Source organism: Zingiber officinale, chromosome 5B (assembly GCF_018446385.1).
Source record: "Zingiber officinale cultivar Zhangliang chromosome 5B, Zo_v1.1, whole genome shotgun sequence".
NCBI lineage: Eukaryota > Viridiplantae > Streptophyta > Magnoliopsida > Zingiberales > Zingiberaceae > Zingiber > Zingiber officinale.
The window spans coordinates 76,821,224-76,955,776 of record NC_055995.1 but is presented as its reverse complement, the minus strand read 5'-3'; the positions used below and the strand labels follow the sequence as shown (position 1 = coordinate 76,955,776).

The 134,553-nt window shown below is 36.8% G+C and overlaps 7 protein-coding genes and 1 long non-coding RNA gene across 12 annotated transcripts; 2 read left to right on the top strand and 6 right to left on the bottom strand.

Moving 5' to 3' along the window:
• Positions 1-27,584: 27,584 nt before the first annotated feature.
• On the bottom strand, positions 27,585-35,436 carry LOC121986753 (myosin-6-like). Its single transcript, XM_042540695.1, has 9 exons — positions 35,410-35,436; positions 35,100-35,231; positions 34,999-35,022; positions 33,875-33,921; positions 33,694-33,793; positions 33,556-33,612; positions 27,952-28,043; positions 27,779-27,859; positions 27,585-27,651 (listed from the first exon to the last, which is right to left on the bottom strand). Exons 1-9 carry the CDS (start codon positions 35,434-35,436, stop codon positions 27,585-27,587), a joined length of 627 nt encoding a protein of 208 aa, XP_042396629.1.
• Positions 35,437-37,403: 1,967 nt separating this feature from the next.
• LOC121987509 lies at positions 37,404-37,922 on the bottom strand. The gene is made up of 3 exons (XR_006113633.1): positions 37,879-37,922; positions 37,507-37,612; positions 37,404-37,421 (listed from the first exon to the last, which is right to left on the bottom strand). It is a non-coding gene; the product is annotated as an uncharacterized LOC121987509 (long non-coding RNA).
• Positions 37,923-41,795: 3,873 nt separating this feature from the next.
• Positions 41,796-43,709, top strand: LOC121984589 (40S ribosomal protein S23). Its single transcript, XM_042537593.1, has 4 exons — positions 41,796-41,910; positions 42,992-43,147; positions 43,220-43,346; positions 43,443-43,709. Exons 1-4 carry the CDS (start codon positions 41,906-41,908, stop codon positions 43,581-43,583), a joined length of 429 nt encoding a protein of 142 aa, XP_042393527.1. The 5' UTR covers positions 41,796-41,905; the 3' UTR covers positions 43,584-43,709.
• Positions 43,710-44,736: 1,027 nt separating this feature from the next.
• Positions 44,737-49,800, bottom strand: LOC121984588 (ATP synthase subunit O, mitochondrial-like). Its single transcript, XM_042537592.1, has 6 exons — positions 49,600-49,800; positions 49,310-49,360; positions 47,772-48,015; positions 46,614-46,726; positions 45,609-45,695; positions 44,737-45,086 (listed from the first exon to the last, which is right to left on the bottom strand). The coding sequence occupies exons 1-6, from the start codon at positions 49,717-49,719 to the stop codon at positions 44,958-44,960; spliced, it is 744 nt and encodes a 247-aa protein (XP_042393526.1). The 5' UTR covers positions 49,720-49,800; the 3' UTR covers positions 44,737-44,957.
• A 19,819-nt stretch (positions 49,801-69,619) lies between these two features.
• LOC121987508 lies at positions 69,620-70,103 on the bottom strand. The gene has a single exon (XM_042541274.1). The coding sequence runs from the start codon at positions 70,066-70,068 to the stop codon at positions 69,709-69,711; it is 360 nt and encodes a 119-aa protein (XP_042397208.1). The 5' UTR covers positions 70,069-70,103; the 3' UTR covers positions 69,620-69,708.
• Positions 70,104-72,141: 2,038 nt separating this feature from the next.
• On the bottom strand, positions 72,142-103,814 carry LOC121984587 (protease Do-like 7). Of its 4 annotated transcripts, none has more exons than XM_042537589.1 (24): positions 103,348-103,814; positions 103,192-103,262; positions 97,050-97,184; positions 89,050-89,108; positions 87,787-87,823; positions 87,114-87,239; positions 85,552-85,641; positions 84,366-84,431; positions 84,161-84,217; positions 84,009-84,074; positions 83,245-83,352; positions 82,852-82,993; positions 82,765-82,771; positions 80,680-80,845; positions 79,752-80,258; positions 78,334-78,516; positions 78,157-78,259; positions 75,743-75,913; positions 75,583-75,662; positions 75,277-75,504; positions 73,966-74,181; positions 73,743-73,900; positions 72,954-73,062; positions 72,142-72,863 (listed from the first exon to the last, which is right to left on the bottom strand). In XM_042537589.1, the coding sequence occupies exons 1-24, from the start codon at positions 103,634-103,636 to the stop codon at positions 72,756-72,758; spliced, it is 3,282 nt and encodes a 1,093-aa protein (XP_042393523.1). In that variant the 5' UTR covers positions 103,637-103,814; the 3' UTR covers positions 72,142-72,755. The 4 variants fall into 4 exon arrangements, with proteins under 4 accessions (XP_042393523.1, XP_042393525.1, XP_042393522.1 ...); XM_042537591.1 differs by having other exon boundaries at positions 72,142-72,864; positions 72,953-73,065; positions 82,765-82,814; positions 82,913-82,993; XM_042537588.1 differs by having other exon boundaries at positions 72,954-73,065; positions 103,348-103,813.
• Positions 103,815-105,994: 2,180 nt separating this feature from the next.
• On the bottom strand, positions 105,995-108,574 carry LOC121984586 (U-box domain-containing protein 3-like). Its single transcript, XM_042537587.1, has 2 exons — positions 108,192-108,574; positions 105,995-107,062 (listed from the first exon to the last, which is right to left on the bottom strand). The coding sequence occupies exons 1-2, from the start codon at positions 108,473-108,475 to the stop codon at positions 106,210-106,212; spliced, it is 1,137 nt and encodes a 378-aa protein (XP_042393521.1). The 5' UTR covers positions 108,476-108,574; the 3' UTR covers positions 105,995-106,209.
• Positions 108,575-114,788: 6,214 nt separating this feature from the next.
• LOC121987507 (nuclear transcription factor Y subunit C-2-like) lies at positions 114,789-119,766 on the top strand. Of its 2 annotated transcripts, XM_042541271.1 has the most exons (7): positions 114,789-115,081; positions 115,160-115,256; positions 115,355-115,422; positions 115,513-115,707; positions 115,837-115,938; positions 118,955-119,041; positions 119,705-119,766. In XM_042541271.1, exons 1-6 carry the CDS (start codon positions 114,935-114,937, stop codon positions 119,018-119,020), a joined length of 675 nt encoding a protein of 224 aa, XP_042397205.1. In that variant the 5' UTR covers positions 114,789-114,934; the 3' UTR covers positions 119,021-119,041; positions 119,705-119,766. The 2 variants fall into 2 exon arrangements, with proteins under 2 accessions (XP_042397205.1, XP_042397206.1); XM_042541272.1 differs by lacking the exons at positions 118,955-119,041; positions 119,705-119,766 and adding an exon at positions 116,042-116,466 and having other exon boundaries at positions 114,791-115,081.
• Positions 119,767-134,553: the final 14,787 nt, after the last annotated feature.

Below are 134,553 nucleotides of genomic sequence, written 5' to 3'. Positions count from 1 at the left end.
ATTTACGTTTTTCACGCTGTTTTCTGTTTTCATTTTTTGAGAAAATAGAAAACGCGTTTGATTTGTGTTTTTCATGTTTATTTTTAAGAAAATGAGAGAGCGTTTTCTAAGAAAACGAAAAACATAAAAAAATCATTTTCTAACAAATAAAAAATATACATTTTTTAGAAAATAAAAATAAAAATGAGGCAAACTAAATGCACCTTAGATGTTTAAAAGTAACGTCAGATAAATTAGCATATAATTTATTTTCTCCTTTAAACAGTTTAGAGATAAATATTTTTATTTATGTTTTATAAATAAAACATATGTAGTATCCCATGTGGTAGCACGATTTAAAATACCCTGTCAGATTGAAACACAGACAGCAGCAATAACAAAATTAGCATCTAATTTTCTTTTTCTCCTTTGAAGAGTTTTTATGGAGAAGATAAATATTTTAATTTATGTTTTATAAATTGTCACATTTTGTTCCCTGTCTTTAATAGATAAATATTAAGCTTCGGGAGATGAATTTATTCCTTGTTCTCTCTCAAATTTTTAATTGATAGAATATGAGAGAAAAAAAATAGCCGCTAAAAATAATAATAATTCTAATTTTAAAAATGAGTAAAAGAAAAATAGCAACTTATATTGCATCATGTTCGCCCATCGCTGATCCTGACCGTTCATTTAATTCACTAAATTCTATAAATACCTGTCCTGTCCCGATTTCGATTTCGATTTCGATTTCAGTGTGTCCCTTTTGGTTCTCCTCCAAATGTAGGGTTAGGGTTTCCGGTTAGGTTTTCGATTCGTCGTGTCTGCCGCTGTTTGATCGGCAGGTTCTCCTCCGGCCGCCATCTACGCTCCGCGATTCGGCCCCGCTTTTCCTCTGATCTTAGCGGCGCGGAGGAGTCCGGCGGGAACGCCTCTCTGGTCGAGTCGTCGCGCCTGAGGTTTTCTGATTCCCATCTTTCTGCCTCCTGGAAGGTCCCTGTTAAGGAGGATTAAGGCGTCGACGGCGATTTCTTGATGAAGAGACGGCGTGATCGGCCTCCGATGATGCTCGCCAATTAGGCACGAGTAGCGGTCGTCGAGCGACAGCGCGCGGAGGAGCACCCCGATCAACCAGCAGCTGCACGACGGAGGTGGCGACGACAACAACCCGGCGACAACCAACAGAAAGATTAAGAAAAAAATTGTAAAAATAAAACAATAAAGATTATCGATTCAACTGTATCTTTCTTGTTTTTTTTTTGTTTTGTTTTGTTTTGTTAATGGATATCGTGTAATGTAATGAGCATAGATAAATAATAGTTCATTTTTTCAACAAAGAATCTATATCCGGCTTCTTGAAACTATTAGTAATATTTTTTTGTAGGGCTGTACATAATTTGTTTATTTTGAAATAATTCATCTTTTATATATATATATATATTCTCAAATAAAATTTCTATACTTATTAATAAATTTTTATCAAGATAGTAAAAATGAATAAATGAGTTTCTATTATAAGCTTAATAATGAACCAAATATATTTAAAAATGAACAAATAAGTTTCTATTATAAACTTAATAATGAACCAAATAAATTTTAAAATATAAAAGTTTTAAAGGATAGTAGTTGTTGGGATTGAAAAGTTGCTAGAGAGGGGGAGGGGGGGTTAATAGCTCGTCGCGTGCTAGGTGCTCGTCGTTGCTTGTTTCTTCAAAGATATGCAGCGGAAATACAAGAAACAAAAACACGTAACACTAACAAGGATGGTTTACTTGGTATCCACCTCACAAGAGGTGACTAGTCCAAAGATCCACACCTACTCACGCACCCTCCACTATGAAACACTCCTTTATGGTAACTACCAAAGGCGGAGAAGCCCTACAAGACTCTCAATACAAGAATAAAGGGAAAGGTAATGAAATACAAGCACAAGCTTACAATGAGTACAAAAGCCCTAACCCTAGCTTCTTCTTCTTGCTTTTGATCCGCCTCTTGACCTGGAAGAACCTTCAAGAACTGGCGATCTGGAGCTTAGTGAGAGCTGTGGAGTTGCTGGTGAAGATCGTGATTGAACAGTAGAAGTTCTACCGAAGGAGACGCACGCCAACGACCTTTATCTGCACCAACGGTCGGATCTCGATCGATTGGATTGCTCCCAATCGATCGGCGAGGCTTTGGATCGATCCACGGATCGATCCAGAGCGCCTCTGTGCTCTGGAAATTCGCCTAGATCGATCGGCTGATCGATCCAGGGCTTATCGCGACATACAACACCTTCCCAATCGATCAACTGATCGATTGGGACCTCTGGATCGATCGGCTGATCGATCCAGAGGCATTCTGTGCGCTCGCAACTTCCTCCCATTCGATCCAATGATCGATTGGGATGAAGGCTCCTCGCAGGGATACCCCAATCGATCGACCAATCGATTGGGCTCCAGCCAATCGATCGGCTGATCGATTCGGCTTCTGGTTTTTGCCTAAAACCAAGTCCCAAGCCTCCCAAAAAAACATCCGGTCAACCTTGACATGTTGGTTTATCATGCCTAGCATCCGGTCACCCTTGACCTGCTAGGACTCCCTCACCAAGTGTCCGGTCACTCCCTTTGACCCACTTGGACTTTTCTTCATCTTGCCAAGTATCCGGTCACTACCTTGACCTACTTGGACTTTCACCAGATGTCTGGTCAACCTTGACCCATCTGGATCTCCTTGTGCCTGGCTTCACCCACCAGGACTTCCAATCTGTCTAGCTTCACTCACTAGGACTTCTCTTCTGCCTGGCTTCACTCATCAGGTCTTTCACCTAGCTTCACTCACTAGGATTTTCACCTGGCTTCACTCACCGGGACTTTCACCTAGCTTCACTCACCAGGATTTTCACCTGGCTTCACTCACCAGGATTTTCTTCTGCCTGGCTTCACTCACCAAGACTTTCACCTAGCTTCACTTACTAGGATTTTCCTCACTGCCTAGCTTCACTCACTAGGTCTTTCCTTCTGCCTAACATTCCAGTTAGGACTTCCCAGTCAAGTATATGGTCATCCTTGACCTACTTGACTCTTCTTCAATCAACCTTGTATTGTCAAACATCGAAACTCAAACCAAGACTCAAGCTTGGTCAACCAGGTCAACCTTGACCTGAGGGATGTTGCACCAACAATCTCCCCCTTTTTGATGTTTGACAATACCAACACTATCACTTACAATACCACATGTAAGTTAGGCTAATCCCATAGCCTAAACCTTCTTCATGCCACTAGGTAATGAATACATAAGTTAAGCCCTTCATTCTCCCCCTAAGAGGGCAAACTCCCTCTAGGTAATGAAAGCCTAACTTACTCCCTTTCATTCTCCCCCTATTGGCACACATCAAACCATGCCCCATTTTTGGGCACACATCAACAAATTCACTTGTTGAAAACTCTCCCCCTGAAGAGTTGATCATCGTTGTTCACAACTTCACTCGTTATGATCAACACAATAATGAAGGTCTCATACCCTTCATTATCCTGAACCCTACATTCTCCCCCAATGTAGGCAAATGCCCATCCTTGAGCAGTATCCACTGGAAACCACTTGAACAATGAGGATATCCACTCCCCATTAAAGTTCAAACGCTCAACCTTGAGCATGTTCTTAACGGAAGGTTAACCACCTTCCAAGGTTCATGAAAAATAATTTTCATGTCTTTAAAGAGTCCCTCCCCCTAAAAACATGGTGGTAACTTCTGTCATTGCACCAACAATGACTTGGAATCCATAAAACTTTAGGAAACCCAATTTTAGAAGTTTTAAGGTTCAAATATTCAAAATTTGAAACAAACCTCAACCTAAACTTCAACTTGGCCTTCCTTAACCAATCCATCCTTGTTTTCCACATAAAAACACCCTTTTTATGTATACAAATGTATTTTCAGGGGTTTGGAATGGTTACCTAGACTAAAATAGGTTCAAAGATGCTGAAATCAGGTCTTCCCAGCCAAAATCAGCAACTTGGATCGATTGGAGTTGTGTTCCAATCGATTGAACCTTGCTAAATCAATCCACTGATCGATTCAGGAGGGCTGGATTGATCGGTGGATCGATCCAGGAAGCTTCCGTTCGCGAGAAGCTTGCTCTCAATCGATCGCCCGATCGATTGAGACCCTTCAATCGATCGGGTGATCGATTGAGGTCTGATAGTTGCTGAAATTCACTTTCTGTGAATTTTAGAAGCCCTTAGAAAAATCTACAAAATTTCAAAAGTCGTAAAAATTTGTGTAGACATTATTTAGGGTATACACTATCAATGAAAAATAGTTTTCTAAGAAAATACTTCATATTTTCAAAGATTGACACAAACTTGAAACCTTGCAAAAACTTTAGTGTTTTCTTCAAGTTTGTGTCTAACTATTCAATGGTGATTACTCTCAAAAGATAGCCTTCACCAAGGTTTTCCAAAATTATTTTAAAAATATTTTCAAAACCAATATCCCGCCATATTCCTTGGGCTTAATGCACATGACTTGTACATTAGCTTTCCCAATGATGGGAAAACACATAACTATGTGTTTTGATGAACTTAAAACTCAAAAAAATGCACTAAATCAACATCTTGAGTTTTGTTCATCATTCTAACATCTCACTTGTATCTAATGTGCACTAAAACACATACAAGTCATCTTATTGGTCTTTGTGAGATGTAAAGTTTGGTTTTGCCCTAATTTAGGGATCATGCATATCTATCTAGGTATTTTGTGGATATTGAACATCCACTTAGGATGTTACTTGTTAATACCGCTTGTTGACAACACTTGTTGAAAACACTTGTTGATAAATGTCATTTGTCCTTGCTTTTAAGGAATTAAACATAATGCATGATAATGTTATGGCATATATCAAAATGAAATAGCTTTCAAAAGAAAGATTCCTATAATTACATGATGTATGTATGACATGACATGATATTTTTGTATTTTTCATAATAAGTCATGAATGAAAAATACAAAACTAAATATGGTGTCATGGCATATGATGGGCAAACATAGCATGGCAAGGTTTAGCATAAATAAAATTACCTAGATTACCTATCTAAGTATCCTTAATCTTAGCTAACTTAAAAATTAAACCTAGATTGTCCAAAAGTGCTTCAAGAAAATGCCAAAACCTAAATTGGCATTTCTAATTCTCTTGATTAATTTTTGCCAATTGAAATTAAGCGTATTCCTCAAATATTGGCAAATTTCATTTTTCCACAAGAGTAGCACTGTAAATTAAGGCTTAGCTTGCCTTTAATTTCCTAAGAACATACCAAAATCCCAACTTGGTAGTTCTTATGTTTTCTCAAATTGTGTCAATTTAAAATAAAATCAATACTTCTCCAAATTGGCACATTTTACTCTTTCAAAGAGTAAATCATAAATCCATTTCATTTTCAAAGATTAATAATAACCTTGAAAATGCTCATTGAGTGTCAATTTCTTCAAAGTTGGGTTAACTACCCTTCTTCTTAGAGTTGACACTCTCTAGCCCATCTATGGGGTAGAGAAGATGCTCCTAGGAGCCCAAAACCTATTGGTGCTCTTTGGATGCTCTAGGTATTCATTAGGGATAACTTCCCTAGATACCTTCCTAGTGACCTTGTTTGGCTTCTTAGAAGCATTGGTCACTTTTTCTAGGTCAACTCTAGGGATTGCTTCCCTTGTGACCTTGTTTATGACTTTCTTAGACTTCTTAGAAGCCTTAGTCACATTTATTGCAAAAATACTCTTAGGGATGACCTCCCTAGTATTTTTGGCTTGCCCACTAGACCTAGGATTGATTCCATAACTATATGGAACCCTATGATAGGAAATTACATCCTTCTTGGCCTTTGATTTGTATCCCAAACCTCTATGGCAATTGAATGGCTTTGATACTCCTAGCCCTAGATTTTTGCACTTAGACCCTTGTGTCATATTTGTGATTTTTCTAAGGGTCTTCTCTAAATTACCAAGTCTTGACTTCAAGACTTGATTTTCCTACCATAATTCTTCAACCTTAGGTTTTTCACTAAAACTTTGATTTTTCTTCTTCTTAGGCAAATACCTAGAATCCTTAGGGTTCTTGCCTAAATTTCTATCTACCTTTTTAAACCTAGGTTGAGAGGTTTTAGCATGATAAACTATATGTTTTTCCTTAATGCTATCATGCTTCCTATTTTCATGGTAAATAGCATTAAAATGATATAGATTAGAATTAGCATGCTTTTTACCATAATTTAAAGGGGTAGGCTCAATGAAAGTTACCTTTCTTTTTACCTTGGAGGCTCTCCCTTGAATTGAGCTTCCTCCTTGAGCCTTGACCACCTTCTTCCCCTTTGGGCATTGACTTCGGTAATGCCCCTTTTGATTGCAAGAGAAGCACACAATGTGCTCCTTGCTCTTCTTTATTGTGGGGATGATCTCCTTGGGCTTTACCTTGCCCTTTAGTGCCACTTGGCTCTTTTTCTTGGCCAATTTAGGGCATTTGCTCTTGTAATACCTATGTTCCCTACATTCAAAGCATATGATATGATTTTTATTATTAAATGAACTATTTATACCTTCTTGTGTAGGGGTGGCTTCTTCTCCTTTGGATTCGGATGCGGAGGCTTCCTCTTGATCCGATGATGATTCTCCTCCAATAGATATGTCTTGATTTGTGGAGGTGGAGATTTCTTCGTCTTCATCTTGTACATGAAACAAGGAGTATGCTCCCTCCTTGCCCTCTTCATTGCATTCCTTTGAAGATAAAGCTTCTTCTTGGACTTCTTCTTCGGAAGTTGAGCATCTCTCAACTTCAGAGTCCTCCTCTTGGTCTTGATCCAATGAGTCACCCTCTTTGGATTCCTCTTGATTCGATACAGTGGAGGGAATCTCATGGATTGATGCCAATTTGCTCCAAAGCTCCTTGGCATCCTTGAACTCTCCAATTTTTCCAAGAATGTGGCTAGGCAATAGATTGACCAAAAGCTTGGTCACTTTATCATTGGCCTCACATCTTTGGATTTGCTCTTGGCTCCAGTTGCTTTTCTTGAGGACTTTGCCCTTTGAATTTCTTGGAGCCTCGAAGCCTTCCATTAGAGCAAACCATTGCTCTATCTCCACCATTAAGAAGTTTTCGATCCTTGATTTCCAAAGATCGAAGCTAGTAGATGTGTACGGTGGAGCCACCATTGTGTCAAATCCAAGTCCATCTTGGAATTGCATCTTGAAGTTGAGCTTCTTGAATTCTTTGACTTTGATGAATTTGCTCCAACTTCTTCACCCTCTAGCTTTGCTTGTTTTGTTTGCCCCTTCCGACTATGATTCCGGTGAAGAGCGGCATCGCTCTGATACCACTTGTTGGGACCGAAAAGTAGCTAGAGGGGGGTGAATAGCTCGTCGCGTGCTAGGTGCTCGTCGTTGCTTGTTTCTTCAGAGATATGCAGCGGAAATACAAGAAACAAAAACACGCAACGCTAACAAGGATGGTTTACTTGGTATCCACCTCACAAGAGGTGACTAGTCCAAGGATCCACACCTACTCACGCACCCTCCACTATGAAACACTCCTTTATGGTAACTATCAAAGGCGGAGAAGCCCTACAAGACTCTCAATACAAGAATAAAGGGAAAGGTAATGAAATACAAGCACAAGCTTACAATGAGTACAAAAGCCCTAACCCTAGCTTCTTCTTCTTGCTTTTGATCCGCCTCTTGACTTGGAAGAACCTCCAAGAACCTTCAAGAACTGGCAATCTGGAGCTTAGTGAGAGCTGTGGAGTTGCTGGTGAAGATCGTGATTGAACAGTAGAATTTCTACCGAAGGAGCCGCACGCCAACGACCTTTATCTGCGCCAACGGCTAGATCCCGATCGATTGGATTGCTCCCAATCGATCGGGGAGGCTTTGGATCGATCCACGGATCGATCCAAAGCGCCTTTGTGCTCTGGAAATTCGCCTGGATCGATCGGCTGATCGATCCAGGGCTTATCGCGACATACAACACCTTCCCAATCGATCAACTGATCGATTGGGACCTCTGGATCGATCGGCTGATCGATCCAGAGGCATTCTGTGCGCTCGCGACTTCCTCCCATTCGATCCAATGATCAATTGGGATGAAGGCTCCTCGTAGGGACACCCCAATCTATCGACCAATCGATTGGGCTCCAGCCAATCGATTCGACTTCTGGTTTTTGCCCAAAACCAAGTCCCAAGCCTCCCAAAAAAACATCCGGTCAACCTTGACATGTTGGTTTATCATGCCTAGCATCCGGTGACCCTTGACCTGCTAGGACTCCCTCACCAAGTGTCCGGTCACTCCCTTTGACCCACTTGGACTTTTCTTCATCTTGCCAAGTATCCGGTCACTACCTTGACCTACTTGGACTTTCACCAGATGTCTGGTCAACCTTGACCCATCTGGATCTCCTTGTGTCTGGCTTCACCCACCAGGACTTCCAATCTGTCTAGCTTCACTCACTAGGACTTCTCTTCTGCCTGGCTTCACTCACCAGGTCTTTCACCTAGCTTCACTCACTAGGATTTTCACCTGGCTTCACTCACCAGGACTTTCACCTAGCTTCACTCACTAGGATTTTCACCTGGCTTCACTCACCAGGACTTTCACCTAGCTTCACTTACTAGGATTTTCCTCACTGCCTAGCTTCACTCACTAGGTCTTTCCTTCTGCCTAACATCCCAGTTAGGACTTCCCAGTCAAGTATCTGGTCATCCTTGACCTACTTGACTCTTCTTCAATCAACCTTGTATTGTCAAACATCGAAACTCAAACCAAGACTCAAGCTTGGTCAACCAGGTCAACCTTGACCTGAGGGATGTTGCACCAACAGTAGTAACATCATATTTATATTTGAAAAGGAAATTCGTGAGACTCTCGTGTAATGTGAAAGAAACAAACCAAATGAAGGATGACATCATGAAATACATTTGACAACTCATATTTATATTTATATCGGATGAGTACGTTAGAGGGGGGTGAATATCGTACTCTTTTAAAAACTTTTCTTTTCATATTTCAAAACAATTCGAGTAAGCAGCGGAAAATATAAAGGGACAAGTTCGTTTACTTCGTTCGGAGCCTAGCTCGACTCCTACTCGAAGGTCCGCGATCCTTGATCGCACAGATGGGCAAATCACTATAGCTCTTCTTTCCGAGATCCTCGGAAAGAAGCAGATCGTACAAATGAGCAAGATAGTAACAACCCTACTATCTTGCTTAAGTGAATTACAATGCAAGCTTATATAAAAATATACCGACAAGTAAATGCAGTTGAAGCTTTGGTCGGCACTTCCGGATAGTGTGGCTTGCTGAGCTGATGAAGGCTTGTAGCACGGTTTGCTTGCAGAACAGAACTTGAGTCGATCAGAGAAGAGTTGCTGAGCCTCAGACCTCGAGCTCCTTTTATAAGTGTCATTGTTGTTCGGTCAACCGATCCCTCTCTTCGGTCGACCGAACTTGCTCCCTTCCTTCCTGGCCGGAGTCTGACGTTGGCTCGATCTTTTGCATTAACTGATCTTTAATGGTTCGGTCGACCGATAACCTTGTTCGGTCGACCGAACGGTGAATTTCCCTTCTCGCCGAGATTCGCACTTAATGCTCCATTAATGCTTTTATTGGTTCGGTTGACCGAACCTCATTTTTGGTCGACCGATCATGTTGTGATGCCATATTTGCGATCCTGATATGCTTTGCCATTTTTGCCTGTTCGGTCGATCGAACCTTTTTTTGGTCGACTGATAAAAAGCCTTTTTCGGTCAACTGAACCTTCTGTCCAGTCGACTGAACCCTTGGTAAATTGAAGGTTTCTGAGTGCTGGTCGCGTGACCACTAACAAAGCCTGATTCTGAGTTTTGAGTCAAAAGTTATGACCATTTGAAGTCCAAGGGGTCATATGATTCTACAACACAAAGTTAGTTCGATATAATAATAATATTCCTGCAAAACAAAGTTAGCACAGTTATAATACATGAATAGTAATATGCATGAGTATAACAGTTAGGACTGTCTTGATCTCAACTTGGAAACCTTCCCGGTTTCTTCAGTTGGATCAACGACCTTAGGTTGTTCCCTTCAGGAACCCGACCTCACTGTCGCTCCTCCAGTTATTTACCTCAACCTACCTGCCAAACGTTAGGTCCTCCAGACCTGTTTGGACTTTACTGTCTGGCCATGACTAGGGCTTTCATGATTGAGTAAATAACCTGCACACTTAGCCAAATCATCAGATCATAACAAGACTTAACTTGAACCTTTGACAACATCAAAACTCAGGTTTGATTCTGGTGCACCTTGCACCAACAGAAGGCACAGAACATAGGAGTCCATACCTTTCCCTTGGGCCTTGGGCATTTGGTCGCCACGTGTTGGATGACGTTTGGCCTCGCTTCCTGATGTGGTCGCGCCAGGTCGGTTGGTGGCTGGTTGGCGGCCTCCGTTCGGCGTGCATAGTCGGTTCCGATGGCGCTTCTTTCCTTCGGGCCGCTTGAGCTTTTTCCACATTGATGTACTCGTTGGCCTTCTTTAGCATATGATCATAATCGCGGGGCAACTTCCTGATGAGAGAGCGGAAGAAGTCCCCATCTACGAGCCCTTTGGTGAAGGCGTGCATCATTATTTTGGACGAGACAGTGGGGATGTCCATGGCCACTTGGTTAAAGCGTTGAATGTAGGTCCGAATTAAGAGTCTCTCTCGACCCTTGCTTCATAGAGAACAGACTGACGCTGGTCTTTTGATAGCGTCTGCTGCTTGCGAAGTGATGGAGGAAGGTCGTCTTGAAGTCCTTGAAGCTTTGAATCGACCCGTCCGACAACCTTCGAAACCAACGTTGTGCCGAGCCGGACAAAGTGGTGAGGAAGACTCGGCACTTACTCCAACCGTGTACTGATGAAGGGTTGTCACGTTGTCGAACTTGCCGAGGTGGTCGTCTGGGTCAGTCGACCCGTTGTACTCGCCGATCGCCAAGGGTGCGTAGTGCTTTGGCAAAGGATCCTGCAGAATTGCTTCGGAGAATTGGTGGTTGATCCGCTCGGGTGATGCGTCAGCTCGGGGCGCTTTGCCCTTTCTTGCATCCCGAGCGAGAGCTTCGTCTGAGGAAGATCGGTCTCGATTCGCTTGCGCGATCTCAAAGGGCGTCTGGAACAAGGTCCGATGGAATGGGATCGGGGCGGGCAGCGCCTCTGCTTGTGTGCCGGTCGGACCTTTGGTTTGACCTCATATGGAGAGCTGCTCCGGCCGGTCTTCGCGTGCCGCTCGGCCACCAGATGCTGAAATTGCTTGCTGCGCCAGCTGCTCGGCTAGTGCCTTCTGTTGCTGCTCTATCATCTTTGCTGCTTGTGGTTGTACAAGTGCATCAAGCTCCTCTTGAGAGAGCGTCACAGTGGGCGGGCGTCCAACTTCTTCCATCTTCTTGACTCGGATTCAGGTGCGTTCCCACAGACGACACCAATTTGATCCTGTCTGAGTGCTGAGTCGATGAACGCTGGGGATGTGACGCTCCTGTTGACTGGTCGAAGACTCCCAAGACGTAGCTCCTTTTACCGCCATGAACCTGCAAACACAACGCTGAGCCGGGGAGGGGTTCCTGGCGACGGCCCTCCGACGCTCAAGTCAAATCTCTGGCAGAAAGATGTAGAGTAAAGAAGTGAGAATTTTAGCTACAATAATGAAGTGAGTCTCCCTCCGGCGAAGTTCTGGGGGTCCTTATATAGGGCTCCCCAGAGGCGTGTGCACGCTTCCCGAGATGTGCATGCTCCTCAAAGCATACCTAGAATGGATGTGTCAGAAAAGCATGCCCGACACTCTACCTTAATAGCACGAGCATATCTCTGACGTGACAGTGGAAGCTTCCACCGTACAATTTTCTGTTTGACCAGGTCGCTGCCCATGCCTCTTGTCGGCGACACTAGTTCCCAGGAAGATCTCGCCACCTGATCCCTTTGTCCTTTACCGGGTCGAGCAGAGGAATCGCTCGGCTAGCGCCTTTCCTGGGCCGAGCGGGGGAACCGCTCGGCTAGTACCTTTCCCGGGCTGACGACCTTCATGCAGATGCTCGCTCGGCCGAATGTCGTGTCTACTGTTAGCCGAGCGGGATGGCCGCTCGGTTTCCGTTTCTTCCCGCTTTGTCTTGTGAGCGTCAAAAACTCGACGTCAGGCCGAGCTATCGAAATGTCTGGTCGGCCATTCCTCCTGTTGATCAGGAAGGTAATCCGCCCGGTCGAACGGTTTGCCGGGTGTTGACCACTTTGACCTCCTGCCGGATGGGTCCCCCCTTACCACCGGATCAACTGTTATTATTTGGTCGATGTTGGATATTGCAACTCAGATTCAACTCAGTTGAAGATTTTATACTCAGTTGCTTTGAATAGTATGTTTGCAATGTCGTTGGATTTGATGAATATTTTTTTACTTCTATCATTTTTGATATTGTGATAGATGTTTTAATTATGCAGGACCACTGAATAATATCCAATCCAATATCTATACCAAGCACCATCAATCCAGTAATCATTCTCATTACCATTAATTCCTTAATCAAAATTTGTTATCATTTTCATTGCCAAATATATATCAACCACTCCCTAATTTTTTGTTTCATTTAAAGAGTTTTATGGAGGAGACAAATATTTTTATTTATGTTTTATAAATTGTCGCATCTTTAATGGTGGAGATGAATTTGTTTCTTATTCTCTTAAATTTTTATTTGATAGGAAATGAGAGAGAGAAAAAGTGCCGTTAAAATAAATAATAATTCTAATTTTTAAAATGAGTAAAAGAAAAATAGCAACTTATATTGCATCATGTTCGTCCATCGTTGATCCTGATCGTTCATTTAATTCACTAAATTCTATAAATACCTACCCTACCCCGATTTTGACTTCATTGTTTCCCTTTCCGTTCTCAACCAAATGTAGGGTTAGGGTTTCCGGTTAGGTTTTTGATTCGTCGTGTCTGCCGCTGTTTGATCGGCAGGTTCTCCTCCGGCCGCCATCTACGCTCCGAGATTCGGCCCTGCTTTGCCTCCGATCTTAGCGGCGCGGAGGAGTCCGGCGGGAACGCCTCTCTGGTCGAGTCGTCGCGCCTGAGGTTTTCTGATTCCCATCTTTCTGCCTCCTGGAAGGTCCCTGTTAAGGAGGATTAAGGCGTCGACGGCGATTTCTTGATGAAGAGACGGCGTGATCGGCCTCCGATGATGCTCGCCAATTAGGCACGAGGAGCGGTCGTCGAGCGACAGCGCGCGGAGGAGCACCCCGATCAACCAGCAGCACGACGGCGGCGGCGGCGACAACAACCCAGCAAAAACGAACATATCCTGACAAACTACACTGACCGGAGGGCGAGTTAATTAGAAAGATCAAGAAAAATTTGTAAATAAAAAACAATAAAGATAATCGATTTAACTGTATCTTTTCTTGTTTTTTTTTCCTTTATTTTTTTGTTTTGTTAATTTATTTCATGTAATGTAATGAGTATTGATAAATAATAATTCATCTTTTCAACAAAAGAATCTTAATATCGAAACATAAATTTTATCATGAAATACACAATGAGAGGGATAAATTGAAATATTACAATTTTTCTATTGCTTAAGGTGAATATGTTATAAATTCAAATATTACAAGAATGCTAATGAGCATGTGACTGTTGCTTCTGATTTAATAATCCGAATCTTGTATAAATGATGTTGCTTCTGATTTAATAATCCGAATATTGTATAAATGATCAATAATCCGAATCTTGTATAAATGATCTGAGATATTTTTCCAGTTCACAAACTCCCTCCCTCCCTCTCAAATTTAGATGGGTAGATACTTGATTCGGCAATCGTCTTATTTACTTCAGTCGACGGTTAGATACTCGATTCGGCTATCTTTTATCAAATTAGATTTTGATTTTCAAAAATTGGGTTGGTAAAATTCATTTTGAAAATCTAATTTTCAAAGCTTAGTAAAATTTAATTTTTAAAATTAAGTTTGTATTTGCTTAACTTAATTTTCAACATTAAGTTAAAAATTCATAATTTCATAATTAAGTAAAGTCTCAATATCACAAGTGAGGTCAACTTTTAAGTTAGATTCAATTTTTAAAATCAAGGACAACGATTTTGAAAAACTTAGATTGTAAACTTAAGTTCTAATTTTTGTAAAATTTCACATTCAAATCAAATTTAAGTAAAATCAAATTTTCAGAACTAGATTTTCAATTTTAATTTTCAAACCTAAGTTAAAGTTAATTTTCAAAATCAACGTTCAATAAAAAGTTAAAAAACTTAATTTTATATGAGTTAGTTTTCAAAAATAGGTTTAAGAAAGTATTTTTCAAAAAAAAATATTTTTAATAATTGAAAAATAAGTAAATTAATTTCTCCCCCGAACCTGACGTTAAAATTTTCAAAGTAAGATTTTTAATGTATAATTTTTTTTTTAAATTGAGGTAGGATTTTCTAAAGAGATCTAAATAGAAATTTGATAAAAAGAAAAATTTGAACCTCCCCCTGAATTTATTACTCCCCTTAATTTAATATCTCCCCCTTAAGTTAATACTAAGGTTTGGTTATATTAAATTTTACAGCCTCAATATATTTTTGTACCTAAGTGTTTTGGTGGATACAGTGTTAGTAACACTTATGTTTATCGAGTATATTATTTATATAAGTATTTTTATATACTTGGTATAGTTTTTGATAAGAATAAGATTATTGAAGTTAATGAGTAATCAATTTAATAATAGGTAATAAGTAATTTATTACAAACTTAATAATAGTTAATCATTATCTATAGTTTATTGATTAACTTTTATTTTACTTGACTTATCTGATTAAATTTCGTATTAATTGATTGAGTTGGTCAATGAAAGTGTTAGTTATAATTTTTTTTTTATTTACTTCCTTTTAAGTAGGATTAATTTAGTTTGAAGTTAGCATGAAGTTAAAGTTATTAAACACAGTTAAGTAAGGTTTAATTCAAGTCGATTTTAGTTCTCAACTAAAGTGAGACTTAAACAATTAAGTTATACATAATTAGGTTTAAAGTTTAAGTTAATGGAATTTAAGTTTTAAAGATAGGTGTCTAAGTTTTAAAAGAATTTAAAAGATTTATTATTATTATTATTATTATTATTATTATTATTTATTTATTTGTTTTTTAAAGGGATTTCTAACAGGATTTCTAAAACAGTGTTTAAAAGGAATTTAATATGATTTTTATAAAATGTTTCATGGCAATTAACATACGTTTGATTTAGTTTTGATTTTAGATTTAAATTAATATTAGTGCTTAATTTAAGTTTAAATTTAATTTTAAGTTTAAGTTAATTTTTTTTTAATTTTAATTGTAATTTCAATATTAAGTTTTAATTTTCAGTTAAAGTTAAATTAAGTTTAAAAGTAATTTTAACGTTAAAATAATGTTTGAGATTAAAAATAAGTTTAAAGTCTGAATAATAATTTTTAAATAGAAAATAATCTATAAAAATAATTTATTATTATTATTTTTTAAGTTAACAAAATTTTAATAAAGTGAAAAGTGATATTTAAAAGAATTTTTTAAAATGATTTAATTTTTTTTTTCATAATTTTTAAAATAGTTTTTAAGACTATTTCTAAAATAGTTTTTTTTAAAAGGATTTTTAAAGGAATTTTTAAAAGGATTTTAAAAATAATTTTAAAAATAATTTTGAAAGAATTTTCAAAATGATTTTTAAAAGAGTTTTTAAGTAATTTTTAAAACAATTTTTAAAACAATTTTTAACAAATTTTTAAAATGATTTTTAAAAGAGTTTTTAAAAGAATTTTTAAAAGAATATTTAAAGAATTACTAAAAGAATTTTTAAAATAATTTGTAAAGAATTTTAAAACAAATTTTTAAAAGAATTTTTAAAATAAATTTTAAATAATTTTTGAAATAGTTTTTAAAAGAATTTTTAAATAAGTTTTAAAGTGATTTTTAAAACATTTTTTAAAATAATTTTTTAAAGAATTTTAAAACATTTTTTTAAATAATTTTTAAAAGAATTTTAAATAATTTTCTAAAAAAATTTTAAAGAGTTTTTAAAAGAATGTTTTAAAGAATTTTTAAATAATTTTTGAAAGTGTTTTTAGAGAATTTTTAAAAGAGTTTTTTCAGAATTTTTAAAATAGTTTTTTTGAAGAATTTTTAAAATAGTTTTTAAAGAGTTTTTAAAATAATTTTTAAGGTAATTTTTAAAATAGATTTTAAAGAATTTTTAAAATAGTTTTTTTAAAGAATTTTTAAAATAATATTTAAGGTAATTTTTAAAATAGTTTTTAAATAATTTTTAATTTAATTTTTAAAGTAATTTTTAAAATAATTTTTTAGTTAATTTTTAAAGAGTTTTTAAAGAATTTATAAAATAGTTTTTAAAGAATTTTTAAAATAATTTTTAAAGAATTTATTTTTAAAAATAATTTTTAAAGAATTTTTTAAAATAATTTTTAAAGTAATTTTTAAAATAATTTTTAAAGAATAATTTTTAAAATATTTTTTTAAATAGTTTTTTTAAAGAATTTTTAAAATAATTTTTAAGGTTATTTTTAAAATAGTTTTTAAAGAATTTTTAAAATAATTTTCAAGGTAATTTTTAAAATAGTTTTTAAAGAATTTTTAAAATAATTTTTAAAGAATTTTTTAAAATAATTTTTAAAGATTTTTTAAAAATAATTTTAAAAGTAATGTTTAAAATAATTTTTAGAGAATTTTTAAAATAGTTTTTAAATTGTTTTTAAAATAGTTTTTAAAGAATTTTAAAAATAATTTTTAAAATATTTTTTTACAGAATTTTTAAAATAGTTTTTAAAAGGATTTTTAAAACTATTTTTAAAACAATTTATTAAGTTAAAATAATTTTTAAAATAATTTATTAGGTTAAAAGAATTTTTAAAAGAATTTTTTTGTTAGTATAATAATTTATTAAGTTAAAATAATTTTTAGGTTAAAATAAAATTTTTTAAAAAATAATTTATTAAGTTAAAATAATATTTAAAAGAATTTTTAAATTGATTTTTAAAGAGATTCCTTCTTCTGCATGACAATGTTAGTCCGAGGTAAATATATAATATGTTTTCTGCAAAACAAAGTGTTAGCACAATTTTATAAATTTAATATCAAGTGTATGACTTAGATTCCGTCTTTCCGAGACTGGAATCTAGTTACGATCTCGACTTAGATATCCGAAATGGATCTAAGCCGGATCGACGCCTAATGTTCCCTTCCCGGGAACGCGTCCTCACAGTCACTCCCTTCTAGTGACTTACCTTTACTCACCTGCCAGACATCCGGTCAGCCCTTCAACCCCTCTGGACTTCTCGCTAGCTATCCGGTTAGTCCTTCGACCTAGCTAAACTTCGTGCCAAGCGTCCGGTCAGCCCGTCGACCCGCTTGGACTTTATGCCAAATGTCCGGTCAGCCCGTCGACCCATTTGGACTTCTCGCCAAGCGTCCGGTCAGCCCGTCGACCCATTTGGACTTCTCGCCAAGCGTCCGGTCAGCCCGTCGACCTGTCTGGACTTAGCCTGTACACTCGATCAGAGTGTTAGATAACTACAAACCTAACTTAACCTGATTTGTCATTCATCAAAACCTGAGTTAGATCGTTAGTGCTAACCACACCAACGCCTTACCTAAAGGGCTTTGCTGGTCTTTTGATAGTGAGTATATTTTTGATGTTAAATGTAACAAAATTTTATAGATGTGTATGAATATCTAACACTTGTGATGATGAATCAGGCATGGTTTTGGAGTATGTTTCAATCCAAAAACCATACAAAATTGAAGGAGCATGAATAAATAAGTGGAGGAATATTCCTTCATATATTAGTAAGGTGAGGGATTTGTTGGACCGAGTCTCATCTGAAGAGGTAAAGTTTGAAAATTTCCACTTTATTTAGGTTAATATGCTTTTTTTTACCATTTGTTTTAATAATATGATAGGTTATGATTGACCTAATCCCTACTCAATATGAAAAATCATTGGTTGAGAATCTTGATTTCGTTAATGACATTCCACATACAAAGGAGATATTACAATTTGAAGACAACGAAGCAGGAAGTGAAAGTAATAAGGGATGTTGTAATTGTATTAGTTAAGCAAACTGAATTAAGGAACTAACAATGGAGAGCATGCATTTGAATGAAAGGTTGAAAGAATTAATGGAAATAATAGAAAATAAAGGCATGCAACCTCAATCAAGCGATCCTGCAGTCAATCCTCAATGTGAACCAGTAGCTTTTGGAACAAGATGTAGGAGATGACATGACAGAAATTTCTATGATTATAGGGATACTCCAATTGATAGTCCATTATGGCTCCATATTTTACCTAAGAGGAAGTGGAGAAATATACAAATATGCGAGCCTATGAAGAACGTTTTACCAGAAGTAGAAGGTAAAAAATTTGTCAAAGAACCTGATGTTGTGGACAAGGGGAAATGAAAATTTGATGTTGATAATATGGAAGAAGAAAGAGATGTCGTCACATTAATGGAAGGCAATTCTGAAGAAGAGGCGGAGAAAGATGTAGCTAGGATTGCCCAACTTAACAATTTTTCAAGGTCATTGTTGTAAGTCTGTATTTACATATAAAATAGTATTTTGTTTGATTTAATTCATTAATTAAATGTGTTTTATGTTTGTGGGCATAGTTTGTGAAGAAGTAATTTAAGACTTCGAAGATGAAAAAACAAGACAAAGATGTGGCCTACTTGTTAAAACAATTGGAGAACATAAAGTATATTAAATACATAGTTGATTTAATTAAGTAATAAGTCAAGATAATTAAATGATTCTCTAATATAGATGATTATATGGTTTTCTGAATTTTATTATGTGATTTATAGTCATTGATTTACTTTGCAGGTTTACAAGTAAATTAGTTTGGGAGGATCCACATTTTGGTTTAATTATACATTCCTTCTTATTGTTGGGATGTATACTATAAGCCTAGTTTTTGTATGAACATCTGTTTTGAAATATTTTGAAATGAAAATCACTTTGGTCAAACGTTTACATTTTATATTTATATATATGTCAATGCAGTTGTCCATTTAATTTATATTGTAGATAACATGGTGTGTGATGCCATACAGAAGATCATGTTATCGGTTCCTTATAAATTATAAATAATAGCTCACAACCAAGATGGATTGGGACAAACCATTGGAACGATTGTAGTTTAATTTGGCATTAGTCTATCTTGACTATAAAATTACACTAATACATTATGTGTATATTGAGCAGGACCGTTTGAGGTTGTTTGATTTGTACTAACTACATAAAAGAACAGAACCTCTGTTATTATGGACGTGCGCCCTCTTAATCCCTATATAATAATAAACACATATACTTAGTACTTATTTCTTTAACTTATCAATGGGTGAGATTTATTCGTTAAATCAATAGGCCAGATGAGTTGGGAAATAGTACTGTTTATATGGTGTATTGTTGATTATAGAAGGAATCTGTGTCCTAATTATTTCGGCTGATGATGCCCCCTTGAGAAGCTCATAAGAATTATCATGTAAACCCTGCAGGTGGGCTTAGTCCGGCATGATAATAAAGTTAAGTGGTACTACTCTTGGAATCAGATGTTAATTGATTAAGTTGTCAGTAACTCATTTAATTAACGGACATACGATATCTTAAACATAGGGAGATTAACACACTCATGATAAGAAGGAGCACATATTATAATATGAGATTGGTGTGGTAGTTCAATAATAATCCTTTAGTGGTATGGATTATTATTGATGGATTTGAGTTGAGTGTTCCGGCGGAACACAGGAAGCTCAAACCCATCAGGAGGCCTAAACCAATTCCTCCTCTAGGTCCCTGTTGTAACCTCTATATAAAGCCTCACATCCACTCATCCACAAGTTGGTTTTGGTTTGGTTTTTCTCTACCTTCCTAGGGCTGGCAGTAAGGGCTATAAAAAGGAGTAGGTGGTGCCCTAAAAATCTAATTTTCCACAACTCTTTTCTCCTCCTTGTGGTCAACGCCCCTTCTCTCCCTTGCTAGGGCCAGCGCCACCTCCATCCCTTGCTAGGGTCGGCGCCACCTCCATCCCTTGCTAGGGCCGGTGCCACCTCCACCTTGCTAGGGTCGGCAGTTCCTCCACCTTGATAAGGCCAGCGACTCCTCCTCCTTGCTAGGGTTGGCGGCTCTTACTTTCCTTGGTGGGTGGCGGCTTGGAGGAGAGGAAGGAGATGAAGAATAGGAAAGGGCACCCATCCTAGAGTCTCCTTTTGGTGGTCGGCGGTTTGGAAACAAAGAAGAGAAGAAGGGTGGATTTTGCCTTGGTAGATCGTCGCCCACACAATGTCCAAGAAGAGGAGAGGAATACGGCAGAAGATCAAGAGGCCTTTAGCTACAAAGAAAAGGTACAACTAGTTATTTAATTCCGATGCGTAATTAGTTTAGTTTTCTTTGTATCGATTTTGAATACCAACACAAGAGGCCAGCGATCTTGTACTTCGATCAAAATGTGCTTTAATCTGTCAAGAACTTGCTTGATTAATCAAATACATGTCTGATCGAACATGCGGGTTGCTAGGAAAAGTTTTGTACTTGTACAATTTTTGTACAGGGAAATTTAAACATAACGGAATTCCAGCGCCTTCACTTATATGGTGTGAATGGAGAGATTTTGACAAAAGGAGAGGTAATTGACACATATTGTAAAATATTGTTTAGGAGGCATCCTCATCTGGTAAGCCATACAACAAATCTATATATTGTTCAATCTTCTTCACGGTAAGGAATCTAAATGATTTGAGAATATATAATATTTGAATACATTTTATTATTTGTTTATGTATGACTTTGTATATTTGTAGTCATCAATAAAATCCTCAAGTAAGTTTGGCTTGCAACAAGTGATAAAGACAGATAAAGAAGATGAAGAGTTTAGGTATATTTTTATACCTTTGTGCAGTGATAATGTACACTTTCACTTATTGATGGCTGACACCAAATCAATGACGTTCAATCATTATAATTCTCTAGCAAGTGGAAATAAATCAAAATATGATTTTGAAGCAATGGTGAGCATCCAATATTCATGTGTATGTTAGAAATATAGTATAATTGCTAATTGATGTAAAATTTTTATTTCTTGTTCAATCTTACAAGTATCAGATTTAAAATAATATAGTCATGAGCACCTTGCTTCTATTGATCCAAAGTTTGAAAAGCAGCATCCTTTTGACCAATGGATGTCTCTCACAATAGAATGCCCACAACAAGAAGCCAAGTAAGTCGAGATCAAATAGTGTGAATAGAAAATATTGATATAAAATATCGAATATTAAATTTTTGATGTTATTTATAGTGTTGACTGTGGCTTCTTCGTGATGCAATACATTCGATGTCTTCTATACGATATGAAGATGGACTTCAAACAAGGAGACATGAATAGGGATGACAATTTCACCCGAATCCGAGGGGTAATCCGACATCCAACTCGAATGGAGGAAATTTTTATACCCTATTATAGTAAATGGGTATTCGGGTATGGGTATGGAGGCAGATGTGGTAAAATCCTACCCATACCCTACTCGATACCTGATATATATATATTTATATATATAGCCTCATTTTTTATTGAGAAAGAAAAAACTTTAGTCCACTTTCCATCTTAGAAAAAAAAGACTTAGTTTATCTCTTTATCCGGTCATCAACACGTATCTTGTCTTCTTTTCCATGGGAAATGTTCACCCGATCGAAGGAGCGCGAGACGAGGAAGAGTTGACAAGTACATTGAAATAATTTTTTTTAAAAAAATGAGAATAGTAGGGAGTAATAGGATGATGGATAGGATATGGATACCCAAAAATCCAACGGGTATGAGGATGAGTATGAGTATGGATATAATAAATGGAGATGGGTACAGAGGATATGAAATCCTACCCAAATCCTACCCATTGACATCCCTAGACATGAAAAAATTTAGAATTGATGTAATTGTATCGATTTTGAGGGACAGGTTATGTAAAACATCGGATTAATTATCCATAGAGCTACATATGTTGCCTTCGAGAAGACGACTGCGACCAAGAGAGGAGAGTAGGAGAATGCACTGTGATTCAAACGTTGGCCTGATATCCTTCAATATCAGGTCCAACGTCGAAAATTCATTTATTTTAATTTGTTAACTTTTAAGTTATTTATTTTCTATTTAATCTCTATAATTTATTATATATATTAATCTTTTTTTATATTATTTGACTTTTTATTTATACTATATATTACTTTTTATATATATTATTAAAAAATATTTTATATTTTATAGATATATTTAATTTCATTAGATGATTTATTTTAATCTATATACTATATTTTGTTTTCTTTAAATTTATTTATAATATTAATATATATTAGTATATTAATAAATATATTAGTAATCTATATCTATTGGATTTCTTTAAATGAATATCATTAAATTTACAACTATTAGGGTCATTTTGGTGCTAGAGGAGGGGAGATGAATAGCTCGTCGCGCGTCTTGTTACTTGCTTCTTGGTGATGATGTGCAGCGGAATGAACAAGAAACAAACTTACAACGCTAACACAAGGGATTTACTTGGTATCCACCTCAAGAAGATGTGACTAATCCAAGGATCCACACGCGACACACACTCCATTAATCAAAACACTCCTTCTCGGTCGCAGCCGGAGTCAAAGAAGCCTCGTACAAACTCACACAACAATATACAACACCCATAAGAAGAAAATACAAAAGATACAAATGAAAACTCTTTCTTCTTGCTTACTTGTTGCTTGTTGTTGCCTATTGAACCTTCGAAGTGTAACTACACTTGTTTCCAAGAGCCTTCAAGAACTGGCTGTGAAAGTGTGGAGAAGCTGGTTGAGATCACCGCTGAGGTAGCACTGTAGTTGTTGGAGAGGAATACACGAAGAAGATGCTCGCCAACGGCTATAACCTACGCAACGGTCGGATCCAAATTGATTGAATGACTCTCAATCGATTGGGGAGGCTTTGAATTGATCGGTTGATCGATTCAGAATGCCTCTGTGCTCTCTAGAAAATGCTTGAATCGATTGCCCGATCGATTCAACCTCTATCGCGTGATTTCCAGCTTCCCAATCGATCGGCCGATCGATTGGAGGTGCCCAATCGATCGGCTGATCGATTGGGAAGGATTCTGTGCTCGCGACAATTACTCTCAATCGATCAAATGATCGATTGCCTAACCTTCTTCGTGGCACACATCCAATCGATCAACTGATTGATTAGACTATGGTTCAATCGATCGATTGACCCACCTTTGACTTGCCTAAACTCAAGTCCAAGACCCCCAATTCTAACATCCAGTCAACCGTGAGCTATTGGAACCTCATGCCTAGTATCCAGTCAACCTTGACCTGCTAGGTCTTATTCACCAAGTGTTCAGTCAATCCCTTTGATCCACTTGGACTTTTTTCCTCGTGCCAAGTGTCTAGTTAACCTTGACTCACTTGGACTTCCACCAGATATTTGATCACCCTTGACCCATCTGTATTTCCTCGTGCTAAGTATCCAGTCAATCCTTTGACCTACTTGGACTTCCCAACACTAGGTGTCCGATCAACCTTGACTCACCTAGATTTTCACGTGCCTGACTTCACTTACTAGGACTTTCACCTAGCTTCACTCACTAGGATTTTCACCTGGCTTTACTCACCAGGATTTTCGCACTGCCCAGCTTCACTCACCGAGACTTTCACCTACCTGGCTTCACTCACCAGAACTTTCACCTAATTTCACTCACTAGGATTTACACATAGCTTCACTCACCAGGATTTTCCACTGCATGGCTTCACTTACCAGGACTTTCCATCTGCCTGACTTCACTCACCAGGACCTCCCATCTGCCTAACCTACAGTTAGGACTTTCCCAGTCAAGTATCAGGTCAGCCTTGACCTACTTGACTCTTCTTCACACCAAGTTGGTCAAACCCTGACCAGAGGGGAATTACACCAGCAATCTCCCTAATCAGACGATTACACCTGCAAGTTCCACATATTGTCAAACATCGAAACTCAAACATCAAGACTCAGGCTTGAGCCAACTCAAGCTTAGTCAATCAGGTCAACCTTAACCTAGGGATATTGCACCAACAACAACAATACCAAGCACCACAATTTTATTTCTTAGTGACAACTTAGTTAGAGGTTAAAGCGATATTGCACTACTATTAGCAATTTTCAATCACACGTCGTAGCCTTAAACCCCACTGTTGGACCTAGCCTACTAGAATTTCTATACTTTTTCACAATCCGTAGTGAGTTTATAGTTTATAGAGGGAGAGATGGCATCAAGTTTTAGATTTGTGGAGCAAGAATTCGGAAGTGATCGGCTGAACAAAACGGCCAAGGTCCCAACCTATCAAGCCCAACGTTGGGCCTGATATATTAGCATCTTAGGTCCAAAATAAGACTAAGATGTTTCATAATATTTGATCACATCTAAGGATCTTTAAATGAAGGATGAGATCATGAAATACATTTGACAACTCGTATTTATACTTGACAACTTTTTTCCTAGGCAAGTCAAATTCTCTTTCCTGAAATTTTATCGTGAAATACACAATGAGAGGGATAAAATCAAATATTACAATTCATATCAAGCGATTAGTTGTGAATAAATCGACAAGAGAATAGCTAGTGGGTAATTTCAAAACATTATAGTAAAACTTTTAATAATAAGGATACACTCAATTGATTATGACCAACACTCACCACTGTAATAATAAAACCATCAATAATAAAAAATTTCTATTGCTTAAGGTGAATATGTTATAAAATAAACATGGGAAGAGGTCGTGTAACCTGTTGTTGCTTCCGACTTAATAATCCGAGTCTGGTATCAATGGTCTGAGATATGTAATCCATAAATAAAAAAGTTATCAAAGAATGCTAATGAGCATGAGTAATTAAGCACTCTATTTATTTATGTAGCAGAAAGCACTAGAGGAGTTAAATAACGTTTATAATTTTTTCATATTTTTCAAAAATACGAGTAAAGAGAAAGTACAAAGAAAAAGACGAATGATAAAAATAATACTAACAAGTTATTTATCAAGTGTGTACTTTCTTTAAGATAATCTATTAATAATAAATAGATTAAAGTTAAATGTTATGTTTGTATAATTTATCTATCAAGTGTGTAAGATATAAATTTGATGAGTCTAGATGACCGAAATACTAGGTTAAAGTTCAACTAGATTGATAGTTGACACAAAGTCTAGATCGATTGAGATTTGACAGACCAAATTAATTGAAATATGATAAAAAATTATAGTCAAAGGACTTGACATTAATGTCAAGAGTCTGTGATTAATAAGTATAATAATATATAAATTAACTAAGTTGAAGTCAAACATAATCAAACTCAAATTCATTAAAAAAAAAAAAGATAAATTAAATTTAAATAATTATTTTAATAGATTGATTTATTTTAAATTTAATTTTATTCAACTCAATTAACTTGTCAAATAAATTTAAATATTAAAAAATTTGACTCGGCTTAGCTTTACTATTTTATTTTTTTGATCTTAAATATATCTAATGATGTAATTTGAGAATCTGAATTTCTTCATCTAGCAATGTTAGCCACAATCATATTAGGTTGGGCCAAGACACAAGTTTGTTAGACTCATTTGCATTTTAATTTTATTTGGGGAGAAAGTATCCAATACCTTACTAAAAAAAAAATTTGTAACATTCTAAAAATCTCATTGTAGAAAAATTATATCACACAATACTTTATCAAAACCTTCCTATAAATCTTAATAATTCGAAATAAAAAAAACAATTTGACGATTCTAAAACTTTTATATTTATTTTAATGGTAAAGTCAGATAAATTAGCATCTAATTTTTTGTTTTATCTTTTGAACAATATATATAGAGGAGATAAATATTTTTATTTATATTTTATAAATTGTTGCATTTTGTTCTCAGTCTTTAATGGATAAATATTAATCATCGGGAGATGATTTCGTTCCTTGTTCTCTCGAATTTTTAATTGATAGGAAACGAGAGAAAATAATAGTATTAAGTGCCGTTAAAAATAATAATGAGTTCTAATTTTAAAAATGCATTAAAGAAAAATATCAACTTATATTGCATCATGTTCGTCCATTGTTGATCCCGACCGTTCATTTAATTCACTAAATTGTATAAATTCCTGCCCTCCTCCCGTTTCGATTTCATTGTTACCCTTTCCGTTCTCCACCAAATGTAGGGTTAGGTTTTCCGGTTAGGTTTTCGATTCGTCGTGTCTGCCGCTGTTTGATCGGCAGGTTCTCCTCCGGCCGCCATCTACGCTCCGCGATTCGGCCGCGCTTTCCTCCGATCTTAGCGGCGCGGAATTGTCCGACGGGATCGCCATGCTGTCGCCCCTGAGGTCTTTTGACCTCCTGCAAAGTCCCTGTTGCGGAGGATTAAGGCGTCGAGGGCGATGTGAACGATTAAGAGACGGTGTGATCGGCATCCGATGATGGTCGCCCGGATTGGACGAGGAGCCGGTCGTTGAGCGAAAGCGCTCGGAGGAGCACCCCGATCAACCAGCGGCTACACGACGGCGGCGACGATGACCCAGCCACCGCCGGAGCAATCAAAAATCAAGAAAATCAATTTTATTTTTTCTTGATTTTTGTTTTATTTTTTTATTAATGGAAATCATGTAATGAGCATTGGTAAATAATAATTTATTTTTTTATAAAAGAATCTTTTGTTTTGTTTTTCCAGTTAAATCATATTAGAAGAAAGAATTGTAGTTTCCTTCCAATTCCAGTTAAATTATATTATGAAAAATGATTCCATTAAAATTTATCAAACAAATAATTCGTTCCGCTTTTCTTTTCTTTCTTTATTTTTAGATGTTCAAGTCAGCTAATTAATTGACTTATAAATATATGACAATAAACGATCTCAAAATCTCTCACATTAATCATATCTTATTCTTCTGGATCGACAAAACTAATTCAGAATATATTTTGTTGTACAATTGTTCTTGGCACTGAAATCAAATCATTATATTGCTGTAGAAGGATATTTCTATCGTAAGTTATTCTGAAGAATAAAACTGCTATTCTGAAGAAGGATATTTCTTCTTTAAATCAAACAAAGAATTGAACCAAAACTACAAGAAATAGGGACCAAAATTCATCACAAACAACTCAAAATAATCTAAAAGAATTTGGATGTTCCTTCGTTAATCGAAAAGTATATGCACGCTTGGATTGCCAAAGCTTTAGTCTTGTAAGAATTGGAATGCTGTGTATTTGAGAAGTTCCTCGGGTGGTTTGACATCGAGTAAATCCTTGTCGTGCACGGAGGTTGAAACTTCATCCAGTGAGAAAGGAATGCTGTATCATGAGAAGTGAAAGAGAAATTAACATGAATTGCTCCATAACATTAACACAACTATCATATATTAAATTCGAACTAATTAATATGAATTGCTCTATAACTTTAAAACAACTACAATATATTGTATAACATCGTTTGTACCTCAAATCATCGTCCAACAAAAAGGTGACTTCACCCTCCTCGGAATCATTTACCAATAATTTACTCGTGTCAGAAAGTACCTGTAGAAGAATGAATGGAAGATATAGTTGGTTCTGAAATGGAAAGACGATAGTACCTAAAGGATGTTGAAAAAGATTACAAGAACGTTGAAAAAGAAGATTACAATAACAAAGAAATGCATAATGTACTACTTCGTTTATCGAAGACTTGAAGAATGCTAAGATTTAGTTGTTTGAACTTACAGTTGGAGAGACGCTCTGACTGTTGTATTTGTCATCATAATACTGGGTGCAAATTCTGTACAGTTGTTGAACACTAAGCACCTGCATAAATAGAAAAAAGTACTAGTTAAGTACTAACTATTGCAAATATTTGAATTGTTAGTATCGAATGCTTTCAGTATCTCAATGCACACCCTATAGATTTGAATAAACCGGAGAGTAAGCTTACTGGGCAGAGGTCATTGACTATCTCATCATACGAAATCCTATACTTCTGGAATATTACCTGCACATGGCACCAAGAACCATCAGATAAAATAATATTTCTTGATACACTACAAAAAATACTATTATTATCGACTGAATATTCCGTCGGTATTCCGTTGGTATATGACATTACCGACGGAATTCATGGTATCGAAAGTATTTTGGTCGGCATTCACTTTACCGACGGAAACGTATATCCGTCGGTAAGTATCGACGGAATATATAATTCCGTCGATATATTACCGATTGCGTTTTTTACCCGTCGGTAAAAAACCAAACGGCGGTAAACGGAGATTCCCGACGGAACCCCTGATTCCGTCGATAATTATCGACGGAACCAGGGGTTCCGTCGGTAGTATGCTGACGGAATCACTGATTCTGTCGGGCCTCACCGACGGAATCACTGATTCCGTCAGTAATTCCCGACGGAATCAGGGGTTCCGTCGGTGAGGCCCGACAGAATCAGTGATTCCGTCGGGACCTACCGATGGAATCACTGATTCCGTCGGCGATATATCGCAAAAAATCACTGTGCTTTTTGATATTTTACCGACGGAAACTATAATTCCGTCGGTAAAAAATTGGAAAAAATTTGAAATCCAGCCCCTGTTTTGCTCGTTTCCCATATACAATTTTAATACAAATACAAACCATCACAAGCGATGGCATCACAAACACAATCCACACAATATATTAACAACATACAACAACAAGATCACAATATAAATCAATCCACAGTCTCCAAAATACAACATACAACAAATATATAAACATAACTGAATGACAAATAGAAAATCTCCAAAATATAATAAAATCTAAGTATCAAGTTCTCACAATCATAAGTATCTAAAAGTATATAAGTGAACGACAAATACAAAATATCCAAAATACATACCATGATACATCACTTATACATATATCCGAATATAATCCTGTAAAAGTCAAATACAATATATTATGACTAGAATAAATCGATGCAAATGTAATATAACTCAAACATTGTTATATATAACTAATTTTACTTGTAAAAAAAATACCTGGATTATATTTTGGATAACCAATAATAGTGGTGATGGTGAATGTATCAGTATGAACTCTTGAAAAATGTAAAACACTTTAAGATAAGCATATAATAATATCCCAATACAATAAATATATTTGACTTAATGAATTTCTAAAAAAATCTAAAAAAAATCAAGTTATAGTTAAACATACCTCAAAAAAATCTAATCATCAGCAGGGTCTGGGTCTGGGGTCTCCTCTGACTGGGGCTGCTGTGATGGGTCCCATCGTGCAATGATTGTTTGCATCTGGGCCAATGCCTGCTCCTGTGTAGCCCACTTCTTCTCCCACTTCTGATCCATGGTAGTCATCTGAGTCTTCAAGTCTTGGTTTTCTTTTCTTAATGACTCCACCTCAGAAGAAAAAGAAGAGGAACTCGCACGACCCCTAAGAGTCCTCAAGCGATCAAATACCACCTTGGCCTGGGAACCAAGGCCGTAGAGGGAGGAGTTCTTTGTCCTTCCACCCACAACATCATAATAAATTTCATTTATTTCCTGGGTGGATAGATCCTGTGACTCCCCTCCCTCTACTGGTGGCTGAGATGCCTGAGCAACCCTACTTGTCATTTTTGTTGGTGCAATATTCCCTAGGTCAAGGTTGACCTGTTTGATTGGGCTTGAAGTGAGTCAAGCTCGAGTCTTGATGATTTGGTTTCGATGTTTGACAATATTTGTAGACAACACATGAACATTGCAGGTGTAATTGTTCATGTGTGGAGATTGTGAAGGAGAGTCAAGTAGGTTAAGGTTGACTGGATACTTGATTGAAAATCCTAGTGAGTGAAGCTAGGTGAAAGTCCTGGTGAGTGAAGCCAGGCAGAAGAAAACCCTAGTGAGTGAAGCTAGGTGAAAGTCCTGGTGAGTGAAGCCAGGCAAATGAGAAGACCTAGTGAGTGAAGTTAGGCAGAAGGGAAACCTGGTGAGTGAAGCCAGGTGAAAGTCCTAGTGAGTGAAGCTAGGCAGAAGGGAAATCCTGGTGAGTGAAGCCAGGTGAAAGTCCTAGTGAGTGAAGCTAGGCAGAAGGGAAGTCCTGGTGAGTGAAGCCAGGCACGGGGAAATCCAGATGGGTCAAGGTTGACTAGACATCTGGTGAAAGTCCAAGTAGGTCAAAGGGATTGACCGGATACTTGGCAAGAGGAGAAAAGTCCAAGTGGGTCAAAGGGATTGACCAGACACTTGGTGAGAGAGTCCTAGCTGGTCAAAGGTGACCGGATGCTAGGTTTTATGTACCAACAAGTCATGGTTGACTGGATGTTGGTTTAGGGGGCTTTGGACTTGCTTTTGGGCAAAACCCAAGATCTGGATTGATCAGCCGATTGATCCAGCAGATATGGATCGATCAACCGATCGATTGGATCATGCCCAATCGATCAGCTGATCGATCGGGTGAGTCCCCACGAACAGAACCCCTTTGGATCGATCCGTGGATCGATCCAGAGGTCCCAATCAATCAGTGGATCGATTGGGAGATGCTGTTTGTTCGCAATAAGCCCTGGATCGATCAGCCGATCGATCCGGGCTATTCCAGAGAGCACAGAGGTACTCTGGATCGATCGGTTGATTGATCCAAAGCCTCCCCGATCGATTGGGAGCAATCCAATCGATCGGGATCCGACCGTTGGCGTCGTATTTAGCTGCAGGCCAGCGTTTCCTTCAGCATAGCTTACACGATTCATCTCCGATCTTCACCAGCGACTCCACAGCTCTCTCTCAAGTTCAGATCGCCAGTTCTTGAAGATTCTTGGAGGTTCTTCCAAGTCAAGAGGCGGATCAAAAGCAAGAAGAGAAGTTAGGGTTAGGGTTTATTGTAAGCTTTTTCTTGTATTTCATATCCTTTCCTTTCTTCTTGTATTGAGAGTTTGTAAAGGCTTCTCCGCCTTCGGTAGTTACCGTAGAGGAGTGTGTTTCATAGTGGAGGGTGTGTGAGTGTGTGGATCCTTGGATTAGTCACCTCTTGTGAGGTGGATACCAAGTAAAATCTATTTGTTAGTGTTGTATTTTGTTTCTTGTACATTTCCGCTGCACATCTTTGAAGAAACAAGCAATGCCAACCACGAAGCACGCGACGAGCTATTCACCCCCCCCTCTAGCTACTTTTCGGTCCCAACAATTTCCTCCTGTGTAGAAAAAAATATACAATTTATATATTATACACAATTATTAAAGCTAATTAATCATTATTAAAGATTAAATATAAATTGCAAGTTAATAATTCAAACCCCAATGTTCTTTGATCGATCATCAATATATGTGTCATCCTTTCTCTGGTGAGTCTTGAGAAAGATCTCCAAACAAGTGGGTTGTCTTTCTAAAGAACACTCCTGCATGCACAAATAAGTTTGGCTAAAATTATACAAGTTCATTAATAAATAAAAATTTAATTTATATAACTTTAAATTAAAATCACCAGATCCATAGCATGCTCAACAATGGATCGAGATCCTGATGTATGCCGAGCAGATCCGGTACTCGGGCCACCTGACTCTGTATTCCTATTCGCTCGAGCTTTTAGAGCCTTTGTCTGCCATCTTTCTGTAGACCAAGTGGCCGTCCATGCACTCCAAATCTCATCGGATACATAAGCAGGCCGTGTGCCATCCTTTCTCACATAGTATAATAGGTCTTTGTACAACTTGACACGATAAATATTCCAAGTTTTTGCAAATTCTACCTCGTGCCCCTCCTCCCATGTATATTTTTTCTGTAATTTAAAAATAAAATTTTAGTATATTAAAGGATAAATATAATGTACATATTCAATTTACTTACCACAAATTCTTGATAATAGAAATCCTTAGTTCCAGCATCTACATGTCTCCATGTAGTCCCAGATATACAGACTCTTTCCTTAAATTTTCATGTGATATATGTGGATACTCGATGGTCGTCGGGAGTAAACCTACATATAAGCAATATTAAGACATAAGATATATGTTATAAATAAAGAACTTGAATTACTAATAATAAAAAAAATACTTACGACTCTCCAACAACCCTAAGGACGGTGGATCCACGGAGTGGTGCTGGAAGATCTGCCATGATACTTTATATCTACAAAAACATATTACAGCACATCATAATAAGTCTTTAATAACATGATAAATAAGCAACAAAACATGATTAAAGCATAACTTACTAGATGAATAATAATGCTAAAATTTAATCAATGCTAGACTCTGGAAGCATTTCTACTCAACATTAACAGTTTGTAAGTCGTCGTCGCTAGACTCTGTTAGTTCAACAAAATCCTCACTGCTGGATTTCTCTCCATCATCTATCTCCTCGTCAGTGGCATTACCATCTACAAGTAATTGTGATGTAGATTGGAGTTGTGAATCAACCGAATGTCTCTCTACTTCGTCATTCTGAAATGCATCATGGTTTTGAGCAGTAATAGTGTTCAGCATTTCTATGGTAGAACGAGGCTTCAATCGACAAATAGACAACCATTCACTAGCTCTTCTTCTCTTCGTAGGATATTCAAGATAAACAACCTGACCCGCTTGTATTGCAAAAATGAAAGGTTCAAACTTATTGAACCTTCTGTTTGCATTAATCTCTACTAAATTATAATTTGGATGTATTCTGGTACCTGTTCTTGGGGTTGGATCATACCATGAACATTTGAACAACACACACCTTTTTATCGGTAATGCAGGATACTCAACCTCTATAATTTCCTCAAGTCTACCATAGTAATCAAACTCAGTGTTATTGGTGTCGATAGATCCTTTAACGCAGACACCAGAATTAAAAGTTAATCTCTGCGAATCTCGTTGTCTCACATGGAATTTGAGACCATTAACATAGTAACTCGAATAGACCGTTATTTAGCGTAGGGGTCCAAATGCAAGATTCAATATTCTATCATCTTGTACATTAGATATTCTTCGGTCTTTCACCTATCAAAATAGTAATAAGAAAAATTAGGACCGAATTTATTTTAATAAAGAATTATGAAAATTAACTCACATATATTTGAAACCATAATACAAATTCAGTCTCTAATTTTTCAGCAACCTCACTTGCAGTCATTGATGGATTTTGAAGATGTAATTGTTGCTCATACAAGCTTTGAAAGAAGGTAATTATAAAAAAATTAGGATATCAAGCAATTAACTACAACGAAATAAAAGCTTGATTAGAGAAGTTAACTTATTTTATGTAGGGTTTGACCTCATCACAGCAACCTATATAGGTTTCTAGGAGGTAATTCCACATTCAAAAATAACATGTACTTGCTAGGAAAACCCAACTCAATCAAGTCAATATACAACAGAAATAGATCAAATGGATAAACTATAATTGTTATGGTCAAGATCATGAAGCTATGAAATGATGTCCTTGCTAATAAATATTAGTCAATGATTGATTCAAGAAAATTGTACATGCTGAATTTACATATATCTAAGAGAAAACTTATCCATGTAGAATGGCAAACCACCATGTATAAAAAAGTTAACTTACCAAGAAACCAATAGCTTGTCTTGTGTGCTTAAGTTCATCCCATGATGAACCAACAAGCTATAATTTAGAAACAGAAAAGATTTAGATATATATAAGAACTTTTTTACTAAAACAAGCATATAAATATATAATACTTACCTCTGGCTTTGATTTAGTGCACCACAATTCCAATTCATCCAAACCAGATTTAACGTACTCTCCATTGCTAAAGGAGCAAAATTCTCGGCGCAGGAGAAGACTACAACAATATATACGCTCCAATTTAATGGCATGTAATTTAATTTGAGAAGAGAGAGAGAGAGAGAGAGGGGAATCTCACCTATTAAAAAGTTGAATATTGATGAAAGAGAAGAGTTGAACAAAGATCTGTTGGTGCAGCGGGACTGATAAAAGGGGGATGAATTATCTGTAAATAAAAAATACCCTCCTCAAAGCTTTCAACTTTAAAATAAAAGCAACAATTATAAAATTAAATAGAGCTAAAATAAAAACAGAGAAAAATAGACTCAGTGTTTTACTTGGTTACAACCAAGTCGGTTGTTAATCCAAGGCAGTTGGAAAGCACACTAGGAGCGTCTCCTTCTCTAAAGGCGGAGAAGCCTTTTACACTAAGAGCTCTTACAAGTTGCTAGGAAATGAAAATCAGATTTGATTTCCGAATAGCTATTCGAGGCCCCTTTATATAGGGGTTCCAGAACTTATCAAATCACCTGATCTTCGAGATCAAGATTTGACTCGAGAGGGATCAGTTGACCGATCCTTAGGTTTGGTCGACCGAACCTGCTGAACCTGCCCAGCCTTCCGTCCAGATGCAGCCTCTCTGGATCGAGCCTGCGTTCGGTCGACCGATCACAGTATTCGGTCGACCGATCAACCAACGGTCTCCACTTGATCTGGCACGATCAAATCGCTCGACCAGGTCTCTGGTTTATCTTCGATTCGATCGATCGATCAGAAGGTTCAGTCGACCGTACACTTCACCAACAGCTGGTTGCTGACGTGTCACCAACAGCTGGTCTCTGATGATTGGGGTTCGGTCGACCGATAAAGACGTTCGGTCGACCGAACACTTGTCAAGTCAACTTCCCGGTTGACTTGCTCTGGTTCTGCTCGCTTGGGTGATTGCGGCTAATCGGAATAGGGCTCACCCGAACCCAATTCCCGACCTTCTCCTCGAGCAGTCTTCCACCCCGGCTTTACGTCCCTCGAACGTTGTGCACGTTCTTCTCGTCCACCGGTGTACTCTTCTGCAGCTCTCTCGTCCTTCGGACGCACCGAGCCCATCGACTCCCTTCCCGTGTTGTCCTTCTCGCTAGTTGCGTCTTCCGCTCAACTTCCTGCGCTCCTAAGTTCCTGCACACTTAGACACAGGGATCAAATAATAAAATAGGACCTAACTAACTTGGTTGATCACATCAAAATACTCACGGGGTCCAACAAGATCTTCTGAATAAGAATCTCAGGTACCTAAATATTGACAAAGGTAATCTAATTGCTAGAATAAATATTTATTCACAATTTATACATGACAAAAGAATCCTTACATAGTTCTCTTGCAAAATTGCCAACAGGTTATTAAGATTGTCAATGATACTCTGCCATGGGCTGTTCTGAGTGTTACTTACAAAGGATCGTCCTCTTAGCATAGTACTCTTTGCTCTTACTGTCTTTGTTACCTAGTTTAAAAATTCACAATCAGCAAATTTAAAGTGAGTACTAAACGTATTAAAACACCATCAAACGTGTTTATCACTCCGAGTGCAATTAAAAGTCATGTCCTCGTAGCATCTGATAGAACTAACAGTATCATTTAAAAGATTGTATTCCTAGAAACAAATTCGTACATTCCTATACTTCTCTGAGTATACCAGAGCTGGCCATACCAGAATGACCAAGTTAGTGTATTTAAACCTTTTCCTAAACACAAAGTATATGCAGTGAACACTGACTGAACCTCTTTAGAAAATGTGTAATAGTGGTCAAGTAATGAAGCTCAAGAAGAATCAAGGGCAAGTGCAACAATTATAGGCAGTGTAGAAAAACAATCAAGGAATTTATGCAGAATCAAATTATAGAGGCGATTAGAATATGATAACAATAAAAATAGAACTGTACTTTTCCTAATGTCTGATGATTTTTAAACTGTGCCTGTGCAATCAAAGATGTGTACAGCTTACAATCATGAACAGGAAGCATTAAGAGCATGAAGTTGTAAATTCTGGCATTTTGCCATCGAAAATGGATCATTCAACTAAAAATGTTTTATTTAAGTAATTGGAAACATAGTTTGGCTCTTTAAAATTGCTTCGAAATATCACCAAACGGGTACATTCAATCAGTATGAACCAACAGAATATCAGTTACCATGCACAGTTTCAAAAACTTCTGTATTGCACACATGTGACAAAAATAAGTGTCTATTAATGGTTTAAACCAAACATTGTCAAAAGAAAGTCAATCATAAAAATTGGTTTTACCTACATAAAGTTCAAACTGCTCGATCAAAGGGAGCAAAGTCCAGGATGATACAAGATATATATATATATCTATATATATATATATATATATATATATATATATATATATATATATATATATATTATATAAAACAGCAATTTAATATGGAAGGATGGGATGGCATTTATTCATCATTTACCAACAACAATATGTTTATGATGCATCTCATTCATGGACTGACTCATAGAAATCAGTATCAAGTAGCTAACTAAAATTAGATCAATTGAATTTCCTTAATTTTGATAGGTCTGCTGAAAATTGATTCCTGAACAATTGAGTTCTACTAGGAAATCTAATCAAGGCTCTGTTGGGATGTCTAATGTCCACTGGGAAAATGGAAATGAAATAAACAAAAATATATTAGAAGATTAGATTATAAAGAGACCTTCAGATGTTCTTTTACAAATCAAATCTGAGTTTCACAAAGACTAAATCAAGTTGAGTCAAACCATATTAGGCCAATTTGTTGTCCTAATCATATATTTTCACAGTTGAATGTGAATTTTACTTATTTTTAAATAAAACAGTCAGATCGGGGGTTCAAATATCAAAACCAAAAAGCAATCCCCAAACCCCCAAGTTTACATATCAGCCAGCTGTTCAGCTTCTTTTGGATATCCCAATTCGTGTCTCCTTTTCCTCCTATTATTCTAGTTTTGCTATCTCTAATAAAAAATAAAAAATTAAAAATACTCTTTCTCTCGCATTACAAATAAGATTTAAAAAAATTACCACAAAAAATTATGTTTACTAAACAATCTTAAATCTAACTTCCAGTAGTCAACAGATGAAAGCCATGTGCTTAACAGGAAAAACAGATCAACTAGCAAAGGTTGTAGTTGGGGAACTAAACAAATATAAATTTGTCTTTCATAGATAAGAACCTCAATTGCGGAACCAATCATCTGAATAAGACGGTCAAAAACACTCGTTTTCTCTGCTTCAAATAATTTCCAGTGAAGAAGAGATTTGTATATAGTCACTGCAGCCGCAGGCTTTCCTTTATCAAAACCAATGTTTTGAACCACACATTTGATCAGTATGTCAACATTCTCCTGAGAGAAAAAGCCAGTTGGGTAAATGTCCTATCAAAAGAATGGGAAAACATAAATTTAACCTTCATAAGAATTTCCATTACATGTTGTCTGTCAACATAAGATCTCCTCAGCCTTGAATCAGTCTTGGCAATGCGCTTAATAGGAGGAGGAGCATTTGGTAGATCCTGCAAAAACAATGCAGGATTAACACAAGTCAACTCATGGAAGAAGTCACAAAAGAGAGATTGATAATGTCATGGGTCTGTTGCAGACCTTATGATCCATAAGTTGGCTGGAAATATTATCCATATTCTGCAAGTAATGGCAACATGTAAGTGAAAAACACAGAAAAAAGAAACGTGCAAAGACATGGTGGAGATGATTCAGAATGCAGTACTTGTTTTGATGTGGTAGAAGGTATATTTTTGGCAGATGCAAGCATTAAAGCTTGCTGTCGTAGTACTTGATTCTCAGATTCCATGTTAGACAACTTTTCTTGAAGACTGCAGTAGGAACATACAAACTTAATCCATTGTGGAATAGACAATGTGCTTAGGAATCAATCTACAACTCTGAACTTAAGTTCAAACCTTATTTTTTCAATGTACAAACTTAATCCAAGAATTAATGTACAATTCTGAATTTAAGTTCGAACCTTTGGTTTTTTGGTAAATGAAAAGGATTGAAATTAAGTTCAGAGTTGTACCTTGATTCTTAAATTCAAATTTAATCATATGCCATACTAAGACAAAAATAAAAATATAGAAACCTTCGCATTGATGTTTTTAGATCAATTAATTTTGCCTCTGACTCAGCAATCTTTGATTCTGCCTCAAGAATTTTCTTTAGTCTTTCCTCACTTAGTGCACTTTTGTCTTCAAACTTTTTCTCTGTTTCTTGAATTTGTGTTTCTAGAGAACTCAACAAAGCCTGAAATTTGTACCAAAACATTATGCAAGCACAAAAAAAAAACTGAACAATAGCATATCACATCAGTCCTCGGTCCAACACCCACAAAATGCCAATCCCAATTACCCAACCCTTGAGCAAAGAGGACAATGGCTAGTTGTCACGGAAGGCATATAAAACACTCATGTAGAGAATAAGGAATAGAGTAAATTCAGACAAATCTATTCTACTTTATTTTACATTAGATAAAAAAAATGCTTAGTTAACAAAATGGAAATATTGTCCGAACTGTAACTTTAACCTAACCTGATGCTCGATCAATATGCACTTGCTGCAAGATCCATTTGGATTATTTACGGGGTGTTTACTTCCTACAAAATTTTCCAGCTCTAGTTTACCAGATTTCCTTTTCTAGAGAAAATTTTGGAAACCGAAAAGAACATTGGCATCATTTTTTCTAAATTATTTTTCTATACAATAAATTTGATTTTTTATGCACAGAATACTTACCTTCCACAAAAATAAGAAAAAACATATATTATCAAATATAAATATTTCATAAACAGTTGTTGAAGGAAAATAGAAATATGGGGAAGTTTTCTCTGAAACGACCACAGCAACTAAAGTCTTCTCAGTAATCCAAAATGAATTGCCTACATTTAGTTTTCAAAAATTACCTGGAAGCACATAGATAAAATGTATTTAGTAGGTGTTGAAGAAATTGTCACATGATCGTCATGAGTTTCATGTCATACCAATGGCCACGAGACTCACATGGGGTGAGATAGTTTGCTCTAACACTTGACTGCTATACACAATTGCTGCACAAGTAAATGCTAAGGAGGAATATTTACAATTTGGACAAAGAGACTTTAGTCTCGTATTAGAAGGAAGTTGAGTCTCAGGCTATAAGTTTGAAGAGATTTTCACTACTAGTGGTGCCTTATGAGAAACTACAAGATTGTGTCTTTTCAAAGTGGACAACTTGACATACCCATGATTCATGTGGTCCAAGCCAATATTGGCAAAAATGACCTCACCACTACCTTTGGCCATTTTTTCACATTTTAATATTTTTTAGTCAACCCAACCCAACCAAAAAAATAACCCTTGATATTCATCAGAGCTTTCCTCATCCCTGGTTTCAACAATGATTTTAGCCATTAAACATTAACTGAGTACTCAAGTGTTCAAATGAAGCAGAATCCATTTCATTATTTACAATCTTAGTAATATTCACTTATACCGCTGAAGGAAAAAAATTACTGCCTGACCCAATCAATCTCCCTCCCTGACTCTACTTTGCTAGTTCTACATCTTTCCTCAATCCTCTTAATATGAACATGCAAATATAACTCTTTGTTTTAGTTTTACATAGTACAAATTACATAATACAAATACAGAGAGTAGAATTGTGTGGCTACACAAAAATTTATCCAAGTTAGCAATACTTTACATGCTCATGTATAGTATGCAAATTCATACTGATACTAGGCACATGACAGTAGTAAAGGGAAGTCTCTGAGCCCTACTAGTAAGTATCGTCAGTAGAGATGATTGGAAAAGATAAGTTAGCATCAACTTGAAAGTGATATAAGTTAATTTACTGAGAAACAGAGGCAAATGAAGAATTTATAAGGGATCAACTATGGGATCTAACTCACCTTTAGTTTCTCACTTTCAGCTGTGGCTTTATTCATCAAATCTATATCAATAACTTGGGCCTCATGTACCAAAGAAGCATTTTCTGCAGTCTTCTTGGAAGTTTCCTGCTCCACTACAAGCTTAGTTTGCGTTTCTTAATATCCGGCTTCTTGAAACTATTAGTAATATTTTTTTTGTAGGGGTGTACATAATTTGTTTATTTTGAAATAATTCATCTTTTATGAGCTTAATAATGAACCAAATATATTTTAAAATATAAAAGTTTTGAAGGATAGTAGTAACATCATATTTATATTTGAAAAGGAAATTTGTGAGACTCAATCATTGGTGAAGAAACAAACCAAATGAAGGATGATCAGGACAACAATGAGATTATTATTTGAAACAACTAAGATTCTGAAAAAAAAATATGATCGGCGGTAAGGGGATATGTGGTTATAGATTGAGACAGTTGAGACAATTTTTTTCCTAAGCAAGCCAAATTCTCTTTCCTGAAATTTTATCATGAAATACACAATGAGAGGGATAAAATCAAATATTACAATTCATATCAAGCGATTAGTTGTGAATAGATCGACAAGAGACTAGCTAGTGGGTAATTTCAAAACATTATAGTAAAACTTTTACACCCTGTTTGGAAACAACTTAAGTGAAGAAATTGAATTGAATTCCAGCAGGAATTCAATTCAATTCCTATGTTTGGAATGGATTAGTGAATAACATAATTGAATTGAATTCCTTAATTTGGAATCTATTTGAATTGAATTCCATTCTTATATATTTACCATTTGATCCTCATAACTAACCATTTAATAACAAAGAGAGTGTTAGCATACCACTCTTGATCAATCCAGCGCACGGGAAGAAGTTGGCACACGACGCACAGGAGCAAGCAGTCGGTAGATGAAAAAAAAGAGAGTTTTAAAAGGGACATTTAAGTAATTCTAGTTCTTCAGGGTAAATTCCATATCCAAATCAGATGGGTTTTGGTTTGATTTGCTTTTGCACTATTTCATGGAATTAGAATTCAATTCTTAAGCGATTCCATATCAAAATTTTATACCAAACAATGGAATTGAATTCCAATTCCACTAAGAATTCAATTCTTAGTCTTTCCAAACAGGCTTAATAATAAGGATACACTCAATTGATTATGACCAACACTCACCACTGTAATAATAAAACCATCAATAATAAAAATTTTCTATTGTTTCAGATGAATATGTTATAAAATGAACATGGGAAGAGGTCATGTAACCTGTTGCTTCTGAGTTAATAATCCAAGTCTTGTATCAATAGTCTGAGATATGTAATCCATAAATAAAAAAGGTTATCAAAAAATGCTAAATGAGCATGAGTAATTAAGCTCTAAATTTATTGCTACAATTTTAGACATGATAAAATATAAAAAAAAAATAGGAGCTATGAAGGCAGCAACGAAGATGAAGACTAAATCGTTAATGAAAGTAAAAAAAAAAAAAAGAACATTAGGGTAAAATGAAAACTAGAAGAAAGGATTTTAAAGTAACATAAATTCTATGAAAATTATGTAATATTTTTCTTTAAAAAATCATGGAAGATATAAATATTTATAATACATTTTTTAATTATATTTGGATGAAAATTAAAAGCATGTCCGTCATTTTTTTTATTGTTAAAAATGATCTTATTTTAAAAAATATTTTTGTTCACCGGTGTTACTCTAATATATATATTGTATATTTTTAATTAAAATTATTTTATAATATTTAATTAATTTTATTGAATTGGATCATTTTGCATAAATCGGAACAATGTTAGCTAATATTTGAACACTAATATTAAAAATACTTTTTGATATAAGTAAAGAAAAATTTGTAGGGGAGGAATAAAGGTATTTTTAAAATAATAGAGGTGCTTTTTGATATTTGTAAACAATGGGGGTACTATAATGAAAGCAGAGCCTTCTTTTGTTTTTTTTACTCATTATATTTTATAAATATTATTTTAAAATATATAATTTTATATAATTTCATAACCTTACCTCTTCGGCTATCCGTAATTGGGCCCAACCCAAATAACAGACTATGGACCATACGGCCCATGAAATTATCTATATATAATCCTGTTATGCTGGATGGACGTCGTTAGGGTTTACTCCAAGCTCGAAGTACGCCGTCTTCTCGCGCTCCGCCACCAGCCGCACAAGGAAGTGAGGAGGGAAAGCTTCGGCGTTTTTCAAGATGGGGTGAGTAAACTTCTCGTTTAGTGCTGGATGGTCGTTATGGTTTGTATCCGTCGCCTCGATAGCAGATAGAGTAGTATTTTGAGTCTTTGGACAGATGTTTCAAGTTCCATAGGATTCTCTTTTGGTTTGTATGTTGATTCATGTTTTTCTCGAGTAATTGCATGTCAGAGAATAGCATAACCAGTATAATGCTAGGATCTTCCATTAACATAAGTATAATGGGAAAATCGCCTAATTGTTCAGAATTTTTAGAAGTATAAATGACAGATTTGAATATCTTGATTAAAAAATTTCAACTCTGGAAGAGGTGTTAACCATAGATCAGAGTTTTATGGAAAATTTCTTTATTCTTGCTTATATATCATAAACAACTAGAAGCCGTCATTTTAAAATTGGGTTTTCTCTCTAGTTTGCGATAAGAGATCTTATACTTTTGGTTAATGACCTAGACAACTTTCATCATTCGTTCTCAAAACCATAGGAGTAGTCATTACTCTATTGCGTGGCAGGTTCAATATCTTTGGAGTGAACTTATCAATACTAAAAAATGCATACTCAATCATGAATTAAAATAGAACAAGAAGAGAAACTTTTTACATAGTTTGCAATAAATTGCACTTACGTCTGCATGAGAGAAATGTTATTTGGCGCTTGATTATATCTGCAACAGTCACACTATGCATGAGGTGATGTGCCCCATTTTAATAGAGTCCTGGACATACATAAGAATTTTGGTTTAATGAGTCAGATCAGAGGGCCAATACAAGTTAAAAAAAAAGAATCAGGATCATGAAGAAATCAACATGGAGAGTTGGGGAAGAAGACCCACATTAAGGATGAGTAGAAATTCTCTTGAGGTGGTGGCTTCTCCCTCCAATTACCACCACGACAAATTTTGTAGAGACTATCACCCTTTAACATTTCACAATACTTTGTATATTGTCGGTGTATATTGTGAAAAAATATAAGCTATGCAATTTATCTGCCAAACTAAGAAATATTGATTCATTTTGTAGTAAATGATTTATTAAATGTTTCTTTGATGATGAGCAATATTCACAAACATTAAGATCTGCTACAGGAAGACGCGAGGAATGGGAGCTGGGCGCAAGCTCAAGACTCACAGGAGGCGGCAGAGGTGGGCTGACAAATCATACAAGAAGAGTCATCTTGGCAACGAATGGAAGAAACCCTTTGCTGGTTCCTCTCATGCCAAGGGCATCGTCCTTGAGAAGATGTAAGCTGCACCATCCTTATTGCTAAACCCTCCTTAGATTTGGTTCATTGACACGGATCACACTTTGCACAGAGGTATCGAAGCTAAGCAGCCAAACTCTGCCATCCGTAAGTGTGCTAGAGTTCAGCTCATAAAGAACGGGAAGAAAATTGCAGCTTTTGTTCCAAATGATGGTTGCTTAAACTACATAGAAGAAAATGTAAGTTCTGTCACAATTAGCAAACTCAAGGAGCATGTTGATAACTTCTACCCCAGTGAGTGAAAAATTAATTATATGAGACTGCTTCATTTGCAGGATGAAGTGCTGATTGCTGGTTTTGGGCGTAAGGGCCACGCTGTTGGTGATATTCCTGGAGTGAGGTTCAAGGTTGTGAAGGTATCTGGTGTTTCCCTTTTGGCACTCTTCAAGGAAAAGAAGGAGAAGCCTCGGTCTTAAATGTCTCAAGACTTATAAATGCACCGATTAGCCTCTTGTTTGAGTTGAAATTAAGTACCTTGTTTATGTTCTGTTCTGTTAAAAACATTTTTCATGCATTGATCGTTACAAACTTTTATTTGAGCACTTTTGAGGATCTTTGTTTACATTTGTTTGTCAAAAGCAGCCAACAACATACGGTGGCAAATTTACATGCCAATCTTCAAGTGGTAGATTCTCTCATCAATATTGTTTATCTATAGTGTTTCTTGTTTTTAAAAAATTTAGGACAATTGTGTTTAACTTTTGGTTTGTTCAAATGGTATTAAAATTGTCGCATCCATTACAAAGTTTGTATTAAAGGAACACTAAAAGGTTTAGTGTTAAATTTATGTATTAACTTATATTATGTTATAAATATTTAATATTTAATTCTTGAGAATAATTTTAAAAAATTAGTTATGGAACACTAAATTACAAACTATGATACTAAATTCTGCCTTAGACCCAAATTTTTATCATAATCATTAAAACAAGACTAGATCTACGTCAAGTAGTCAAAAACTGATTCAACTAGTAGATTTGTATTAAAATGAAAGGATCAATTAGTTTTTTATAATAATAATAATAATAATAATAATAATCATTTCTGACCCTTGATTAATATATAAATACTTATAAATCTTATTACTAATTATAATTAAAAAAATTTTATCGACATTAGTTATTTTATCTTAGCCGTTAGTCGGTTTACCATCAACAAACTTCAACTACCAAATATAGTTATTAAAACAGGACCAATTCCGTGATTGAATCAGAAAAGTACAAAATTTTCCGGCAGATCTAGCAGACGATGAGCTTCAGCATGGTGGCCAACAGCTTCTACGAGATGGAGGCGAAGTTGCCAACTACCTCCGCCCATCTCAGGAGGAGAATCATGGCGGCTGATCTTGAAGGAGTGAGCCTCGCAGGCCAAGACACGGTTGCGAGGGGTGCTCGTGCCTGGTTGTGGTGCTGCTCTTCGCAGAGTGGATGAGGAATGAAGGCGAAGTAGCTTGCGCTGGCAGTCGAGAAGGGGACTGACAAAGACAACCGTCTTCCTCTTGTACTCTCTAGGAGCATTTTTATCTTAAAATGTGGGAGGATGGCACTTTGGCACGTCTACCGTGCGTAGTAGTTCTCCAAGTCAACAATCCAAATTTTCTTACAATTGGCATGCAGCCACTGGTAAGTGTAATTTAAACATCTCATTTAACTCGAAAACAAAAGAAAATTAATGGAATTATGTTTCTGGGACGACCCTTGAAATATTCAGAGTTCACTTCTCCACATAAATTTATTTCAAGTCAACCACCAGAGAATAACAGCAGCGTCGAGGATGTGGGAGAAAAGGGCCTAGAGGTTGTCAAAATTAATAGGCTCCCTCAAGAAGTTTTCCATCTGCTTGGCCCTGGTCTTTATCGACATGTCAAAGACCTTGTTTTCAAACTCGACCACCAATCCTCCAAGAATGCCGGTATCGATCTGTCAGAATCACAAAAGGCGAAAAAAAGATAAGAATTCATAGAAAACAAAGCAAGCTAGAAGGCAATCAACCATCGGTCTGGCTTTATGGTTTATAAAATGAAACAGCACTGATAGTTCAACAAAAAATATTCGGACTGTCTCAAGGCGAAGCAATTGAAATAAACAAAAATCTAAGAACCTATTAAAAGGCAAAAACACATAGAGCTATCGATGAACATTTAATGCACTATGCAAAAATTAACAAAATGCAAATATCATGAAGGTCTTTTCAAACAAGTTTGCACAGTTTCCTTATTAACATGAGGAAGATTCAATTGATACATCTGTTGCCATATTGCAAAAGCAAGAAATGTAGAGATTCTTAGAATAGCTTTAAGAAAATATTGCATGAAACCACATCTCTTTTAATAACATGTTTGAGGAAACAGATATGTTGTGATCTAAAAGCAAAATCTGTTAAGTGAGACAAGTTTATTAAACCCACTATTGTATCGTTAACATGGTAGGTAAAGAAAGTACCTTCTGCTCGATCTTGGCAGTTTTTCCAGGCCCTAGAATATCTTGCATAGTCAACTTAAGCTCCTTCTCTTCTTCCGCAGGAAGCGGCTGGCAAGAAAAGCACCAAATACTAGTTAGCAGCTAGAATGCGAGAAGGCATATAGGGATCATGTTAGATTCTCATTGGGTTACTTGCTCCTAAAGCTTAACCTATCATGATAAAGTTCTTAATAATATCTGTTTAGATGATTGCAAGAGTGGACTATCTAGCCGCCAGTCCAACAAGTTCACTGCATCAACTTCACCAAATGTACTTTTTTCTCTTAAATAACTGAAATTAAAGGAACTTTAATACAAGACCTCCAGATTTGGTACCATCTTAAAATTTGATTTAACTGACCACTAACTGCTGATCTAATATTTTGTTAAATTTTGATAAAGCGACCACTAGCTGTCAAAGTTAAGCTATCATGACAGGTAGTACTCAACAGCTGCTGAACTAACATGCAAAGAAATTATGAAACTCCGTGATATGCTAGGCAACATCATTCTAATGGAAATACTAGTTGATGGACATGTTTAATAAGGTAGAAGGAAGAAAGTGCACCATAAAAATCATTGCGCATACTGACCATATTAGCTAATTAATTGTTTTATTTTATGTATTTTTTTATTCATTTGTTAATTTTTTTTCAAGCATTCTGCCCATCTATTTTTTTTAACTATAAATAATTAGGACTCCACATGAACATGACCCATAACACTCGATTCAATTGATGAACTAAATTGAGAAGAATCTCATACAACTAATTTTTTTGAGGACTGTACTATCCCTATAAGAGGTAGACAATAACTATAATGTAATATCAACTGATATCTTATTTTCAAATAACAGAGATAACAATCAGACAATATTATGGGTAAGCATTTATCACGGTTCATTTATATTGAATCATGAGTTTTCTAACTAACAATGAATTCCAAGTTAGCCATTGTGCAGGTGAGAAATCATTTAAGAGAACTTACGATAACTGTTGTAACAATGACTTTAACCTCTCCCCTTTGTGCCATAGTCAACTCAACAAATCTCTTAGAAATACGATCTATGTGTGCAAGCCTTCCATTATCAGCCAAGACAGCTTGCATAAAAAGAAGGGGAAGAAAAGTCACAACGTTATACAATCTATAACTGCAATTGAATCTCATAGAAAGTTTCAACACTTAATTTCATTAAATGGATAGGAACATAGAACAAATGCTCCATTCAGTTCATACAACAGTAACGCTGGAAATCTGAAATAATTCAAACAAAATAAATCTTCACATGTAGGACCTACTATTAACGGTTAAGGTTCTTCAAATATGAATACTGAGAGGAATAGATAATGACATGTTTAAAAGAAAATCATACCAAGAACCAACATAGGTTTACTGAGATACGCAATAGATTTAAAGCTAAATGAACCTTTTATAGAGTACTAAATATTCAACAATACAAGTTATCCATGAAGCTCGTAGAAAATTTTCAGAAAAAAAGGTAATGCTGATCAAAAACATGGTAGGCATACAGAACTTGTCCATAAGGCATAAGCATGTAAGAAGTAGTCATGAATCATATCAATTATCATCCATAGTAATTCATATAACCAACTAATTAATCCAACCACTTGAGAAATTAATAATAAAAAAGTAGCCATATCATGTATCAGGTACCTGAAATCCAGCAAGACACACTTTGACAAGACACTAATCTTTAAAGATAAACAAACAATATCAAGAGGCCATAAAGAAAAAGCATACACCAAATATCATCTCTATAGCCACCTAAAATGACTATGAATAGCATATGAAGTAAAAAGTGACAGTATATATCCACCATGCACAAGAAAGCATATCAAAGCACCAAAAATGCAATGCAATAGAATATATGGTAAACTAATAGCAGTAGATACATGTTGTAACATGCAGATTACATAGTAAACTAATGGCAGCACAGACATTTTACAACTACCATGTACAAGAAAGCATATCAGAGCACCAAAAAAGTAATCAAATAGAGTACATAGTAAACTAATAGATAGACACGTTGCAATGAGTAGGTTACATAGGAGACTAATGGCAATATAGACATTTTACAACTTATAGACAAAAGTGTTCATAACACAGGAAATGAAAAGAATATACCTAAGAAATTCTTGGTGACATCAGAAAATCCAGCTTCAGAAAATATTTCAGTGACAGTTTTGACACGGGTCTTTTTAGGAATTGACATGTCTCTGATGAACTTGGAAAACCGAGGACTCCTCTTGGAAGCCTCTACCACATCAAGAATCTCAGCTTCGACCTTGTCCAATGCATTTGCTTTATTTGCAGCAATGAAAAGAGCAGTTGCATAATTTCCAGAACCTCCAAATAGTTTCAAGGGCACCTGTATTCAATCATGATAAAATGAATAAAATCAAGAAAATTTAATGAACTAATATATGATAGGAAATCAATTACAATTATTTGCCAAACAAAAAAAAATTGTTTAGCAACACCCATTGGGAATTCCTTATTTGGCATATATACACCCAATTACCTAACGCATGCACCATTTCACTCCCACTTTGATTAATCTCTAATAATTATTAAGAGTTTTCATTTTTTAAGTCCAGAAGAAACCTACACTGTAATAACATTTAGCTCTATGAAGTGTAGGGTAGCATGAAAACCCACTATGTTCTTCTCAATAATCCACTAGACGCTTTCACCTTTCTTCTCAGAAGGCAGCTTAGTTTCCTTCCACCTCGTGCACATTTATTACTTAATTTAATTTTCACAATTGTGCATGTATCTGCATTATGAATAACCTACATATACAAAATGCTTTACACGCATGACACATGTTTATTATTCTCACTCCAAAGGGTGTAAATGTATGTTTTATTTTGTGAAGATTCAAAACACAAAAATCCTGTTGAAAGGAACATCAGGTGATTCTAGGTTTATACAGTTCACAAATTAATCTGTACCATTTGTTAACTATGATATGGTGGTTTGAGTCCAATCAATCAACTATGATATTTTAAAGTCTATTAATGACTAAGATGTCATACAAAGGATACAATTCCATCTATAGTGGCAAAAAATAAAAGGACTAGCTTGCACAGATAAAAGCGCAGTCCACATATTTGAAATTATATGCCAATATATATATATATATATATATATATCATGATATGATGCGTCTAAATCTTATCTGTAGAAAGTATAAACCACACAGCTATAAGGAAAGAGGCACAGGTCAAGTCTCCTATTACCAACAAGAAAGGAAACACTAACTAAATGCTGGAAATAAGAATGAGGAACTAGTTTCAATCATAGAACCCCACACGAATAAGAGCAAAAAAATGGAGTTTCTCATTCCCATGCATGAATCTTTTGAAATCCTCCATGAGAGTTCCATACTAGAGTGAATCACAGATATGGAAAGAAGATCTACAATAGTGTAGAAATCTATAAAAAAAACAAATTGATGAATCAAACACGTGATGGCAAACCACTAAAAAAGTTCACTTTGAGCTATTTCTTCCTAAATTCATGGAGTAGAATAATAGCCATGCATCAAATCCAACAAGTTCCACTACCGACCTGCACCCATGTTTTTTCACGAATAAACCAAAAGGCAGCAATTACATAACAAAAATATAATGAAAATTACATATCATTATGACATTTACCTTGACCTTTGCTTCAGTTGGTTGTGTCTGGGTCGCAAAGGTCCTTAGCCCCTGCAGAAAAGATCTCAATCTTTCAAAATCAAAGCATACGAACATCAGAAATTGCAGAGATAGAGAGAAGACCTTAACTAAAATAAAAGAAACATATCATATTTCCTAGAAGACTCCACACTAATCTTTGCGAATCAAAACCAAATTCAACGTGAGAGCATAGGATAAAGCTGCCCTCAACAAAAGAAAAGAAGAAGAAAAAAAAGGTAGAATTGCAAAGATCGGGTTGTGGATCTTACCGTGCTAAGGTTTCCCAAGGACCCCTCGGCGGACGATCGAGCAAAGAGGACTGATGATTCGGCGGAAAGGGCCTTGTTTAAGAGAGTGAAGGCAGATCTGAGGCGCCCCGCGAGAGCCATCGCAGTGAACGAACCCTAATGCTTTCACCGGCGAACTAAATCAGCGCGATCGAGAAGCTCGAGGTCCAGTTTCAGCAGTGGAATATAGCGGAGAAAGTGGGCCGGGTCTAGGCCTGATAAGCTCGGGCCAAATGGCCCATTACGAATCCTTGCGGAAGTTGCCATTTGGAAGACGGAAAAGAGTTCAAGAAAGAGAAACCATCAAAGAAACAAAAACAAAACAAAACACAAAAACAGCAGCGCGAGCGGCCGCCGCGCAGGGCCGCGTGAGGCGGCCGGGGCAGGGAGGCCGGTGTACTTCGAGTCGTTTTCGAGACGGGCGTAAGATGGGTAGTCGTGGTCGAGGGTTCCACCCCCAACGGTGACGATCCAAGGGGCTGGCGTGATGGAGTCAAAGAGAGCAACAAGCTAACGATATGGATCATGGTCAACCCATTCTAGATGTTAATGATGATCCATTATGCATCAATGGAGACTCAATTACAAGGGCTAAGGCTAGAAAGATGAAGAAAGCATTTAATGTACTAATTGAAGATGTGAAGGTCAAAGCTACCATTGAAGAAGGTTTGACCAAGAGCAAGTCATTCGGCATAGTCAACCTAATTCAAGCCTTAGATGAGCTTAATTAGCACTTAAGTTTCATGTCTATGTAGTAAGGATATGTAGGATTAATTTAGACTCAATTTCTACTTTTATTTGGGTTGTAATAAAACCATAAACTTAAAATGGCTAAGTAGTCTATATAGACCTTTACTAAATGGGCTTTCTTTTGGCCTTTTAGGATTTTTTTGTCATAGCTATAAATAAAAGGGGTGACGGTCACACATGTATCTTTGACATATTTTTCAATCTAAAGCACGGTGAGGCTCTCGCTTGTTGGTTTTTTCATTGAACTTGAACTTATCAAGGCATCTCATTGTGGTGTTCAAAGACTTATCAACCTCAATCCCAAGGTTGTGGCGTCTTCCATTCTTCCATCTCCTATACCAAGGTTCGTGCGTTGTGGCGTCTTCCATCTCCTATACTAAGGTTCGTGCTTTTCTAAGCAGTGGGTCGAGGTTTCTTTCATCCATCTTATCGTCTTACACCTTCCTTTCTGTTTTCAATTCGTTGTGGGTTTTTGAGATATCTTTCTCGTTGGGTTCACATCATTTGATATCAGAGCTTTGGTTTTTCTAAATCAGTTTGGTTATCCTTTTGTTCTTTATGCTTGAAACTTTGTCTATTTATTCAAAATTATCTGCTTATCATTATCATCTCAATCTTAGTGAGTTTTATTCGTCTCGGTGCTATCAAATTATTTTCAACAAAAAAAGGCCAAAATTTAAAAACAATATATATATATATATATATATGGCAAAAAAAATAGTCAAAAAAAAGGTCGAAATTCAAAAAAAAAAAATATTTTTTTCCGGCAAAAAAAGGGCCGAAATTCCAAAAAAAATCGAAAAAAATAAAAGAAAAAAAAGGGTGAGGGTAGAGAATTGTTATTTCTATACTTATACTTTCCAATTTCGCATTTCCTTTAAAGTTTTGCCTATTATATTTGCACTTTCCAATTCCACATTTCCTTTAAAATTTTGCCAAGTATATTTGTACTTTCCAATTCCGCATTTCCTTTAAAGTTTTGCCTAGTATACTTTCACTTTCCAATTTCGCATTCCCTTTAAAGTTTTGCCTAAATTTAATTCTGCACCTGTCTAGATTAAATTCCGGCAAATTCCTTTTCAGTTCTTATTTCAAATATCTTTATCTTTTAGTCCCGCATTCTCATAAGTTTTGCTTAGATTCAATTCTGACAAATTTCCTTTCTGAACTTAATTTAAGTTTTCAATTCTACAATTTGAATTCTTCTATAAATTCCTTTTTTTATCCTATACCTTTGGGATTTTCAATCAGTCAATGATCGTTTACAAGGAATTGCCACAATTCTAAGTTCTTTAAAAAGCTAACATTAGCGAGTTGAGTGATTGAGTGACAACAGATTGCATTAATCTGTTTGCTCCTCAACTTGAGATACTTCATCCTTTTCTTCGAATTTTTCCTCTTCGTGTGTAGGCATGAGCTCTTCTCATTGAACCTTCTTTATCTTGCTCCACAAATCATGAGCATTCTTGTACTCGCCTACACACCTCATTACAATAGAAGGTAACATATCAATTAAAATTGATATTACCTTATTGTTTGCCTCCAATGTTGAGGTTTGCTCCTCCGTCCAATGTCGTGGTCGAAGCTTCTTTCCCTTCTTGTCCTTCGGAACTTCGAACGGGTCCTTGATCACCATCATGGTGTCTCAATCCGTGTCAAAGAAGACTTCCATCTTCTTGTAGTTGCTCTTCTCCGCGGTTAGTCCGGTGAAGTGCAAACCTCGCTCTGATACCACTTGTTGGGGATCGGTGGCCGGCTTGAAGGGGCGTTGGATAGACGGCACCCCCAAATCGATTGCTTCCTACAATGTTAGCTTGCGCAGCGGAATACAAACAAAACAACAAGCTAAAGACTAAAGGAAAGAAAAACAAGCAAACCACTAACACGTTCGTTTAATGTGGTTCGGAGATTAGGGCTCCTACTCCACGGCGTGCCATTTGTAGGACCGTTGGGCCGACTAGGAGGGGGTTGTTGGTTAGTCCTGCAAACCTTCCTCGAACTCTTTAAGCTAACACTTGCATAAATAGATTAAGTAGTAAATTAAAAGCATAAAATAAGAGGCACGAGTGTTTACTTGGTTACAACCGATGTGGTTGTTAATCCAAGGAACATTAAGCCCAATATCAATCTCCTTCAGACGGAGAAGTCTCTTACAGCGTTGGCGTACAAAAAGAAAGAAGCTCAACTAAAACACTAAAGCGCACAAGCGTTGGATTTACAGTTCTGAGTTCATTGAAAAGCTTCTGGACCAAGGCTATATTTATAGCCTTGGTCGGGGCGCCTCGAAGGGTTCTGGGCGCCCTGGGGGGATAAACTTTATCCCCCAACGATCAGATTGAGTCAAAACTCGATCCTGGTCAAAAGGCTGGTCCGGGCGCCCGGAAGGGTTCCGGGCGCCCCGGGCTGGTTCGGGCGTCCCGGACTGTTCCGGGCACCCCAGACCAGTAAAGTCAACCCGTGTTGACTTTTCATCCGGGGACCACTGCTCTGGTTCGGTTCGGCTCGGTCCAGGTCTTCTACTCCGGATCCGCTCGCTTGGGTGATCTCTGCCATCCGGAAGAGGGCTCACCTGAACCCAAGTTCCGATCTTCTCGAGCAGCCTTCCGCTCCAACTTCTCGTCCCTCGGAATCGTCGCGTGTTTCCTTCTCGTCCACCAGCGTACTCATTCGCAGTCTTCGTCCCTCGGTCGCACCCCGTGCCGACCTTCTTGCTAGCTGCGTCTCTTGCTCCCCGAGCAATCTTCCGCTCTGGCTTTCGTCCCTCGGAACCACCGCACGCCTCCTTCTCGTCCACCAGGGTACTCTTCCATAGCACCTCGTCCCTCGGACGCACCGCGTGCCGTCCTTCTCGCTAGCTGCGTCTTCCGCTCGAGTACATGTGCTCCTAAGCTCCTGCACACTTAGACACAAGATTAGAACAACACAGGACCTAACTTAACTTGTTGATCATACCAAAACAACTTTGGGGTTCCGACAATCTCCCCCTTTTTGATGTGATCAACCCAAGTTAAGCTAGGGAAACCAACATAAATTAATAGTAATAAAAATTTGCATTTAATTGTAAAAAGATAAAAAATTTAAATTGTCTACCTCCCCCCTAGACTTATACTTTCCTTCTCCCCCTTTGATCACATAAAAAATTAGGGTTTGTAAGAAGAAATCTAAGGGTTTAAAACTTAGAAAATTTTGAAACTAATTTCGATTTAACAGAATTTCTAAGTAAAAGACCTGTTGTTAAATTTCTAAGTATTGCATCAATAAAACTTAAGTAACACAAGTTTAAGTTTTGCAAAAATTTTCACAGAAACAGTCTTAAAAAAAATTCTCACTAAACTTTTAAGAAACTTTTGAAGATTTTCTTAGTAATTTAAACCGAAATGATTTAAGTAAAAAAAACTGATAAATTTTTTAAGTCATTTAAGCAGAAATTTCTAATTTCAGAAAAAACTTTTTAACTTAAGCAAAAATATCTTTTTGAGAATTTTTCTAAATTATTTATTTATTTTTATTTTATTTTATTTGTTAGTTCTAATGCTTTTACCAGAAAGTTTTAAATTTCCATTTTAATTTTTCATAATTTCTTAAATTACACTTTTTCAGATTTAAAGCCACAAATATTAAACATGCAACAATTTGTATCATGTTAATTTCTATTATTTTTTGAATTTCAACTTCACAAAAATATTTCAATAGCATAGATTCTAATTTGATAAAAAATTTCAACAATATAAAAAATTCTTTCGGCAATGTGCAAGATTCGTTCAAAAGAATATTTTGTAGTTTGCAAGACTCGTTCGACAATAGATTTTGTGATTCGAAAAAAAATTTGGATTCAAAAGAATCTTTTGGTAACATAATTTCTAATTCGGAAAAATTTTTAGGTAATTTTTCAATTCTTTTAACTAATTGTTCAGAAGGTAGAAGTCATACCTTACTTACCTCGTTGGTCGTTGGTTCTCCCCCTGTTGAATTGCTTTCTTCCGAAGATTCTTCCTCTCCATCGATGCTGATTGACGAGGGGTTTTCTGTGTCCTCGAGATGTACTTCGGTTGTTGGGGCTGTCTCGGTAATTTCTTCCGTCTCGGATTTTTCTGATGACGGCTCGATGTCTATTGAGGAGACGGCTTCAACCGGTTCTTCGTAGAGCTTTAAGAACTTCTCCTAAAGTTCTTTCGCGTTTTTGTACTCTCCGCCTCTGTCGAAATCTTTAGTTGGTATTGCGCTTAGAATGTGAAACTCTGCCCGAGCATTTGCCATGGACTCGTCACGTTGCTTCTCGTTCCAGAGGCGTATGTCGATTTTTTTCTCCGTTCGTGTTCTTCGGTGCTTCATAACCTATTTTCATTATTAGAAAATTACCAATATCTGAGTTTAGGTATACCTCCATTCTTTGCCTCCAAGAATCAAACTCCCCCTTGAACACTGGTGGGTAGACACTAGCTTTGGCCATCGTTTTGTTGCTTCAGACGACGGTTAGTCCTTCTGAGGCATCTCGGCTCTGATACCACTTATAGAACCGTTAGGCCGACTAGGAGGGGGTTGTTGGTTAGTCCTACAAAAGCAAAAACGACATTCCTCGAACTCTTTAAGCTAACACTTACATAAATAGATTAAGCAGTAAATTAAAAGCATAAAATAAGAGGCACGAGTGTTTACTTGGTTACAACCGATGTGGTTGTAATCCAAGGAAAATTAAGCCCAATATCAATCTCCTTCAGGTGAAGAAGCCTCTTACAGTGTTGACGTACAAAAAGAAAGAAGCTCAACTAAAACTCTAAAGCGCACAAGCGTTGGATTTACAGTTCTGAGTTCATTGAAAAGCTTCTGGACCAAGGCTATATTTATAGCCTTGGTCGGGGCGCCCCGAAGGGTTCCGGGCGTCCTGGGGGGATAAACTTTATCCCCCAACGATCAGATCAAGTCAAAACTCGATCCTGGTCAAAAGGCTAGTCCGGGCGCCCTGAAGGGTTCCGGGCGCCCCAGGCTGGTCCGGGTGCCCCGGACCAGTAAAGTCAACCCGTGTTGACTTTTTCATCCGGGACCACTACTCTGTTTTGGTTCGGCTCGGTCCGGGTCTTCTACTCTGGATCCGCTCGCTTGGGTGATCTCTGTTATCCAGAAGAGGGCTCACCCGAACCCAAGTTCCGGTCTTCTCGAGCAGCCTTCCGCTCTGGCTTCTCGTCCCTCGGAATCGCCACGTGTTTCCTTCTCGTCCACCAGCGTACTCATCCGCAGTCTTCGCCCCTCGGTCGCACCCCGTGCCAACCTTCTCGCTAGCTGCGTATCTTGCTCCCCGAGCAATCTTCCGCTCCGGCTTTCGTCCCTCAGAATCACCGCACACTTCCTTCTCGTCCACCGGGGTACTCTTCCGCAGCACCTCATCCCTCGGATGCACCGTGTGTCGTCCTTCTCGCTAGTTGCGTCTTTCGCTCGAGTACATATGCTCTTAAGCTCCTGCACACTTAGACACAAGGTTAAAACAACACAGGACCTAAATTAACTTGTTGATCACACCAAAACAACCTTGGGGTTCCAACACCCTTGAGGTGGACGATCCCTATCCATCAGTGGATTAGCCCCCGGCAAACTCCAGCTATCTCAAGTCGCTCCTTGTGGGTGGAGAAACCTCACCACAACACCAACCAAGACTCTTGAGACTAGTAGACTACTAATTAGGGTTTACCACCACTAATTTCGTCAGCTATAACCAAGCTCCCAAGCTTTGGTTATATAGCCCGTGGGTTGAAAATCCCGCCTACCAGTCGACTGCCAAAACATGCAGTCGACTTTCCTATGTGAAAATTCGACCGTTACATCCCAACAGCTCGATACCAGTCGACTGCTAAAACTAGCAGTCGACTGCTCCACACTGACCGAACTAATAGAAGCATTCTGTTCGCTCCCAGTCGACTGCACGGTCAACTGCACGGTCGACTGCACCAGTCGACTGCTAAAACATGCAGTCGACTGCTACAGTAATGCTACAGTAACACTACAATAAAATCCTACAACTAGGATTTTACTCCGAGTATAATCTCTCGTGCACTCGTAACCTCACCCTTATGACTCACTTGACGCTTCTTTGCAACCTTGACCTCTTGCCTTCAAGCCTACTTCCTTTGGCTCTCGTCCCTCGGATGCATTCAAGTCCGCGGCTCGTCCCCAATGTCATCCTTCGCGTATTCCTCGAAGTCGCTTCCTTCGGCCCTTGTCCTCGCTGCCTTGTCCACGGTCCCTCGGATGCTCCATCCTTCACCGGACCTGAAGCCATCAACCTGAGTCACATGTGTATCTTGCAAACCTGCACAACTCAAATACACATATCAAATACAAGGATGAACCTAACTTAAACTCTTTGCCCAAACACCAAAACACATGGTCGCACGGACTATTGAGATTGCTCCAACATTAACTACCCTTCCAATTTAAGTTGACACTCTCTAAACCAATCTAGGGTATAGAGAATATGTTCCTAGGAACTCAAAACCTATTGGTGCTCCTTGGATACTCTAGGCACTCACTAGGGATAACTTCCCTAGATACCTTCCTAAGGACCTTTCTAGGCTTTTTAGAAGCCTTGGTCACTTCTAATAGGTCAACTCTAGGGATAACTTCCCTTGTGACCTTCTTTGTGACTTTGTTTGGCCTTTTTGGAGCCTTAGTCATATTTGTATTGCCAAAAGTACTTTTAGGGATTCCTTCCCTAGTATCTTTGACTTGACTTCTAAACCTAGGGTTGACCCCATAGCTATATTAAACCCTATGATATTGAGTCTCACTCTTCTTGGCTTTGGGTTTGTATCCCAAACCTCTATGACCACTGAATGACTCTTGCCTAGTTCTCCCTAGAGTTTGTTCATTTTTACCCTTAAGTATATTTTCCATTCTTGCTAGGGTCTTTTCTAGGTTATCAAGTCTTGACCTCAAGACTTGGTTCTCCGTCATTAAATCCATAGATTTGGATTTTTCTTGACCCCTATGAGCATTTCTATATTTAGGCATGTATCTAAAGTCCTTAGTGTTATTGCTTAAGTTGTTATTTACCTCCTAACCTTAGGTGTGGTAAATCTAGCATGAGAAGGAATATATTTATCCTTAAAGCTATCATGCCTCCTATTCTCATGACAAATAGCATTAAGATGATAAGCATTATTTCTAGCATGCTTTTTATCATGTGTCAAAGGAATGGTTTCATTAAATGATACATTGGTTTTTACCTTAGAAGCTCCCCCTAGACTTGTGCTTCCTCCTTTGACTTTGATTGTTTTCTTCCCCTTTGGACATTGGCTTCGATAATGTCCATTTTGGTTGCACAAGAAACACACAATGTGTTCCTTGCTCTTCTTTGTTGTGGGGATTGTCTCATTGGGCTTCTCCTTGCCCTTGGGTATTAATTGGCTCTTCTTCTTGACCAATTTTGGACACTTGTTCTTATAGTGTTCATGTTCCCTACGCTCAAAGCAAATGATATGATTTTAATTATTTACAAGTGAAATTTCTATACCTTTGCTCGTAGGGGTGGTACTTGATCCTCCATTAGATTTATCTTGCATTGTGGAGGTTGCATCATCATTTTCTTCTTCTCCTCTTGAGGATGTAGGTACTTCCACCTCTTCGACTCTTGAGAATGTGGATATTTCCACCTCTTCCTCTCTTGAAGATGTAGAAGATCTCTCATCTTCTTCCTTCTCCTCCTCTTCCTTCTTCTCATCGAATGTTGATCTTGTATCAACATCGAATTGGTCCTTCTCTTCTTGGACTAATGAGCCATTCTCCTTGGACTCCTCTACTCCTTGGAATTGTGACGGGTCTTCATGATAGGCAATGATCTTCTTCCAAAGATCACATGCACTTGTGCATTCACCTACACTCACAATGATATTAGAAGGTAATAAATTTAACAAGATTTTTGTTACCTCCTTATCTGCCTCCGCTTGCTCCTTTTGTTCCTCGGTCCAATGTCGAGGTCGGAGGTGTTTACCCTTCTTGCCCGTTAGAGCTTCAAATGGGTCCTCCAAAACAACCCATTGGTTCCAATCCATTTGAAACCAAGTTTCCAACCTTGTCCTCCAATAGTTAAAATTTTCTTTATCATACGGAGGTGGAATTCGAGTATCCCATCCGAGCGGTCCTTCGGACTCCATCTTCTTCCTCTAGTTTCTTGCTCTCTTGGCAGTTAGTCCGTAGAAGAGCGACCTCGCTCTGATACCAATTGTTGAGACTGATGTGCCCGCTAGAGGGGGTGAATAGCGTCTCGTCGCGCACTCGTCGGTTGAGTCTTGATGATGATATACAGCGAAAATGAAATACAAGACTCGCACAACGCTAACAAGTAGATTTACTTGGTATCCACCTCAAGAAGAGTTGACTAATCCAAGGATCCACACATGACACACTCCTCCACTATGAAACAACTCCTTCTCGATCGCAGCCGGAGGTGGAGAAGCCTCGTACAAATACACACAACACTACAACACTCACACAAGAAGAAAATACAAGAATACAACTGAAATACACCCTTCTTCTTGCTTACTTGTTGCTTGTTGTTGTTGACTCTTGAATCTTGGAGATACACTCCAAGAAGCCTCAAGAACTGGCATGAATCTCGGAGGAGATCGCTGGTGAAAATCGAAGAAAATCGCAGGAGAAGAACGCAAAGTTCTTTGGAGAAAACACTCCGCCCATGCTTTAAACAGTGCCCCCAATCGATCCAATTCATCCCCAATCGATTGCCACGTCAGCACCGCTCCATCGCAGCCATCCATCACCTGCATCCTGCGCAACGGTCACTTCCCAATCGATCGACCGATTGATTGGGACTGCCTGAATCGATCGCCCGATCAATTCAGCACCTTTCTGTGCTCTCGCATCCGCATGAGAGCTTATGCTGCTCAATCAATCGACCGATCGATCGGCAGCTCCCAATCGATCGCCCGATCAATTGGGAAAGCCTTTGTGCTCGTGATTCCACATCCCAATCGATCAACCGATCGATTGGGCCTTCCCACAATCGCAGCACACCCCAATCGATCAACTGATCGATTGGACCCTGGTTCAATCGATCGCTCGATCGATTGATCAGCCTGGACTTGACTCAAACTCAAGTCCAAACTCTCTAACCCAACTCCTGGTCAACCGTGACCTGTTGGGTCTCCATGCCTAGCATTTGGCCACACCCGACCAACCTCGAACTAGCCTTCTAGCCTCCTCCATCAACCTTGTGTCCCTCGGATATCTCCCATCTTTCATGCCTTGCCTTCAAGAGCTTCCTTAGACTTCATCCTAGTTGTCGAGTTCTCTTTGCCAAGTTACACTAGGACTTACCTTACCAAGACCACATGCTTGGACTTACACCCTTTGCCAAGATCACACTTGGACTTTCCAATTGCCTGGCTTCTCACCAGGACTTTCTCCTTTACCAAGATCACACTTGGACTTTCCAACTGTCTGGCTCCTCACCAGGACTTTCTCCTACCTAGCTCCTCACTAGAACTTTCCAAATGCTTAACATCCAGTTAGAACTTTCCCAGTCAAGTCTCCTGTCAACCTTGACCTACTTGACTTGTATTCTCATCAACTTGGTTAATCATTTGACCATCTCCATAACCGGACGATTGCTCCAGCAATCTCCTTATATTGTCAAATATCAAAACTCAAATCCTGACTCAAGCTTAGTCAAATTGGTCAAACTTGACCTAGGGAAATTGCCCCAACAGGACCTTCTGACAAATTAATCAACATAGAAGGCAACCTAGCATACCCCCCTCTAGGCCATAGCAATTCAGTCAATATTCCAGCCACATAACCCCGGTAGTTCGTCTGACTCAGCTTCTAGACAGGATCACAGGGCAAAAGGAGTACAAAATACCTCGGGTGAACAGTGCCCGAGGCGCCTTCCATGCTATGGAAGACGCCTTCACACTGTTTATGAAAGGCGTCTTCCGTAGGATAAAATTCAAACTTCGTCGCAGATAAGGAGAGGATGGTTCAGGATCAGATTTCTTACATTGGAGGTGCCTTCAAGGTGATGGAAAGCATCTTCAAGGTTATGGAAAGCGTTTTCAAGGTTATGGAAAGCACCTTCCATGATCAATAAAAGGATATTTCACCCAAGGTTCATCATCAACTTCTATATGAACTTTTATGCGTCTGAACGGCTTTTCGATTGCTCCAGCTTGCTGCTACTGCTCTGCTATGACTCTGCTATACCCAACTAGTGCCTAGAAGTCGCCCAAACACCGAGCTGAAGCCAACCAACTACAAATAGTATTTGGTAACGAATTAATTACTGTACTTAATTTCTGCAAATGGAAAGTGTAATATGTTACACTTCTCCGACTCTTTGGTACTCTATCTCCTCTTTCGGCGATTCCGAAAGAGGTATTTAGTGAATTGCCCATCGATAGGTCCGCGGGACCTGGGTCTTGGAATAGGAGTCACCGAAAGCTCCGAACCAAGTAAAAATCCTTGTGTTCGTGTCTTTTTCATTTCTGTCTACTTCTTTTCCGTTGCATACTCTTGTCTGTAAAACGAAAAAGACAAATTTTTTAAAATCATGTAATTCACCCCTCCCCCTCTCACGCACGTCTTGATTCAACAATAAGAGGCTACTTCGCCTTCAATGAAGGAGAACTTTTTAGTGGAGCTTTCACTGTCTTAAATTAGCAACCTCTCCAATTGAAAATCAAGTAAAATTCTTGTCTCTTACTTTTATTTATGTTTTTTTTAATTAACTAATGTATCTTTGTCCTTGCTAAGTTCGACAGCAAGAGAATTGTTAAATTTTATTTGCAAGGTTATTCACCTCCCTTCAGTCGGCCTCATTTGACCTACAAATCTTAGTCACTTGAAGGGTCAAGGAATCTTTTCAGCAGTACGTACGATCAGACCTGGGAAGCTAGGGCCCACAAATGTCCAATTAGAATCATCTGACCAGTGTTGTAGAGGAAATCATCTCGTGTGTTCATTAAAAGACTTGGGATGCTTGGCTATTCAAGCTCAAGCTGGGCTTCGTGGCTTTCGCCAATATCCGATCGATGCTATCCGCTCAGCTTTTAGGGGCCTTGCTCTACATCCCGGGGGATTTACCTCGTCCCTCTGATCGACCTGTAGGAACTATTTGGAGATTAGGATGCGTAAGTAATCCTTTCTTGAACTCTGACTGCCCGCTCAGGAGTCTACCTCATTCGCCGTATCAACTGAAGAGAAAGAAAGGTTTGAAAAATGGTGATTTGCTGAAGAGGCCAGAATTAGGAATGAGAGAAAGAACTTTTTGAAAAAATAATGGAACATGAGAAGTCGGCTGTGCATGATATGCTCGAGCTAGAACGTCCTGTTATGGTTCGGGATCTTGAGCTACGTAAATATGAAATAGATATGGAAATGGGAAAAAGAAAGGAAGCTTTAGAGAAAGACTTGCAAAGCAGAGAGAGTGAATTCGAGAGAAAGATTACTAGAGCTAAATGAGTTACAATCTTTAAGTAACACTAATGAGTTGACATATAGAAGATTGGAACTGAACAAAGAACGACTGCAGAAGAAAAAAAGAAGATTTGGTTGCTTGCAGAAAGAAACTTGAAAATGATCAACTTGAAATTCACAAGGACATTGACACTCTTCGTGTGTTCAGCAGTGAAACGAAGGATGAAAGGGAGAAATTTGTCAAGGACTGGGAGTTTTTTCTAGCTACGGCTGAACAGTTTACAAATGCAAAAACCGTGGCATTCAAGTGCTTCACTTGTAGCTTCTCAGCCGACAAGACACTTAAGTTGTTCAACTAGCAAGATTGACCTTCAATGATGATGTGGAAACTAAAAATTCTGAAACTACTGCCCAGCAAATCCTGTCTCTATCTTTTAACATCAGATAGCCGTTTGACATGGCTGCAAAAATGTTCTCGTCTGTTTAACTTGTCTCCAAAAAAAAAAAAAAAAAAATGCAAGACATGCAAGATCAAGATAACAGTTCTTCATTAAGTTTTGGACTAAATGTAATTTACCAGTGGTACTTTTTAAATAACTTATAATTACTTTTATTTCACGCAATATGTCTTTCTTTAAATGACACGTCATGAGTATGATTAACTTTATATATGAACTTTTTTAAGTTAACTTATGTTTTCAAAAATCACTTACAACACTTTTAATCGCACATATAGTGCGTATTTTTTTAGGCTGATATATTATGTGCATGATTTAAAAGTCAAACTAGATTTTTGAGCTTTCTTAAATATATATTTGGCATAAAAAATAAGTTTCCTTCGGATCAATCATCTTTAACATGGATATACATCAATCTATACAAATACCCCTTACCTCCCCAATAGTTTTCGCATTGATGATAATGTTAGCTTAACTAAGTAGCAAATATATAGAAAGATATATGAAAATTGCTGAAAACTCAACTAATCAATTATCACTCGATTGATATCTACTACAAATCTACAAATCGATTGATACTCTTATTGATCGATTGCCTTCAAGCCGCAATCAATTGACACACCTTATGTGCCATTTTCAAGACATGTTAATTGATTGCCCACCCATGGTAATCGAATGCTCAACAGCAGTCGAATTTCCTAATAGATTCGAAAGACTTTTATTCGCAAATTGAAAGCAATAGTGATATATTGAAATAAAACCATATGTTGCATTATTTACAAGATCTAACTATCATCCATTCTTAAGACTAAAACTAAAAATCGAAACAATAGCTAACAATGGGCTAACATGAATTCATCATATGAGCCATTGATCTTATTTGTCACTATAGTTGATTCCTACAATGTAGCAGAAGTTTTCTACGAGATTAGACGACAACCTTAGTTTAGTCTCAATGAGGAAGAGTTCAAGGGAGTAGAAACAATCAAAGAAACCCTCTTAATTTAAGAGGTCTAAATCAAATGAAACTTCTTCCTTACATACTAAATCCATCGTGTAAAACCATCCATCTTAAAGTTTATTCATCTTTAACAGACTATTCGGATTAACGGATCTGTACATTAGGACTTATTATTCAGATAAGCCACTCCTCCTGCCTCCCCTCTCCCCAGTGGCGGATCTAGGGGGAAGCGGAGGTGTGCTTAGCACCCCCTTTTTCTTAAAAAATTTCACCAGTATATTACAATTCGAGGGGCAACAAGAAGGAAGATAAGCTTCAGTTCTTTGAGCATCCTCTTTCTTTTTTGTCTGGATCCGCCATTGCCTCTCCCTAGACACACACATTGGGAGTTGGTTTTCCTGATGTAACATTCAATCCACAATTTGCAAAATGTTTTTAGCTTCGTTGTAGGGAGTAATAAAAGGCTCTGAATACAAGCACTGAGCTTCCTTATCTAAAATATCAATTTACCAAATCACGCACTTAAATATCTTAATTGACCAAAAGGCGTATGCTATTTTGGTATTTACCAAAGGACGCACTTTTTCAAGTGCACTTCCCTTTTTATCCTTCTGAACAATCAAACTTTTTTTTTGTCGTTTTTCTTTTCTCCCTCTTCTCTTTCCTATCTCCTCTTTCATCAACGACATTTAAAATTTAATTAATTTTTTGATAACATTTTAATACATTTAGATAAGCTAAAATAAACTATGAATAGCAAATTTGAACTCCTTGCAATATCAGGAATCTACAGGAACTGAAATGGGTGTAATCTGAGTTCTCTAGGTCCATCAGTAGATTTCGGTCAAAATCCACTGATGGACCTAGAGAGCTCCGATTGCACCCATTTCAGTTTCTATGAATTCCTGGTGTTGCAAGGAGTTCAAATTTGCTATCCATTATTTATTTTGACTTTTAAACGGTGTTAAAATATAAGAAGAAAGAATCAGTAAAAAAAATTCATATCAGGCCCACGTTGGGCCTGATATGGAATCATATCAGGCCTAACGTGGAGCCTTTTTGTTGATTCTTTCTTCTTATTTTTTAACACCTTTTAAAAGTCAAAATAAATAATGGATAGCAAATTTGAACTCCTTGCAACACTAGGAATCCGTAGAAACTGAAATGGGTGCAATCGGAGCTCTCTAGGTCCATAAGTAGGTTTTGACCGAAACTCACTGATGGACCTAGAGAGCTCCGATTGCACCCATTTCAGTTTCTATGGATTTATGGTATTACAAGGAGTTCAAATTTTCTATCCATTATTTATTTTGACTTTTAGGAGGTGTTAAAATATAAGAAGAAAGAATCAGCAAATAGGCTCCACGTTAGGCCTGATATGAATCATATCAGGCCCACGTTGGGCCTGATATGATTCCATATCAGGCCCAATGTGGATCTCACTCTATTAGGAATGCTCAACTGTTTTAGGAACTCTTCATTTCATAATGGATGTGTTTATGATTGCTCTAAGTAGAAAAATAGATAAGGGCATCAATGCATATCCTCCTACATAAATGTTTCAACTAGTGATGAAATCAAGTGGAAAAAGGCAGTAGCAAGACTTTGACAGTTCTCTGACAAATTAGAGAATGTATAATGTTTCATTACCTATAAGAAATACATATGCAAACACTTAGAACAAATAGTCATAGTATAGTTATTGAAAAAAGAGAAGATACGTATAATTCCAATAAATAGAATTGACACAATACCAGATATACCTAATTCTTCTGTTAGCATGTAACTGCAAATAAGTCATGACTCACTTATTTCTTCTTTCTTTGTAAAAGAAAATTAATCCAGAAAATGAGATCACTTACGAGAAATAAGGGGAAAGGACAAAGAGACACCACTCCAAATTCTGAAGGTTGAAATAAAAGTGTGTCAATTATTTAAATGGGAAAAAGATACCGAGCAAAAGGTAGAGGAATTGTAAAAATTGTTACTTTTCAATATCAAATCCAGCATATTTGAAGAGGTATTCAGCAGTTAAGGTTTTTCCGCATAATTTTTCAAACCGCCAACAAAGACATACATCATGAACTGAGATTTAAGTCAAAATAAAATGCTACATTGGAAATGAAAAGTTCCTAAAATAATTTAGCATTCCTAATAGAGTGAGATCCACATTGGGCCTGATATGGAATAATATCAGGCCCAACGTGGGTCTGATATGATTCATATCAGGCCTAACGTGGAGCTTTTTTGTTGATTCTTTCTTCTTATATTTTAACACCTTCTAAAAGTCAAAATAAACAATGGATAGCAAATTTGAACTCCTTGCAACATCAGGAATTTACAGGAACTGAAATGAGTATAATCTGAGGTCTCTAGGTCCATCAGTGAGTTTCGGTCAAAACTCACTGATGGACCTAGAGAGCTCCGATTGCACCCATTTCAGTTTCTATGGATTCCTAGTGTTGCAAGGAGTTCAAATTTACTATCTATTATTTATTTTGACTTTTAGAAGGTGTTAAAATATAAGAAGAAAGAATCAGCAAAAAGGCTCCACGTTAGGCCTGATATGATTTCATATCAGGCCCAACGTGGACCTGATATGATTTATATCAGGCCCAACGTGGGCCTGATATGAATTATTTTTGTTGATTCTTTCTTCTTATATTTTAACACCTTCTAAAAGTCAAAATAAATAATGGATAGTAAATTTGAACTCCTTGCAACACCAGGAATCTATAGAAACTGAAATGGGTGCAATCGGAGCTCTCTAGGTCCCTCAGTGGGTTTGGCCGAAACCCACTTATGGATCTAGAGACCTCCGATTACATTCCTGTGGATTCCTGGTGTTGCAAGGAGTTCAAATATGTTATCCATTGTTTATTTTGAATTTTATAAGGTGTTAAAATACAAGAAGAAAGAATCAGCAAAAAAATTTCATATCAGGCCCACGTTGAGCCTGATATGATTCCATATCAGGCCCAATGTGGATCTCACTCTATTAGGAATGTTCAATTGTTTTAGGAACTCTTCATTTCCAATGTAGCATTTTATTTTGACTTAAATCTCAGTTCATGATGTATGTCTTTGTTGGAGGTTTGAAAAATTATGTGGAAAAACCTTAACTGCTGAATACCTCTTCAAATATGCTGGATTGGATATTGAAAAGTAACGATTTTTGCAATTCCTCTACCTTTTGCTCGGTATCTTTTTTCCATTTAAATAATTGACACACTTTTCTTTCAGCCTTCAGAATTTGGAGTGGTGTCACTTTGTCCTTTCCCCTTATTTCTCGTATGTGATCTCATTTTCTGGATTAATTTTCTTTTACAAAGAAAGAAGAAATAAGTGAGTCATGACTTATTTGCAGTTACATGCTAATAGAAGAATTAGGTCTATATGGTATTGTGTCAATTCTATTTATTGGAATTATACATATCTTCTCTTTTTTTCAATAACTATACTATGACTATTTGTTCTAAGTGTTTGCATATGTATTTCTTATAGGTAATGAAACATTATACATTCTCTAATTTGTCAGAGAACTCTCAACGTTTTGCTACTGCCTTTTTCCACTTGATTTCATCACTAGTTGAAACATTTATGTAGGAGGATATGCATTGATGCCCTTATCTATTTTTCTACTTAGAGCAATCGTAAATACATCCATTATGAAATGAAGAGTTCCTAAAACAGTTGAGCATTCCTAATAGAGTGAGATTCACATTGGGCCTGATATGGAATCATATCAGACCCAACGTGGGCCTGATATGATTCATATCAGGCCTAACGTGGAGCCTTTTTGTTGATTCTTTCTTCTTATATTTTAACACCTCCTAAAAGTCAAAATAAATAATGGATAGCAAATTTGAACTCCTTGCAACACCAGAAATCCATAGAAACTTAAATGGGTGCAATCGGAGCTCTTTAGGTCCATCAGTGGGTTTCGGTCAAAACTCACTGATGGACCTAGAGAGCTCCGATTGCACCCATTTCAGTTTCTATGGATTTCTGGTGTTGCAAGGAGTTCAAATTTGCTATCCATTATTTATTTTGACTTTTAGAAGGTGTTAAAATATAAGAAGAAAGAATCAGTAAAAATGCTCCACGTTAGGCCTGATATGAATTATATCAGGCCCACGTTGGGCATGATATGAATTTTTTTTACTGATTCTTTCTTCTTGTATTTTAACACCGTCTAAAAGTCAAAATAAATAATGGATAGCAAATTTGAACTCCTTGCAACACCAGGAATTCATAAAAACTGAAATGGGTGCAATCGAAGCTCTCTAGTTCCATCAGTGAGTTTTGACTGAAACCCACTGATGGACCTAGAGACCTCAGATTACACCCATTTCAGTTCCTGTAGATTCCTGATGTTGCAAAGAGTTCAAATTTGCTATTCATAGTTTATTTTAGCTTATCTAAATGTATTAAAATGTTATCAAAAAATTAACTAAATTTTAAATGTCGTTGATGAAAGAGGAGATAGGAAAGAGAAGAGGGAGAAAAGAAAAATGACAAAAAAAAAAAAGTTTGATTGGTCAGAAGGATAAAAAGAGAAGTGCACTTGAAAAAGTACGTCCTTTGATAAATACCAAAATAGAATATGTCTTTTGGTCAATTAAAATATCTATATGTGTCATTTGGTAAATTGCCGTATCTAAAAGGTTGTTTCTTGGCTATCGCCAGCATTGCTCCTCTGCCAACTCAATTTAAGGTTGTTGCCTGACGAAGCCATCAATCTGATAATTGGGAACTGAAACTCATCGAGATTAGCTTTATTTGTGGCCATTTGTCTTTCATGATGTCAAAGGTTACGTAGGGCATTCACACTAATTTTTCTCTCTAAAAGGTATAATTTAAAATAAAATATTATTTTATTAAACTTAAATATTCATTTTTCCATACACTATATATATATCAATTTTCCTATTTCTTCTCTCTCCTCGGTAATATTTAAGAAATGGAATTTATTTTTTAAATTTAAGGAAGTATTATTCATTAAAATTTAGAGTAAAATTTAGAATTTAGAGTAAAATTTTTAAATAAGTTATCTAATATAGATACTCTTACGTGTGTTCATCGCCAGCCCGGCTCAAGGCATAGGCAATTAAGACCTATAGCTAGGATCCTAATTTTATTAGAACTCATTATTATTTTAAAAAATAAATAGATTTCATTTAGATTTTGCTCCAAATTTAGTTTGCTTCGATTTTCATTCTAGTACTTTTTAGATTTTGTTGGCTTTAAATGCAAGCAATTTCCATAGTGCTCTTCAATTAATTATAATGGTAACTACATTTAATTACATATTAATTATAACTATTATATTCTCTAGTCCTAAAATCATATCTAGAGCTATAAAATAACTATACAAGACTTTACATCTAATATTTTTTTTCATGTAATTAGTTGTTCATCTACTCATTCTCTCATTAGTGCTCTATGTATTTTTTTCCTCCTTTGTCATTGGTTCTCTAAGAAGACATTTTTCTCCTATCTCACTCCGTTAATATTTTTTTCACTCTTTTCTTTTTCTCGAAATATTTGTTATTATTTTATATAAATGATAAATTATAAAAAGAATTGTGATTAGCTTTTGCGGGTAGGGATTTGTGGTCATTTGTCTTTCATGATGTTAAAGGTTAGTTAAAGCATTCACATTAATTTTCCTCTCTAAAATATATAATTTAGAATAAAAAATTTATTTTATTAAATTTATATATTTATTTTTCAATGCATTATATATATCAACTTTTTTATTTTTTCTCTCTCCTCCATAATATTTAGAAAATAAAATTCATTTTTTTAATTTAAAGAAGTACTATTTATAAATACATAATTTTAAAAATAAATAAATAAAGTGATGTAAAAAAATTTTAACTATCTTATTTAAAATATAGAATAAAATTTTTAAATAGAATATCTACTCTTTCGTGTGTGTTCATCACATTCATCATGTCAAGCTCAAATTCGGCCAGTTTAACTTCTTCAGTTCTTATGTATTATCTTGGGTATAGATGCATGCTCTTGTTTTGTTCTCAAAGTCAACTCATAATATTTTTCTTGATTTTAAGAGAAATTAAGTTATACTCTATAAGGTCAATGATTTTCGACGACCTGCAATATCTGCCTAAAGTCAACAACATGACTTTATTAAAATGTACATGTACAAACAGAGGTGCCTGTAAATCAACCAAAATTTTTCTATAACTAATCTATATTTATAATTTAATTTTTTAGCAATTTATTAAAATGTACATTTAAAGTTTTGTATTAATCGAAATGTAATACATAATTTTTATATTTATTAAAGGGTATACTGATTTTTTTATTTCATTTTTAATAGTGTATTTATTTTGTAGTTAAGGCTCAAAATTATATTATGTTGCTAGTGTTTATAGTTACTATATAAATAATAAATTTAAAAATATACGATAAACACTAGAGTATCAACCACAAAGTGACAAAACAGAGTCTGAAGCAGGGGAAGACAGCGAACTAAGTACTGTAACCGGCGGTGACCGGACTCCTGGCGGTGTAGGACAGAAACGGGCTCCGCATGGGCGAGCGTGGTGTGGGCACCTCCGACAGCCGTCGGCCGTCCGCGTCGTAGTAGATGACTCCGGGGAAGTCCAGCGGCTTGCACTTCTCGCCCATCAGAATCGTCCTCCGCCACACGCCTCCGTCCTCTTCGGCCCCGGCTGCGTCGTCGGAGTAGCTCCAATTCCACCACTCCCTCTTCTCGCGGCGGCGGCGGCGCCGGCCGGAGCGGGAGACGACGTCGCGCGGGCAGCCAGAGAGTCTCCTCGCTGCACGCAACACGAGGCTGGCGACGACGTCGAGGAGCCGGATACGCATCGCTGCCGCTATGCCAGTGCTCGGTGCTCCGGCGGTGGTGCAAGTGGTGGCTTGCCTGTTGCACGGTTTTATAGAAGCGAAGAGGAAGACGAGCGACGGAGAAATTGAGGAGCGGTTCAGAAATCGAACCGGGTTTATTCGACCGGCGAAGTCGGTTCAAAGAACCAAGAAACGAAAAAAATCTCAAGGGTTGTTTTCAATTAGATAAAGACAAAAAAAAACAAAGGAGAGACTTCTTCAAAGGGCTATTTTGCAAAACAATGGAATTGTTAATCAACTAAAATGTCCTTGCTACACCTTCCCTCTCAGTATATAAATTTTAAATGAGATGAATATTTTTAAAAACAACTTTCAAATATATATCTAAAATGTGTTTCATAGGTAAATAAAAAAAAATGATAAATAAAAAGATGATGAATTGAACTTGTCTTTCTTTATAAAATAATGTCAAAAATTAATTTATGAATGAATTAATGATCCATATTCTATAAGATGGAGCATAATCACTTAGCCTCTCTATTCACAAAGTTTGTTGGCGAGCGAGAGTTGAGAGGGTCATTAATTACGTTGTCAAATTTATTTTGACAAGTGACACTTAGAAAATTGAACAATGTCCTTAAATATTTTGACGTGGCAATTTGTTAATCTTGACTTTAATTGTGGTTTAACTAACCTCAACAAGCAAATCAATAATTATCCTACCTAGATGATGGCAGAGAAAGAGTGTAACCCATTTCGTGTGATCGCTTGCAAGATATTTCTTTATTTATGTAAACTAAATTTTATATATACAAACACACGTACCTACCTGTGCGCGACTGAGGCACTTGCAATATACGCAGGTGCCTTAATTATAAAATTAGATTATTTTATTTTATTTTTATTGAGGCACCTTAGTATATGTACAAATTCTTTTTTTATTATTTTCTTTTAGTTCTAGGGTTAATAGGATTAAGTTAATTTAATTTTACTTTTAAAATTTAAGGGTTGAATTACAGTATTCAAACTAAAAAAATAAAATGGAAAAAAAAATATATGCTCATAAAGTATAATATATTATATTTAGGATGCGTAATTTTTATTTTATTTTTTTTAAGCTTTATCTTTAAGATTTAGGATTTGAGGTATAGGATTTACTGTTTAGAATATAATATTTAAGGTGTATAATTTTTTTTTAAAGATTAGAATTTAAAATTTTATGTATAATATTTAAGGTGGTAGGATTTAAAGAATTATTTTAAAGATTAGAATTTAAAATTTTATGTATAATATTTAAGGTGGTAGGATTTAAAGAATTTAGAATTAAAAAAAAATTTACGTTAAACTAAAGCTCAAGGCACCTAGATCAATTCCAAACGCCTCTAACACTTGTTGTGCATGGGCATCGACGCTTATATATATATATAGAGAGAGAGAGAGAGAGGGACAAGAGGAGTGGAGCCTCTCATTATCACCGTCTACCTATTGACTCTCTTGACTTTGACCTCCATCATGACAATAGGATAGGATCCCTCATCATCACCGCATCAATTAAATTGGATTCTCTAAGATGGTTTGAGTAGACTTGCCCTCTCAACTTAGTCTTCAATTAAAACTAATTCGGTCTTCCATTCAAACTCAAAACATGAAAAATGTTTTAAATCATTTTAATTTTGATCAATGCACCAACAAGAATACCTTCTTGCCCTTAATTGTATTTCAAATTGGGAAATATTTCCTACCAAAACCATGTACTTAGCTAATTAAGTATCAAATATTAATTAGACAGATTGATGATCTTTCCATCAAGTAAATGATAGCTTATGCTCATGGAGAACTAACTTGGTTCAAAATTTTGCCGTGGGTCTCAAGCAAGCAGCAAATGACGATCGCAAGGCGAGGGCAAAATGAAGAGGAAGAGTAACTAAAAATCCTTTGGCCTTGAGAATCAACAATATTAGTAGTCAACAAACGGCAATTCACAAGTAATCGACAACATTAGTTTCGCTGGAAAACTAAAAAGCTAATGTCACTTGTTCGCTAGATCCAGAGATCATAGAATGTTGGCTTAACTTCTTCATTAGTGTCCATAAATAATAATGACAAAATTAATCAACAAGAACTTGTATTAAATCATTAACTGTGGAACATTTAAACTTTAACAGCTAGAGCTTATGCACTACATATCTCCACCTTAGGCCTTTCTCAGTTACAACAATTTGAGGAACGCTACTAAGATGCAATTATTTCAAATTTACACATTGCCTGGGGAAGCTAATGGCTTAACAAGTGCAGCTGGGAGCAAGTCCAAGAGGCTGATAAAGCGATCGAGATAATGGTGGACAAATGAACTAAAAGATCTAGACTGGTTACTCTTCGGAGTTTACTATTGCATATTTAGAGACAAATCTTGAATTATGTACTTTAAAATAAGATATAGCCACACTTATCGAAATGGACATATACCTCATGATGGAGGATCATGAGGTCATTTGTGGCAAATTGGACTCAGGTGGATTTTGTAGCTCTTATAACTTAAAGGGCTCTGCCGCTACCAACGTGATTTCTTCAAACTAAAGACGAAACTTGTGTAGGAGGTCTTGCATGTGATGTCTCACAACTTGAATGGTGTGTTCAGTCCTGATATTTGGCTGTCACTCAAAGCTTTTATCACTTTTCGTCGCCACATGGACGTTTCTGGATCAAATTTAAGTTCCCAAGTTGGCCAGTAGTGAAGATCCTGCTTCAATGTCAGCACATGTGGCTTCCCATTCAAATGTACTGTCCTCACTCTCACAAATTCTCCATGCTCCAGACTGTGTTTTTGAAATATATATATATATAATCAATCTTATACATCTTAAACTCATCAAACAAAAAGCAGAGATGGGCACGATAAGGCGTACCTTTACCACTTCTAGAAAAGCTTCCACGTCTGGTGTTGGTTTCCCATTTACCTCGACTATCCATTGCAGGGCGTAAAGACCATATCTATGAACTGGACTTCCATGGCACCTTCTGGACAAAGAAAACAATCATTTACCAAAGTGCAATAACACATTAGAGTTTTATGTCGTTTCAGAAGCATAAAATTTTTGTGGAAAATCAATGTGCCAGAAGAGTGGAATGTTCATGCACATAACAGTTAAAGGTCTCTGAGCACAAGAAAATGGTTGCACTTCTGAGGGATTGCTCATCCCAACCCTTAGCAGGGATGTGCTACCAAAACATTTTCCATAAAAACAGAATATTGTTTCAAGAGCAACAAATGAACCCTCACTATTATCTTCAACTAATTAAGCATAAAAATTAAATATGCAAGTTGGTATCATGGTGGCAAGAGCACATGAACCACAAGTATCCTCCATTATTATTGGCATTACAAAAGCTCAGAAATACCCCATTTTTACACTTAAAATCATAAGACTTACTTTTCTCTTAAAAATAAATAGTTTATTATTTCTCCTAAGGAAAATAGTTAAAGTCACACAGTCATGGATAGCTGATAAGCGACATGAAGTTTAGTTAATGTTTTACATGAAACCCAAAGGGAGATGAGAACAAAATAACTATAAATTAATTCCTATGATAGATCACATAATTTCATTACCTATCGACCAGCTAAATGTCATCCTGTCGCATAAGTATAAACCGTAAGCAAGAACCGAGTAGCTGAAAAAGTGCTGGTTTCTTACCTTGCTACATATACACCATGCCCTTCTTCAGGAAGAAAACCAAGCGCACGAACCGCTGAATGTGGATCCTGAATTACACATCCACACCAATTCACCATGCGAGTTGTTCCACTGCCATCCCTTATGTCAGTTCGGACAACAATCTCTCTTTCTTGACCCTGTATCAATAGAAACATAAACATCAAGTTTTCCTCAAGATATTCTGAATCAAATAACTGTCTACCTGACATAAAATAGTCATTTTAAGTTCTCCAGCATTGTTGTCACTTTTGTCTAGCTCCCTGCAAGCATTTTCTATGTCAAGAAAGCATGTGATTGGTTCTTTATTGATTGCTAGAATCATGTCCCCTTGCTCTAGCAGGCCTTCAGCCTTTGATCCTGCTAAAGAACCTTTTACACGTAGGACCTGCCTTCTAATAGGATCCTTTTTGGCAAGGGCCTGAAACAATAGAAACACAAACTACGGAATTAAGTCAAAGTTGTGCCCTTAGATACAAGATTGACAATTGTAACTTCTGAACTGAATAAAACTATCGTCCGGAACATAAAATTTAATAAACATGTTTATTAGATTTATAGGCAAGTTAACACAGTACATTATACTCTATTACCAGACTTCAACCTAAGCTGTAAATATGAAGAATTGAAGGTATTTTTGCAAGGTTGCCTTGCTCCCCTACCAAGGATTGCAAGCATATTTACAATGTTACAACAAATACAAAGTTCTAAGTTTTAGTCTTATTCAGTGCTTACAGTGCAGTGTAATAATAATAATAAAAAATACTATCATATCACTGAGGTTACAGCATACTGGATATAAGTGCTCCCCTATCACAGAGGTTACAGTGCTCCCCTATGTAAATTTGAATGGAATTATCACTTAACGTTCTAGATAGTATATAAAAACTCAGTTAATTTATTTATTAAAGCCTAGATATAAGTTAATATTGTCATATAATTAGATACTGCTCACAATGCATGCCATTTTATAGATTATAACATACATGCTTAACACATGTTGCTAAATGTATAGGTTAAAGAAGAAATGAAAACTGTTGAAGCCTTATTAACTTATAGAATTAGATTACTGCCAAACAATATATACTTGGTAAATGTAACAACATCAACAAGAGTATAGAAGACATAAAAATGTGGAGAAGGATGTGCAGAACTAAGAGAAATAAAATAATCATTACCTGCAAGCTCTTAGAGGTATACTTGAGTCAATAAAATAAGAAAAATAGGTTATTTTCAAAGATGATTCTGGAGATAATTTAGTTAAACAAGTTGAATTCATTTATTGAAGATATGATGGATTAAAAATAAATAATTGACACCCAAAAATGAACAGAGAGAAAGATCATAAAAAGACTAGTATTACTCAAAATATGATCCCCAAATATTTATGTTGACGAACTTTATCTAAGATATCTAATTCATTAAACTCCATCTTATATTATATGAATGCAGTGGAATTGAATTCTCATTTGCAAAGAATTGAAGAACAACAATCAAGAACGAGTAAATCAATTACCTGTACCCATCTGTCACTCAGACCAAAATTTCTAGCCTTTGAAAGCAATGTAGGAAAAAGCTCCACTTCCAGAATTCTAAGAGATGGCATTGGTCTCTTTACACCATTGATGAGAAGAAGTGGACCTGGTGCCTGCTGGACAATTTTCTGAAGAACTTGACCAATTGCATAGATGGGTATGCCTCTAACAAATTGATGATCTTCCAAAGAGTTACAACCATATTTCAGCTGCACCATGGATTATGATGTGGTTCTCACAAACATGTAAAAAAAGAAAGTATTTACAGTTATCCAAGTTGTGAATACCTGAGTAGAAAAGCTTGCCCAAAGTGCTTGAACCATTCCATGTTCATTGGTAAGCACACCAGAAAAGGTACTACCAAAATCTGAAGCCAAAAGAGTCAGCAAATAGAAGTACATGTTTTATAAAAGGCTTTCAGAGACATGGCAATTGCAATGAAATTACCAGTATCAAGCTCAATAACTTCCATATTAGTTGCCCGGTACCGTGGGCAGTCAGCTGAACCAATATTTAGAGCAGCACATGGATTGGTAACAATAGATTTCCTCGATGTTGCTTGTAGACTTCTACTTAATCCCACAAGATATACAGAATCTCCTCTCTGTAAAGCAGGCTCTGTAAACAGAAATCATCAAAAAGATCAGCTATATATGAAAAGGGTGATACGACCTCTATAAAACACAATATGAATCGCTTAGTTCCTTGTCTAATTTGTAGAGTAAGCAAATACCAGTCTAACTATTAAGTGGAAACATCCTTACTGCCTTAATTCCTAAATGGCTTACTCTTCAATGCTCCAAAGTAAATTTGTATGGATTTCACTACGTTTTTTAGTTACGTCTAAAGGACACAATGATTGAAGACTTAGTCACTTGGCATGAAATATAGGCCAACAAATTTTGTGCTTTCAATTTTTTTCCCTAAAAAAATGTTGTGTTACACTCCGCAGTGAGGTTCAAAGCTAGACTTCAGCAGATGAGAAGGAACCAAAATATAGATTAGCTGGGCCAAAAATGCTATTTGATACATAACCCTAATGTTGCAGCTATTTGTATATGTAACCACCATCATTCTCATTAGTGATCACCAAATCATAATTCATCAGCCTAGGTGTTTCTCCAAAAACTACATATACATATTTTAGAGTAATCTCCTAGGTAGTTTCTTTTCTATATGTATTATCTCATTATCATCTAATATATACATCAATATGTATTTGGATATTTATAAATAGATTTCTATCTATTTTGGAAGTAGGTACCTAAGATTCCCTCTCAAACAGTTCAAAAAACATTATAAAGACATAGCTTGTTACGAATACAAGGTTTAAAATCTTGTTCCGTGTTGGAATTTAGTGGTTGACCAGAATGAGGCATTTTCATTTTTGGTACCGTGCCTGAGTTTTGATACATGAAGTCGGTGATGAATTGGAATGGAGGAAGTAGATGAAGAAGAAAGAGAGAAGACTATGAAGCTACGTACAGGTGGGCAAAGTAAAGAGGATCATTCCATGCCACAATTTTGGTCCCCAGTTAGAATGGTAGATTTGACACCATTTGATGCTGACACTCAAAACACTTTAGCATGCATTTAACTATGTGGTCATAACTTTAGATTGATTTTATTCCTATAATGCCCTTTTACTTACTTTTACTTAGTTTATTTATTTATAAAACAATAGCTAGCAATTAGATAGTCGAATTAAAATTTTTCATACTACATACATCATACAAATGGCTGATACATTTTTACATGTGCTAAAGCATATTGAGATGAATTTAAATGACTTCTACACAATTTAATTTTAGATTTTCTATTTTTAATAAAACTATATTAACTAGTAATTGAATTAAAAATAAATTATAATTTTCAATAGGCCCAACAAACTGAGAGCTATGTTTGTGCTATTTACTCTGAGGTTTGGATTGAAGAAGGAAAGAAATTCAAGGTGCTAGGGAAAAGTAAAGGAAAAGAAGGGAAAGATGAAGGAAAGGAGAGGGGTGGGGAAAAACCAAGCTAGCCTCATTGAACCTCGCGACCGCGAGCCGACCATGGCCACAAGCGAGGCCAGATGTGACTACTTACTACCAACAGTTATCACGTCTTACTACCAACAGTTATAAAGGAGAACAAACAAGAGATTGATATTATTAAATTGACAGAAGAAAGCATAAAGTTCAATAAAAGAGATTTATGTTGTCTATCACAGCTAGAAACATATGCCATTATATCTTGATAAAACCAATTTATATGTTAACCATGTGATCTAGACCAATAATCTACCAAAGTCCTATCTACTGAATTGAGTGGGATGCGAACAAAGTTACGGTGAAAGATGACCACAGACAAATGTGTGGAAAGACTCAAGTTACCATATTGATGAACACATAGCTAGCTCTAAACACAAACTATTAGATAAAATTGGTTAAATCTAAGTTTTAATTTGTTGATTATGAATGATTTCTGTGTTATTTAGTCTAAATTTGTATAATTTCTTCATTCATCCAAATCCTGCCAATCTTTAATGAGCAGGCATCACTTACCTTGTTTTTACACCCTTTTATCAATACACTTACAATAAACTAACCGCTGGCACAAGAGTACTCCATCACAGAGAATGGGGAAAAAATGAGAGAAATGATTTTAATCCTCAATACTCTCTTTATGTATGTTCCAGACTTACTTTATAGCAATGCAACCAAGACTATAAATTACCCTGATTTATTCATATGATAAAGAGACAGTCAACTCCCATTATATTCTCATTAAGAACGAGAATTAGAATGTCACATAAGTTGTGCAAGAGAATCTTACATAATATTTTTACAAGAACAAGATACACCTGAAAATAAACTAACCAGGAAGAAGTTCAGCTGCACGAACACTGGAAGCACCAATCCCCAGAGCAGAAGGATCATAAGCAACAAGAGCATAATTGTGAACGGGGTGCAAGAAAACAACCTAAGGAAATTCTGTAAGTGCAATTGCAGCATCAGCAAACTGACCTACATTTCAAATAATCAATGAACCCTTACCTCTCCGGGAATTTCCATAGGATATGCAGCGAATGACAGCATTACATCAGAGACAGATACAGCAACTGTGTTCTTGTCAACAGCAGCTAAACCCATGGTTTCTGAATGATGTACAACAACTCCTGTCCCCAAAAAATGTTGAGAATGGACACCATCAATCATACAAGATGGTGGTACATGAACCTGCAGGTGTTGACATAATTGAACAAATTTGCAAGAATAAGAATATTGTATGAATACAAACTAATAAGTAATAACTACAATGCAGCTTACATGTAACTAATAGCAATTTCAAATCATGGTAACAATGGATTCACAGATTAAGAGAAGAGACGTTTAAAAGAACAATCAATAATTTAATGCAAGAGTGATAATGTTAAATCTAAAAAAAGTAACTCAAACGAATTAAATAAAATAGATTGGAACCTCTTGGAGTATAACAAATGAGCTAAGAGGGTTATATCACCATAAATTGCTATTTCTCAACTTTTTTTACAAATTGCAAGCATCCACAAAAGTAGAGAAATCAAAAGCACATACTTTTCTAAAATTTTCTGATGAAAAAAGCTAAAATTTCAAACCATAATACTAATAAAGCTAGACAGAATATCACAATAATAACACAGTTTTATAAGCTTATCTGCAACAACTTAGGTATATCAAGATGCATCTTAGTTTAATATTCAAGACTTGTTCTCACCTAGATTCATATTGACTAGTAAAGCTGCACCAATTTATAGTGTTGATATCCAGTTGAAACAGCAGCAAAAAGTAACTATCACATCAGTCATTTCAGCTGCACCATTTGCTCACTATTTTCTATTAAAATATTTGCACTTCATTTCTAGCCCCAACACACCAGTATACTACATGTTTGTAACTGAATATTTAGAAAACAGCTGCCTGTCTTCACATGTTCCCTAGTGTTATTAGCCAATTAATATATACTTCTAGCAAAAATGCATAACCACTATAGTTATTCAAGCCCATAACATAACCACTATAGTTATCCAACTCATGAGAAACTGCAAGGACACTAAAAGCAAACTCAATGACTTTTGGATTTTACATTGAAAATATATTGTGAAATAAAGAGAAACTGTACAGTCTTTAAGTTATATATTTTAAGCAGCATATGTCAGTCTTCTATTATCAAATTATATTTTTTTCCAATGAAAGGCTGGCAAATGCTGCTCTCATCCATAACATTTGAAGCATGATGCCTTTATAGGATAAACCAACAATATTGAAGCATCACCATTAAAAGGGAGCAATAGAATAGATAAATAAGCAAAACTAAGAACCAAATATCAACCAATAGCTGCTGCATAAGAATTTTTCAAAAGTAAATGCTCAATCAGATAGCCATACTACTGTAATTTTCATAAAACCACTGAAAATAGAAAGCTCTTCCCTACCTCAAACATTACGAGAGCGGGCTCTATCACTTGTTCTGCAATTGATGCATTTGTTCGAATTGCTACCTGATGATGCAAAACCTCAGTATTTTCCGAGTTGGGTTGATGCTCCAAGTTCTGATCTTTAAAGTCATCCAAAGCTCCATTTGAGAATACTCTTCCTTCTACTATTGAATCTTCCTCTATTTGTTGCCTCTTTTTGTCACCAAAGGAACCATACCTGGAAATTGAATCATCAGCATTGTTCTCATCATTAGTCTGCATTCTGTTACACCTATCCTCCCAGTTCTCAGTGTTGTTCTGATGATCAGCTTCCAATTGTCTCTCGCCAATAACTGGTGTTTCCATAGGGGCTGTGCCTAGTCTACCCCAGTCGATAGTTGAAGAAAATATGGTAGAATCAGCTGGTATAGCTGGTCTAGCCACCCATAGCCCTATGCTATCGTCACAGACATATAGTTGTGGAGGGGCATACCATTCATGACGATCAATTGTAATCAAAACTGACTGCAGGCAAAATTGGCAAACCCAGTATAAAAAGATTGAACAGATGAGTAAAACAAAGAAAGATCAACAGTAATGTTGGGTTTACAGAAAACAATTAAGAAAGATTAACAATAATATTGGGTTTATGGAAAACAATAGCAGAGGGGAAAAAACATACTATCCTGTGAAACAGGGAATGCAAAGGCAACATAACACAAGTCTCCATTATCATTGGTAAATTTTTGATGTTATAAGTAAAAATAAATACATAAATAAAACTAATTACACGGATTGTCGCTTGAGAGAACTGTGACTATATATTTAAAACTAAAAGAGTTTTGTCTTGAGGTAATCCAAGTGTTAATAGCAATGACCATAACACATGAAAATCCAAAGAAGTGAAATAACTATTTAGCAAAGTGGACGAGAAGACGAACAACACCTTGTTCCGGTGGCGGTCCACATGGCTCACATATTCTAAAGGCACCCGTGCACCCCTGCATAATTTTGATAAAACTGATATGAAATCATCTATTTTTGATGTCTCTTCCCCAGCAAGCTTCTTGATAATTGCATGGCGTGGGACACCAGCTCGAGAGAGGAAATACCTGCAGTATGTAGTAGTGTAGTTTAACTACTTGGACATTTTATTACCAACTATAAAGCATGATGCAAATACAATTAAATCTGCAAGTAAAGAGCATTCAGAGTACTACTGCTATGATACCATATAGCAATTTAGAGAAAAAAAATAAGTTACACAATATTGAGTCACATGAGAAACCAATGCTACTATAATGAATTCATGACCATCGCATGAAACTTGAAAATGCATGAATCACTTAAATCTGGGGAAATTATTAATATTACAATAAAAAAATCAACATATACAGAAAAATGAGCTAGTTGAGAAGTCCCACTTGGCCCTAGACCAATTGTGTTGATTGTTGAAGCTTTTGATTTACATACATCTCATTTTCAACCAACCGTTGATCATACAATTTTTTTTTCCATAGAAACATGATTCAACGGTAAAGTTGTTGAAGGGGAGCCTTGGCGTAACGGTAAAGTTGTTGCTATGTGACCAAAGGTCACAGGTTCGAATCCTGAAAACAACCTCTGGCAAAAAGTAGGGTAAGGCTGCGTACAATGGATCCTTCCCCGGGACCCTGCATGGCGGGAGCTTCGTGCACCGGGCTATCCCTTTGCCCTTTTAGAAACATGATTCAATAATTAAAGTATGTTTAATGTTGTTGACAATAGTTTTGACATATTCCAACCAAGGTTTAATATATTGAACCGTGTCGACACAAGACAAAACATATCGTTCCACTAGTCAACTGATACATGCAACTCATCAATAGACACAAATATATCTATGGTTTCTCACATGAGGCTTTAGCAAGCACTGTGTCTTTTTCCATGAGGCTTCCCTGAGCACTATGTCATCTTCCATATTCCATCTAGGGTTCCAGTGTCTTCGTCATCTTCCGCAAGGTTTTGGTGAGAAGGAAGGTGTTGCAGCCCCTCGACAAACTTACCGTCTTCTTCCGCCATGCAATGAATACAGTAGGAGCACCATGAACCATTCGTGAGAGTAGTGCAGTTCTGAGAGTCTTCTTTTTCGACATAGTCTTATTACTTAGGCTCCATCTCATGAGATGGTTTTCTTCTAACTCCTCCAGGTAAATAGTTACTTTCTTTTCCTCCACTACTTTTCAAATTCTTTGAGGATTTCTTCTTCTTAATTATTTTTTTCTTCCAAATGCATTCCTCCTAATTGATGCCTCCAACATTGTGCCGGCATGTCAACACAATATCGAAGTAGTATGGTTCTAGCCATGGACCAATACCCCAAATCAGAACAATACTCTAATCCTTGACATCAACAACAACAAAAACAAGCCTGAGTCGAAACTATAAACTGATCATGAACCTTAGTCTCACTCTGAAATCATGTCATTTCAAACACTTAGTTTGTACCATAGTTTTATAAAAGCATTTGAAGTAGCAAAAACTACACTAGTTGCAATATGTCTTTCTTTTTCAAGATATAAAAAGACAAATGATGGCAAAAACAGTTACTATGAATAAACATTAAATACACTGGAAAGCCAAAATGGATTTTCAATTCCTTAACTATATATCAGCAATCCAACATACATCCAAATCTGAAATGCTAATGCATAAAATTATGCAAGAGAGAAATTTTCTGACCATGTTAAAAATATTGATTTATTGTCAAACAGTGAAAAAATCAAATGCAATATAAGCATACTGCATTCAGAATACTACTTGCTTTGAGGTTGTGTAATTGATATTCCTATGACTTCATTATCCAAGAAAGTGATGCTAGTCATACAATGAAGTAAATTTCACCAACATTAAAATGAAATGTGTGCAATATTAAGATGCATTATTCCACAATAGAAAAAAAAAACAATTGCAGATAATGAATCAATGTGTGCTAAATGTATGATAATAATTAACAAAGAAAGTAATATTATTTCTTAAGAGACAGGCTTACCCTGTATCTGCAACATAGACAAGTCCGCATTTGAAACGAAAATTTCGAGCCTATTAAAGATAGAGTTTATATCATATTTATGCACACCTCCAACCAAGTACCACTTGATATTGATTACAAATAAAAGAGAAATTGAAGGGAGCAACACCTGCTGATATGAGAGAGGATGGATAACAGCACCACTTACTTCAAGAAAGTAATTTGGTGTTATGGAATGCAAATCTTGAACCTGAAGCGTTAAAATCTTAGTTGGTACTTGTCAAAGCATAAAAATGTAATAAATATTGGAACTATAAGTGATCTCAGATTGATCAAGGTAGCATTTAACATGATAGCAACAGATTATAATATGGATTAATTGAAAATAAAAATTGAAGAAAGAGAATATAAAGATCACAATGCATTATCAGATTAGGGATTGAAACTGCAACATACTGGACCGTATCAGTATGGTGGACACTTTTTTTTAAACAACTTTACCTTCAATTTCATGGTTAAGGGCGCTCCACCTCTTTCGATCTGCAAATCTATGTCGCCATTCACGTTGTCATCAAGTAAAGTTTCCAATGTAAGAAATTGAGTAATCACCTACACTTAATTGTAAATCATAAAGATACAATTATGTAATTGTCAACAATTAGAATGAACTTGTTTTACAGAAGGTTCATTTTTAGTAAGTGATCCAAGAACAAAATTCTAAAACTAGAATCAAGTTTATAGAAATTGAGAAAGAGTTGCAGCCTCTATATCCAAAAGGTTCTTTTAGTAGCAATCAAGCAAATTTTATCCTGAATAAATTTCCTGTCCTTTATCCTCTCCCCAAGAGAACCAATTCTCCTCTGAATGATTGAGTCCAACAAGATCTTGTGCTCTCTCTACAGCTGGTATCTAGTTATCCTCACTTATGGTATGGTATCTGATCCTATGTGTGCTCAGAAACACAAGGCTACAGACCATCTTGGGCATACTCGACTGAAAGGGGCCTTGCACTTAAATGTCTAGGTATTTTGCGTTGGACTAGTTCCATTTCAATTTCTACAATAACAAGACCCAAAAAGTAACACAGTACCAATTGGCTGAAGTAACAAAAGACTCTAATAGTCCAAGAGACAATGGTTTAGATTTTAGAACAACCATTATGAGAGGGTATCATATGAATAACAAGAAATAATTATAAGTCGTGTATGACAGAATTAACAAAATTGATGTCTAAATATTAAAGGCTCAAAGTCAATCTAGCTTACCTCTCCTTTAACACAAACAAGCACATCACCAGGTTCAAGATGCTTATGAGCAGGACAACCAGGAACCTGCAATAGTTTCAAAACCAAAAAAACATATAATTATCATTGAACAAAAGTAACACAACTCATCAACAGGACTAAGAGAAACTAACCACAGATTCAACCACTAACATTCCTGTCTCTCCAGAATGAGAAACAAGCCTCACCATCTAATCATTAGAAAAGAGGTCAAATAAAATATCAAAGTTTTAATAGACACAGTTGAGGAAACTCAAATTCAGATATTCACATAACTAACTTTTCATTCAGTACATATGATTCTGTAAGCAGTATGCATTCCAATAATAACCTACATACCTTCTCAGTCTCATTTTGAAGTCCAAGTCGTCTTGTTTCATCAAATCCCTTGTGAACAAAAGTTACCTATGATAACTCAAAAATCAAAGAAAATCCTTCATGGAAACACGAGACAATAGCAACTATTTGAGTTGACTAATTACAATTAAATTGATTCTAAACCAGCCTTGCAAACAATAATACCAGGAAAGTTCATCAAATGCAGTCATGTGGTATAACACAGTCCTAGCAAACTAACTCTATGATTGGTCACATGTTTATGATGGTGCTCAATGTGAAAGGTTAATTATACATTTCATGCAGCAACCTATGAACCAATATCTTTGCATATGAAATTGAAAACTCACGATAATTAGAAATTTGAGCATATAGAAGAATAAACAAGACCCAGTCCATGTCTTACAGAAAAAAAAATTCCATAATAAATATGTCCATTGTTTTTCTTTGGAGCAAAACTAATGTGGTTTTAAATATTTCCTATAACCTATTATGTTATTGAATGGAATATTTTGGAATTCTAAAACTTATCCACCATTTTTTACTCTTAAGAATCAGTCATGCCACGTTTGTTCCACAGTAGAATATTTCTAACATGAAATAATGACATTTTAGGATGGATGTAAAAAACACCTGAAGTATAGTTACAGAAGTAAATTTGCTCAAACCCTGTTGTTAGTAGTGCACCAAGTTAATGTAATGATCCCCACAACAATTTAACTTTCATTTGGACATTTAACATGAGAAAAAAAAATAATCAAAGCATCAATTTTGATGTAAACTTAAAATGCATACTAGATCAGATGTAGGTCTAATTGAAGTAAAAGAAAGCCAACATAAAACTTGGTATGAAATATCAATCCTCAATGTATTCAACTTCACATGTAATTTTCATGTAGAAATTCACATAAATTATAGCAGCTCAAAAATGTGATCAAACATTAATGGAGAACATCATATTAATATAGTAGACGATAAGAAAAAATCTCATACATTTCCTGAAGATGAAGAATGTGGTGATACGTGTACTCCGCATAAGAGATTATATTCTACTGAGGAATAGTGTGATTTCATGATCAAATTATTTAACATGAGAAAATTTCAATGCCCTCAAACTAAACTTCCATAGTTTCATCAACCTCATGGGAAGCATAAAAAAGGGCATAGCAAATATCCAGGGAAAACAAACCTGAAGTGTGCCACGAGGGATTGCAATAGAATCTGGCTTGCTTCCAAATGAACTCCAACTTTTTTGAATTAATGTTACTGCCCTTACAACCTGCAAGCAATTCAAACTGAATAAAACTACAATCACATCATGTTGAACCATTAATTTCCTAGGGAAAAAAACTTATTCATAACATTTACAAATGGAAATACAGATAATGGCATGGACAAATTGTTAGAGTAAACATTAAAGAACATTCATGTAACTAACAATGGTTGTTTTTTAAGAAAAAAAAACGAATCCCACTGACTGTAAACGCCATAATGGTTTCACTGATTTGGATATATTAAATGTTGTCATGATGCAGTCAAACTATCTCTATCAAATTAGATATTTGATAGATATAACTGAGTAAACTGACTACACTTATTCATAGTTGCATGTAACGAACCGAGTAAACTGAGAAACTAGTCTATTAACTTGATAAAGAACTGTTGGCCAAAAATGTTTAAGCCTAAGCTAAAATTAATAGACTCATCTTGGTCTTATAAATTCACTTGTATTAGCCAATAAACTCCAATGGGACTGAGGTGTCACAATCTCCTTCGCTTATAGCTAGATGTCCTCATTAAGGTCCAAATACTCAGCCACCAGCTTATAAGGCCTAAAGGTGTAGCGCCAACATATTATAAGGCCTAATAGTGGCTCCACTATCAACCCTTTCAACTTAGATCAACACACCAAACGTACAACTAAGGTTGCTATGATACCATATGTGATGATCTGACTGAACTGAGATAATTGTTCCAACTTCATAGGCTTGAACTATTAACCCAAAATGCTTAAAGCAATGTTAATGATAATAGACTCATATAGGCCTTATGAACATATTTTATCAGCCCAAAACTTCCAAAGTGAGACTAAACTGGAATTCTACCATGCAAGCAGATAAAAACATTATTCAGTATTCATTTACAAATACTTAGATTTTATTATGAAATTTCTTAACATTATTTATATTACAAATTATTTAAATAAATTTCATAAAACCTAAAATTAAGGACCTCATATGTGGTTCAACCATTTGTGTTTTATGAAATGACAGTCATATGGCATATGTTAGTCGGACTTGGGTACGAGTATTGGACAAGGCTGTCGATCTAAGCATTCAACACGGCTATTTCTTAAAAAATTTACATGCTAGCAACTAGGATGTTGGGTGTCCACCATAAGTGTGGCACCCATGTGATCCTACACAAGTATGGTGGGATAGATGAAGAATCTGAGTACGAGAAGAATCCACATGAAAGTTTGAAAATATTGCTTGTGACATACAAAATAAAGATGACATTACTATAATGCACAAAAGGCAAGTTGAATAGACCACAAGAACCAAAGATTTGCAAGATGCATTACTAGTCCCAGGTCAAAATATATAGTTATCCTACATGAAACTAAATATCCATATATTCATAACCCTACAAATTTAAACGTATTTGTGTGTAAAATTCAAGTGTGTTAGAGAATGGAGGATATCATGGCAGCATCTAGAATCAATCAACATAGTGGAAAAAAGAACCGACTCTTTCAAGAGGAAGAAAAAAGGCAGAGGCACTGGATGATTTGCTTCCAGCATTTAAGGCAACAGCTCTTCCTTGACAATCAATTACTGGTGAACCACTTGAGCCACCTTTTGTTCCAGAGGCAGCCTACATAATGAAGGAAAGAAGTAAGATGTCAAATTCTCTAAATGAAAATTTGAATTACATGGGCTAAATAATAAGGAAATAAAGTTAATCCCAAATTTTGTTTTGAATCACTTGACTATGACTTGAGAGATGAATAAAATAATGAATTCAACAGCTAAGTAGACCAAGTAAACTGCTTTCTCAGGCAACGTAATGCCGCTACAGTGAAACATTTTTCTGAAAGAGATGAATAAACCTATCAAATTCTAACTAGGTTCAATAATTAATGTTCATGCAGTTGTTGTGAATCAATGCACATAGTACCTTTTAAATATATATAAATCTAGAAGTTGAGAAACCATATATTGACAACAAACTAACTGATAGTAAGGTAGTCTACAAAACTTTTTAGACTTAGAATTCCATCTCCTATAAACTAGAAAACTTGAGATCATAGGTACAATGGATTATTACCAATTAATCATCATAAATCAAAATGAATAGTTATCTACAAGATGGAATTATGAAGGTCATACATTAGTTGTTCTCATATTCAATAAGGTCATACCTGCATGTAGAATGTGTTGAAGTCGTTATATCCATCCCTGTATTGAGAATGCAAAAATAAAAATAAGGCCATTTTTCCCTGGGAGATATGGCAAATTGAAAGGACAAATATATAAAACATGGGTGGGGGGAAGGATGCCAAGTAGTCTCCTTGAACGGATGTAAATTAAGAGGATGAACTACTTTTTATCATCAACAAATGTTAATTAGCTTTCCGTCAGATATCGAGCTTATGAATTATGAAGGGTAAATGCTTAAATTTATCTTTTCAAATTTTCATCTACCCTCATTTTTTGAGAAAGGAAACAAGAGATCAAGAGGATCTATCCTTCGACTTATCTCTTCAAGGAGACAGACCATAAATGAACAAAGATAAGAAAATTAAAAGCTAGGACACCGAGAGTTGTCTACAAGTATGTCCTAGTAATGAGGCGCCCAAAAGGAATGTGGCATAGAATTTCATCATTTATAACTATATAAGCTATGGCAGACATTGGTGAGTAACATGGATGGATAACTGTTGAAATTAGGCATGGGAATAGATCATATTGGTCAGCCTTCAGGATAATCACTGGATTGATCATGCGCAACTATTCTACTAGATCTGCATTAGCTTCATGATTCAAAATGAAGGGAGAACAAGAAAAAAAAAATCAAATCAACCTTACTTGGAAGAGAGTATGATAGGATGTGTTTACAACATATTGTCTTCTTAACTGATAATATCGTCAGAAGAAAATCATGCTAGTTAGGGAAGGAAAATTGGTATTGCATATAAAGCATGGAGAGAAGAGAGGTAAGAAAGCATCCTGTCATGAGAGAGAAAAAAAAATTATTAATCGGGCTAGGTAACGTCGAGCTTGGGGTGACCGGCTTAGCCTCACGAAAGTTTCCCACCGGCCGAGGGCAAATTGGGAAGCACTTGCGTCGGACGACCCAGAAGCCTAACATCCCTTGGTTGCAAATCTCATTTGGAGGAAAAATCTCTGCAAATACGTCGTAGCTGGGAATTGAACCGTGAGTGCCTGGGAGACAATTGAGAACCCTTACCGCTGCACTATAGCCCCGAGGGCGCATCATGTCATGAGTGAGAGAGAGAGAGGAAAATATAGCTATGGTTTTAATGCACTTGGAATAGATGTTGAGAATGCTTTCTCATAGTATGCTCATTTCTTCAAAAGAACAAAATTGTATTTTCTAAGTTGTGAGTAATACATAAATTGTAATAGGACTTTTAGAAATGAATCAAAAAGACACAACATACTTTTTATAATGAGGAGCGTCCCTATCCAGACGAGCAAGAGTTCCTGCCAAAATGGAGACCTGTGATTTTATTAAGCCATAGCATAAGAGACCTTAAACTGGACATTTAGACAAATTGAGTTGGTTTATATAATATATTCAGCTAATTGTTTGAAACTTTGAGTTGCATTCTTCTTTATTCTTAAACAATGCTCATCTATTAAGTCAGATCATGCAAGCATGTGTGAAAATTTAAATGTTTGTAACTCATGGTTGAAAATACCTTCCAATACATGTGTAATTCAAACTTATATCAGTGACATCACAAGATACAAAGATGGGAAATAACAAATGAACATTATCAGAAGCACATTCACAGAGCATACATTCTTCAATATACAACATAAAAGTTCTGCATGTGATAAAAACATCCTCAATATCACCAACTATTACATCAATTGGCAATGTTGCCACAACACACCATGCCAAAAGGTACCGTTGCATGCATGTTGAAGACATAAAGAGAGGTAATGTCAAAAAACATACCAACATGCCATGGCAAAGAGGAATTGAGCATGTACTCTTGACATTGAATTAAATATTTAAATATAATACTTAAAAACCATGTTCTCCACACCACTAGACATGTATTAGACAGAAAATTTACTACAAAACCTTAAGAAAAATATTTAAAATTTATTTAGTTCATAAAAGTAATTTATGTGTCTGCATTTAGTCATGCATAAAAAGTGAGGCATGATACAATTTTGGGGTATTTTGATGAAGACACAAAGAATGGTGCAACAAACAGACCTTGAGACCATCCAAACCAATCTTATTTGAACATTTTATTTATACATTTGGTAATTTCAATATCTAATATATTAATATTGTTACGATATTAGGAGGAATTTTTCCTTGTAGAATCCCTAGGTAGACCTCCTCTACCTATATGAGATATTATTCAAGATATGAAAAATAACAAATAGAGCCCCATGTCTTACATATTTAAACATGAGCTCAATTAGCCCACAACACTCCCCCTCATGCCCTCAAGCTAGTTTGAATGTATTGTAGAAAATCAGCTTATTATAAATATATTCAACTCTAAGTCTTATTAATGATTTGGTCAAGAAACCAATAATTGGTCGTTAGAACTAACAAAAGAATCTCTCTAATGAAGTGAGAATTAATGTCTATATGTTTTGTCCTTATCCACTCATGGATGACAAGATACTTGAGGTTATATGCATTGCAACTTGATTGTTATAATAAAGTTTCATTGACTTTGCAAGGGTGTATCTTAACTCAATCATCAAATGCTTAACCTAAATGAACTCACATGTTACAGCCGTGATCTTACAAAACCCACTAAATATTTTTGTTAATGTTAGGAGTAGACTATATAGATGTTTAATCTATTTTTTAAATTATATTTTCCTTCTTTTAATATAATGTTAATTCTAATATGCTTTTGTTAAATGATGATAGTTGAATGGAAAGAAAAAAAATTATTAGTATAGAAGATATTCGATCCTTTAATGGGTATGGGTATGATGATAGATATCCAATCCCCGATGGGTATAGGGACGGAGGATATGGAATCTGATCCGAACCCGACCCATTGCCATCCGGGTTGAAAATGGCTACAATCACCAAATAAGCCACTTTCCCTAGAGCATCTTTCACCTTTTAGGTAGCATAGAATCAATTTTCACAAATTGACTGATCATTGTACCAACAAATGAGATGTCAAGTATTGACTCAGAGTTTAATTTTCCTACCAACCTTTCATATTTCCTGGAATCAATTAATAGCTCCCCTTGCCCTATTACTAATTTGACACTAGGATTTGTAAGACTATTTACAGGTTTCCTAGTTTCCTTCTATGCCAACGTCCTTGAGCATCATTGTTTAGTATGTAGTTGTGCTATGAAATATAGATACCACTAGGGGTGCAAATGAGTCAAGCCACTCGCGAGCAACTCGGTCAAAGCTCGACTCGAGTTCGGAGTTGACCAAGCTCGAGCCGAGCTCAAGCCGGCTTGTTTATTATTCAAGTCAAGCTCAAGCCCAGATAATATGGCTCGAGGGCTTGTCGAGCCTATCAAGCCGGATTTTAATGTATAATATATTATTTTAATTTATTAAGGTAAATATTGATAATTTAGTACATTAAATAATTACTAATAAATATTAAGTAAAATCATAATATTGGGAAGTTTTTTCAAAATTATAAAAGGATAAAAGTCAAAATCCCTCATTGTTGGTCTCTCAATTTCTCTCGGTCCTATTTCTCTTCGTTCACCTTCACGTCTTCAAGCCTTCACCTGAATCACCCCTAAGGTGGCGGCCACAGCCCTAAGTCCCCTAACAGAGATTGATTCAGCAGACTCAACACACTGCCCTGTTGTCGTTCAACTTAACCTTCAACGTTTCCCTCTTTCTTTTTTCTGCAACCAGACTAAGATTAGGGTTCCTCAAAGATTAGTTTTCTTTTTTTTTTCAACCATGACGTTGTCTGTCCCTCTTTGCCCTTTACTTTCCAGCGGATCTAAGCCTCCTTTGTTCATCTCTTTATTGGCTAGGGCAATCGTTCATGATTTTTCCATTTAATTTTCTGACATGCGATTTCATCTTCATTAGAATTCTGAAAGATATTTAGTTTATATCCTAGTATTATAACTGTTGTTCCTATTATTCCTTTATCTTATCTATTCTTGTGGCTATATTAGAATTCTTAGCCTAAAGATTTAACTTTTAACACGGTTTCATAATCTTCTGTTAGATGTAATATGAATGACCTTTAAAATATGTGTGCTTGCAATATATGGACGTGGTAATGAACTAATGTGCTATGGTTTGTTTCCTTCATTAATTTCAAAGATTTGACCTTGGAAGTTTGGAGCTTATTTTTTTTTTCTCGTAAGTGCTTACATGGAGTTCTTTGTAGATTGTATTTTCTCTTCTTATTAGTGTTTGAGCTTTTTATAATTTATTTGACAATTATTTATCTCTTGATCTGTAGAAGAGTCATCTGTTCCAAATACCATAAACAGTGTCGTAGCTGAAAGTAATGAGGTTAATCTTGACATCAACAAGGAAATTGGCACAGTTGGTCAAGAAACACAAGCAAATGCTGAAGAAAAAGAGGAAGAGAGGTTCCAAACAAAGAAAAGGAAAAAAATTTCAGAAGTTTGGAATGATTTTGACACAGTGGATGGATCAAAGAAAGCAAAATGTAAACATTGGGTAAATCAGGGGTCACATCAAGTCTTTTGAGGCATAGATTAAATTGTGTAAAGAGAAAAATTCATTTGCGAGCAGCTGAACAACAAACAAAGTTGAATTTTCTACCCACTGATTTAACTTCACCATCCATTCTTGCTTTGCATTCTGGAAAATTTGACATGGAACAAATGATGGAGGCAGGTGCCCATTGGATTATGATGCATGAACATCCATTCACCATTCTTGATGAAGAGGGGTTCAATTTAATGATGAGGCGTGGAATGTCGGAATGACAAAATTAGTAGGACGACATGTAGAGCAGATTGTATGAAAATTTATGAGGTTGAGAAAAGTCTTGAGTGCGTTGATAAAATAAGTTTGGCAACAGATTGTTGGAAGTCAAAGACTCAAAAGATTGAATACATGGTTGTCACTAGGCATTGGATTGATTCTTGTTGGAATTTACAAAAGAGAGTTTTAAGTTTCATTAACATTCCACCACTAAGGGGAGGTCTTCAAATTTCCAATGTCATTTTCAAGTGCATGAAAGAGTGGGCATTGAAAATAAGATTTTCACTATTACAGTTGATAATGCTTCAAGTAATGATTTGGCCATTCGGTACATGAAAGATACCATTCGAAGATCTAGAACATTAGCATGTGAAGGAAACTTATTTCATGTTCGTTGTTGTGCACATATCTTGAACTTGTGCGTTCAAGATGGGTTGAGGGAGATTGAAGATATTATTAGTAATATAAGGGAAAGTGTAGAATATGTAAATCGTTCAGAGGCAAGACGTGTGCAATTTGCAGAGTGTGTGCAACAATTGCAATTGAAGGATAAAAAGTTGAGTCGCAATTGCAAAACTAGGTGGAACTCGACTTTGAGATGTTAAGTTGTGCACTCAAGTTCAAAGAAGTTTTTCAAATGTTCAAAGAACGTGATCAGTTTTATGGTTGCTGCCCTCAAGAAGAAGAATGGAACAAAGCTCAAAAGATTTGCTCATTATTGGAGGCTTTTTGGACAGCCACGCATATCATTTCAGGCAGTGAATATCCTACTTCAAATTTATTTCTTCAAGAAGCTCAAAAAATAAAGTCAGCATTGGATACTTATGCATGAAGATTTGTTTCTTAAGCAACTAGCTAGTAAAATGAAAGAAAATTTTGATAAGTATTGGGGTGATTGTAATCTATTGATGGCTATAGCTGCTGTGTTAGATCCAACCAAAAAAATGCTTGCGGTTGAATTTTGTTTCCCTAAGCTTTATTCTGAATTGGATGCCTCTAAGCATATCTCAAAAGTTAAGGAGATAATTAATTCTCTGTATGAAGAGTATGTTGTTGAAGAAACTAATAAAGGAGCACCTCATCCATCTGAGTCTGAGGGTTTTGGTTCTTCAAGTATTAGAAGAAGTCAACAAAGTTCTGCATATAGTTGGGATGATTTTGATAACTATTGTGCAAAAGTTGAAACTTCAGAGATTAAGAGACCTGAATTGATAGATTATCTTAAAAAGGGTCGTCTAGAGAAGAATGAGATTCCTAAAAATTTTTCATGTTTAGAATGGTGGAGGATGAATAGAATGCAGTATCTGTTGGTGCGGGAAGCATCCGACGATCGAACCTTAGTTTTGATAATGGCAAAGGGATTCAAAGTTAAGCTTAATTGTTATCTAATGTGTATGATTGAGTGTTTCAGGAAAGTCCTAGCTGCGGTTAGGCAAGTGGAAAACCTAGGGGTAGTAACCCTAGGTCATAGGGGTGGTAACCTTATGCGGGAAGTCTTGGCGGGTCGGAGCTTCGGGCAAAAATCCTAGGGGGCGATAACCCTAGGTTAAAATCTTGATGTCGCGAACCGAGTAGAAATCTGGATGGGTCGAGGACCGGACATCCAGCATGAAGACCGGAATCTTAGGACGCTGAGCAAAAGTCCAGTCGATCTGGAGGACCGAACTGACAAAAGGTAAATCTCCTGAGTGGAGTAGGTGAGGACGCGTTCCCCATAGAGGGAACCGTAGGCGTCGGGTCGACCTAGGGTTTCCGGTAGGAAATCCGAAGTCAGACCCAGACAGTCGGGAGACTGTCAATATCTTATTTACCTTGACTATTATGTGCTAACTTTGTTTTGCAGGGTATGTGTTTGAGACTAACACATTTTGCAGGAGCAAAGGAGCATGTTATACCTCGGATGAACAGTGTCCGAGGTGCCTCCATGGAGCTTGGAGGCGCCTCGGGTGCAAAGCTGGAGCTGGCTGTAAAGCAGTGCTGGAGGCGCCTTAGATGAAGATGGAGGCGCCTTAGACCTGAGGTTGGAGGCGCCTTGGAGTGGCTTAGAGGCGCCTTCAACCAGATAAGTTGCGACAAGTTCTGTGCTGATCCACGCGGGCGACTCGGGAGGCCTGGAGGCGCCTTGGACAGGCTTGGAGGCGCCTCCAGCAGTGTATAAAAGAAGCTCTCGAGGCAGCACTCAAGGCATTCAATTCCAAGCGACCTTTCTACATCCTGCTGCATAAGAGACGCCCTGAAGTGTTGTTGCAAGTCCCCGACGACCCGAAGCTCCGAGATTCTGATTATTGTCGTCGGTATAAATTTTTATTATTGCACTTATTGTAATACATATTTGTAAACATTTTGTGCGATATAGTTGTTGCCCACAGTAAGCGATCAACGATCGCGGGCCTTGAAGTAAGAGTCGCCCTAGGTTCCGAACCAAGTAACTCCTAGTGTCTTATGTGTTTGTGCTTATTTCTTTTAATCTTTCCGCTGCTTTATTCTGAACGAGTTCTATGAATCCGAAACGAGTGAAAGTCATGAGTGTTATTCCCCCCCCCCCCCCCCCCTCTAGCGCTTCTCGATCTAATAATATCCAATATTGTCAAAGATAGCAGCTAATATTTTAGCTATCCTAGTGAGTTCAGTGGCTTCAGAAGCAACATTTAGTCCAAGGATGAGAGTTATTAATTCTTATCATTCATCACTCTCTCCAGACACAGTGCAGACTCTATTGTGTGGGGTGATTGGCTTCGACAGAAACATGGACTGAAAAAGAAGACTAAAGTAAGTTAAATTTCATTATTAGTTTTCTAAGTTATAAACTAAATTTAATCACTTATTTATCTGATTTTTGCTTTTTCAAAAAGAGAAAACTTATCAGGACATTTTTCTTCTGATATCTACCTCTTAAAGTAAGTTCAATTTAGTTATGTGTTTAACATGTGATTTGGTGTAATTATTATGCTATTATTGTTAAGCTTAATATTCATATTATTGAATGCAGGTATGGGACGGAGACAAATATTTTGAATGTTGCAGATATTTGGTATTTTGAGCAAGTTAGGTGGTTTCAATTTGGAATATCATGTTTTTGGATTTGGTAAATTATGTTGGGATGATATTTGAGATTGAGATAATTATGTTTTGATGTCTAGTTACTTTTTTTTATTGGAGAGACAGAGATAATTATGTTTTGTTCTGTTTTATGGATGAATTTGGTCAATTTTTTGTTTATATTTATTATGGTTTGATTTACAATATAATAAGAAGTACAACAAAATTGACTCAAGTTATGACTTTGGCTCGAGTTCGAGCTCGAGCTTGAAAGCTTGATTTTAATTCAAGCTTTTCGAGTTGAGTTCAAGCCTTGGATTAAATGATCAAACCGAGCTCGAGCTCAAATTTACAAGCTCGATCAAGCTCGAGCTCGAGCTGAGCTAGCATATTTCGAGCCGAGCCGAGCTCAAGCCAAGGCTGGCTTGAGCTTGGCTTGGCTCGTTTACACCCCTAGATACCAACAAGCAAACGAGCGAAAGCTTCAATTGGAAACCACAATGTGATGATGTTGCATTGAAGGACGACACACACAGTGAGCTTTGTCACCAGGGAGATGATTGCTACAAAAACAAATGCATGCGAAGAAATGAATGCCAATTATGAAAGAACAGGTGGCACTAATATCATGTTATGATATTAGGAGATTGTTCCTCAAAAAATCCCTAGCCAACTTCCCTTAATATTATTAACGATATAAAAAAATTAGAAGTAGACAACTACATCTTAATATTTACAAATAGGCTCAATTAGCCCATAACATATACAATTATTTTGAATATTTTAAACTAAATCAGATTCTGCATTCCAACTTTTAGATTAAGCATGTGCAGCATGCGGCTCAATCTATGCTCATCCAATTAGTAAACATCTTTTGATGTATTTATAGTTCTATAAGTTTGGGTTTCTAGTTAATTATTTAATTTTAAAAAACTAAACACTTTTGTTTTGTTTTGTTTTTGTATGTTTTCTCTTTTTGTATCTTTTTCTTTTTTATATAATTAATTTTTTAACTATTATACATGCCATATATTGATTTTTATTATACTTTATTTAGTTTATATATAATTTCATTACTATATTAGTATATAATATAAATTTGATATGATTTATTATGCCATCCAAACTGAACTAAGGTGAAATGAGAATTTTCAGGCAACCAAACAGCTCAAGACATAATTCAAAAATGCTGACAAAAAATGGTGACCGACAGTTTAGTAAATAATGTTTATTATTAAGCTACTTATCATTGTCTGTGGACTAAGTATTTTTTCCCTAGAAAACACAACAAAAATGGAGACTTTTCTTATCAATTATTTCCAGTGAAATAAAACACAACCGTGAAAATCATCATCTCTAGCTTACTTACCACACAAACCCAAATAATAAGATATCCAATTTGGTAGATAAGAAAGTAATTCACTATCACTCCATTTACACATACTATCACAAAAAACTTACCTTCTCTCCACTATCATTCCCAACAACTCGTATTTCCAATCCAACACAAGCAGCTTCAGGTGTAAGAGGAATCTCCTCATACTTTAAAAACTTGATTGCTTCAGGGTCAAAACGGAAGAACCCAAAATCATGTATCTATTAAAAGAAAAATGTTTAGAATATTAAGTAATTTCAACAAAAAATATCTTGCAAGGAGCAAATCAACAAGCACGATATGTGGTTTACAAAGAAAAAAATGGAAACAAAGATGAGTTATGGATGTTTTGAGAGACATAATGTTAATTTGTCTTTATATAGCCCAAGTAGCAAAATTTGAATGAACAAGTGATCAAACTATGGCCATCCTACTGGATATACATCAGTCATCTACTAAGAATCCTAAAATAGAAAGTAATGCAATCTTCTCAAACATTTAAGTCAATAGCATCTTTACATCTCTAAAGATGCTGAACCAACGCTAAGAAGCAAGACAAAATGTATAATAACCACAAAAGCATTTGTATGGGAGTGACTCAATTAACTTAGCAGTCACAAAAATATCAATGAATTGAGAAGAAAAACTCAAATCATACAAGACCCATATCTTCGACTCGTTGTGAACTTCGAACATTTGAACTCGGATGTTGATACTTTTAGTTAATTATTTTTAGAAATAATTGTATTGAACACTTCGAACCCACCTGTGTTAGATACTTGTACACAAGTCCAAGTAATATAGCCGTGAACCATTTGTCCAGGTCAACTTTATTTTGATATAGCAATAAGAGGCTAGCGCAGCATCAATATTTAGGATGTTGAGGTAAAGAACAGGAGCATGAACTTGGTCAGTTCCGAGAACACAGTAGACAAAACACAGCTATTATAGACATTTAGCTAATACTTTGTGAAATGCTCCAACTGTTGGTATCCCAAGGTAGTTTTGATGTGATCAAACAAGTTAGGTTAGGTCCTGTTGTGTTTAACCTGTGTCTAAGTATGCAGAAACTTAGGAGCGCAGGAAGTCGAGCAAAAGACGCAGCTAGGCAGAAGGACGGTACGGGAGAGAGCCGACGGGCTTGGTGGGTATGAGGGACGAGGTGTTGCGGAAGAATACACCGGCGGACGAGAAGGGAGCGTGCGGTGTTTCCGAGGGACGAGAAGCCGGAGTGGAAGATTACTCAAGGAGCAAAAGACGCAACTGTCCGAGGGATGAAAAGCTGTGGAAAAGTACGCTGATGGGCGAGAAGGAAGCACGCGGTGATTCTGAGGGACGAGAAGTCGGAGCGGAAGCTTGCTCGAGGAGAAGGCCGGAAGTTGGATTCGGGTGAGCCCTATTCCGGATGGCTGAAATCACCCAAGCAAGCGGAGCCGAAGCGGAAGACCCGGACCGATGCAAGCGGAACCGGAGTAGGAGACTGGGACCAAAAGTCAACAAAATGTTAACTTTTGGTGCTCGGGGTGCCCGGACCAATCCGGGGCGCCCCGAACTCCGGGCGCCCAGAATTAGAATCGGTTACCTTAGAGGAAATGTTTTCAATATTTGAAGTCCATGAAACAAGATGTGCGGATCCAAAGAAGGAGCCGAAGCACAACGTTGCCTTTAAGGCAAGGATGGACGAACAAGATTCAAAATCCTCTCTCGAGGACAAAGAAACGGCAATGATGGTAAGGCAATTTAAAAAATTAGTTAAATCTAGAAAAACTAACCATCTGCAGGGTAGAAAGAAAAGAACAATCAAATGCTACCACTGCAATGAAGTAGGGTACGTTAAAGACAACTGCCCTAAGTTAAAAGATCAAGGATAAGGACAAAGGAAAGAACAAGAAGCTTGTCCAATCTAACAAGTACAAGACACTAAAGGCGACGTGGGACGAAACATCGTCCGAATTAGAGATTGAGGCTTTCTCCGGACTTGCGCTAATGGCGAGTCACCAAGAAGATGAAAACGAAGCAAGCTCGTCCAAAATGAGCATCGAGAGCATCGATGAAGGGGGAGCGACATCAGAAGAAAGCAGCAGATCAGGAGGAGCTACGGATAACGAGATCGACAAGGTAAGTCAGATACGATCCCTTTCTCCCGTTAAGTTATTGAAATTTTTTAAATTATTATCTAAAGACTGTTGCAAACTAGAAAAAGAAAATAAAGAATTAAAGTTAATTCTAGCTAAATCTTGTCTATTAGAAGATTTTGAAAAATTAAAATTGGAAAATGATAAATTGAAAATACAAGTAGAAGACTTGAAAAATCGTGCATGCTCAAATGTGAAAAATCAAAATATTAGGAAATATAATAATTTGAACTGGTATTTTAATTACCACAAGAGAAGAGACAAATCAGGAAAATTTCTCAGAAATATATATCCTAAGAGATTTCTAATTAATCCAGTTGAAAGGAACCAGTATTGGGTTCCCAAATCTTGTATAAATTGAACTTTAATTGGACTTAGAGCTTTCAGCGGGAAAATTAAATGTTTGATTTCCTTAAGAGGTTTTGTCTAGAAAGTAGTTGTTGCTCCAATTAATAAAGTCTAGTGCCTCGCCACAGCCTGGAAGCCAATTAATAAAATAAAATATTTAATTGACTAACTGATAAAGCATTTAATTGTAATTAAATAATGCTTCAAATAGTTACTCAAACATTTTTTTCGGTGTTTTTAACTTAGAATTTTTTTAAAAAAAACTTAAAGTTTTTTTAAATTAGTTGTCTATCAAAGTTTTTTTTTAAAGTACCAGCTTTACTTTACCAAAATTACTCAAATATTTTTTTTTTCAAATTTGTTTAACTTAAGAAATTGTATTTGCAAAACTTAAAGTTTCTAAAATTATTTACGTTGCAAATTATTTTCAAATTTTTTCAAAATTTTCAAAAACGTAATAAGTTTTTTTTTGGAAAATCAGAGTTTTTTATATAACAAAAAAAAACTTTCTTATTTTTGAAAAGTTACCCTTAGATTTTTTGAGGTACCCCATTTTTTTATGTGATCAGAAGGAGAGAAGGGAAGATTAAATTTAGAGGGAGGTAATTTTAACTTTTTTAAATTTTTGCACTTTAATTGCAAATTTATTGTTTTTACTCTATGTTGGTTACCCTAACTTAACTTGAATTGCTCACATCAAAAATTAGGAGATTGTTGGTACCCCAAGGTAGTTTTGATGTGATCAAACAAATTAGGTTATGTCATGTTGTGTTTAACCTGTGTCTAAGTGTGCAAGAACTTAGGAGCACAAAAAGTCAAGTAAAAGACGCAGCTAGCGAGAAGGACAGCACGGGAGAGAGCCAACAGGCTCGGTGCATCTGAGGGGCGAGGTGCTACGAAAGAGTACACCGGCGGACGATAAGAGAGCGTGCGGTGTTTCTGAGGGATGAGAAACCGAAGCAGAAGATTGCTCAAGGAGCAATAGACGCAGCTGTGACGAAAAGCTGTGGAAGAGTACGCTGGCGGACGAGAAGGAAGAACGCAGCAATTCTGAGGGACGAGAAGCAGGAGCGGAAGCTTGCTCGAGGAGAAGATCGGAAGTTGGGTTCGGATGAGCCTTATTCCGGATGGCCGAAATCACCCAAGCAAGCGGAAGACCCGGACCGATGTAAGCGGAACCGGAGCAAGAGACCGGGACTAAAAGTCAACAAAATGTTGACTTTTGATGCTCGGGGCGCCCGGACCAAGTCGGGGCGCTCGGAACCCATGTTTTAGCCAAACTCTACGTGGCGTGTACCGTTGCGTCAGGGATAAAGTTTTATCCCATTCTAAGCGCCTAGAATCCTTCCAGGCGTCCCGAGCAGGGCTATATAAGCAGCCCTGCTCCCAGAAGCTAATAAAAACAAGAAAGATCTAAGCAACACTTGTACATACTTTCTTTTCTGTTTAGCTTTGTCATTTTGAGCTTTCATTGTTGTAAAGAGGTTTCTCCGCCTGAAGGAGAAATTAGTGCGACTTCATCTGTCTTGGATTAACAACCTCCCCGGTTGTAACTAAGTAAACATGTCTTTGTCTTTTAGTTTATTATTCATTCTATATTTATGCAAGTGTTATTTTAAGTTATAAGTCTGAGAAAGGTTCTTTTTGCTTGATTTGTGCAGGAGCTATTCACCCCCCTCTAGCCAGCCGTCGAGGGGCCTAACACCAACTACTTGGGAACAAGAATTTAGGTGAAAAAAATCTCAAAGACTCCAATTGTAAACCATTGCCCAGGTCAATCTTTATTTTCATACAGAAATACTAGGCTAATGCAGCGTCAACATGTAATAGATTGAGGTAAAGGATGGAAATGTTAGCTTGGCCAGTTCAGACTACATAATAGTCAAAAGACTCAATTCTAGACATTCAGCAATTCAGCAAGTACTTTAGAAATACTCCAACTACTTGAGGAAGAAATTTAAGTGAAAAAAGAAATCTCAAGAACTCCAAAAAAAAAAAAAATGCATCCATCATTTTTCCCCCTTTTCTCTTTAGTTAGTTATTTCCAAGACCCTGTCAATGTTTCATACCGGCCAACTAACAAAAAAGGGTGTTGTGGAATGACTTGTATTTCAAAATAGTTTACCTCCCCCTTAGGTCCTTGAAACCCCTATGTAAAAGACAAAATTGAAAATAAATAGTGATGAGAACCAAGCAAAAAAAAAACATTAGTTCCATCAAATATGATAATTTTTATGAATGTTTTCTCCTTCCCCCTAATACAAGGACAATTGTGTACAAGTTGAAGGCTATACCAAATCCTCTATTTGGGTGAAATTTCCAATTTTACCAAAAGTGCAAGAATGTATGATTTTGAAACAACTATTTAATAAATAATTTTTAAGCAAATATACATCACAAAGTGATCTTGTATTCACAAACAGGACAAACTTTAGAACTGCAAAGTAATGATGCAAGATGAAAAATCCATCAAAGCTAGTTAATGGCCAGCTTGAGAGGAATGAAAGATTGATCAGGTATAAAAGTCTGGTTGCTTGATAAGCACAAGCATATGAAGCAATCAAAAACAGAGGAATGTGATGGTATTGCAGCCAAAGTTGAAATCTATGCCCATATCCTACAAGCAACTGCAATAGCCTACAACTAAATAAAAAGATATCCATCAGTAAGGTCAAGATATAGAGATAGAAATAGGCGGCATCAACAAGCATGCACCTTGGTATCTTGTCATTTGAAGCAAAGTAGTATCCTGAAAAAAAAAATGCATTTTTATTTATCACTAAGGGCATCCACAACCCACTCCCATTATAACAGCCACCACCTCATCAAAAAGCATGGAGTCCACTGTCACATACTCATTATAATAATATATCTCTTTCACCCACATTCCTTTTAACATTAACACTCATTATTTATGGGTCTCATACACTCAATTATCTTAAAATTATATGATATTAAATAAATACATTTTAAATATGTTTTAAAATATTAAAATTATTGTTATTATTTTTAATAATAATCTTACTTTTTTAAAAAAATAATTTTATTGCTTTTAAAAAATAATATTAAAATTTATAATTTTTTAATAAATAAAATTTGCTTGAACGCGTTCAAGTGAAGGGGTGTTATAACACCCCTTCACAATGGTATTAACACTAAGGGGATGTTATAACACCCCATTAATGCATCCATTGTGGATGCTCTAATACTGAAGACAAGCAACCAACCCAAATGGCAGCAAAGAACCACATCTCGCCCCCATGGGCTAGTGCAGTTGGTTAATACAAGGATGTTGTTGCCAATAAACCTAGGGTCGATTTGCAACGGATGCGGAATGCCCCGTTGGTTGTCTCAACCCCTCCTTGCATGCACTGTTGTTGATGGGAGAAGCCCCCGTGATTTACCTCACTTGCGGGGGGGGGGGGGCCAACCTGGAGGGGCTGCGACAGTTTCACCTTTTTTGCTGCCAAAAAAGAACCACATCTCCACATATAGAACGATTGAAAAGCTCTTACTTGATAAAGATAACTAATAGCAAAGACAGAAATTTGGTCAGCTGATTAAATTATGAACAATAAGTTAATGAAATTGCAATCAGATTAGCTTACTAGAAACTTAAAGGGTCACTATATATACGATAATATATAGAATAACAAGTAGCAAAGACAAAAACTTGGCCAGATGGTCAAATAAACGATAAATAAGTTAATGAAATTGCTGTAAATTTGATAAATTAGAGGCTTACAGGATCCCTATACACAGGATAAACTGGAACCTCCTCCCGATTAACAAACATCGCCTCCGCAACCACAGGACCTGCAGCAGCAAGAAGATGAAGAAACAGATGCGAGTGCGTTTCTAAAGCCGATCGGCAGAGGAGGTCGAGGTCGAAAAAGAGTACCGGGCATGACCACATGACGGTTGGTCAGTATGATGCCCCGAACCTTGTCGACTACGAAACCGGTGGCGTAGCTGGCCCCGGCAGTCTCCGTGTCGAAGGCCCGCGCGGCGGTGGTCCGCAGCACCACCACAGCGGGCACCACCTTGGCGAGGACTCGCCTCCAGTCCTCCGCGGTGGCAGCGCCATCACGTCCCGGCTGCGCATCGACCTCCATCGCCAGATCCCCCTTCGTGCACGAACTATCTATCTCCTCTGGCCCGAACCTCTGCAGCACGTCTCCTTCCCCCATCGATCCAGAACCAAGCGATCGGATCCCGCCTCTGGCTTCAGCTTCGATTTAAGGGTTAGGGTTTTCGAGCGGGGATTGAAGGAAGTGGAGAAGTGAGGACGGAGTGCCGCGGAAGGGGAAGAGGACGAGAAGGAAAGAAAATAGGACAGAACAGAAGGAGACGCTCGAAAACAATTACATATGTGCATAATTAATCCGATATGATAAAATAAACCAACTCAATTGAATTAAACTCACCGTATGTAAATATATAATACTATTATATTAAATGGAGTGGTGTCTAGGACGGATTGGTGGATGAGCGAATCGTTATTCTTTATTAAAATCATATTTAATTTAATTAAAATTACTTTAAAATTTATTATGACAGCTGCATCATAACTAGTTATAAAATGTTAATTTCATGTTAACTAAGTTGATAAAAAAATATTGGGCAAAATTTTTTTAAAAAAAACTCTAAATTAATTAAGAGAAAAATCACATGGACGCCTCCTTTTCCCAAAAAAAAATCCAAAAATAAAAAAAATCAAATGGTTATCTCTCGCTATTTTATCTTGAAGATACCTTTAGATTCAGTATTATTATATTACTATAAAAGCTATCAGGTAATTTTTACAACATATTTTAAATGAATTTAAGATTTAAGATTTAGAGTTTGTATTATATAGAAATTATTGAGTAGTTATTACAATATATTTAAAGTGAGTTTAGGGTTTAGGAAGTTACATAATAGTTTTTTTTAGTAATTTTGATAAAGTTAATAAATAATATTTTGATATAATAATATTTAAAAATCATAAATTCTAAATTTAAACTCACATTAAACACATTGTAGTTACCCATTAGTTTCTAAATATTATAACAGCTATTGGTAGTTTCTATATGTTATAACAGCTAAATCATGTGGCGTTAGGTTGATTTATTTATTTTTGAAAAAAGAGACTTCCTTTCCATGATTTATAATATTTAAAGCGCTGTTTTAATTTTTATCCAAAAATATTTGATATAATAGTATTATATATTATCATATACACTGGCAGAGACAGCCGGGTAATCTACTCGGGCTGTGGGCTATATCGACACAGACGCCCGGGCTGCCTTCCACTATTGTTCTCTCTTTTTTCCTTTTTTCATAGAAAAATTAAGGGTGTATTTGGTTTGTACGTTTTTCATTTTTATTTTTTGAAAAACGCATGTTTCTGAAAAATAGTGTTTCGTTTGCATTTTCCATGTCTGTTTTTTAAAAAAATAAATAGCATTTTTTTAGAAAAATAGAAAATGATAAAAACTCATTTTTTATTTTCTAGAAAATACGTATTTTTCAGAAAATAAAAATAGAACATGTGTAAACTAAACGCATCCTAAGATTTTTTTTTTTTTTGATTATCGTTCATCCCCGGGCTACACCCCGGGTACCATATCACTTGGCTCCGCCATTAATCATATATATATTTTAAAAAAAAATATTTTTAGAATGAGAAATATATTGGAATGTTATTTTGAGATAATTAATTTTTATCAATTTTATAATTTCTGAATTTGAAAGAAACGAAGGTGGTAGAGCTGTTTTAGATTGCTAATTGTCGGGTTGCACTGAAATGAGCAGCTTGAGGAAAAATGACGAGAGCATTAATCAGAAAGCAAGCACGTTATTGCTGTTTTATTGTTACACTATTTTCATAAGTATTATTTAATATTATTCAACAGTTTATATCATCACAACGCATGACAAGTAAATGAAGTGTTTATAATTGCAATTTCCTTTCCTAAGACAATAGTCCTTTTTGTCCTCATTATGGTTACAAGGCTTTCTTATAAGGAACCCCAATCTAACTCAACCAATTCAGACCCACTGAGTATTGTCTCCAAAGCTTCTAATTTGATTTAGTTACACAAATGGGATTAAATGAAAGCAGCCTTGGACAATCATATAGTTATCTGTTTTTTGTTTTTAAGACATTGTTATTGTTGTTACTTGTTTTGTTTAGCAATTACCACTTTTCCTTAGCAAAGGTGAACGCAGCCCTTTTAGTTTAGTCTTGTGGTATGGTACCAAAATGGCAGACCAGGCTTGTTCCTTCATTATACAGAATGACAACATTCCAAGCGTAGCTCAGCAAAATAGAGAAGTTTTTTTGAAGCCTATGAATACCCACAAATGCAATTTATAGCATAAAGTCTTTCAGAATTCTTTCATAAACATATTAGGCAAGAAAGCATAATAAAGTTATAACTGTTGCTCTAAACATGCTGATTGATTAGACAAAGTCCCGAGCTTTGGTTGGGGTTTGTAGGTATTCATTTTAGACAATAAGTTATGCATGATTGCACTATAATAACTTGTTAAACACTTCATAACATGCAAGTGTCGACAACAGATTTCAGAGACGAAAATATTGTAGGAAAAAGTGGCTTATCGTATATACATGGTATTGAATAGAAAAACCTCACCAATCACCTTATACCATCACTGGCCAGGACTGGCACACCATCCTAGTAGTCAATACATGCATTTTCTCTTCTTAATCAGTAAGCATATCTATGAAAGTAAGCAAAACAAAGAAAAACTATGCTTATTTTGATGAAACTTCGGATCGACGGTTTCCGGGAGGAAGATCCTTTGGGGTGCACACGAGGGCCCTTCGTTGCAAATGCCTCAAGCTCTGCTCCATGCTGATCTGAATCATCTCTGCCAACATCTTCTTTGCTTTCCCTGCCTGTTCCTCGCCTTCAATCTTGGAGACAATGCTACTCACAATGTTCTCGAGCGTGTCTGGCTTTAGTTTGGATCTTTGATAGGGAGAGTCCCTCAGTAACTCTAGAAGCCGATGAGCTTTCGCTTGAGATGTTGGAGTCCCTTGAACAGTGAGCTCAAGAAGACCTGGAATGGCACCTTCTTTTAGAATAAGGCCTTTGTATCTGCTTCGGTCGCTCTCGCACATCGTCAAGAGAGCTCCAACTGAGTGCTCTCTACTTGGAGAAGATCCTTCTTCAAGAATCTCGACGACAGTTAGCACCCCACCTTCCTCAGCTGTCAAAGCCTGCCTACCTTCATTAAAACTGATCAATGATTCCAAAAGGGCACAACATTTCTCCGCTGACTTTGAGGACTTCTTACAAGTCTTGAGAAAGTTGATCATATGTGGAATAGGATTAAGTGCGAGGATGGTCTTGAGGTTGTCATTGATCAAGGAAAGATTGTGAAGAGCTGCTATAGAATCTACCTTGGCTTGTTGGCTTCCATATTCAAGGACCTTAATAAGGAGTGGAATGGCCCCGGAGGCACTTATCCTGGTTTTGTTGACATATGAGGCAGAAAGGGTAAAAAAGGAGGCAGCGGCATACTCCCGTAAACAAGAATTTGTTGAGTCTAAGAAAACAAGCAATGGTTCAAGTGCTCCTGCTTCCACTATACTGATCTTGTTCCTGCAAATATAAAGCACAGCACAATTCAGCAAACACTTCGTATTAGTTTTATGCAATGTTGCAGTAAAATAAATTTATAAATCAGGGGCAGTAGACCAAGAATATTTGGGCAACCAATGTTAACATCTGAAAAAAAAAATCCCATCGAATTAAACTACGGAACTTGCAAGCGATGGTAACATTTTGGCAATTCAACTATAAATTCTGTAACTCAAAACAAGAAATAAAACCCATGGTTGTATGCACTTGTAAGTCACAGTATGGGAGAATAATTGGGGAAAGTGTGGGCAACAATAACAACTAACTGTTATTGCTAAATATTTGGGGTCGTTATAAACATGAACCTTGTCTCACTTCAGATTATGCATGACTGTATTGCTACAAAAGAAGATATTGTGACAAGCATTTAAATTTTTGTCCAATTTTCAGAGGGACACAAAGACACTCCGCACATTGTGATCTAACTGGCTGAAGTCATCCCAGACCTGTTTACTAATTTTGGGGAGATTAAAGTGTCTCATGTGAGATAGGACAAATGAGCTACTAATTGGGTTGTTCAATCTGCAAGTGAATCTAATAAGTATGATAGATTTTCTATCCAAATAATTCAAAATATATTGATCCCCCTGAGGCCAATGGATTCGGATACAATCATTATTTCAGATCATGTGGCTTGCATATAACTGACAAATGTAGATGGAACTTCATACTGAGTGAGAACCATGGCTGCTTCAGACCTAGAACTTGGGAAATCTTCAGCAACTGATAAAAGCTTGAATCTTACAAGATGAATATTTCTCCTAATTGGAAGCACCTTTATCCAAGAAAAACAACAGAAAGTGAAACAATTAAGTGGCTGGATCCCGCTCGGTTAGGGTTTCTCTTTGGTACTTCCTAGCATCGGTCGATCTAAGAATCCCTTTTTAATGCATCCAGTAATTTATGTTACAGCTTCCTCAATTTCTCATTTTTCTTCACAAGGAAAGATTATCGGATTCTACAAGCTCCATTCTTCTAAGCGCCATCATCTTCCAAATCAACAAAGCAACTAGAACAATAAGCTTACCGAGCAATAATCTAGAGGACAGAAAAAGAACCATTTTTATTTTCTTCAGACCAAAGGCCGCACCTTTCATCCTTCACGGCAAGATTCAAGAGGGCGAGAATGGCAGCTTCACACGTCGAAGCCTTCCCAGACCGCAGCATCGCCACGAGGGGTGGTACGGCGGCGGAGAGCTGCCGCCGGTTCCTCGAGGAAGTCTTGGTGAGCCTCCGGATGTCCAGCGCTGCCTGAGATTGCAGCTCCTCCACTCCAGACATGACGCCCTCCATAATCCCCTGCAGCTCCGCTGCCGACACTCTCCCGTCGCCGCGGCAATTACGAGTTCCCGGCGACTCCTTCCCTTCATCCATCACTCCGCCCTCTCTCTCTCTCTCTCTCTCTCTCTCTCTCTCTCGCCCAACACTCTCTTCCGCTTTGGGCAAGGAGCAGCGAGGGAGAATACGAGGGCGAAAATTAAGGCAGGGAATTTTACTGTCCCAAAATTTTCAATTCGCCCCGTAATTTAAAAGTTATATCTATAAAACACCCAGTATTTTAAGTCCCCGCGGATTTTACCCTAATATTTTTTAAAATTAATATTTTCCAATTTCCACCCAATTTATGAAAGATGCAACCATAAAATTATTATCATGCGACTCAAAAAATAGTCAATTGCAATAGATCTACTTGCTCATGCATCGGCTGTCTAACAACAACTTTGCTCACTCCATTATAATTTTAAGGTTTCTCACTACATCAACCAAAATTTTATAATTATTTCACTGTAAATTACCTTTAGCCTAAAACGATCAGACTATGCTGCAGCAATCTTGAACTATGATTCGTTGCCAATGAAAATTTTGGATAGGACCGGATTGATGCCTAGATTCGGTATTATCTGATTTAATATTTTTTTATTGATAAATTAAAAATTAGATTAAAAAGCTTAAAGGCATAAAAAGGATAAAAGTAAAATATGATTAGTGCTCGAAGCTGTGAAGCATATTATATTAAAGGTGACTTTTATATTTATTTATTTTTTATTTGCAAAGTGAATGTAGATTCTTTAATTAGATTTTCAACGTGTCCAACACTCAAGAAACTCGAAATAAAAATTAAAGACATAAGATTAAAGAGATTATCCATTATTAAGAATTGACGCTATCTAATAGTGCGTTGTTATACTTTTAATTTTATTTTAAAATGTTATATATATATATATATATATATGGCCTGTATATATATATAAATGCCCTACAGGCCTAAAAAAAATTAGAAGAAATTAAACATTGCCCAATGGAGGTGATGTAATGGTAAAGCAATAAGATGATCAAAATTTGAATCCTAATATAAATGAATATTCTTAAACTCAACCTCTAAATATAAATATGCATAAATTATGTTTCAAATTTATCAGATAAGTAAACTAGAAGAAAAATTATTTACCTTCTGGACGAATTTTAGACACCCAAATTATTAACAAGAAAAAAATCAAACATAATATTTAGCAAATGAATAAACCCTACAAGTTGTATGTATTAATTATAAATTTAACAACAATTCACTGAATCATGTGACTATATATTATCAATTTCACACTTTAAGGCATGGTGTGATGGCTAGCATGAGGCTTGACATTTCTATGAAGCAACAAGGGTTTGATTCTCACGCAAAATACTTACTTATGGCGATAGAACTTTTGGTGACACATGGATGCCACATCAAGAGCTGTCGAGCTTCTTAGACTTGGTGGGCAAAATGTGAGGATGATCCATCTATCCTAGGATTAATCAAGTTATAAGATTTAATATCTAATTAAAAAAAAATTATTACCCATTTCACGACCGAACAATGATGCAGAACAAGATGTTTGACAAAATAATCAAATAAATACTCATGGTTTGATTTCCAATTATAGCATATTGTAGGACATTTTTCTCTAATGAGGTGAAAAACTTGGGACGTTGGTTGCTAGGTGAGGAGTGGCACACACTTCCTGATTTACTTTGATGATCAATGGGAGCTTTATGTGAGACCAAGCTAGTCACCTCTAACTTCTCAATTTACCTTAGTGACCCGTGGGAGTTTTCTGTGGGATGAGGCTAATCACCTCCAGGACTTAATCGGTTCGAATAATTGAATACTTGGATTTCGAATAATTGAGGTTTGATTTCTAATTACGATGTATTATAAGATATTTTTATCTAATGAGATGAAAACTTGAGACATTAGTTATTGGGCGAGGAGTAACGCACATTTCCCAATTTACCTTGCTGACTAGTGGGAGCTTTTGTGGCATCAGACTAGTCAATTGGTTCGAAGAATTGAATACCTGAATTTCAAAGAATTACCCGAGTTTCAAAATACTCAAATCGTGGCATATTCCCTCAAATACTTTGACCTAGAAAATTCTAAATCATTTCAAATCAAAATCAATGTACTTCTATAAATCTCTTTAATCTATTTATGGCCTCTGATCTAAATTCGATAACATAAATTGATAGCTGTAAATTTTTAAATTTATAAAGGCTTGATAAAATTTATAACAAATTTATTACAAGGCCTAGGATAATAATACTCACCAACTAATACTATCAACAGGTTCTTAGGACTCTCTTGAATTAGAAAATATCAAACTTTTAAATTTTCAAAAGGTTTCAAATGAAATTGGATGATGGACCTATAAAATTTTGAATCACTTTAAACCAAACTAATGTGCTCTTGAAAACCTCCCTAATATATCTATGCCCTTGTATCTAAATTTGATAGCACCAATTGAGAGTGGTGAATTAATTTTTGAATGACTAGAGTAAAAAATTGAAAATGTGTTTTTAATTTAATTTACTATTCTCAATTTATACAATTGAATTTAGATTCATGTACATAAATACATTCAGAAGACTTCTAATAATATATTAATTTTAATTTTAAATAATTCAAAATTTTCTATATTCATCCATTAGTTTTATAAACCAAGGAAAAAAAAAACAGAAGAAAGAGTTTAAGAATACCCTATACAATTGGAGAATTTTAAAACTTTAATAAGTGAAATGGATAATAATGAAACTTGCATGTAGGCGTGTAAATGAATCAAGTCACTCATGAGCTATTCGAATCTCGATTAGATAAAAATTCATTTGAGCTCGTTTAATGAGGCCCGTTAAGATAAACAAACAAAGCTCAAATTTTACAATACTCGACTCGTTAGCTCGTGAACATGTTCATTAGTAAACTCATGAATCAACTTTTAAATAAAAAATAATAGTTTTAATATTGAATTTATATATTTTATACTCTATTTATGAAAAATATTGATAAATATATTAAATTTATTTATTAGAATAAAATTATAAATTTTAATAAGAATATTATATTTTTTAAAATATATAATTTAGTTGTTAATGAATATTTAAATTTATAATTTAAATTTATTAAGTTCGTTTAAACTCGATAAAAGCTCGAATAATTTCTCATGAGTTATAAATATTTTCGTTAAATAAAATTTGAGCTCGACTCAATTATAAACAAATTAAACTTAAATATTCAAGAATTTGACCTTGACTCGAGTGGATTACACCTCTACTTACATGTAAATTTAATACACACATCATTATTAAACTCTTTAGGAAGCAAAGTTAAAAAGTTTTAGAAACTCGAGGGGGCAATTCGCTTTTTTTTTTTTTTTAAACGCCCGTGGATGCGTGGATGGCCGGATGGGCAGATCACCCACCCAAACTGGCTGCTAGTGGAGGAAGATTTACTTGAGGGGGGACGAAGCACATGCTTCCTAGAAGAAGACAAACGAATTGAACCACAAAGAATCGAAGGTCAGTGAGGCCCATCATTGTACGAATTGATAACAAGGACATCTGGGGTACTCAATTTAAGTTTTTTTTTTTTTAAATTCCATGGAGAGATAATTTAAGTGTTAAGGAACATTGTACTAATTTATAACCTCAAATGATGCATTTAAAATTAAGAAATTTTCAAATGACAAATCTAATTTTCAAAATTTTCAAAATGCTTGTCTCCTATTTTACCTAAATCGTTAATGGATCAATCTTGAACATCCGCATTAGTTACTCTATTTTAAAATTTTACTTTAAATTTCAGATAAAATAATTTAAAAATCTTTATATCAACTACCTTATTTATTCCTAAAATTTTATATTTATGAATAGTACTCTAAATTTAGGGAATGAATTCCCTAAATATTGTAGAGAAGAGAGAAAAAAAATAAGAAATCTATAAAATAGTATAGTGAAAAATGAATATTTAAATTTAATAAAATCATTTATTTATCTAAATTATGTATTTTGAATAGGGAATCTCGCATAGATACTCTCAGATTTTAAATATCACCACGGTTAGATTTCAAATATCTACATCATTGTAATACTATATTTTAAAAATCAATACTATAGTATAAATCCTAAAATCAACAACTGATGTAGTATTATATTTGTGTTCTTTAAAATTCAATATCATAAATGATATTGTTATTTGAATGTAATGTTAAGGGAGGTTAAAAAAAAAAAAAAATGCGCCCTTTAAAAAATCTAAAAATTAGATGCCCCTTTGAAAATTTTCATAATTTTAAATGCACCGTACATCACCATTATAATTTAAAACTTTGACAATTAGTCACATCATTAGTACAACTTTAATCCTTTAACTAAGACACCTTCCCTTGATTTTTAAAGGAGTCTTTATCAGCATATTTGTTTTTGTGAAAGTCTCCCTCATTGGGAGAGAGTCATCTAACCAAACCTTTGTGTCATTTTCCATCTTCTTTAAAACCTTTTTAGTACATGTTTGGAATTATCAATCGAAGGAACTACTTGAACTTGACTCCTCAACAACTTAACTCAAAGATATCATTTATTTATTTGAATATATAATGTAGTCAAAATTCAGTCATCCATAATCCATATCACAAGTTAATGCCATGAGTAATAATGCAAGAGTGCCATTAACAAGTTTAATAATTATAATATTTTAGTTTTGAAGATTTTTTTAAAATAATTCAGATATCTAATTTTTTGAACCAATCAATCCTAGAGATGATCAATCTCACAAAAATTTCCCACCAATGAGCAGCTAGGGGTATAAATGAGTCAAGCCGCTCGTGAGCTATTCGAAGCTCGATTCGATAAAAGTTCATTTGAACTTGTTTAATTAGGCTCATTAAGATAAACAAACCATCTCAAGCTTCACAATATTCGGCTCGTTAGTTCGTGAACATGTTCGTTAAACTCATGAATTAATTTTTAAATAAAAAAAATAATAGTTTTGATATTGAATTTATAGATTTTACACTCTACTTATGAAAAACATAGACAAATATATTAAATTTACTTATTAGAATAAAATTATAAAATTTAACAAGAATATTATATTTTTTTTAAATATATAATTTAGTTTTTAATGAATATTTAAATTTATAATTTATATTTATTAAGCTCGTTTAAGCTCGATGAAAGCTCGAATAAGTTCGTGAGCTATGAATATATTCGTTAAATAAAGCTCGAGCTCGGCTCGATTATAAACGAGCCAAACTCAAACATCCAAGAGTTCGACTCGGCTTGGCTCGATTACACCCCTATGGGCAATTGAGATTTGACTCTTAGATGTATAGCTAACCGTTTGAAGAGTCTAACCGTAACATCATTATTCGGGGCTAGTTTTGAAGATGATATTTGTATGATAGGTGGTTTGATATCTCTAATGTGTACGCTATATCAAACAACTTGATAAACAATACTCCTTTACCAAAAGTCTCAATAGAAAATGCTATTTATCAAATTATTTGACTAAACAATTTGGATCTAAGAAAAATGTCTTACATAAAGTTTAATTGTTATTGTTGTATTTGGCTCAACAATTTGGAAGGCTCAGAGAAACCTACCTTCAGGATATTCGAATTTTGACACAATTTCAATACAAATACCACCTAATAAATTGTTTAGTGACTATTTAGGTGGCATTTGGTTAAATGATGGGAATGACTATGGGTATATGTTTGATAGTAAGGTGTAATGAGAATGGGAATGAGAATGTAAATGAAACCCACCTAGTTATATGAGTTTGGTTGATTCCCATAAATCTAGAAATCATTCCTAAATTGTCATACTCAAACCCGCAATCCAAACACTATCTTTTACTATCATTCCATTATATTTTCTCATTCTCAAATTCATCAACCATACACCGTTGTAGAGGATGTCAGAGACTACCTGCGCTTACCTTGCCAATGATCTTGGGTGGAGGATCTTGGCATCCAAATACTCTCTACTGAACAAGGCTTGTTTTTTACCTTGCCAATGATAGCTACCAAGTGAAATCAAGTCACATAGGATACCAGGGAGTGCATGCACTTAATTGCTGTTGAACAATTCAAAATTAAGACTTACCTTGCAAGTGGCTGTCAGACTCATGGCTCCCTCCCTCCCTCCCTCCTACTATCTTTCTCACAACAGTCAACAGGAGCAATGGCAAAAACGTGACATCTTCTTGGCTCCAAGTCCACAACAACTGATAAAGAAACTCATTACTTTCGCAGCAGAAATCTGACCTCCATTGCCAAGTGTCGCAGACAAACTGGCCTCTTCTCGTGCTACTTTGTCATCATCCCCAACCACCCTGTTCTTCTTCTCTGCACCAGCATTCTTTTGTGGTAACAGGCTTATTCTTTATTGCGTGGTTCATCCTATCCTCTGCTATCTGTTTCCTGAATTCTCTCCTTATTTAAGGGACTTTAGATTGGGACAAAGCATTTAGACATACAACTGGTTTGCTTCCTCGCACTGAAGTTGATTTCTCATCCACAAATGAATCATCAAGGAAGGGATATCTACCTTTGTGGTCAACCAGAAGAATTCCCATCGGCATCAGCCATTGCTTCTGCTCCCACATTTGACTTCCTTCAACTGCCTCATGCTCCACTGGTTCAATTCCAATTCAATCCTCTGCACGGGGTAAAAATGCAAAAAGATGTTATCATTATATATTTTATGTACTTTGAAATTCCTATTCTAAGTTTTGTAACTTCACAGGTGACTGGGCATGCACAAGTCAATTTTATGGATCTGCAGAAATGGCATTTGCAATGTTTCTGGCAGCAACAAATGCAAGCAGTAGAAAACCTTGCAGGTGAAGATATAGCTATAAAAAAATTGCACTATAAGGAACTCTGCAATTGTTTTTTATCCGCACTCGGTTGATTAAAAATTTTAAAACTCTCCTTGCAGATTATAAACAGCACCAGCTCCCACTTGCTAGGATTAAACGTATAATGAAAATGGAAGGAGATGCAAAGGTTTTTCTTTTGAACTAAGTGATCTCCTATTTACCTAGCTAGCGATGTTTATGGATTCTTTTGACTGTGATTGCATAAATTTGGCAACAGATGGTGAGTGCGGACACTCCGATATTCTTTGCAAAAGCATGTGAGCTTTTCATCTCGGAGCTCGCGGTGCGATCATGGCTGCATGCAGAGCAGTGCAAGAGGCACACCATCCGGAGAACGGATGTTGCAGGAGCCATTTGCCATTCAAATGTTCTCAACTTCTTGTTAGAAATTCTTCATGCAGAAGAACTACAGGTAGACCATTTTTCTGGTTCAATTGTGATGAGGATGTTTGCTTGAAAAAAGAAAAATAAGAATCAACATCAATGCAAGAAAATGAATTAATTGTCAATTGTGATTTGAAGATTTTAGTGTCTTTGACAGGTATACATGAGACAGCCACCATTTTTGCGGCAGCAAATGATGCCCCAGCAACAATCTTACCCTAACTCTAACAATTTCTTGTATGAGCCACCTCCTCCACTGGTAAGTTTCTAGGAAACATACAAATCCTATATTACTTATGTGATAACTAAACTTTTGACTTGTTTTCACTCAGAACATAATCTTTGCTCGTTTCACTTTGTAGTGAGAAATATGGACATGCATGAAAAATATTGGCAGATTCGAATTAAGCAATCAATGACTCTTGTGGCAGAAAGGCAAGAGAAGTGTTATAATCGCGCATCATATTCCTCTTGTATCCCCTAAAAATGATCTCAAGCTTTACAAATAGGCATTGCTAAATGAAAAGAGAATTCACAAGAAGCGTATCATATCTATGTTTTGTATTCAATAGTTTTGGATCTTTTGAATGTATATACCTCTAAAGATTCGACCAACCTCATTAAAATTTGGACCACCTCATAATAAACTTTTTGGACCATCAGTAGTAGTACTCTTGAAAGTAATGATCTACCTTATAAAGATTGCGAAATAACTATTAGAACACCTAAACCACCTGTTTCTGCCAATTGTCCCTTTTCCCATAAATGCTAGAAAATGACCTTTCTTCAATAGAATCCAACATTAGGCATAACATCCCATACTGAAAGTTAGAAGTTTGGACTAAAGTGGATCAGGAAAAACAAGATATTTTTTGCATGAAAAAAATACATAATCAACCTCAAGCCCGACCTGGTCGAGGGTAAGCCGGTGCAAAAATAGAAAAGTATGATATTCTATCAAGTAAAAGAAACAAAGGAAAGGCAGACATACCCAGTTGCTTAAAAAAATGTTGTGGGAATTGTTGGACACAAACAATCTGTTGTCAAAAATTTACGAATATTAGTTGAATTTAAGCTACACTGGATTAAATTCAACTTACAGTCGAAATAACCTGAGCGGATAATCTCAGGCTGCCAGCAGGGATTGGTTTATGTAACGTGCAAAAGATCAGACTAATTCACCGAGTGGGCAGACTAGATTGGACTACAAGAATTTCTGGATTTAACCACACTTAATAGACAACAGTTTTTCAAGAAATTATTGTCTTTTTTCCATTTAACAACAGTTTTATTGAAAACTGTTGTTGTTCACCATAATGTTTTTTAAATAACAATAGTTTTTCAAAACACTGTTGTCTAATGTGTGTCAAAGACAACGGTTTTAAAAAACTATTGTCTTTTAGTATTGCTTATGTGATAATATACAACAGTTTTATTAAACTGTTGTCTATTGAATGTTGTTGAATCCTAAAAACACAACAGCTTTTTTAACTTCATGAAAAAAACCTAAAACCCACTTCTCTGTGACTCTTCAAACGAACAAAAACTATCTCTGACTCCTCCTTCGCGACTCCTCCGCGAAAGACGCTCCTCCTCCAAATTTGACTTTATTTGGAGGTCAAATGATGGAGATCAAGCAGAATTAATATGAGCCGTTGATCCAGATCAAGAGAAATCTTCCTTCTTCATTCAGATCTAAGTCATCCAACCCTCCATCCAGATTTGAAGCTACATGGACCATTGGATCGAAGCAAGAAGGCAACTAGATCCGCACCACTCATCTCTTCATCAGCTAGATCAAATGGATCCATCTTCATCAAATCGGACGACCCAGATTAAAGGAGGAGAAAACCATTCCCTTTCCTTTATTTCTTCGCACGGCACAGTACCAGAACCCCCGATTTTGATCTCGCGTGGCTTCTCCTCGAGCTAGGGCTCGCGACGCCGCCACCCTTCCACTTCTTCTCCTTCACCAACGGTCGACGACAACCTCTGGCCACACACCATCGCTGGCCGACCATCCACTGCCCAATCTTCCTCTTCTGGATTCCAATCGGTGACGGCAGCAGCAAACATCTCTTGGCGGCAATAGCGAGCGACGGCAGCAGCAACGAGCATCCACCTTGTCGGAGGGGTTCTCCGACAAGATCCTTCACCTTACGACGGTCTTCTTCACTTCTTCCTACTGGGGTTCAGGCGGTAGAGGCAGAGGTTGGCGGCAGTTCATTCCAGCACCTCCATTACTTCCATTCATCTTCCATCCGAGGGGGTTCCTTGGTGGAAGATTCGTTCATCATCACTGTTGTTGAAGCAAGCACAGCCGATATTTGGTTGCTGTTCATCGGTTACTGGGAGTTCAGGAGCTGGGCGTTTTGTGTGAAGCTCCTTCATCAGATTCCGAACAAAGCAACACTTCCCTTCATTAGATTTGGACAGCTCTGTTTGTTGCAGTTTTTCTTCACTTGATTTGAATTGATTGTTGATGTTTGTTTAAACGTTGATGAATGCTTGTAATTGATGATCTCCCATGTTCATTTTTTGCATGCACTTTGTTCAACTCAATTTATGCCTTTGATGTGTTCGACGAAATGCCCCAAACACTTTGATTAATGCATTTTAGTTCCTTGATTTCTTTCAATGCTTTGTTTGGTTAAATGTTAGTGATAGTTGTCCTTTTATTGTATGCAATTAGGATTAGATTTCTTTAATGCTCTAGATTACGTTCTATGCTTAATTTCTTTAGTTGCTTACTTTATGTTGTCTTTAATTTCCTTGCAATCATAGCTTAAATTAGACTAGGTTTTCTTATTTGCATCATCTTTCATTTCCTAGGTTTGGTTCATTTAATACTTTGCTCTTTCATTCCTTAGTTTGGTTCCGTTAATGGTGAAATCGTAGTGTAGAGTGACAATGCGCTATGAGATCACTACTAATGGATAGATAGGATGTCTTTCATTAATTATGATTAGATTTCATACTTGCTTTGCTCTTTTGTTCCTTAGGTTTAATTTCATATTTGTTTTGTTATTTCATGTCGTAGTTCAAAATTCAATGATATTTGTTTTGCGCTATGAGATGCCTTAATTTGGGATTGTAGCATACTTTTTGACCAAAGAAGTCTAGATCAATGATAGATTGTTCTTCAATCTACAACTTTTTTTAGCATCTTTATCCTGCTATAATGTTATTCTTTAAGATTATGTTGCATTGATTTCTAAAAGTTGCATGACATCTCTCTACTCTGCCTTCAAAACTAACGATTTATGTTGTTTCAGGTAATTACTGCAACCATTCCTACTATAGTTGGTGAAAACCTTAACGTGTTCATGACTTTAAAATAGTATATTCCAGATTTTCTTAAGGTGAGGACACAAATTTAATGAGGAATATACTTTATAAGCTGTTAACATCTAAATTGGTATCCTATGCATCAGCTTGATGATGTAATAGATCTTGAGATTCCAAGAGGAAGAAATAGACTTGTTTCTTTAAATGGTGAAACTTAAATTTAAGATTAGAAAGTCAACTGATGTAACATGTCACTCCACTTCTCTTTTTATGATTTAGCTCATGATCAATGTAAACTTAAAGTATTAATCCAAAGCCTATGGTAACTTTCTGGATTCATTTTTATTTAAGGCATTCTTTCCTTTAATGGCCACTTTTAGAATTTAATGTATGACTTACTCCTTAGCATCATATGGAGTGTGTGGGAACGTTTGCATTAGATTGTACCTTTTAGAATTAATGCTGCTTGATCACTGGGAAAAATAATGTTTGCATGGTTTATAATAGAAGCTTTGTATGCAGTGACATAGAATGAAAATTCTGCTTAATAAGAAATTTAAGAGCCACCATATTGTTTCAAGAGGTTACCATTTATGTTACATAGATAACGCTTTTTGCACTTCTGTTAGATGACTATATCAAATAGTTTTTATGGTTATGTAACATTTATGCAGTGCAATTAGAATCACACGTACAGTTTAATTTCTAATTTGTAATATATATCTTTATTCGAATAGGTGTCCTCAAGAGTATTGGGAAGAATGCCGACAAGCTAAAAAAATGGAGAGACTTTAACAAATTAAGGAGCACTAGGAGTTGCAATCCCTCCTCTTCACCGACATCTAAGTAGAAAATCTCGTGTTATATTGTTCTACCTTTGTTTTAATAGTGTTATCATTTTGTTGGTTGCTTATGAAATTTCTTCAGAATGTTGTAGATATTATTTTTGAATGTTAGAAAATTGTATATTAAATTTTATTTTGAAATTTAGTATTTTGAATGATTTATAATATTGGAAAATTGTGTATTAATTTTATTTTTTTTATCTAAAAAGGACAACGGTTTTTCACCGATGTCGTAGATAGTTTAAAACTGTTGTTGAAGACCCTGTTATTAAAGGTAGACGCTCAAAGACAATAGTGAAAAACTGTTGTCTTTGAAGGAAAAGACAACAGTTTTTCACCGTTGTAAAAATGTTGTCTTTGCCTTCAAAGACAACGGTTAAAAACTGTTGTCTTTGAGCACCCCTTTTAACAACACAGCATTTAACAACAGTTCTAAATGGGCTACGACAACGGTGAAAAATCGTTGTTGTTAGGTTTTTTTCTTGTAGTGTCGACAAGGCAGGTCTGCAGAGCGGCAATCCAGATTGACAGGGCAGGTCTGTAGAGCGACAGATCAGATCGACAGACCAGAGCGGCAGGACAGGTCTGTAGAGCGACATACAAGATCAACAGGGCAGGTCTGTAGAGTGGTAGACCAGAGCGACAGACCAGAGCGGCAGGGTATGTCTATAGGGCGGTAGACCATAGCGACAGACCAGAGTGGCAGGACATGTTTGCAGGACAGTAGACCAGAGTGGCAGACCAGAGTGGTAGGGCAGGTCTGCAGGGCAGTAGACCAGAGCAACAGACCAGAGCGACAGGCTAGAGCGGCAGGGCAAGTCTGCAGGGCAGTAGAGCAGATCGACAGACCAGAGCGGCAGGTCAGGTCTGCAGTGTTAGGATCCTTCGTACTCGGCTAGAGAGGGGGGTGTGAATAGCCGCCCCAAATCGATCGCGTTTCTTCCTACAATTCGTTAGCGCAGCGGAAAAATAAACAAGGAAACGAAAACAAGAAGATCAAACCTCAACGCGTCGATGTAACGAGGTTCGGAGATGATACTCCTACTCCTCGGCGTGTCCGTAAGGTGGACGAAGCCTCTCAATCCGTCGGTGGATGAGTCCCCGGAGAACCGGCTAATACAAACTCCTTATGGGTGGAGAAACCTCGCCACAACACACTCTTGCAACAGCAAGTAAGGAGAGTACGAATATAAGAGACAAGAAGAAATACAACAAGAAGAAGCAAATTGATACAACAAGAAGGACCTTTGCGCTTGACTCTTGTAACCAGAATGAAGCTCACGTGAAGCTTCTGAGGAGCTCAACAAAGCTCAAGCACAAGAACAGCAACCGGGGACGAAGAAGAAGAAGAAGAAATAGGCTCGCAGCAGCATCCCTTTATAACCTGCGAAGAAAGCGAAGAAAACACAGAAGAAATCTAGCCGGTGTCGCAACGGCTAGTGCCTTGATCGGTCTGTGGACCGATCAGCCATGTGGATCGGTCCACCGATTCTGATCCACTCCTGATCGGTCACCCGACCGATCCATGGACCGATCAGAAGCTCGACCTCCAGGACCGATCAGGGAACCTCCCGATCGGTCCGTAGACCGATCAGCTTCTCTCCCGAACTTCGCGCTCGATCGTTGTCCGATCGGCCGCGCATCGATCAGAATTAATCTGATCGGTCACCGCATCGATCAAGAATCGAACAGAGTTTCGTTGATCCGATCGGTCACCGCACCGATCGAGCAAACAGATCATCGATCGGTCCGTGACCGATCCGAGCTTGGTTTTGCCCAAACCAAGTTCCAAGACTTCAAACAAATATCCGGTCAACCTCGACCTATTGGTACTTCATCCCAAGCATCCGTCACCCTCGACTGCTAGAACTCCTCGCCAAGTGTCCGTCAACTTTCGACCTACTTGGACTTTCCAACACCAAGTCCGATCATCCCCGATCCATCTGATTTTGCCTGGCTTCACTCACCAGACTTTCACCGGCTTCACTCACCAGATTTCCCCACTACCTAACATCCCAGTTTCTCACCGCCGCTTCACTCATCGTGACTTTCCACACCGCCTAACATCCCGCTTAGGACTTTCCCATTGCCTGGCTTCACTCACCAGGACTTTCCAACCGCCTAACATCCCAGTTAGGACTTTCCACCGCCTCGCTTCACTCACCAGACTTTCCACACCGCCTAACATCCCAGCTTAGGACTTTCCACCGCCTGCTTCACTCACAGACTTTTCCGCCAAGTCTCCATACTTGGACTTTTCCCGTCAAGTCTCCATACTTGACTTTTCCCGTGCCAAGTCTCCATACTTGACTTTTCGTGCCAAGCTCCTCGCTTGGACTTTTCTGCCAAGTCTCCATACTTGGACTCTTCCATGCCAAGCTCCCTGACTTTTCCGTGCCAAGTCTCCATACTTGACTTTTCCCGTGCCAAGCTGGACTTTTTCAGTGCCAAGTCTCCATACTTGGACTTTTCCCGAATCAGGTCAATCAGGTCAACCTTGACCTACGGTTGCACCTACAATCCCCCAAACATCTATTCTTGTCTCACATCAAGAATAGAACTCTCTCACGAGTGTCAAACATCAACATGCAACTCAACTAGGTCAACCTTGACCTAAAGTTGCATCAACAATCTTCCCAAGTCAAACATCAAAATACAACTCGAGTCAAGTCAACTCGAGTTGGGTCAACCAGGTCAACCTTGACCTAAGGTTGCACCAACAATCTCCCCCTTTTTGATGTTTGACAAAACCATAATCAAGTTAGGTTAAACCGATAACCTTAACTCAGGTTTTCCAATGTTCTTCCTTGAACATTCTTTCCAAACTCCAATATTCTCCCTTGAACGTTTCTCCCCCAAACTTAGGTTAACCCGATAACCTAACTTGGGTTCCCCAATAATTCTCCCCCTTTTTGACACACATCAAAAAGAATTCCAATGTTCTTTCTTGAACATTCCTTGACATTCTTCCCCTAGCTTAGGTTAACCCGATAACCTAACCTGGGTTCTCCAATAATTCTCCAATGACTACTCTCCCCTTTTTGACACACATCAAAAAGAAAAAGGAGGGTATCAAGGTCAAGAGTTTCTTCCTAATGAAAGTCCCATACCTTTCATTTGAAACTCTTAATTTCCCCCTTGATACTAAACTCAACAATCAACTTAGTGATAATCCCATATCACTAATCCTTAAAAAGTCTTTTGGAGTAAAACTCCCCTAAAAGTCAACTCCCCTTGACAATTAGGTAAACTTCCCCTGAGGTCAACTCCCCTTCGACCATTGCACCAACAATGTCTTTGTGAGTTCCAAACCTTTAGAAATCCACAAACCCAACTTAGCTGAAATTTCGACCAACAAATGAAAATCGAATCAGACGCCTCGATCGGTCCCGGACCGATCGAAATCCCATGGATCGGTCCCTGCATCGATCAGTTTCACCGATCGCACCAAGCTCTCGGTTCTTCGATCGGTCTGCGCCGATCCATGCCAATCGGATCGGTCCACGCACCGATCAGATTTCACCGGATCGGTCCCCGCACCGATCCAGACTCTGATAGGCAGATTTCTGAAATTTCCTTCCCGAAATTCAGAAACTCCTAGAAAATTCCAGAAAATTCGAAAAATTATGAAATTTTGAGGATACATTCCTCATAACATACACTATCATGGAAAAATAGTTTTATATGAAAATAGTTTCCATTTTCAAATCTTGATACAAAATTCGAAAACTTTGAAATAGTTCAAAGTTAAGTCAATTTTGTATCACAATGTTCAATGATGAATGCTATCACTAGGAAAGCTTCATCAAGGTTTTTCAAATCAATTTTAAAATGCTTTTAAAACCATTTGAATTTAGGACCATAATCTTAGGGCTAGATGTACATGACTTGTACACAAGCTTTCCCTATGATCCCCATTTCTTGAATTAGGCTCATCTAGGTACAAGGACTATGCACCTTGATCCTAACTCATGATCCTAATATCCCACACACATCTAAGGTGTATCAAACCACATTCAAGTCAATTTGATGTGAGATATGGGTTAAGGTCAACTTAGGCTAAGTTCTCATGCATTTTCTAAACACCAATTTGATCTCAATATCAAATCATATGTTTGTCCTTAAATCAATTTCATTGATCATAATGCAAGAGATGATGACATGGCATAAATGATATCGTAAGTAAAAACATGTGCCAGTGTCATGATGTCATGGCATAAAGTTTGAAACTTAAATAAACATGACATAAAAACTAGCCTAAGCATTATCATGACATTTCAAATGATAATAAAACTAAATATGATGTCATGACATGTGAGGGCAAACAATCATGGCAAGATTTAGCATAAATAAATATACCTAAATTCCCTATCTAAGTATCCTTAGCCTTAGCTAACTTAAAATCTAACCCTAGATTGCCCATATGTCCCTAAGAGAAAACCAAAATCCCAATTATGGTATTTCTCTAGGTTTTCTAAGATTGTGCCAAATAAGATTAAAATCATTATTTTCAAATATGGCACAATTTACTCTTCAAGGAGTAAATAATAATTCTATTTCATTTTCAAAGGTTATCAAAACCTTGAAAATGCTCCTTGAGTGTCAATTTCCTCAAAGTTGGGTTAACTACCCTTCTTATTGGAGTTGACACTCTCTAACCCATCTATGGGGTAGAGAAAATGCTCCTAGGAACCCAATACCTATTAGAGCTCATTGGGTTCACTAAATATTCACTAGGGATGACTTCCCTAGCAACCCTCCTAATGACCCTCTTGGGCTTTGAAGCCTTGGTCATTTGGGTCTCATCAAGGTCAACTATAGGGGTGACTCCCCTTGTAACCTTGGTAATGGTCTTCCTAGCCCTAGGTTTTGTTCCATAATCGAATGGAACATTGTGATAAGTGGGCTTGACCATTTGGGACTTAGGTTTGTGACCCAAACCCTTTTTGTCCTTGGACATTGGTTTTGACCCTTAAACCCTAGAGATGACTTCTCCATGTTTTTAAGAGCCTTTTCTAAATTATCAAGTCTTGACCTCAAGACTTGATTTTCCCTCTCTAATACCTCAAGTTTTAATTTATCATTTTCTCTTGAGATATTCCTAGGCATGTGTCTAGTCTTCTTGGGATTTCTACCTAGGTTTTCCTTAATTTTAGAAGCGTTAAACCTAGGGTTGGTATTTCTAGTGTTATCCTTACCTAGGCTAACATGTTTAGCACCTAAGCACATGTGTTGATTTCTAGTGTTAACATGCTCATCATTATTTGCAATAGCAATAAAACTACTAGCATGTTTCTTATTTGAATTGCAATAGTGTGCCTTAAAAGGTACCTTAGGGTTTGCCTTAGCTCCCCCTATCGATGTGCATCCCTTGTCCTTGTGAGGTTGCCTCCGATAATGTCCCCTTCGCTTGCATTGGAAGCATACCACGTGCTCCTTGCCTTTGCGTGTCGGGACTCCGGCTCCCTTGACTTTTGGTGCCGGTGGAGTCTTCCTAACCCTCCTTGGACACTTACTCTTGTAGTGCCCATGTTTCCTACACTCAAAACACATTATGTGTAATTTGCTTGAAATCACAGTGTTTGAGTTACCTAGGGTTGTGGATGGAGATGAGCTTTCTTCTTCAACCCTTCCGGAGGTGGAAACTTCCTCTTCTTGCTCCGAACTTGAGCAAGAGGAACTCTCCTCCTCTTCTTCCTTGGATGTTGAGTAGCCCTCAACTCCCAATTCGCTCCCTCCATGATGTGAGTTACTTGGCTCACTAGGCTCCTCTTCATGGCTTGAAGTGGAGCTCTCCTCATGGTACTTGGCCAAGTTATCCCACAATTCCTTGGCATTGTTGTATTTACCTATCTTACACAAAATATTAGTAGGTAATGAAAATTCAATTGTTTTAGTTACCTCATTGTTGATCGTGGATTGGTGGACTTGTTCCTTCGTCCACTTGTTCTTCTCTAGAGGCTCTCCTTCTTTATCCATTGGAGGAGAAAAACCTTCTTGTACACAAAACCAGTTCAACATATTAGTCCTAAGAAAATACATCATCCTTACCTTCCAATATGTGAAGTTGTCGTTGTAGAAGGGTGGAATCGTGATGTCTTCTCCGAATTGATCCATCTCTAGCTTTGCTCCCACGGGTGTTGATCCGACGAAGAGCGAACCTTCGCTCTGATACCACTTGTTAGGATCCTTCGTACTCGGCTAGAGAGGGGGGTGTGAATAGCCGCCCCAAATCGATCGCGTTTCTTCCTACAATTCGTTAGCGCAGCGGAAAAATAAACAAGGAAACGAAAACAAGAAGATCAAACCTCAACGCGTCGATGTAACGAGGTTCGGAGATGATACTCCTACTCCTCGGCGTGTCCGTAAGGTGGACGAAGCCTCTCAATCCGTCGGTGGATGAGTCCCCGGAGAACCGGCTAATACAAACTCCTTATGGGTGGAGAAACCTCGCCACAACACACTCTTGCAACAGCAAGTAAGGAGAGTACAGAAATACAAAGAAAGACAGCAAGAAATACAACAGTAAGAAAACTCTTGCTTGCCTTCTCTTCGACTGGAAGAAGCAGCAGCTTCAAGCGCCTACTACAGCAGGTGACCCAGTCGTGGAATGAAGCTCACGTGAAGCTTCGGAGGAGCTCAACAAAGCTCAAGCACAGCAGCACTTAGCAACCGGAAGAAGGACGAAGAAGAAGAAGAAGAAATAGGCTCGCAGCAGCAGCCCTCCTTTTATAACCTGCGAAGAAAGCGAAGAAAACACAGAAGAAATCTAGCCGTTGTCGCGGCCAGTGTCCTGATCGATGCGTGGACCGATCAGCTCCATGGATCGTCCACGACCGATCCATTCCCTAACTTCGCTTCCCCCCGACCGATCCATGGACCGATCAGAAGCTCGCACCTTCGGACCGATCAGGGAACCTCCCGATCGGTCCGTAGACCGATCAGCTCTTCTCCCGAACTTCTTTGCGCCTCGATCGTTGTCCGATCGGTGCGGCGCATCGATCAGAACTAATCTGATCGGTCACCGATCGATCAAGAATCGAACAGAGCTTGTATCGATCGGTCACCGCACCGATCGAGCAAACAGATCACCGATCGGCGGTGACCGATCCGAGCTTGGTTTTTGCCCAAACCAAGTTCCAAGACTTCAAACAAATATCCGGTCAACCTTGACCTATTGGTACTTCATCCCAAGCATCCGTCACCCTCGACTGCTAGAACTCCTCGCCAAGTGTCCGTCAACTTTCGACCTACTTGGACTTTCCAACACCGTAAGTCCGATCATCCCCGATCCATCTGGATTTTGCCCGGCTTCACTCACTGGGACTTTCACCGCTTCACTCACCGTGATTTCCACATCGCTTAACATCCCGGACTTTCTCACCGCTCGCTTCACTCATCGTGACTTTCCACCGCCTAACATCCAGTTAGGACTTTCCCATTGCCTGCCATCCACGGGACTTTCCAACCGCCTAACATCCCGTTAGGACTTTCCCCTGGCTTCACTCACCAGACTTTCCACACCGCCTAACATCACTGGACTTCCCTTGCCAACTCCCTGCTGTGACTTTTCCGTGCCAAGTCTCCATACTTGGACTTTTCCTGCCAAGTCTCCATACTTGGACTTTTCCCGTGCCAAGTCTCCATACTTGGACTTTTCGCGTGCCAAGCTCCCTGCTTGGACTTTTCCAGTGCCAAGTCTCCATACTTGGACTCTTCCAGTGCCAAGCTCCCTGCTTGGACTTTTTCAGTGCCAAGTCTCCATACTTGGACTTTTCCAGTGCCAAGCTCCCTGCTTGGACTTTTTCAGTGCCAAGTCTCCATACTTGGACTTTTCCCGAATCAGGTCAATCAGGTCAACCTTGACCTACGGTTGCACCTACAATCCCCCAAACATCTATTCTTGTCTCACATCAAGAATAGAACTCTCTCACGAGTGTCAAACATCAACATGCAACTCAACTAGGTCAACCTTGACCTAAAGTTGCATCAACAATCTTCCCAAGTCAAACATCAAAATACAACTCGAGTCAAGTCAACTCGAGTTGGGTCAACCAGGTCAACCTTGACCTAAGGTTGCACCAACATGCAGGACAGTAGACCAGATCGACAGACCAGAGTGGCAGACCAGATCAACAGGGCAGTCTTGACAGATCAGGTCTTGATCTGCCAAAAGATAGACCGGGCGAGTAGACTGGCCGACCGGGCGGACGAAGAGATTGACAGATCTGGATCTAGCCGCGCCAAAGATGCGAAAACGCAGCGGAAAAATTACTAGATCCTCTTTATCTAGCAGATCCATGCGAAGGGAAGAAACATTTTCTATTCATAATCTATACTAAGCTACATGATAGGATTATACCTTTGTTGCGTGCCCTTCGCAATCCAGACAACAACCTTTCTTTAGATGTAGATCTCAGCGTGTTCAAGCGTCCGCGCCTCTATGGTATCCACACAAACATATCCTTCGTTCGTCGCATGAACGAAGCCTTCAGAGAAGAACCATCTTCTTGTGCTAGCAAGAAGTATGATTCAGCCAAACATCAAGAATCGACCATGGAAGGAGGAGGAAGAAGATGGAATCTTAAGAGGCACCTTTTTCTCATCTAATTCATCTAATGAAAAATAAATGACAAAAACATATTTATATTCATCTCATGAATACCAAGGGTCTTTTGTCTCTTTGTATTCCTCTTAATGGGTTGGATTTATTATATTGGATTAACCATTAATCCAATAACTCAATAAGTCTAACCCATTGAGTCTAACACATTAATCCAATGTGTCTAATTCGAATTGGACTCAATCCAATGAGTGAGTTCATTTGAGTCTAATTCAATTAGTAACCAAAAGGCCTAATCATCTCATGATTGGCTCTTAGGGCTAATTACTAACAATCTCCCACTAGCTCTAGTGTCAATCACCACTAAGATGACACCAACACATTGTATTTATCCATTATTCTTAATATCCTTAGTATTTTAGTCAAATTAAAATACCCATCTCCAAACCAATATGTTCTTTGTGTGTGACCCTATAGGCTCTCGTAACGTTGCCAATGTATCCAAATCAACATTTGCGATACATAAACAATGAGTGACATCTAGCAATGCATCATTGCTACCCAAGTGACGAGAAAGTCGAGATCCGACCTAACCTGTCCGTGACTTTTATCTTGTATGACTCAATCCCTCTATCCTTGATATCTAGATTGATCAATGAGGCATAGACCGTGTCATCCTCTTATCAATCTTTGTGTTTCTTGATCTCCAAGTAGACACACTTATCAAATAAGCTTAATATCTCATATTGACTTATTTACGCATGATCATGCTTTCTTGTGCCCTACTAATCAAGGGGCCCACAGATATCACTTTCGTCATATGGAAGGGATAGATCCCATCTACATCACTCACATCCCTCCGCATAATTCATTGCATACCAGTGATCGACTTTATAGTCCACCCTGTTATGGGTGACTTTTGACGATACCAAAGTATACAACTCCTTATGTAGGGAACCGTAGTGACTTTAGGTCTAAGGACTATTCATACCAATAGTCACATGAGAATATTTATGACACTCATACGATGATCCATGAAACATTCTCATGGCGGGTCATTCAGTATATATTCTCTAATATATACCCATGTGTCAACCTGATATCTCATATCCATGACTTGTGAGATCAAGTCATCCATTGACCTACATGCTAGTCTCAATGCATTAATATTGTCCTTGTATATTAATGCTCGACTAGGAATAGTTAAGAGTAGTGTTCTCTATAATATTTCACTATCAATTCAACCAATTGATATACTGTAGATAAGAACCTACTATCCAAGGACATTATTATATTTATTCATTCGGCACTGAACTGAAGTAAATATAATAACCATAACCTTTGCCTTCTAATGAAATAATGAAATATGATGCAAAATGTCCTAAGCCAATCAACTCTTGTTTGTCTCTCAAGGCTTACACTAACAATCTCCTTATGTCACTAGTGTCAATCACTAAGATATCTAATATCCATTGACCTAGTGTGACCATCATGCTTTCTTGGTGCCAAAGCTTTGGTCAAAGAATCTGTAATGTTAGCATTGTTTGGTTCTCTGCATATCCTCATATCTCATATATCGATGATCTCTCGAATGAGATGGAATCGTTGTAGTATCCAATACCTAAGACCACCATTTATGTCAAATACATGCCCTAACTGCGATCTAGAATCGTCCTTGTCAATTTGGAAGCTTACACCACTGTAACCCTTTACAGTAACAGCTGTAACCCTTTACAGCAACAACTGTAACCCTTTACAATAAGCTCTTCATCGCCTACAAAGATCAAGAAATAATCTTGAGTTCTTCTCAAGTACTTAAGAATATTCTTAATTGTTGTCCAGTGACCTTCACCTGGATCTGACTGGTATCTGCTCGTCATGCTTAACGCATATGAGACATCTGGGTGAGTACAAAGCATGACGTACACGATCGACCCTATAGTAGATGCATAAGGAATATGATCCATGCGATCCCTTTCTACCTTAGAAGAGGGACATTGAGTCTTCGAAAGACTCACACCATGTGACATAGGCAGGAATCCCTTCTTGAAATTCTCCATGGCAAAACGTTTAAGCATCTTGTCAATGTATGTACTCTGGCTTAGGCCAAGCAATTTCTTAGATCTATCTCTATAGATCTTAAGACCTAAAATATAAGCTGCTTCACTTAAGTCTTTCATTGAAAAACAATTCCCAAGCCAAGTCTTCACTGACTGAAGAGTAGGGATATCATTTCCATTGAGAAGTATGTCATCTACATACAATATGAGAAAGATGATTGTACTCCAATTAACCTTCTTGTAGACACAAGGTTTATCTTCATTTTTAATGAAACCAAACGTTTTGATTGCATCATCGAATCGAAGATTTCAGCTTCTAGAAGTTTACTTCAATCCATAAATGGATCTTTGCAACTTACAAACCTTTCCAGCATGCTCTGGATCTACAAAACCCTTAGATTGTGTCATGTACATATCCTCGAGTAGATTTCCGTTAAGAAATGCGGCTTTGACATCCATCTACCAGATCTCATAATCATAGTAAGCAACAATAGCAAGCATGATCCGAATGGACTTGAGCATTGCAACTAGTGAAAATGTTTCATCATAGTCTATACCATGAATATGTTTGAATCCTTTAGCCACCAATCTATTTTTATAGGTATACATATTTCCATCCATGTCAGTCTTCACCTTCAATACCCACTTACACCCAATGAGTTTGATCCCTTCAGGCAGATCAACCACAGTCCATACTTGGTTAGTGTACATAGATTCCATCTCGGATCTCATGGTCTCTAGTCATTTCTTAGAATATGGGTCCTGTACAACTTCCTGATAAGAGGTAGGCTCATTGAGACCAATAAGCTCTACATCACCATGGCCAGACAAGAGAAATGAATATCTCTCAAGTTGACGATGAATCCTATCAGATCTGCGTAGAGCATGTGCTACTTGAACAGGTTGTTGTTCCACAACTTCTTGTGGTATAACAAGATCCCGATCCACAACATCTTGTGGTACCTGTTCAATTTCTATCAAAGTGTCAGTGCTAATATCTTGAAGTTCTTCAAGATCGACTTCACTCCCACTAGTTTTTCTAGAAATAAATTCTCTTTCTAGAAATACACTATTCCTGGCAACAAACACCTTACCATGTGTGGGATTATAGAAGTAATATCTCTTTGTTTCCTTGGGATATCTAACAAAGTAGCACTTATCTGATTTGGGTCCTAGTTTATCTGAGACTTGTCATCGAACGTAAGCCTCACAATCCCAAATCTTCATAAAAGACATATTGAGACTCTTCCCTATCCATATCGTATATGGTGTCTTTATGATGACCTTGGATGGAACTCGGTTAAGTGTGAAAGCGGTTGTCTCTAGAGCATGTCCCCAGAAGGAAGTAGGAAGATCTGTATGACTCATCATTGATCGTACCATATCTAATAAGGTATGGTTCCTCTTTTCTGATACTCCATTCCATTATGGTGTTTCAGGTGGAGTGAGTTGAGATATTATCCCACACTCAACAAGATAGTCATGAAACTCTTGGCTAAGGTATTCACCACCTCGATCCGATTGAAGCATCTTAATACTCTTACCAAGTTGGTTTTGTACTTCATTCTTGAATTCTTTGAACTTTTCAAAGGATTCTGACTTGTGTCTCATCAGATACACATAGCCGTATTTATTGAAATCATCAGTGAAGGTAATGAAGTAATGATAGCCTCCTCTAGCTGCTATTCTGAAAGGGCCACATACATCAGTATGTATGAGTTCTAACAGATCATTAGCCCTTTTGCCATGCCCACTAAATGGAGTCTTTGTCATCTTGCGTCGAAGACAAGATTCGCATACCTCATATGATTCAAAATCAAAGGAGTCCAAAAGTTCATCCTTATGGAGTTGGGATATGCGACTCTCGTTTATGTGACTTAAGCGACAATGCCAGAGATATGTTCGGTTCAGATCATTAGATTTGAACCGCTTGGTATTTATGTTATAGATCATATTTTCAAAGTCTAGAACATATAGTTCATTTATCAAAGGTGCACTACAATAAAACATGTCATTTAAATAAATAGAAAAATATTTGTCCTTTATTATAAATGAGAACCCCTTCTTGTCTAAACAAGAAATAAAGATTATGTTTTTGGTTAAAGCAGGCACATAACAACACTCTTCAAGTTCTAAAACAAGCTCAATGGGCAAAGATAAGGAGTAGGTTCCTACAGTGATGGCGGCAACTCTTGCACCATTGCCTACTCGTAGATCCACTTCGCCCTTTGTTAATAATCTACCATTTCTCAGCGCCTGCACATTAGTACAAATGTAAGATGCACATCTGGTATCTAATACCCATGAAGAAGATATTGATAGATTGACTTCTATAACATATATACCTGAAGCAGAAGTCTCACTTCTCTTCCTTTTCAATTCCTCTAGGTACACCCTACAGTTCCTCTTCCAGTGGTCAGTCTCACAGCATTGGGAGCAGATCCCTTCCTTAGCAACTCCACCTTTGGGTTTCAGTGCATGAGCCTTGCCCTTGCCTTTGGCTTGGGTCTTACCCTTACCTTTAGACTTCCACTTGCCTTTGCCCTTATACACCATCAAAATAGAACCAGACTTTGTCTTCTTAAGGTTGAGTTCAGTAGTTCTCAACATGCTCAACATTTCAGGCAGTGATTTTTCAATTTCATTCATGTTGTAGTTCATGACGAATTGACTATAACTATCGGACAACGATTGCAAGATAAGATCAGTGGTCAATTCTTGGCCTAGTAGGAATCCCAACCTTTGTAGATTCTCCACATACCCGATCATTTTGAGCACATATAGCCCAACGAGACTTCCTTCTTGCATTCTGCTTTGAAACAGTACTTTAGAGATCTCAAATCTCTTTTGCCTTGCTTGTCCTTGATACAGTTGTCTAAAATGTTTAATCATATCATAAGCATCCATATTCTCATGTTGCTTCTGAAGCTCAGGGTTAATGGTGGCGAGCATAAGGCATGACACATCTAATGCATCATCTTGATGCTTCTTGTAAGCATCCCTTTCAGCTCTAGTAGCAGTAGCAAGGGGTGCTTCAGGAATAGGTTGCTCTAGGACATGCAGTTTTCGTTCTTGTTTGAGGACTATTCTCAAGTTTCTATACCAGTCCAGGAAATTAGCTCCATTGAGCTTGTCCTTATCAAGGACATATCACAAAGAGAGGGTATTTATTGTACTTGATGACATGGTAATCTACAACAGAATAATGCAGAACTTAGTATCATATATTGATCATTTAATTAGGCCTTTAATTAAATGATTCTCCCACTGAATTCTAAAGCTTGATAGGCGCAAGTCTCAACTATCTCTAAACCCAAAAGTAAAGACATTCAAGTGGGACAAGATCTATATTATACCTCATCTTGAGTTAGCTTTGGCTAATCACCCAAGACTTGTATAAATTAGGTAGGCAACGTGTACCAATTGGACAAGATCCACATTATACCTTAGCTTTTGGCTACCATATCCGTGGGGCCGACACTAGGGGGGCCACTAAGGTAGCGGATCTACCTTTGAGTTAGCTTTGGCTAATCGCCCAAGACTTAGTACAACTTAGGTAGACAACGTTTACCAATTACATCCTATGTAACTCTTGTATCCTTAGGTGAACAACACTGTTTGTTCGTTTTCCCATCTTATGAAATCCATTTTATAATTTATCTTGAGTTAGCTTTGGCTAATCACCCAAGACTAGTATAATATGATTTACATCTTATGGGATATGTCTTTAAGTTCTCAATATAATTGAGGTAACTTAATTAAGTTATACCCAAAGTTCAATAGTCGGACATCACAATTGTCCAGTCACACTCTACCAAGATAAAACGAGCCACTTTGCTTTGACAAACCTGACTACAGATGATCGAGGTAGTAGTGAGTACCAAACTTTGGTAGGCATATGTAAATGACCTAATTACGATAGCTACACATGCAACACATGCATCATGGCATATCATGGCATATATCAACATATACACAAGTTTAAACGTGACATGATTATGACCCCTATAAACTACGATTTTCTCAAGCCAATGAGAAGAGCAATAAGTCAACCTAGGTCTAAGTCGCTTCTCCAAGCGCTTCCTTGGTTGTCGTGTGTTGTTGTCCTTCATTCCTTT

What these genes read in the sequence shown, in the direction of transcription:
- LOC121986753 (XM_042540695.1), bottom strand. Translation starts at nt 35,436, where the DNA reads ATGGCCAGCTCTGGTATACTCAGAGAA. An exon ending in GCTCTGGTATACTCAGAGAA is followed by an intron (nt 35,232 to 35,409) that starts GTATAGGAATGT and finishes TTTTTAAACTAG; the next exon opens with GTAACAAAGACAGTAAGAGC. An exon ending in GACAAGCTATTGGTTTCTTG is followed by an intron (nt 28,044 to 33,555) that starts GTAAGTTAACTT and finishes TGCCATGTGCAG; the next exon opens with GTAATATTCCAGAAGTATAG.
- LOC121984589 (XM_042537593.1), top strand. An exon ending in GGCATCGTCCTTGAGAAGAT is followed by an intron (nt 43,148 to 43,219) that starts GTAAGCTGCACC and finishes CACTTTGCACAG; the next exon opens with AGGTATCGAAGCTAAGCAGC. An exon ending in TAAACTACATAGAAGAAAAT is followed by an intron (nt 43,347 to 43,442) that starts GTAAGTTCTGTC and finishes CTTCATTTGCAG; the next exon opens with GATGAAGTGCTGATTGCTGG.
- LOC121984588 (XM_042537592.1), bottom strand. Translation starts at nt 49,719, where the DNA reads ATGGCTCTCGCGGGGCGCCTCAGATCTGCCTTCACTCTCTTAAACAAG. An exon ending in CAACTGAAGCAAAGGTCAAG is followed by an intron (nt 48,016 to 49,309) that starts GTAAATGTCATA and finishes GATTGAATACAG; the next exon opens with GTGCCCTTGAAACTATTTGG. An exon ending in TGTCACCAAGAATTTCTTAG is followed by an intron (nt 46,727 to 47,771) that starts GTATATTCTTTT and finishes TTTTTATGCAAG; the next exon opens with CTGTCTTGGCTGATAATGGA.
- LOC121987508 (XM_042541274.1), bottom strand. Translation starts at nt 70,068, where the DNA reads ATGCGTATCCGGCTCCTCGACGTCGTCGCCAGCCTCGTGTTGCGTGCA.
- LOC121984587 (XM_042537591.1), bottom strand. Translation starts at nt 103,636, where the DNA reads ATGGGGGAAGGAGACGTGCTGCAGAGGTTCGGGCCAGAGGAGATAGAT. An exon ending in TTGTTTGTGTTAAAGGAGAG is followed by an intron (nt 83,353 to 84,008) that starts GTAAGCTAGATT and finishes AATTAAGTGTAG; the next exon opens with GTGATTACTCAATTTCTTAC. An exon ending in TGGACCGCCACCGGAACAAG is followed by an intron (nt 80,259 to 80,679) that starts GTGTTGTTCGTC and finishes TTTTGCCTGCAG; the next exon opens with TCAGTTTTGATTACAATTGA.
- LOC121984586 (XM_042537587.1), bottom strand. Translation starts at nt 108,475, where the DNA reads ATGGATGAAGGGAAGGAGTCGCCGGGAACTCGTAATTGCCGCGGCGAC. An exon ending in CTTGCCGTGAAGGATGAAAG is followed by an intron (nt 107,063 to 108,191) that starts GTGCGGCCTTTG and finishes TTATATTTGCAG; the next exon opens with GAACAAGATCAGTATAGTGG.
- LOC121987507 (XM_042541271.1), top strand. Translation starts at nt 114,935, where the DNA reads ATGAATCATCAAGGAAGGGATATCTACCTTTGTGGTCAACCAGAAGAA. An exon ending in AATTCAATCCTCTGCACGGG is followed by an intron (nt 115,082 to 115,159) that starts GTAAAAATGCAA and finishes GTAACTTCACAG; the next exon opens with GTGACTGGGCATGCACAAGT. An exon ending in TTCATGCAGAAGAACTACAG is followed by an intron (nt 115,708 to 115,836) that starts GTAGACCATTTT and finishes TGTCTTTGACAG; the next exon opens with GTATACATGAGACAGCCACC.